Source organism: Primulina eburnea, chromosome 7 (assembly GCF_022965805.1).
Source record: "Primulina eburnea isolate SZY01 chromosome 7, ASM2296580v1, whole genome shotgun sequence".
Taxonomy (NCBI): Eukaryota; Viridiplantae; Streptophyta; class Magnoliopsida; order Lamiales; family Gesneriaceae; genus Primulina; species Primulina eburnea.
The window spans coordinates 6942857-7085918 of NC_133107.1; the positions used below are offsets into that span (position 1 = coordinate 6942857).

General features: G+C 33.9%; 11 protein-coding genes, 1 long non-coding RNA gene, 1 other non-coding gene and 1 pseudogene across 31 annotated transcripts; 8 read left to right on the top strand and 6 right to left on the bottom strand.

Annotated features, from left to right (window-relative positions):
• Nucleotides 1-7818: 7818 nt before the first annotated feature.
• LOC140837028 (nuclear transcription factor Y subunit C-3-like) lies at nucleotides 7819-14092 on the top strand. Of its 6 annotated transcripts, none has more exons than XM_073202998.1 (10): nucleotides 9679-9803; nucleotides 9927-9962; nucleotides 10990-11103; nucleotides 11181-11277; nucleotides 11361-11431; nucleotides 11927-12121; nucleotides 12233-12349; nucleotides 13128-13205; nucleotides 13508-13613; nucleotides 13775-14092. In XM_073202998.1, the coding sequence occupies exons 1-9, from the start codon at nucleotides 9747-9749 to the stop codon at nucleotides 13610-13612; spliced, it is 870 nt and encodes a 289-aa protein (XP_073059099.1). In that variant the 5' UTR covers nucleotides 9679-9746; the 3' UTR covers nucleotide 13613; nucleotides 13775-14092. The 6 variants fall into 6 exon arrangements, with proteins under 6 accessions (XP_073059104.1, XP_073059101.1, XP_073059100.1 ...); XM_073203002.1 differs by having other exon boundaries at nucleotides 9700-9803; nucleotides 9927-9975; XM_073203003.1 differs by lacking the exons at nucleotides 9679-9803; nucleotides 9927-9962 and adding an exon at nucleotides 7819-8057.
• A 1199-nt stretch (nucleotides 14093-15291) lies between these two features.
• LOC140837030 (uncharacterized) lies at nucleotides 15292-28999 on the top strand. 8 transcript variants are annotated; one of them, XM_073203008.1, is made up of 15 exons: nucleotides 15292-15340; nucleotides 15419-15480; nucleotides 25205-25291; nucleotides 25912-25988; nucleotides 26073-26153; nucleotides 26300-26428; nucleotides 26513-26599; nucleotides 26979-27032; nucleotides 27208-27298; nucleotides 27389-27459; nucleotides 27537-27606; nucleotides 27734-27786; nucleotides 28094-28187; nucleotides 28284-28381; nucleotides 28695-28999. In XM_073203008.1, the coding sequence occupies exons 3-15, from the start codon at nucleotides 25216-25218 to the stop codon at nucleotides 28782-28784; spliced, it is 1071 nt and encodes a 356-aa protein (XP_073059109.1). In that variant the 5' UTR covers nucleotides 15292-15340; nucleotides 15419-15480; nucleotides 25205-25215; the 3' UTR covers nucleotides 28785-28999. The 8 variants fall into 8 exon arrangements, 7 of the variants coding, with proteins under 7 accessions (XP_073059109.1, XP_073059110.1, XP_073059108.1 ...); XM_073203009.1 differs by having other exon boundaries at nucleotides 15295-15340; nucleotides 15414-15480; XM_073203007.1 differs by having other exon boundaries at nucleotides 15314-15340; nucleotides 25082-25291.
• Nucleotides 19487-24525, bottom strand: LOC140837031 (uncharacterized). The gene is made up of 3 exons (XR_012119201.1): nucleotides 24439-24525; nucleotides 20148-20365; nucleotides 19487-19525 (listed from the first exon to the last, which is right to left on the bottom strand). It is a non-coding gene; the product is annotated as an uncharacterized lncRNA (long non-coding RNA).
• Nucleotides 29000-29211: 212 nt separating the features above from the next.
• Nucleotides 29212-31332, bottom strand: LOC140837029 (TOM1-like protein 9; annotated as a pseudogene).
• Nucleotides 31333-39451: 8119 nt separating this feature from the next.
• LOC140837032 (uncharacterized) lies at nucleotides 39452-43014 on the top strand. Its single transcript, XM_073203012.1, has 3 exons — nucleotides 39452-39696; nucleotides 40250-40330; nucleotides 42376-43014. The coding sequence occupies exons 1-3, from the start codon at nucleotides 39538-39540 to the stop codon at nucleotides 42709-42711; spliced, it is 576 nt and encodes a 191-aa protein (XP_073059113.1). The 5' UTR covers nucleotides 39452-39537; the 3' UTR covers nucleotides 42712-43014.
• A 947-nt stretch (nucleotides 43015-43961) lies between these two features.
• On the top strand, nucleotides 43962-48009 carry LOC140837033 (probable serine/threonine-protein kinase At1g54610). The gene is made up of 7 exons (XM_073203013.1): nucleotides 43962-44548; nucleotides 44900-45184; nucleotides 45264-45581; nucleotides 45736-45956; nucleotides 46157-46264; nucleotides 46350-46455; nucleotides 46591-48009. The coding sequence occupies exons 1-7, from the start codon at nucleotides 44219-44221 to the stop codon at nucleotides 46930-46932; spliced, it is 1710 nt and encodes a 569-aa protein (XP_073059114.1). The 5' UTR covers nucleotides 43962-44218; the 3' UTR covers nucleotides 46933-48009.
• Nucleotides 48010-52356: 4347 nt separating this feature from the next.
• On the bottom strand, nucleotides 52357-64879 carry LOC140837034 (crossover junction endonuclease EME1-like). Of its 4 annotated transcripts, none has more exons than XM_073203015.1 (13): nucleotides 64424-64879; nucleotides 63829-63963; nucleotides 62935-63093; nucleotides 62731-62837; nucleotides 60875-61048; nucleotides 59751-59904; nucleotides 59481-59590; nucleotides 58711-58886; nucleotides 54471-54534; nucleotides 54256-54374; nucleotides 54034-54123; nucleotides 53134-53248; nucleotides 52357-52614 (listed from the first exon to the last, which is right to left on the bottom strand). In XM_073203015.1, exons 1-13 carry the CDS (start codon nucleotides 64737-64739, stop codon nucleotides 52432-52434), a joined length of 1902 nt encoding a protein of 633 aa, XP_073059116.1. In that variant the 5' UTR covers nucleotides 64740-64879; the 3' UTR covers nucleotides 52357-52431. The 4 variants fall into 4 exon arrangements, with proteins under 4 accessions (XP_073059116.1, XP_073059117.1, XP_073059115.1 ...); XM_073203016.1 differs by having other exon boundaries at nucleotides 62935-63000; nucleotides 63829-63969; XM_073203014.1 differs by having other exon boundaries at nucleotides 63829-63969.
• An 11776-nt stretch (nucleotides 64880-76655) lies between these two features.
• On the top strand, nucleotides 76656-82825 carry LOC140836079 (protein BONZAI 3). Of its 2 annotated transcripts, none has more exons than XM_073201490.1 (16): nucleotides 76656-76918; nucleotides 78695-78742; nucleotides 78826-78974; nucleotides 79090-79138; nucleotides 79824-79880; nucleotides 79958-80128; nucleotides 80225-80359; nucleotides 80578-80639; nucleotides 80738-80837; nucleotides 80927-81041; nucleotides 81134-81210; nucleotides 81690-81827; nucleotides 81914-82078; nucleotides 82165-82278; nucleotides 82360-82459; nucleotides 82551-82825. In XM_073201490.1, the coding sequence occupies exons 1-16, from the start codon at nucleotides 76784-76786 to the stop codon at nucleotides 82670-82672; spliced, it is 1737 nt and encodes a 578-aa protein (XP_073057591.1). In that variant the 5' UTR covers nucleotides 76656-76783; the 3' UTR covers nucleotides 82673-82825. The 2 variants fall into 2 exon arrangements, with proteins under 2 accessions (XP_073057591.1, XP_073057592.1); XM_073201491.1 differs by having other exon boundaries at nucleotides 80936-81041.
• A 5390-nt stretch (nucleotides 82826-88215) lies between these two features.
• LOC140837035 (ubiquitin carboxyl-terminal hydrolase 27) lies at nucleotides 88216-93863 on the bottom strand. 2 transcript variants are annotated; one of them, XM_073203018.1, is made up of 10 exons: nucleotides 93455-93859; nucleotides 93220-93346; nucleotides 92427-92527; nucleotides 92124-92354; nucleotides 91789-91857; nucleotides 91571-91699; nucleotides 91274-91411; nucleotides 90237-90299; nucleotides 89561-89947; nucleotides 88216-88919 (listed from the first exon to the last, which is right to left on the bottom strand). In XM_073203018.1, exons 1-10 carry the CDS (start codon nucleotides 93740-93742, stop codon nucleotides 88653-88655), a joined length of 1800 nt encoding a protein of 599 aa, XP_073059119.1. In that variant the 5' UTR covers nucleotides 93743-93859; the 3' UTR covers nucleotides 88216-88652. The 2 variants fall into 2 exon arrangements, with proteins under 2 accessions (XP_073059119.1, XP_073059120.1); XM_073203019.1 differs by having other exon boundaries at nucleotides 88684-88919; nucleotides 89586-89947; nucleotides 93455-93863.
• Nucleotides 93864-100583: 6720 nt separating this feature from the next.
• On the top strand, nucleotides 100584-100699 carry LOC140837589 (small nucleolar RNA snoR99). The gene has a single exon (XR_012119417.1). It is a non-coding gene; the product is annotated as a small nucleolar RNA snoR99 (small nucleolar RNA).
• Nucleotides 100700-104174: 3475 nt separating this feature from the next.
• LOC140837036 (26S proteasome non-ATPase regulatory subunit 12 homolog A-like) lies at nucleotides 104175-108994 on the top strand. Its single transcript, XM_073203022.1, has 11 exons — nucleotides 104175-104328; nucleotides 104427-104624; nucleotides 105827-105934; nucleotides 106025-106129; nucleotides 106417-106473; nucleotides 106574-106770; nucleotides 107215-107314; nucleotides 107468-107580; nucleotides 107683-107836; nucleotides 107987-108064; nucleotides 108446-108994. Exons 1-11 carry the CDS (start codon nucleotides 104326-104328, stop codon nucleotides 108662-108664), a joined length of 1332 nt encoding a protein of 443 aa, XP_073059123.1. The 5' UTR covers nucleotides 104175-104325; the 3' UTR covers nucleotides 108665-108994.
• A 2937-nt stretch (nucleotides 108995-111931) lies between these two features.
• Nucleotides 111932-113326, bottom strand: LOC140836080 (ethylene-responsive transcription factor ABR1-like). Its single transcript, XM_073201492.1, has 2 exons — nucleotides 113000-113326; nucleotides 111932-112719 (listed from the first exon to the last, which is right to left on the bottom strand). Exons 1-2 carry the CDS (start codon nucleotides 113250-113252, stop codon nucleotides 112064-112066), a joined length of 909 nt encoding a protein of 302 aa, XP_073057593.1. The 5' UTR covers nucleotides 113253-113326; the 3' UTR covers nucleotides 111932-112063.
• An 8533-nt stretch (nucleotides 113327-121859) lies between these two features.
• Nucleotides 121860-127340, bottom strand: LOC140837037 (ribonucleoside-diphosphate reductase large subunit). The gene is made up of 17 exons (XM_073203023.1): nucleotides 126846-127340; nucleotides 126234-126295; nucleotides 126046-126133; nucleotides 125432-125695; nucleotides 125028-125268; nucleotides 124860-124936; nucleotides 124545-124715; nucleotides 124357-124449; nucleotides 124102-124251; nucleotides 123924-124010; nucleotides 123652-123816; nucleotides 123454-123573; nucleotides 123031-123233; nucleotides 122797-122946; nucleotides 122568-122715; nucleotides 122323-122406; nucleotides 121860-122247 (listed from the first exon to the last, which is right to left on the bottom strand). Exons 1-17 carry the CDS (start codon nucleotides 127071-127073, stop codon nucleotides 122149-122151), a joined length of 2430 nt encoding a protein of 809 aa, XP_073059124.1. The 5' UTR covers nucleotides 127074-127340; the 3' UTR covers nucleotides 121860-122148.
• Nucleotides 127341-132961: 5621 nt separating this feature from the next.
• Nucleotides 132962-140578, top strand: LOC140837039 (uncharacterized). Of its 2 annotated transcripts, XM_073203026.1 has the most exons (14): nucleotides 132962-133656; nucleotides 134334-134430; nucleotides 135473-135551; nucleotides 135668-135724; nucleotides 136142-136197; nucleotides 137005-137233; nucleotides 137736-137822; nucleotides 137919-137993; nucleotides 138084-138167; nucleotides 138253-138317; nucleotides 138392-138584; nucleotides 138679-138767; nucleotides 139853-139967; nucleotides 140299-140578. In XM_073203026.1, the coding sequence occupies exons 1-14, from the start codon at nucleotides 133275-133277 to the stop codon at nucleotides 140338-140340; spliced, it is 1650 nt and encodes a 549-aa protein (XP_073059127.1). In that variant the 5' UTR covers nucleotides 132962-133274; the 3' UTR covers nucleotides 140341-140578. The 2 variants fall into 2 exon arrangements, with proteins under 2 accessions (XP_073059127.1, XP_073059126.1); XM_073203025.1 differs by lacking the exon at nucleotides 134334-134430 and having other exon boundaries at nucleotides 132964-133656.
• Nucleotides 140579-143062: the final 2484 nt, after the last annotated feature.

Sequence of the window (143062 nt, forward strand, 5' to 3'; positions counted from 1 at the left end):
GATTCTTCTATAGTAGGAAAATCTTCTTGTATAGCTGGTGTAATGGCCCGACACTTTAAAAAAATTGAGTTACTGTTCAGACCTTCTGAACCTATTTCTTGTTCGGATTCACCGAACTCCGATTGGACCATATCATTTCCTTATCCGGATAAGATCAATCAATGTATGACAAGTGGCGATGTGATTAGAACTTCTAAACGCCATGGACCTTTCGATCTCTTTTATCCGATGTAATACAACATAACAAATAAGAAAACGACATTTGACGGATAATTCTAGGATTGGACCATCCGAACCTAGCTCAGAACTTCCGAACTCGTCCGGATTCAACCTATAAATAGACCATTATCTCATTTCCAAAACTGCACCAAATATCTTTCCCTCAGTTCTATGATGTTTCTAGGCTTCTGGCCAACTTTTCAAGGAAAGTCGAGTGGCGAGGTACTTCCAGAGAAAGAAAGAACTCGAGGATGGATTGACAAGCTAGCGTCTCCAAAGGGCTAATGACAAAAAAAATATGATCCAAATGTTTTCGATTTCATTGGAGGACTAGAATTAAACATAATGTTTTAGGATATTCAAATATGGCCAGTTAATATTATATTGTTTGGCTGTTTGAGTAGTGCTGGTTGGTTGTCTGAGTACGTTAATAGGCTTAGATGCAGACATTACAAACATATTTGATTATAGGTACGTAATATGCTGGCTGAGATGACCAGCTTAGTATACACACTTATATGCTACATATTTATTTGTTTCATGATAAATGTTTTACTAATTTGATATTATTATATTGCATTGCGTACTATGTTGAGCATGTTATCTTTTGTCATACACCTGATGGTGGGGTCGCTCAACCCCGTTTTTTTTTAGTGGATGTTTGGATATCGAGAGTCATGGTGGCTGATAGGTCGAGCAAGATCTGGTGACCCAAGACGTTGTAGGTCCATGCCTTGATGTTTATTGTAGGAGCCAAACTTTTTTATAATAGATCAAAAACTACACACTCAGATACCTCTAAATTGAGCATGAGATTTTGGATTTGATCCTTGACTACCCGAGCATACTTGCATTTCATGTATCATATAGGGTTGTATACTGTTAGAATTATTAGGGTTTTTCTGTTTTTTATCATTATCAATTAGTCATTTGTTTCTTGATTTATTAGTTGTCATCTTATCTAGTTGGTTGTTAGGCGATCCTAGTTTCATGCTAGGTTTACATTTCGGTTTCTGTCTCTCTCTTGTACTATATAGCCACGGCTATCTCTTCAATATTGAATAAGTTTGATATTCTTAAAACCTACATATACTTGTGCCTTATATAATGGGAGATTTTTCGCTCACGTCTTTTTTTTTTCATCTTGGACAACCCATTCTTCGAGTAGGATCTCAGATTAGACAGTTCAGACGGACATGGCAGTGGTTAGCTGAGATCAGAAACTAGTTGTGATCTAGAGGAGGTCTTATCTTTAAGTATTTGGTTATCTGGATTTATTGTGTATTTGAGAATTTATGATCTCAATTTGACAGGGTTGTATAACTATTTACGTTAGAATCTTCGTTAAAATTTCGATGGGGTTGTATAAGATATTTAAAATTTCCGTTGTGAAAGATCAATAGCCATGGCACTATCGAACATGGTGTGCAAGACGAGTAATTTTAGGATTGCACTGATGTTACCGACGATCATGCAGAAAAAAACTGAGAGCACCATCGTAGGGATCACGAGGAAAAGTGGTGTAGGCAGCACGTGCATATTATTGATTTTGTAAAGATTGGACCTTTTCCACTCACCGAAGAAGAGAATCCTGACACCACAAAAGTTTGGTTGGAACACATCGAACATTGTTTTAGAGCTTTCGGGTATGCGGGTACGAAAAGATGGAAATAGCTGATTTCATGATCCAAGAAATTTTTTTAAAGTGGTGGAAATCCATGTCGCTATTTTGATTCAGCAACAGGGACACTTTTGTTGGGATCACTTCCGGGAGGCCTTTCTGGATTATTATTTTCCACAAGCTCTATGACATGCTAAGGAGATGGAACTTCTAACTATTAAGCAAGGAGATTATAGTATCATAGACTATCAGAGGCAGTTTACTGATTTTTTGCCTTATGCGTCTAACATCAGCGAAAGTTCCGCAACTACACTTTCTCAATGGACTTAATCAAGATATTTATGATCAAGTATCTGTATGTGATTATCCAACTTCCTACAAAGGATTAGTTAATCGTTATAGGAAAGCCGAGGCAAAGTAAAATACATGTCTGATAATTAAATCTTAAGCATGCTTCTAGTTAACAAAATACAAACATAATAGCAACATAAAATCCTACGATCCGGATATTCCACTCTAACATTTCTCTTTTTCTGTCTTGGAATTGCCCTCCAATAAACTTGATCCCATGTTACCCGTTTTTGTGCCCACAAACAAAATAAGACAATAACCAGAAAATCGATGAGTACAAAACCTAGTATGAAGGCCAATAATAAAAAGAAAGCATATAAGATAGAAATTTCTACTTAGTAAATATGCAATGAAATGCCTGATTTAAAATCAGGGTGATAAAAGAAACCTGGATTAATCTTTGTATCTCTGTAAATCATAGGGTACCCATCTCTGGGGAAGTATGTGCTCTAGCACAGGTCTCACCGACACCAACCTTTCAGGGTGGTCTCGTGTGACACTGCTGTCCCAGACTATGGTGTGCCTATAGACCCACAATGACTAAATTTCTGATATCACCGATCAGCAAGTATGGAGCTGGGAAAAAGGTATATAATATGAAGTAACTAAGCCAAGCTCTATCTTAGGCCAAACAACCAAAAATCTCAAAAGAAGAGGCTCAATACGCAATGTCATTCTCAATGCTCAATATTAAAATTTATGACATTAATATCAAGTCCATAAAGCCTCAATCATCATTAATATCTCAAGTAAACACACAATATGCATTCCAATATAAACATAAGAAACACATGTGTGTGTTTACTAGCTCGAGCTTTCACATATCCAAACTCGATACAATCACAGATTTTTTCTTCACGTTGTCAAATCATACATTTTCAATCAATGAACGTTGGATGAAATGGTAATACCAACCTTCTGATACTCAAAATTGGCTCAATTTTCCAAAAAAAAAATTAAAATATTTCCAACACTTACTTCAATCTGGAGAGGTCAACAAAACTCTGTAAAATGCAATTTATCTCATAATATACTCCATCCAATTAAATGGTCAATATCCACTTTGTTTCTACTTGAGCAAGGTTCATTTTCATGGACAAATCTCACAAAATGCATAATCAATTGACTCTTTTCTTGTTTGACATGAAGGATATCTCAATATGGATAATTTTATATGTTTAACACATTTCCAATTTCATCCATTGACATGGGCTAAGATATAGATGAATCTGAGGAATAATTGAATAAATATAACACAAGCCTGCATATTTTCAAACCGAGCAGTTTTAATATTAAAATCACAACTTTTTAATTTGATTCAAATGGAGTCATGTCAGTTGTAAATTCAAGCCAACACAAATTCCAACAATTCATATTCACAATGGTTTGCCAAATATATTAATTTAATGTCACAAACTATCTGCAAGTTACAAGTTTAATTCTCGCATGTCCTGTACAGATCTGACAGGTTTTATGGTCTGTACCAACAATTGCATAACACATTCCATACCAATTCAAAACATGCAAGATAAGTGCCAAGTAAAAGCTAAATTGATTATCTAAAACTTGAAGTTGAGTACCAAATCGAGAATCCCAACTGATTATTCGCAGAATTCGATTAAACAGAATACATGAAGCTAAATCTGCATCAAAGTTCACATTTGAACCAGTTTCAGTAATGCTCGTATATATTATTCATTTCTCAATGAAATAAAGTGATTCTAAAACCAAATTGAAGCTAACTTACAAGGGAACAATTTATCTTCAGACATTGGCCGCAAATTCCAAAGGTAAAACATCATGAACCACAATTATAATACACCAATTTACACGACCTCTACTGAATACAAAGACAAATTCTTCTAACAGCTGAATCTTGAATTGTAATGCATGATTTCTATAAGTTTCGAAGTTCCAAGAAGGAATTTATCTTACCACCTTAGTTCTTAGGGATTAGGAGCTGAAATACTATCTTGATCGACTCGGACACTCACAAATCCATCGGCTCTTGCTGTCTCCCGAGTCTTTTCCCCTTTTGACTTCTCCTTCCAAATTTCTGCAGAATCTTACAGAGAATTTTGGGGTTTTTCTGTATATGTTATGCTCTCAGCTTTCAGGGAAAGGTGAAGGAGAAAGAGAAGGGATAAAACAGGGATTATTCAATCCTACCCTTACTGCATAGAGAGGTAAGGGATGGAATTTGTTCTGATCCAATTTTTTTTTTAAATTTTTTTTTTCTCATGAGTTGAAATCTCAATCATTGATATGGAATGTGGATACTGTCCCCACCTAGGATCGAACTTACCATAAAACAGAGAGTGTGGCGTGTGAAAAATTAGAGTCTAGTGCGTTACTTCATATATATGTATATTTAAATTTTCTTAACATGGATGGGTTCAATATATTTCAATCATAGTGTGTTATTTCTTTCGATATGAATTTTATATTATCTATAAAATCTTTATTTCTCAAATACATATTTTTTATGACACACGCTTTAATTTTCTTACAACTTTTAATTTGAATCCTAACAGTCTATTTTCAAGATTTCATAGCACAAATAGATCATGTGCAACGAAATATATATAGAATCAAAAGTCATGAAATATGTAGTGTACAATCGAGTTTTAAAAAATTACATGAACATCATTATTTTATAACATACTTATAAGCCCACTTACCTGTCTTTTCTCGAAATAAGTGTGAATGGCTTGCTGCTTGAAATTATCTTCCCTCGATGCTCGAACTTGGCTCAAACAAGGGTCGAGTGTTGTTCAGAATTCGATGTTGCTTGGCTTGCTTATTGGACGAAACTTTTGCTTGAAAATCAGTAGAGTGTTGTTCTAGTGTTTTGTTGTTGAATTGCTGGTGCTGCTTGGTTTGCTTATTGGACGAAACTTTTGCTTGAAAATCAGTAGAGTGTTGTTCTAGTGTTTTGTTGTTGAATTATTTTCCGAATATGAGAGATTTCAATATTGTGAAATGTGATTTATGATTTGTCATTGTAGCTTTTTGTTTATGATTTTTGAAAATACCAAAATGGCTTTGCCACAGTAACTTTTTGTTTCAAATCGTTTTAGCTGGAATTTGCAGATGATTTTTTTTTTTCAGATAAAATCTGAATCAAGGCAATCGTGTGAAGATAATATTTAGCATTTTTAGTTGGTTGTTTAACCAATTCGGAATAACATATTTTGGATAACTAAGTGATGGGATATTCTCAAAATTATTTAGTGTCAAAGGTGCCATATTGGAAATAAATTCTCCTGAGCCGATTGACTTATCCTAAGCCTATCAGTTGAGCTGATTGTCTTCTCGACCAATTGAGCGGATGCCTTCTAAACTAGCAGCTGATTTGGCTGTTCAAACTGATTTTACACTTCTAGAACAGATCTCGATCTTTCAAAACCGAGATACTGTTGGTCTCATGTGCGACAACTTGAGATAATAAATATGAAAACAAAGAATAAACTGGATACCGAGATTTACGTAGAAAACCCTAAAAATTATTAGGGTAAAAACCACAGTCAAGATGAAAAGATTTTCACTATAATATTTTATGGTGTACAACTCACTCACTGTGTTTCCAAAGAGAACACACACTCTGTTAATAAAGAGAACAAAACACCTTACAAATATTATAGAACTAAGCACTCAAATGCTATAAGATGAGAGAAAACTCAAAGAAACGATGATTTCAGAATGAGAGGAGAGAGCTCCATTTATAGACTCCTTTGTCCGTGTGAAGACACGTATAAAACACGTCGTCTGCAAATTCTATCAAATATCAAATCTGACAATTCAAAAAGCTACTTCATTCAACCCACATTTAATGCTACCTAACATGTCGTCGACAGATACAATTCCCCAAACGTGATTTTCATTTAAGATATTCAACATAAGACTAAAACTAAGTTTCAAACCATTTATCGCAATTCGTCAAGCTTGAAATGATCATCTTTGAGTTGCACATTTGATGAAATATGTTAGTAATACAATACAATAACAAATTTTGTTATCATACAAATCAATATTTCTCGTGTTGATCCAATTTTATCTTTTGCCCAGTTTTCATAATCAGATTAATCAATAAAGAATAAAACCGACAGTAAAATAAAATGATATATGATCAACAAATTTGCATTTGAGCGAGTTCATTAATTTTTGTCTTGATTTTTTATTTTGGTTTTGAAGGGTTGTGATATGATGCATGCTAGAGAACACACAAGACCGCTGCGGGTACATATGAAGCAATGGTAGTAAATATGAGACGACGAATCTTTTAATAAAATCACATGGTTGATATTCAAGGGAACATTAAATTATGGTCTAATTTCTTTCTGCACAATTTATGCTTTTTTGTTTGTCACGTCAAAGTCAGCGAAAACATTTTCAGATGCTACACAATCAATTTTTTCGAAAAAGCTATGTGGATTACAACATCACAAAGACACAATGAGAACACTGATTGAAACATCTAGGTTTGATTCATAAAATTTGGTTTATTTTTTTTTCAAAAATAGGGAGAGTTATGTTTTTGTTAATTTTCTTGCATATTTTGTTGTTATGGTTTTGAAAAAATAAAAGTCAAAGAGAGATTGTTAATATTTTTTATTGGCTTGAATTTTGTGATATAGTTGGTTCAATAAAATTAAAAATATTTGGTGGCAAGATTTTTGAAGGATTGTGAAAAGATTTGTTATTATCTGTTTGAGATTTTGAAGATGTTCGGCATGATTATTCCTTGATTATTTTTGAAGATATTCCAACATGTTTGAAAAATGATATATTGTGTTGATTTTGGAAAGATCTAAGATATTGAAAGAATATTTGAAGATATGAAAATATATGAATTTGAAAAAAATTTACTCTATCTTGAGAGATATGATGCAAGATTTTAAATTTTTTTTTGAGTGAGTCTCATGTGAGACCGTCTCACGGATCATAATCTGTGAGACGGGTCAACCCTACCCATATTCACAATAAAAAGTAATACTCTTAGCATAAAAAGTGATACTTTTTAATGAGTGACTCAAATAAAAGATCCGTCTCACAAATAATATCCGTGAGACCGTCTCACAGAAGTTTTTGCATCATATCTTGAGAGATATGATGCAAGATTTTAATTTTTTTTTTTTATCATACCTTGGATATTATGGAGTTCTCATTTATTTTGAAGAGGAGTAAGTCTCATGTGAATCAATTTTGGATCTATATAAGAAAGAAAGGGTCGACTCGGTTCGGTTTATACCTACAGTGAAAATATTATATTCGATATGAAAATAATATTTTTTATAGGTCGGATCGCTCTAATCCCGTGTCAAATATGGTGCTGGATTCGAGTTTTGCTTATTATACTATATTGGTTTAACACTAACTTAAATATAACATAATTTCTATATTAAATATAAAATTCATTTCTAACCTATTAATTGTAAACTCTGCAGTAAAAAAAATATTCTCTAATATTTTATTTACAATAACTAATTTATACCATAAAATATTTATAAACACAATAATTAAAATATCAAGATAAAAATAATAAGACTTGATTTAATATAATTCAAAACACAATATTAGTTGTTTATTGAATAAATAAAGTTTTTATAATACTAATACTAAAAAGAAAAAAAAAACGCAAGGATAGCGTATCTAGCGCCTGGGTAGGATCAACATTTCAGGCACCATTTCAGTGTTAGTGGTGTTTGATTGGAGATGGCCTAAGGTGAATCGGTTCAATCGCCGATCCAAAAACATTGGCATATTGTGGTCTGCTCAGTTCATAGAAAAACAGGGAAGGGAATACTTCGTTTGCCAACAGATTTCTTTCTCCACGTTCCTGCTATCAAGATATTGGTGCCTCCAGGTACTGCTTTTTAGCGGTAAGTATTGGTGATGGGTGGAAGAATGAGTAGAGATATACTAAGTACTGGTTTCATTAAATTATTGGTAGAAGACGAGGCGGGAGGCGAGAATGGTGAGGACATTGGCAACATTGGGGCAACTATGAAGTATTTTAGCATTGTATATTTTACGGCCCCAAAAAATGTGTGCCTGATCGAGCTCGAAAAACTTTTAGTTGAGACTCAAATATTATTTATTCAGCTCAAAAACTTATGTTGCCTATTCAGTTGGTGCTGTGTAGACCACTGCTGGGTCATGTATTGGAAAATCACAAGATTTCCATAAGAAACATGTTTATTGCAGTGACTAAATCCAGTAGGGATAAGCCCGGATATGTCTTTACTGCCTCCGACTAATGAATTATTTGTAACGCCGCTGTTCAGCATTTTTCCAGCGGAGTCCCAATAGGGTCACTGCAGCTGCTGCAGTTGACATGGTGTTGTTGTTCTAGTGTATCTTAGCTAATTATCGCTGAAGAACTGTGGCTGGTGCTTAGAATGATATTGAGCAGGTGTAAATGTCTGTGCCATTGCTGCTTTGCATATCTGTCTGCACACTTTCTTGCACAAAGTATATGTATCACAATGAAGTATCTAATGAGTTATAAACATGTTTCACTTAAAATCATCAATAACAGGATCAATCAGGGGTTCAGATTTAGTTTGAGATTATGCATTAATGGACTTCTGCCTTAAACCTTTGGCTCCATCATTTAGATCAGAGGATCCATGATTTGGGATTCTAAAACTATGTTTCCCGCTTTGATGTCATGAAAACTGGTAAGGGAAAAAATTATAGTAGTAGATAAGGCTAAACACGGCCTCTTTTACAAGAGATTGCAATATGACATATTATATTTTAAAATAGGAAATAAATCAATCATAAACTATTTCCTATCAACTTTAGGATGTCAATTATATAGATTCCTAGTATAAAAAACCCAAAGCATTGGTACATTCTATTATGTACCAGGTGGAGATTGCTAAGTGCAACCAGCAGGCAGCAACCTTGGACTAATTTGTGCCCACACATTTTCATGGAGCCCCAACCCATGTGTTGGGGATCCAGGGTGGGTGAAATCTCCATGGATGTAAAACATCCGGTGGAGCATGAAAGTTTCCCAAATGATTCTAGTAGATATTGTCTCTGTTTTCCGACAATGTTTACTCTATTTTTCAGTAGTATGCTGTCTACTTTGATTGCTTAATGGCTGATGACATGCTATTCTATTTCTGTTCAGGCAAAACCCATAGCTTCTCCACGCAAAGTGCTCCTAACAGCTATAGGAAAATCGTAAAAGAACAGAATCATTACTCAGATGATATCCATCGATGTAAAAAATATTTGCAATCTTTTATTGATCTTCTAAGGGGACTCGAAAATCCCAATTTAAAGAATGTGAAGAAGAGCTAGGGTCTGTGGCAGATACCTACCTTGACATTCCATTAGGCAAGTGGTCGGTGGATTTTAAAGGTGCATTTGGACAGTGAATCAATTTGTCAGGATAACTTGTGTGGTGGGAATTAATTCAAAGCCGAACACCTAGCACTGCTATATATTACTGTGCCTGATATGAGGTTCATTGGTGAGGAAGGTACTAAGATTATGGGCTGTACTTGGATGATCAATAATCTTTGTCTGAAGACTCTGTATGGATTATCAAGAATCTTTGTCTGAAGTCTCTGTATGGTGTTCGGTCACTCTGCAGGTAGTTTTGACTAAAGCCATTTGAATATTTCGGTTAAGTTTTATTTTCTTGTGGTAGGGGTTGTGATGTTTACATGATTGTCTTGATGCTCTTTATTTCACCACAATTATGGTGTGATGGTAGAAAAAGTTAATTCTCGATTATGCTGATGGAAACAAGGTGATGAACCACTGTAAGTTTATATATTAACTGTCTTCCCTCTGTTTTTTTCCCTTAAATTTCTCCAATGCTTGTGGACTATTGACTTAGTTGTTATTATGAAAACATTATCATTCATATTCATATTTGTAATAGCGTGTTTGTAAAGATTTTAGCTTGCTGAAGTGACTGATCTATCATCTAGCTACCGATGGTTAAGTTCTGTTTTACAAGGGTAAAACTTAATTTTAAAATGTAGGAGCAGCCATCAATCTCTTACAAGGTACTAAGTTTATGTGTGGTTGCAGGTTTTTTCTTTCAAAGGGGGTTTCCTAGTATAGCCACTCTATGCTCCACTTCAAACATATAAGAGATCGTGTATTTCTTTTCATTCTGTTGTATGGAACAAGTTCTTCTGTTAAAATCTTTGAGGCAATAGAATGCTATCCATGTGTGTGTGATAATACTATTTTAAGTTCCCATTTTATTTATCATGTGATCATCACATGTGAAGCAGAGAACAAATTACTTTTGTTATTGATCATTTTATATAGATTTAATTGAAAGAGAAAATAGAGGAACAAAATATGTTTATATAATGTAATTATGTATAGAAAACGTTGTGGGGACTAGTGGATACATTTGTGTTGTGAAATGCCATTACCTAAAATTGTACTATTTCATTGGTGGCATCTTCATTTCTAAATTAAAATTATAATAGACAATCATTTCTTTTCATTTGGAAATCTAAATATCTTGTATTGAAGCCGGAAAATTTCATTTTATTTGTATTCGAAGAATTTTGGCCTCTTTTTTAGAATTATCCTTTAGTAGTTAGAACCGAGATTCCTTGTCCGTATTAATTGCAATTATCTGTCCCTCCTATATTTTTGTTGAGTCTTACCTGTACTTGACATTACAAAATAAAATTAATTTAAATATTATTCCAGATTTAATTCCCGTCTTTCTCATTCCCATTTGTATGCTTTTTATGTTACCTTTTGTCTTTTGATTCACAATTTCTTCGGATTTGGACAACCACTAGCAGAAATTCACCATGGATATGAATAATGCTATGAATTTCCATTCCGTGTCCAACACACCGTCACAAATGTACGAGTTCATCCCAGCGCCTCCTTTGTCATCACTGGGTAACCACCAGGTAATCACTGAAATAAATTCAACAGAATATTAATTGTCTTCTCTTGTATCACAAGTTTAATGTAAATGTGTGCACAGGAAGGAGATGGCACTGATTCCCGTCTCAAGAATCTGATTGCACAAAACATGGAGAAGTTTTGGATTGAACGGCGTGAGGAAATATTCAATGCTCCAGGTCTTAGAAAAAAGGACTAGGTTTATACGTGTTTTCACCTTTATTTCCATTAATTGATTGTAATTAACTTAAATTTTTTATAGATTCTCGCCGTCCACACCCTCTCCCATTAGCTTGCATAAAAAGAATCATGAAATCTAATGAGGAAGTTAAGGTATTTTTTTTCGTTACTGATTTTTGGTACCTCGAAGAATAATGCTATATTTCTTTGAATATAAACAAGCATATGTGTGTATATAATGTGATTTTCTAACATCAAATCATCTTATTTCAATTCATTAATTACATAATTAAATTTTATTTAAAAAGTATTGGCATATATTTGGTACTATTCATACAAAAAAAATCGTGTTTTATTTTTTGTGGTAGACTAAAATGCATGTGCTTATATGCAAGTATGTGAGACTATGCATAATTACCTATGTGTGCATATCTTCTTGTAGTCAGAATTGTTTTTGGAATTATAAAGCTGAGTCGTGGCTATGTGCATTCCTCTACCAGTGACCATTTTTATCCTAAACAAAACGATTTTTTTATACTTAAACTTTTGATAAGCATCTACAAAAGCATCGGAATAGTTTCTACTCATTATTATATGTTTAAAAGACATGACAATAGATCACAGCTGCTTTGAAAATTAATGTCCTAGATGGTCAGTGCTGATACACCAGTGCTATTTGCTAAAGCTTGTGAAATTTTCATCATGGAGTTGACCCTACGTTCTTGGGTACATGCTCGAGATAATAAGCGGCGAACGCTACAACGTGGCGACGTTGTCGAGGCAGTAAGGGATGAGGACCTGTTAACCTTCCTCACTGACTTTGTCCCCGTGCAAATGCACCTGGTTATTCTTTGTTTTCTGAAATTTTTACGTCTTTTTCATATTCAAATTAATCTAATTACCTTATCCATACTGAATTCATGCCTAAGAACTTCTAATGATTCCTGAATTTAGGAGGCACCACTGGCACCAGCGAACTATCCTGGAGTAAATGCTCCTCTCCCTGTACCAGATGCAAGCCCGACTTATCACCCAATCTTTCCGATGAACATGCAAACCATGAATCCATCAGTGAGTATACAATAACCAAACATTAATTTATTCTTCAAAAATTATATTTCTGATATTTTTAGTGGTTAATGTATGCACATTGTTTCTCAATTTGGAGGAATAAAAGATTCTAACCTGATTCTCCACATGCAATCTTTCCTATGAATATGAAAACCATGAATCCATCAGTGAGTATACAATAAACAAAAACATTAAATTATTCTTTGAAAATTAATTTTGTGATATTTTAGTTGGTTAATGTATGCAAATTGTTTCTCAATTTGAAGGAATAAAAGATTTAACATGATTCTCCACATACAATATTGGTGGTACTTTCACGGTGCGCTTGGATTGAGAGATTTAAGGATGAATTTATGTTGGGTGAATTTCAAATGCACCAATTTGTTAATTTGTGTTAATACAATGGTTATTGTGATGGACTTGATTGTCATTTGAAATCCCTCATTTCAAATCAAAATTTTCGATCCAAGTGCAACCTAAGAGCATGTTAATAATGTTATTCATATTTTCATGGAAAGTGTTGTTAAAACATACTTTAGATTCTCCAAGAGAAATTTCTCATTTGATCGACACATTCTCCTGATACCAAAAATATTATGGTTCAACTACCAGTGACATAAATATTTCCCAATAGGGGATATATGTTGGTTCAAAGTTTCAAACCCACTTTAAAGCAAAACCAACCCCCTCCCTCCATTAATGTTGTAAAGAAAATATTATTGTTCCACAATCATGCATTTGTTTCAATCTAATAAATTTGCACATACATTTAAATTAGGACATCGCGCAAGCAGATCATTTTGTTGCAACGGATCCACGCTTGGTCTATGAAATGAATGTGCACAACGCGAACCATGTAAGTATTATAACTCATAAAGATCAAGTGTGTCAGGATAGGACCGTGGCCTACCTCAACTAAATATTTGTTGTATTTTCAACTGTATTTTTTTTTAAGTAGAAGGACCTTGTTTATTTCCCTTTTTTTAAAACTTTTAGTTTAATGCACAAACCACCAGGTTTTATAGAGTTTACTTCTTCTTGCAGTAAATAAGTGTAGTATATTGTGCTATTTTGTCCTGTAATATTGATATAATGTACCTTGATGACATGGTGTCACTACTACTTTGGGGTGACTTGTATATTCGTTTCCCTCACCAGGCTTTTTTCATGAGAAACCAAGAAATGCAAAGAGGTCTGACCTTTTCATCGCCGCCACTGTCTTTTGATGGAACCAATCCTGGAACCAATCCTTACCGTGGCTAAGGTTGGATTAAAAAGACAATTTATTGCATCTTACTTCATGAACTCAGTTGGATCTTACGTTCATAAGTTTGACACTCAAAAGCGTCTAAGCTGTCCTACCAAGAATCTTAATTTTAAACCATCCGACTTTATCAAATTCTAAATCTTTTGACATCTGTGCAGTGAAAGAGTGCTCATGGAATGGAATGTAGATGAGGCTTAATAAACGGAATAAGGAACTGGATCCGAGTTATTTCTTGTTTGTTCTTTGTTACTTTGTGTTGTGTGTGCTTAACTCTGCGACTAGTGCATTGTGATTTCTACTATGAAGACTTGTTTCATTGTGATTTCTTTGAAGTTCTCTAGTCTCCATGTTTTAAACAATCATTTCTGTGCTCACTTGAGAATTCTATTTGCTTTGGGTTAGTAATGGTCTTCCTAGCCCTTCCATTTTCCCTTCTTCAACTTGGTTCATGTGTTACTAGTGGTTGAATCAACTTATTTCTCGGTTTGGTTTAATTTTCTATCGATTCGATTTTGGATATAAACCGAGCCAATTGCACAACCCTACAACTCTACAAATGTTTTCTATGTACACCAAGGTATTATCTTATATTTATCTATGGCCGTATTTGGGAGCCTATAAAGCATCCTTCAATAGTTTTGAAAACTCGATGAAAAAACGAAAAAAAAAAGTACTCCCTTGTTTTGTTCTTATTTTGTTTAAGTTTATTGCATTTAATATTTTAAATAATATTTTTTTTTACCATTTTTGTCATTCTAAAATGACACTATTGCCTTTGTAAGGAAAAAAAAACGACAACCGTTCTACATATTAGTATTTGTATACATGTGTTGTATGCTTGTACCATTTTTTTAGAATAATCTTTTATTATGTAGTCAATTTTCATATGAAAACTTTTGCAAATTTTTAATGTGTTAATTGTTGTAATTTGTATTTATTTAGTGAAATAGGTGTAGTTTTGACTTATACTTTCAAATTAAACCACTTTTGATATAAAAATTTAGCAATTATATTAACAATATCTATTTATTTATTTTCTTGTGATAGTTTGTCATTATTTTTGCTAATTTGTTCTGGGTTAAGTTTACAATTAGTATACAGAACATAACTAGTGTTTGTCAAGTTAAAATTTAAAGAAAACATAACAAAGTCTCGTATCGTTTCATGCCATCCTTTCACTCCTCCGAACCACTTTGCCGTTGTCCATCATTAACATCATTCTCACATACGTCATTCAAGCATACTGAATCTAAAGACTCACCAATCATATTCAAGTATTAAAAAGTACATGTAAAAACATATCACTAACCGCTAAATATAGCCGATGTAAGGAAAACCGTCGCTACTTTAACAACGACAGTTTTCTTAAACCGTCGCTATTAGTGACGGATTAATACACCCGTCGCTAATAGCGACGGTTTACTTAATCCGTCCCTCATAGCGACGGTTTATTTAATCCGTCGCCGATAAATTAGCGACGGTTTTAGATAAACTGCCGCTACTTAGATCGACGACGGTTTTTTTACTTCGTTGCTATTAAAGACAGATTAATAAACCGTCGCTAAAAGCGACGGTTTATTTCATAACCGTCGCTACTTGCGACGGTTTTAGAAGAAACCGTCGCACAATGTCTATAAATACCCGCATTCCCAGTCCATTTCCCTCCACACCACTTCACACACGCGATAAATTTATCTCTTGAACGATTTTAGTTTCGATTTAGGGTAAATTTTTTGCGTTTCAATTCTTGGAAATTTCCGAGTGTTGGTATATATAATGAATTTTGTTAGCTTGTAGTGCAGGTATTTTTCCACTTGATTTTTTTGCACGGGTACGGTGCTCCGACGTCTTCTACGACCAGTTTGTACGTTTTTTTAATAGATTTATACACGTTTAATTTGTTTTTATTGCATGTTATTTGGAAATTAAATAATATATTACATGGTTAAATTTTTATTAAAAATATTATATAATTTAATTTATATAAATTGTCAACATTAAAATTAATAAATTTGTCTAATTATGTTGTTGAATTTTAATTTTTTTTAATTTTAATTAATTGGTAAATGATAGCGATTAAGTAAGATATAGTTTATTTATTTTTTTAGGATAAAATGGATAACGATAGAAATTGGATGTATCGTCGTTTGGAGAATGGATTTCTAACGGCTGAATATTGTGTTGGTGTAGAGTCGTTTGTAACATTCGCACTTAGTTATCCTGAGTGTTTATTAAATGGAAATATTCTTTGTCCTTGCAATCGAAAAAAATGTCAGAACAAAATATATTTAGATGAAGATACCGTCAAGGTACATCTCAATCGTTATGGATTTGTTCTGGATTACTATAATTGGTTCATGGAGAAGAATACATTAATCCGTCATATCCTAATCTTAATATGGAAGCTCCTTCGTCATCTTCGTTCGTGTTTCGTGTTGCACCACCAATTGCTCAAATTACATTTCCGAATTTTTTTGATACTATTGAAGAAAATGTTAACTTTGAAGAGAACCCTGAAAATGAGAATGAGAATTTTGGTGAAGAAAATCCAACAATAAATACTGTTCCCGAAGTTCCTGAAAGTCCAAACAGTTATATTAAATCATTGTATGAATGCATTAAATCAGCCGAGAAAGAAATTTGGGATGGAAATCCACACGGTCATTCTGTGTTCTGTGCTCGCTCGGTTACTGAAGATGAAACATGAACACAACATGTCTGAGCACAATTACAATGACATGTGTCACCTCATGTCAGAGTTATGTCCTTCTGATAACTACGTCCCTGAGAGTTTTTACGCGACCAAGAAAATTATCAAAGATCTAGGGCTTCTGTTTGAAAAGATTGATGCATGCAAGAATAATTGTATGATACTGGGGTGTCGACGTTGTTTTAACAGTGTAAGATATGTGAACATCCTCGGTACAAATATAGTAGAAGTCGATCTCAAAATCCTGAGAAGAAGGGAATTCCATATAAGTTGATGTATTATTTTTCGATCACTCCACGTTTGCAAAGGTAGTATGCTTCGAAAGCTATATCACATATGCATTGGCATAATGATCACCATTTTGACGGTGACACTATGACACATCCTTCTGATTGTACAGCGTGGTGTCATTTTGACGTTTTGCATCCATCTTTTTTATCAGAAATTCGAAATGTGAGATTAGGATTATCAATAGATGGATTTCAACCGTTTGGACAAAGTGACCAGCAGTATTCGTCATGGCCTATCATTGTTACTCCATACAATTTACCACCTTGAATGTGTGTGAAAGACGAATACATGTTCTTGTCTGTGATTGCACCTAGACCGAGTAACCCAAAAGACAAACTGGACGTATTCCTTCAGCCGTTAATTGCCGAGCTTCAATCTTTATGGTGTAATGGTGTTCTCACATACGACATTCACGCCCAACAAAATTTTAATATGTGGGTTGCTTTGATGTGGACGATAAGCGATTTTCCCGCATACGCAATGTTGTCTGGTTGGAGCACTGCCGGAAAACAAGCATGTCCTCACTGCATGTCTGCTTCAGACGCTTTTACTTTGCCATATAGTGGCAAGACATCATGGTTCGACAATCATCGGAAGTTTCTACCTGAAGATCACCCATTGCGTCGTAATAAGACAATGTTTCTAAGAGATAGACAAGTGTTGCAGTCGGCTCCTATCACTAAACATGGGGATGAATTACTCAATGAGTTGGACGAGTTTGGTTTTAGACCTTCGTATGAGATTGGCTCTGACACAATCAATAAAGAAATTTGTAATATGACGAGATGTCGTTGGAGAAGACGGAGTGTTTTTTGGGAGCTTCCATATTGGATTACGAACCTTATAAGACATAACTTGGATGTCATGCATATTGAGAATAATGTCTTCGAAAGATAATGTCAAATCACGAGCTGATCTTGTTCAGATGATTATTAGAACCGAGTTGCATCCATCTACAACAGACGACAAATATCCGAAAACAAATTACACACTTGACAAGCATGCCCGACAATTGCTTTTTAGATGGCTCAAAGAAGTTAGATTCTCTGATGGGTATGTTTCTAAAATAGCGCGTTGTATAGACATGAACAAGTTGCGGATGTTTGGTATGAAGAGTCATGATTGTCATGTATTCATGCAGCGACTAATTCTTGTAGTATTCAAAGACTTAAATGTCACGCCCCGAAACTCGGGATTGACACCGGCGTCGTTCATCAATCACATAATCGAAAAACGACCAGCCTCGTAGCACAGTATAAACCGAAACCAGTTTATTACATAAATTCGCAAAAAAAACAACCATTGTCTTTACAACTGAAAAGTGAATAAATTGCGGAAGCGTTTACAATTAAAATTAACCTACTAAAAATTTTAAAATCCTTGCAGCAAAATTCTCGAAATTTAAATAATTTCACCATCCCCAGAACTGTTCTGACTCTTCTTCCTCAACCTGTTCCTCTGATTTATCTTCGGATTTATCTGGGAAGGTTGTAAGGGGTGAGTATTTTGGGATTTCGAGTTTATCATAATAATATTTTGTACCAAGATTTGCAAGATTTTACCAAGATTGGTCTTCCTCAACCTGTTCCTCTGATTTATCTTCGGATTTATCTGGGAAGGTTGTAAGGGGTGAGTATTTTGGGATTTCGAGTTTATCATAATAATATTTTGTACCAAGATTTGCAAGATTTTACCAAGATTGAGTGAATAATAATATCGCGTATATTATTTGATATTAATCAGATAAAGAGCTAAGATTTGAGATAATTTTGATAACGGGATAAAAATCAAGCATGGGATAATACCAACCCTAGAATTTCGAATTCAAGAGTTTGTATATCATATAAATTTCGAAAATTTGGTGAAGATTTAGATTTTCGCGTATCACCAAGATTTAGATCACGATTTTTGATGAAGATTTGATACTCGGATGATACCCATCGAGATAGCAGCCAACCCCTATAAATAGGAGGGCCACCTGACTCAAAAATCACACCTACAAATTAAAGCATATTTTCGAAAATCCCCTCTAGTTTTCTCAGGATTTTTCGAGCACAGCGAAGCGCTGCCGCAGTCCAGCCACCGTGGTTTTTACGTTTGTCTTCAAGAAGTTTAAGGTTAGTGGGCTTGTTTTAAATGCGTAATTTTTTTGTGTATGCATTTTCATATTTTCGAAATTTCGGTCGAGTACAATTCTTCTTCTACCCCTTCTGGTTATGATTTCTGCATAAGTTTTATGTTGACACTGTGAGGATTCGACTTGAAATGGGAGGGAATCCCAACAATGATATGACCCTCATACGGTGGGGATATAACCGATTCGGCCTCGCCCCCTTAGAGGAATAAAAATTAGGGACTGACGTCAGTAAACCATTGACAGTAGAGGAATCTCAGTGTCAGGTCAAGGATATGAATGTGGTATGAGTCAAAATATGCATGGTGTGTGTGTGTGTGTATGTATTTCGAATTTTATATGCATGTTGTTGTGTACTCGAACGGCCCCACTTGCTGAGTATTTCCCAAAATACTCACCCCTTACTCTCCCCTCCCCAGACAAATCAGAAGAACAGATTGAGGAAGAAGAGTCAGATCAATTGTGGGGCTGGTGAAATTATTTAAATATCGAGAAGTTGCTGCAAAGATTTTACAAATTTTTAGTAGGTTAATTTTAATTGTAAACGCTTCCGCAATTTATGCATTCTTTTCAGTTGTAAAGACAATGGTTGTTTTTTTTTTTTTTGCAAATTTATGTAATAAACTGGTTTCGGTTTATACTGTGCTACGAGGCTGGTCGTTTTTCGATTATGTGATTGATAAACGACGCCGGTGTCAAATCCCGAGTTTCGGGGCGTGACAGTTGTTACCACGAGATGTCGTACAGGTTGGGTAGGTTCAACAGTCCAAGGAACTGCATTAAATAAAAATATATATTTATTGGAAGGAGGATGCAGGGAAGAAATGTGGAGTGAACTTTTAAATTTGGCCAGAGGGCAAAATTAATGCCATTTCTTTTTCTTAACTTTTTCATTCTCCATCGTCCACCATCAGCTTCTAAATTGGGTCTCCCAAGATAAAAGAAATAAATGAACCAGATCACAAAGTAATCTTTCTATCGACAGACCAACAAGAAGCACCTTTATATATCACCAAGAACACACACGAACTATTCTTAAGATTTATTCATAAAATGTAATCAACTATCGCCAGAAAATAGCTTTCCATTCATAATTTACCCCCTTTCCCCAATGAACTGCTAAATAACCTAGGAAGCCATGTCTAACAGAATATCTGCGTCGCAACATATCAGAATGCAACACACTATCGAAACACATCAACAGATATCAATGTATCATTGTCGAATCACAAGTCAACGTCAACTCAAAAAAAGAAATCTAGCCACAGTTATCAGATATTTTTACCTGATTCATCACGTACCACATGTAAAATAAAAAAAAAATATCAACAGAAGAAGCAAAAGTAGATGCCGAATGCAGAAACACAAAAAAAATGAGATAGAGCTCGCGAAATACCTTCAGGAGTTCGACGGCTCCGGAGCATTCGCAGAAGTTCAGCACGAAGCTTCGACACGTCGTCGGAGTATTCCATTCCCGGAGCACTTGTGTTCCGTTGAGGAGTTGTAGAATAATTGGTATTCGCGTTTCTGTTGAATTTATAGTTGGAAATGGAGGGTGCATTGGGTCGCACGTGTGCGATGATGGCGTTTGGCACGCGCCATAGGCCCATAGTACTATCATATTCACAAGAGTTGCTGATTATGGATCAGCACGAAGAGCTTATTTGCAGCAAAAAGGTGCGGGCGGTTCTGAAACATTTATTTGTTTATTATTATTATAAAATTCATTTTTATTATCATTTATCTTAGCTAAAATATTGGCTCCTCATTTTCTTAATATTAATGATGGAGTATTAAATCAATTAGTTAAACTTAAAAACATGTATTCACAGCATATAATTAATTAAATGCATAACCCTAATTGGTGCTATCATAAATAACAAACATGGCAACTAACCAGCAATGTGCATCTCAACCTATATAGCAATAAATCACCTAATATTAGAATGATTACCCCAATATCTCATTTCATCTGCTGCATGTTAATCACAATCAAAAACATATTAAGACAAAAATAATGAAAAAAGTCTATCTATCTCTTTTTTAACAAGGCAAGCAAAAAAAAGAACAAAAAAATTAGCACCCAAAAATCAAAATTGCCAACTTCACTGTCACTTTCATGGAATTGATTCAACGACTTTGACTTGGCATTCCTTATTCAAAGCTACAGATTTAAAATTCCATCCGCAGATGTGTTGGTGAACGTCATTGTCCATTTTGTGTGTTTCTTTAGTTTCTTCAACATATATGTCGAGATATTCATAACACTGCATTTTAATGAAATCACAATCTAATAACTCTTAAACTGAAACATGGATATCAATGTGCATGCACTAGTTTGAATTAAAGGTGATACCCCATGGATGGGCCCCTACTCCTGGCCCATCCCTAGCCCACATGGAAGACAGGCCCACCAAGTGCCCATGTATTCTCCTATAAATACCAGGTTTGGGTGTCTCATTCTTGGATTCAATATATTGTTTTCAGCAGCACCCTTAGCTGCAACCCCCATATATCCTCAGTCTCTGACTTGAGCGTCGGAGGGGCTACGCCAGGACACCCTCCTGGCCCCCTTCTAACGGTCTTATTTGTGATTTCAGGCTCAGGATAATTTTTAAGCCTGCGTCTGAACTAGTGACGCTTGCTGGGATTGGACCCTAAATTTCCCGTGAGTGTCACTTGGCGCCGTCTGTGGGAAACTTTGAGTTGAGACGTAGATATGGTAAGGAAGAGAGGTAGTGGGAGAGCCACCTCAGTATCATTGCGTCCTCGGAGGGGACCCGAACCATCTCATGCTGAGGCAAGACAGGAACAACCGCGTCTTGAGATGAGACAGGAACAACCTCGTCAAGAGACAAGAACTGAACAGCCCATTCACGAGACAAGGGTCGAGCAAACCCGTCCCAATGAGAATGTGGGGAACTGATTAGTGAGATGGAGGAGATGTGGAAGGAGATACGGAGGTTGAGGGAGCAGGTAGGAAGCAGGGCGCCGGTACCCAAGAAAGAAAGCCTTTTTTCACTAGCCATCTTGGAAGAAGGGCTTCCTACAAATTTCCGACAATCAAACGTGGGAGAATATGACGGACATACAGACCCCGAAGAACACTTGGGGAGATTTGAGAATGCGGCTCTGTTGCACCAATACTCAGATGGAGTCAGGTGCAGGGTGTTTCTGGGCACGTTGGTGAGGTCAGCCCAGCAATGGTTTAATACCCTGCAGCCCAACTCCATACAGTCTTTCGAGGATTTTGCTACAGCTTTCTTGCACCGGTTCGCCAGCAGCAAGAAGCACCAAAAGAATTATTTGAGCTTGTTCGTGATGAAACAACAGGAGTCCGAGACTTTGCGGGAATTTGTCCAGCGTTTTAACAATGCAGCGCTGGAGATACCAGCAGCTACCTTTGACATCATGATAAGTGCCTTCACACAAGGACTAAGGGGAGGGGAGTTTTTTAAGTCACTGGTCAAAAAGCTTCCGTCGAGCTATGATGACCTGTTGGCTCGGGCGGAGAAGTATGTGAATTTGGAAGATGCCCAACTGTACAGAAGGATGAAGAACAGACCAGGAGGAAGTAGAGTTGAGGGAGTTGAGAAAGGAGGAAGGAAGAGGGGTACGGGGGAAAGAGAGGAGGACAGAGCTAGAAGTAGAGGACAATTCTCATCTCATGTTCCTCTGGATATGAATCGGGATAAAGTGATGGAGGTGAGGGAGTCAGGAGAGAGGGGAGAGAAGTCGCAGAGGGTTGAGAGCAGTGCTCGACCTCCGATGCGGGGTAGACAAGAAGGATCTTCGTCCGGGAGTGAACTGAGATCTCGCCCATCTTCTAGGCGGGGTTGAAGCCCTCCGTGGATACATCAGAGGATCGAGGAGCCGAGGAGAGGAGGTCGAGGTCAGGATGCCCCTCGGGAGCTCGCTGAACCGAGGAGGGGAACGAATGAGGATAACCACCCTACGAGAGGAATGATTCATATGATCTCGGGGGGTGCTACTGATGGGGATTCCGGGCGAGCTCGGAAAGCGCATGGGAGGAGGTTGGAAAATTTTGAAATATCTAGGGGTGCGGATCTACCTCAGGATCCTGTCATCAGTTTTGGGCCGGAAGACCTTCGAGGTATCGTGGCTCCTCATAACGATGCCTTGGTGGTGACGGCCACCGTTGCCAATTACGATGTGGCACGAATCTTTATTGATAATGGAAGCTCTGTTAATATCCTGTTCAAGAGCACTCTGGATCAGATGAAGGTGGAAGGATTTGAGTTCGAGCCGATCTCTACTCCTCTATATGGATTTGCAGGACATGCCATCCCGCTCGGTCAGATTGTCCTTCCTCTATCTTTGGGACATGAGCCTCGGTGGGTAACAAAGATGACCACATTTACTGTGGTGGACACCCCATCAGCTTACATTGGAATTCTGAGGCGACCAGGCCTAAAGGATTTCAGAGCTGTAGCGTCCACGCATCATCAGAAGTTGAAGGTTCCTGTAGGGAAGGAGGTTGGAGTCTTATGCGGGGATCAGAGGGTCGCGCGTCGGTGTTATGAGGGGATAGTGAAAGGAGAGGGGAAGAGGGCGCGTGTGGAGGTAAATATGGTTAGGAAAAGAAGAAGTTGCTGACTTGGTCCTGAGAAAGGTACAGTGAGAGCAGATAGAAGAGTTGGAGAATACGCTGGGTAAGGCTTTAAAGAGGCCCTTGAACGCTTACCTCCTTAAGAAATATTAATCTTGAATTTATCGTTGATGTATTTCGTTTTTGAATTTGTCATATGTAATCGGTTGAAATTTAATAAAGCCAAGTTCTTATATTAAGTTCGTGGATGTCGTATTATGAGGATGGTATGAATTAAATTTTCCTACTAAGGCATCGCCTGGTAGAGAAGCAGAGTGGAGGAGAAGAATTTTATTTTCCTGCTAAGACATCGCCTAACAGAGGAGCAGAGTTGGGAATGAGAAAAATTAAATTTTCCTGCTAAGGCATCGCCTAGTAGAGGAGCAGAGTGGAGTAGAGAGAAAATCAAATTTTCCTACTAAGGCATCGCCTAGTAGAGGAGCAAAGTGGAGGAGAAAAATTTTATTTTCCTGCTAAGGCATCGCCTAGCAGAGGAGCAGAGGCGGCGAGGAGAAAAATTTTATTTTCCTGCTATGGTATCACCTAGCAGAGGAGTTAGAGGGTGGAAGGGTTGAATTTTTATTTTCCTGCTAAGGCCCGGCTTAGCAGAGGAGTTAGAGGGTGGAGGTGTTGAATTTTTATTTTCCTGCTAAGGCCCGGCTTGGCAGAGGAGTTAGAGGGCGGAGGTGTTGAAATTTTATTTTCCTGCTATGGTATCACCTAGCAGAGGAGTTAGAGGGTGGAGGTGTAATGCCCATGGGCTGTTCCCGGTTGGACTGATGCAACACGGTTATCCCATGGCCCATTACTCATAGAATTTCTCCAGCCCAGACACTGGAGCTTTTGCCTTCCCCAGGATTAGAACCCAAGATCTCCTGGACTTATATAGATCTTGGCAGCAATCCTGGTACCAATTGAGGCTCAGGATAATTCTTAACGGTCTTATTTGTGATTTCAAGCTTAGGATAATTTTTAAGCTTGCGTCTGGACTAGTGACGTTTGCTGGGATCGGACCCTAAATTTCCCATGAGTATCAAAAGATTTCCGAAAATAAGAAGACATGGGATCACATTCGAACAAGTGCGGCCTCGAGATGAGTTTTTTGAAAAAGCGATTCATTTTGGTTAATACAAGCTTTTCTTGTTCCGCATATAATGGGCTGAGGCCTTTCGTGGATGATGACTCCATTGGCGTTCTCGTGTTAGAGTTTGAGATGCTATGTGGAAAGTCATCTGTCATAAATAACGAGAACGCCAATGGAGTTATCATAAAAAGAGGTAGAGAGACTTTTTTTATTATTTTTGTCTTAATATGTTTTTGATTGTAATTAACATGCAGCAGATGGAATGAGATATTGGGGTAATCAAATATTAGGTGATTTATTGCTATACAGGTTGAGATGCACATTGCTGGTTAGTTGGCATTTTTGTTATTTATGATAGCACCAATTAGGGTTATGCATTTAATTAATTATATGATGTGAATACATGTTTTTAAGTTTAACTAATTGATTTAATACTCAATTATTAATATTAAGAAAATGAGGACCCAATGTTTTAGTTAAGATAAATGATAATAAAAATGAATTTTATAATAATAATAATATAATAATAATAATAATAATAATAAACAAATAAATGTGTCAGAACCGCCCGCACCCTTTTGCTGCAAATAAGCTCTTCATGCTGATCCATAATCAGCAACTCTTGTGAATATGATAGTACTATGGCGCGTGCCAAACACCATCATCGCACACGTGCGACCCAATGCACCCTCTATTTCCAACTATAAATTCAACAGAAACGCGAATACCAATTATTTTACAACTCCTCAACGGTACTCAGGTGCTCCGGGAATGGAATACTCTGAAGACGCGTCGAAGCTTCGTGCTGAACTTCTGCGAATGCTCCGGAGCCGTCGAACTCCTGAAGGTATTTTCGCGAGATCTAGCTCATTTTTTTTGTGTTTCTGCATTTGGCATCTGCTTTTGCTTCTTCTGTTGATATTTTTTTTTATTTTACATGTGGTACGTGATGAATCGGGTAAAAATATCTGATAGCCGTGGCTAGATTTCTATTTTTGAGTTGATGTTGACTTGTGTTTAGACAATGATACATTGATATCTGTTGATGTGTTTCGATAGTGTGTTGCATTCTGATATGTTGCGACGCAGATATTCTGTTAGACATGGCTTCCTAGGTTATTTAGCAGTTCACTGGGGAAGGGGGGTAAATTATGAATGGAAAGCTATTTTCTGGCGATAGTTGATTACATTTTATGATGAATCTTAAGAATAGTTCGTGTGTGTTCTTGGTGAAATATAAAGGTGCTTCTTGTTGGTCTGTCGATAGAAAGATTACCTCGTGATCTGGTTCATTTATTTCTTTTATCTTGGGAGACCCAATTTAGAAGCTGATGGTGGACGATGGAGAATGAAAAAGTTAAGGAAAAAAATGACATTAATTTTGCCCTCTGGCCAAATTTAAAAGTTCACTCCCCATTTCTTCCCTGCATCCTCCTTCCAATAAATATATATTTTTATTTAATGCAGTTCCTTGGACTGTTGAACCTACTCAACCTGTACGAGATCCGTTGTACCAGGAAACCTCAAAGCCAACCTTCAGTGAGGTTTAAATGTGCTTCAAGATGTTTTTTTTAATCATGCTCCTGTAAAATACAGTTTCTCTGCATCATCGTTTTGTGGTACGTCAGGCAATGGAATCTTGTCCGAAAAAAGACATTCCCAATTTTAAGGAACTGCTTGAAGAGGAGAACTTTTACCTGATAACGGAGGTTTTTACTTATAACAGCTCTTGATTTTGTCTCAGTTTTCTCTATTCGTATTTTGTATGTGTTGAACATCAGAACTATGCATCTAATCAGTAGGTTATTATATCTCTTTGCATTCAAAATGAATTTGCTAGTATGTTTCCAACCAGGCTGGGGACCAAGGACGCCTGCCTGTTCTAATATTGAAACTGAAAGATACCAGTGAGAAGAGAAGACCAACAATTGTCTTCTTACATAGTACAAATAAATGCAAAGAGTGGTTGCGACCATTGCTCGAGGTAATCATAAGTACTTTTTTAGATGCTCAAGGCATTACCAATTTTTGGGAACGTGAGATTGCTTCATTAATTCCTTAATTTCAGGCTTACGCCTCAAGGGATTACATAGCTGTAGCAATTGATTCTCGTTATCATGGAGAGCGTGCTAGCAGCTTGGCAACCTATCGAGATGTACATCCACTTGATCCTTTCTTTTTGTATAAAAATTTGACAAAATTAAATTTAATTTGCAGAAAAAAAGATAATTACGATGTGAGAACAATTTAAATGGTAAGATCTTGATCCTTGATTTGACAAAGACATTAAGTTTCCTTCATGTTTGCCATGGCTCACCATTCTGAGCTGAGTGGTTTGCCACAATTTATAGCAAGCACATGTTTAACATGAATAATGGGGAATAAAAAAAGGACTTATTTTTCCCTTTTGAAGCTTTTTATGCGATAATGTGTTCATTACTTTCATGCTACTTAATGAGAACCGACTACTATTCGTATTATTGAAAGCTATTTTCTCATGCTGTTGTAGTCCTGCTTTCTTTGTTTTTATACAGGCCCTGATGTCGTCATGGAAAAACGCCACTACAATGCCATTCATTTTTGATACGGTACTACAACCAATTTTGGATTTTATTTTAGTCCATTTCTTGTTAGTACGTAGGACTTTACTTTTACAACGTGCCTCCTGTTTTGTCTAGTTAAACTAAACTTTAAATAGTAATTTTTAAAAATTGAGAACTTCGACAAACTCCTCCATAAAAATGCTAACATTGAGTTTTGCAGGCATGGGACTTAATAAAATTGGCGGATTATCTTTCTCAAAGGGAGGACGTGGACCCTTCTCGGATAGGAATTACCGGTGAATCACTTGGAGGTCAGATAAATTCACTCCTAGATAAATGCAGTAATGGTATCAAAGTTTCATATCTGAGGAACTACTTATAGATAAAATTTAACCCTTCAGGAATGCAAGCATGGTTTGCTGCAGCTGCTGATACTCGCTATACAGTGGTTGTCCCTATAATTGGTGTTCAGGTTGGTGATATCTGATTTCTGAATCTTCAATGTGCAGAATTGAGTTTCATCTGAATATTTACTTCATAATTTTTAAGGGATTTCGATGGGCCATTGAACATGATACGTGGAAAGGTCGAGTTGATAGCATCAAGGCTGTATTTGAAGGTGAGAGAGATCGTTGGGTGGAATCCGACAATTTTCCAATGCATTATATTACCTCATTCTACAACTTTATATTTGCTTGTTGGAAAAATAAATGGATAAATGATATTTCCAAATCTCCTGGTTACAGAAGCACGACTTGATTTAGGCCAGACTTCAATTAACAAAGATGTAGTGGAGAAGGTATACATGCTTGTTGCATCTCTGCCAGGTGTTTGGAGGTTTATCTTTCTCGTATATGCATTCAAAATATGATTATATTATAACCCAGAATCATGACAAATAACCTGATACTAAGAAAACGAAACACCCTTAATTTAACAAACGAAAATAGACAAGATTCCTAATTTCAGAAATTGATCAAATCGCATACATCAAATGATTCCTACCAGGACCATGAAGACTTTTTTAATGCTCTTAATTGGTAAAAAAAACTTGATTTAATCCGAATTTTATTTAAGCTCCTGATGGATCATAAATTGCTCAACAGGTATGGAACAGGATAGCTCCTGGTTTGGATTCTTGTTTTGATTCTCCTCATACAATACCGGCCATTGCCCCACGTCCTCTGCTGATCTTGAATGGTGCCGCCATTAACTAAACTTCAAAATCGACAATTAATTATATTAATCCTTAGAGATTGTTACACTTCAACTGAAACAAGCTTATGGTCGTTTCAGGGGAAAAAGATCCTCGATGTCCGATTGGAGGATTGGAACAACCAGTATCAAAAGCCAGAGAATCTTATGATAAAGCCAATTCTCTTGAAGCATTCAAGGTTTGACCCGCGGGCCCTAATTTATATTCATGCATACTTTTTCCCCGTTTCCCATGCAGATAATTGCGCTTCTTTATCTAAGGATATATTTGGAGTGGAGGATTTCAAATCCACAATTTAATTTCATTCCACTTGTTTGTGCATTTTTTAAATCTGGATTTCAAATCCCTACTGTTACATTATTAACTTGTCTATCAGCTAGTGTAATGAATTTCAAATTCTTATAAGATGGAGTTAATTAAAATCCTTCTTTCAAATTCCTCTCTCAAATCCAAATCCTTCTATCAAAATCTAACTAATTGCTTTTATTCAGCTGGTGGTACAATCTGGGATTGGGCATCAGATGACACCCTTGATGGTCAAACTGGCCAGTGATTGGTTCGATCAACACTTCACTCCATGAAGGTAAACTTTCCACAACAAATTCAGTATCCCATACTTATCATAAGCGACAAGGCCGAGAGCATGTTGCGTTTTAATAGTTGTTCTGATCTCAAAGTAATAGAGATGCGTAATCCAGTTCCTCCTATGTCAAAAATATTGACAAAAGCTGAAAATCACATTTGCATCTGTATTGAACTTAATTGTCAGATTATTTTATCAATTATTTTAGCTCAACGCAAGATTTCAAATGGCATAATTATCCTGTCCAATAAAATAACATACTATTCTTTTCATGAAGAGAAAAGCTGGCATTCAGCTAGATTTGAACAACCGAAATTAGAACATCAGAAACGTGAGCGAGAATGTTCGAGCAATTATGACCCAAAACGGGAAAACTAAAACTCAGGCAAATGCTGGAGGTAAAGAATCGCAAGCAATGCAATTGATGAAGGTAAAGAATACATGTAAACGTAAATATATTCTCTAAAAAATAAGGTGGTGAAGTTGGTCAGCAAGAAAAATAGAATAGACCCAGGCAAAACGAGTCCATCTCACATGCTCCCAGCTCCCAGCTCCATCTGGGGTGGATTTTGCTGGTTTGAACTTGGTGATATCAACAAGATCTCCAAATAGTTTATCTTCTGGCTTATTGGGCTTTCCAGGGGGCACATAGGAAGGAGTGGAAACGGCATAAGAACTAGTCCTTAAGGCGGTATCATCCCTCATAGACAATCCAGACATGTTTTGTTCAAGGAATTGAGCATTATACTGTGGGCCTTGGACATATCCATAGCCACAACCATAGCTGTAGCCATAGGGAACTGTTTGGTCTCCATACGTCTGTTGAGAATACACATAACTCATCTGGCCCGATTGCAGAGGCTGAGGATACATCCCCATGGGTAGCTGATTCTGGACAGGTTGAGGCACTATTTGGTTCTGCACTGGAAGACTATTCATCCTCGAGAAATGGCTACCGGTGATTGGCACAGTTGGTGATCCTGGAATATATGTTCCGTTAGGTGATGGCTGGAGATGAACGGCTACATTCGTGACTTGCATTTGTTGAGGGTGGTTAATGGCTGGCCGAGAGTCGTCTAGCTGAGCTTCCCATGGTGGAGGTGGAAATGCACCGCCACTTTGAGCACCTGTTGGACAAATAGGTGCAGCTCAAATGGCTAATATTTATTTATTTTTCTTTGGTGAGGGCAGGGCAAAGAGTGGTTATCCAAAATCAAGAACTTAACACCAACAAACTATACATAATAATTAAAATGAAGAATAAATTAGAGGTGAACCATAAGAAGGGGAAGCTGGCTGCTGTTGCTGGGTTATCTGACCATTCCACGCAGAAGAAGAGGCTTGAGAATGCACTGACTGTTCATATTGGGGTAGCATTGGACCAGACACACTACCCCCATTTGGATAAACCGAAGGTTGTGGAGATTGGAAATTTGGTTGCTGAAACTGGTATGATGAAGGACTTACCTGCCCAATGGGATTCGCAGGTTGATTGTTATGACTGTGAAAACATGTCAACAAGAGCGAGAGCATTCTGCTGTGATGCAACAGGACTTGCTGGATGAGGCTCTCCCACAGAAACAAGTGCCCGTGAATTTGCTGTAGGCGAGTTGAAGTCATCACCACTCAAAAGATCTATCTTATGATCAGCATTGGTTGAAGTTGTGGACTGGCTATTAGTTTCCACAGGAGCAGGGAGTAGTAACTGTGTCCCTAAGCTAGTACTGGATGTAGATCTGCAAATGGTACTCACGTCTGAGTTCGTTAAATCCAACTTCTTTTTAATGGTCAACTTGTACACAAGCAAGAAGGAATTGTCATCTGAATCATAGAGTATTAACAAAAATATTTATTTTTGGACAATAAATTTCCTTATAAAAATCTATCACAGTTCAATAAATAAACAATAAAAAATTTACCCTCTGTCTGATTGACTGCTGTCGCCAGTGTCTATAAGAGGAGAGTCAATATTGACCAAGGCTTGAGTAGGTTCAGGCTTTGGATTCTCAGATTGAACTGAGGTAGTTCTGGAGGCAATTGACTCGTGCTTAGCCAGTACCCGCTGCAAATCATCGTTCAGTGCGAGTCCTTGACATAAAAGTGATTCATCCCTATATCAGGAAAAATAACCACATTCAGCAATGGGGAGCATAACTGAGAGTGAGATATAACTCGTACAAAATCACATTTTCATCTGTTGCAATACAGAATGTGACATATGCTCAAAAGACTGCATGAGGTTCCATAGAGTGCTCCATCTTTAAGGATCTAGCCAATTGTTCAGCTTTAGAAAAAACCTTAGTTTAAAGAAAAGGACAAGTAAACATCCAAAGATGGGACCTGGAGAACCAAATATCAACAAAACAAAAACACATGACAAGTAGGAGTAGAAGTAAGACAAGGCCTTACGAAGTCGAGTTGACAAGGTGCACTACTCTTTGCTTGTATGTACGACACTGTTCCACCAGATCAACAAGGACCTCCTGTTTGATCCCCTGACATCCAAAAAAACACATAAATTGTCAATATCTCATAGTTTATCAAAATATTTCGAAGCATTACGCATCATATTAGTATCATATTAGTTTAGCTTACATATATATAGCCAATGAAAGTACTTCACCAATCTATATCTATATATCTATATATTCTATAAAAGTGTGGATCACTCATTTGTTTTCCAATTGTGAAAAGACACGAATGTCTTCTTTATTAATATGAATTCAATCTATCTATATATATTCTATAAAAGTGTGGATCACTCATTTGTTTTCCAATTGTGAAAAGACACGAATGTCTTCTTTATTAATATGAATTCAAAAAATCATATAAGGATATATATGTAATATATATTCTATAAAAGTGTGGATCACTCATTTGTTTTCTAATTGTGAAAAGACACGAATGTCTCTTTATTAATATGAATTCAAAAAATCATATAAGGATATATATGTAAATGTAAAATTGTAACAAATGTTAATAAATTGTCATTGTCATTACAACATACATTGATTGTAGTAATTTATACAATTTCAATAATAAAATGTAACTCATATATTAGAATGTCTTATTTATTAATATGAATTCAAAAAATCATATATGGATATATATGTAAATGTAAAATTGTAACAAATGTTAATAAATTGTCATTACAACATACATTGATTGTAGTAATTTATACAATTTCCATAATAAAATGTAACTCATATATTAATTTTATCAAATAATTGATCTTTATACTACATTTAAATGTTTTATTCATTTAATTTTCTCTCTATATTTTTTTTAATGATTTTATTATAATTTTGTAATTATATTTTTAGTGTAATTTCTAATTAAGTAATAAATAAATTATAATATTAAAAGAAGATATATAAAAAACTTTAACTATATGTCCAATAGTAGAATAACATGATAAATATAAAATAATATGATAATGTGAAATTTAATACTAACATTATAATATTAAAAGAAGATATATAAAAAACTTTAACTATATGTCCAATAGTAGAATAACATGATAAATATAAAATAATATGATAATGTGAAGTTTAATACTAACATATTTTATAGGTTTTTAAACAAAGAATTGAAAGTAAATAGTTTAATAAATTTATTAGAAGAATTTATATCAATAATTATGAATGTCAATATGTTAATAATCTCATAAAATATGAAGCTCTTAGAAAAATTTAGATAGTTTGCCTATAGTAAGAAAATTAAAGATTTTAATAGCATAGTAGAACCAACATCAGACTAAATCTTTTCTTAGTTTCAATTACAAAATTAGTTATCATAATTTTGTAATTTAAAAATTCTTTAATAGAAAATTGTAAAATAAGAAGTTTCGAAAATAATATTACATAAAAATTGAATAGATATTTGATAATAAAAAATACATTAGCGAAATAATATTTTCTTCATACATAATTCTTACAAAAAAATATTAAAAGAATATATTTTTTAAATAAATAAATATATATTTCAAAATATTAAAAGAATATATATTTAACTATTATACTTATAAAAGTGTAAAAAAATAACAAAGTTTTTTATTGTAAATTTTCTACTATTCTCATAAATTGTTTGTTGTTAGATTAATTGCTTGAAAAATTTTCTACACAATCATTAAATACATGAAGATCATAGTAGTGTTTTTTTTTTATTTTTTAATAGAAAATTTCAACATAAGAAACTTTAAAAATAATGTTACATAAAAATTGAATTGATATTTGATAATAAAAATAAATTAGAGAAATAACAATTTCTTGATACATAATTTTTAGAAAAAATATTAAAATAATAGATTTTTTAATTTTAAAAAAAATCATTAAAAATAGTAAAAAAATATATATTTAACTATTATACTTATAAAAATGTTAAAAAAAAAGTTCTTCATTGTAAATTTTCTACTATTCTCATAAACTGTCTGTTGTTAGATTAATTGCATGAAAATTTTTCTACACAATCATTAAATACATGAAGATCATAATAGTATTTTTATTTTTTAATAAAAATTGCAACATAAGAAACTTTGAAAATAATATTACATAAAAATTGAATTGATATTTGATAATAAAAATACATTAGAGATAATAAAAATATTTTTTTTAATCTATATACCTACAAATGTGTAGATCATTGGCCATGTTTTTCAATTGTCAAAAGATAAAAATGACCTCCTCATCAATACAAATCCTAGATTCAATAAAGATATATTTGTAAATTTCTAATTGTTGTAAGTGTAAAAATGAAATATCAAATTTTTTTATTTATTCCACCTAACATATAATTAATTAATAGCCTAATTATTTCACATAATATATAATTAATAGTCTAACAAATGCTAATGAATTATCACTACAATATACATTGATTGTAATAATTTATATCAATAAATTGTAACTCCTATATTAATTTTCTCAAATATTTCATTTTTATATTAACTTCAAATATTTTATCCTTTTAATTTTCTTTCTACATGTTATTTTATGATTTTAATGCAATTTTTTAATTATATTTTATTGTAGTTTCTAATTAAGTAATAAATCATAGTATCACAAGAAGATATAAGAAAAAAATAATTATATATGCAATAGTACAATAACATGATAAGTATATAATAATATGAAATTTAATAATAATATATTTTATGATTTTAACTAAGAATTGAAAATAAATAATTTAATAAATTATTCAGTATAATTTATATCAATAATCATGACTGTTAATATACTAATAATGTCATAAAATATGAATCTGATAGAAAATTAAGAGTTAGCTATAATAAGAAATTTAAATATTTTAGTAGTAATTTTTTTAAAAAAATTATATATCAAACAAGTTTTTTAATGGAATCATTTCAACAGAAGAAGAATGAGGTATGAGTGTTTTTCTCCTAACATCCATAAAATTTCCGTGTCTTTACTTTTTACAAGTTTTTACATTTCAAACTATATCTTGTTGTTTAGATGGCCAATCGGGGTTGAAAATATCATTAGAAAAATATTGAATCGTCTTCCACACTTTTCACGTGGTTCATATTCTAACCGTTTGAGAAAATCTTTCAACCGCCTAAAAACGATTGAAGACAAATTTTAAAAGCAAATATTTTTAAAAGAGTTTATTCACCTCATCTAAATTTTTTTCTGACCCAACAATATACAATCACTAAACGCATACAAATACACAATATAATTGTAATTGATGGCTTGCTGAAAAATATAAATTATTCACTTTTTAAAAAATTATTCATTAACTAATGTATATGAAAATTAATTTTATCTATGATATATAATTCTAAAAAAAAGATAAAAAAGTTATGTAGGAGGTTAAATAATATTTAAATTGAATATTATAGGTTATATTTTATTATCAATATTATTATTTAATTAGTTTTGATAATATTTTGATGAGTTAATCACAAATATTTTAAATTGATAATTATTTGTCCTTAGTGTGCTTCACTTATATAAATTATTATTTATGTATTTATAAAATCCATAATTTGGTTGATTTTTATGTTATTATAACTTATACGTGGTGCTCAGATATATATATTTTCAAAATTTTTTTCAGTTCAATTCATTCTATATATTATGCTCATTATAATTTATTATATAACTTAAAATCAATTGCTTGAATTTTAAATTGAGAAACAATTTTGAAAGTAAAGTATATAAGTTCTTAATTAATTTATTCGTCTAACATGACAAAATACTAAACCAATATGCTAAGACTCATAAGAACTTTTCTCAGAAAATGGAGAGGTTTCATTGTTCGGCTTACAGCGAGAAATGAAGCTTCCAAAATTGAATCCAAAGGAAGAAAAAGAACTATTTATACTAAACTAAAAATAGGAAAAATGTGTTTTACTAAAAGTGTGTTTTGTGAATCTTATTCTATCAACACAATATAAATAAAAAAAATGATTCAAATTATTTTTTTAAAAAAATCAAATTTTAATTTTTATTAAATAATTAATATACACGTGCATCGCACGTGCTTCTTGCTAGTACCTATACAAGTATGGATAAAGGGTATTGTTTTCCAATTGTGCAATGACAAAATTAACCTTCTATACACACTTCAAGAATAAAATGTAACTCTTATATTAATTTTATCAAATAACTTATCTTTATACTACATTTAAATGTTTTATCCTTTTAATTTTCTCTCTACATTTTTTTCCAGTGATTTTGTTGTAATTTTGTAATTATTTTTTAGTGTAATTTCTAATTATCTATATATCTATCTATACCTATATATACCTATAAAAGTATGGATAAATGGTATTGTTTTCCAATTGTGCAATGACAAAATTAACCTTCTATACACACTTCAAGAATAAAATGTAACTCTTATATTAATTTTATCAAATAACTTATCTTTATACTATATTTAAATGTTTTATCCTTTTAATTTTCTCTCTACATTTTTTTCCAGTGATTTTGTTGTAATTTTGTAATTATTTTTTAGTGTAATTTCTAATTAAATAATAAATTATAGTATCACAAAAAGATATATGAAAAATTTATAACTATATGTACAATAGTAGAATAACTAACATATTTTATGAGTTTTTTTAACAAAGAATTGAAAGTAAATAGTTTAATTTTGATTTTAAAAGATAGTACGATTTCAAAAAAATCTATATCTATATTCTATATACCTATAAAAGTATGGATAAAGGTATTGTTTTCTAATTGTGCAATGACAAAATTAACCTTCTATACACACTTCAAGAATAGAATGTAACTCTTATATTAATTTTATCAAATAACTTATCTTTGTACTACATTTAAATGTTTTATCTTTTTAATTTTCTCTCTAATTTTTTTTCCAGAGATTTTGTTGTAATTTTGTAAATATTTTTTAGTGTAATTTCTAATTAAATAATAAATTATAGTATCACAAAAAGTTATATGAAAAATTTATAACTATATGTACAATAATAGAATAACTATTAACTAACATATTTTATGAGTTTTTTAACAAAGAATTGAAAGTAAAGAGTTTAATTTTGATTTTAAAAGATAGTACGATTTCAAAAAAATATGAAAAAATTTATCTATAACAAATATATATGTTATATGTATAATTATTTTATTAAATTGTATAACTGAAAAATTACATGTATTGCTTATAAAATCAATCAAAACTTTGAATATGTAATTCATAAAAAAGATTTAATGAGCAAAAAAATAAAATTGTAAATGGAGCCTTCATTCGAGAAGGCAAATGAAAAGGCAGAACAGAGCATCGAGATTTAGAAACAGAAGAAATCGTACAAGGGAGGCCGACGAGCTTGAAAAATTGTAGAATTTGTAATTCATCTTCTAATTTTTTTTATCAATCAAGATGAGTAAATTTCACTATCTAATTATGTACTCTGTTTTTATGATTTTTATGTGGGAAAAAGGGAGATATTCATAAATTCGTAAGGTTATTATGTACTCTGTTTTTATGATTTTTATGTGGGAAAAAAAGAGATATTCATAAATTCGTAGGGTTATTGTTGCATTTTTTTTGGTGGGTTATGAGAAATTAGGGAGTAGTAGAAGTATAATTAATGGAATTGCTAAACTCGTGTGAAATGATTTTCTGTAAATTTTAAACACATGCACCACCTTACTCTTTATTTGTTTTAGAATTTCAATTGTTAAGCGGTGCACACATCCTTTCAAAGTTTAATGATTCATTGCCAAGAGAGAAATGTGAGATTTTCTGGGGAAAACAATTCGCAGTTATCGAAGAGGTGTGTTACTATTTATTCTCGTCAAGTGAAATCTTTTGAACATGTTTATCATGAAGACATCATTAAAAAGTGAGTATTTTAGTTTGATTAAGTCTTGTATGATTGTAACATTCTTGTTGTTTAGTGGATTTTTTTTTATATATGAGTGTGATCTCGTAGACGTATGTCATTTGATCGAACTATGAATCTGATATCTTTTTGTTCTTTATTTCATTATTCAAGCATGTATAAATTACAATAAAGAACAAATCATTAATACTGCAAGACAACACAATTTCATAGCTTGTCACGAGATTTTCAGAAAATGTCCACTATTTCATAATTGTACCGATGGTTATTTGAAATAAAAAGTTGTAACAATATAATTTGATTGACAAATTGACCCAATAGATAGGATGATGGATATATAAAATATTATATTGTCAAAGTTTTGGTATAAGATTTTTGGATTCTGAACGTTGTGATATATTGATATGATGATGTGATATTTTTGGATTATTGATATATTTTGGTATCTTGATATGATTGTTGATTTCCATTTAGTATCCTCATTTGAATAATGATAAGCACGATCATGAGATATTTTCATGTTGTATAATTGTAACAAATTGTCCTCCTACAATTGTAGCATTCTTGTTGTTTAGTGGATTTTCATGATATTTGAGGGCGATTTTGTAGACGTAGTTTTTTTGACTGAAACTACGTTAAAATATCAGTTTTTTTTTTTTTTGTATCTTTTATTTCATTATCCACACATGTAATAAAATGTGATCAATAACAAGTCACTAATATTGGAAGATAACACAAATTCATAATTTGTCGTAATTATTTTAAAAAAATGTCCACAATCTCAGACTTGTGTCGATGGTTATTTAAAACAAAAAAGTTGCAGTACTATAATTTTATCGACAAGTTGATCTGTCAAGTTTAAATTTTCATGTTTCCACGACAAATACAAAACATGCATTTTCGGCTACGAAATATGTATTGACAAGTTGATCAGTTTAGTTTTAAATTTTTCTTTTTCCACGACAAATACAAAACGTGCATTTTTTTGCTATGAAATATGTTAAAACAGTTCTTCGAAATATAATTGGAGATGACTTTCTGACTTTTTTTATAATTATCTTCGAGAGAAAATTTACTTCAAGTATCGACTAAAATTCTATCATTGATGAATATTATACTTTCAAAAATCATAAATCAAAACTTCAATAGTAAGAATATGTCATTATGGATCATTTTTGTATCTTTTAGTTGAGAAAGGTTTAATTTGATCATAATATTGAATGATTGATTTCATATAAATTAATTTTATTTAAACTTCATTAATTTCTTTTAAAATGATGGAGATATAAAAAAAATTAATTTTTTGGAACATACAGTTCTTTATTAAAAATATTGAAAATCTTATTAATAAGAAATAATTCAAAAGTATAATAAACAAGTGTATTATGATTTTAATTACTATGAATTATTTTGTTTTCGTTGGAAATAATTTTTAGAACAAGCGCTGAAAAGTGGCCACGTGGCATTTCCACCCCACCGCACCTCCACCTATACTTGTCAAATTGGGTTAGGTCCATCGGGCCGGTCCACCCCGCTATAAAAATTGAGCGGATTGAGTTGATAAAATAACAGTTCGTCTGGAGGCAGGCCAAATGAGTTGAGCCCGTTTGGGTTGTGGGCCAAGACGGGTCGAGCTCAAACGGGGTGGGCTGGCCCGCCAAAGCCCGCCAAATTAATGTAGAATTATACATTTTTAAGTTTTATATAAAAATTGGAATAAGTCTCATGCGCCTCCATCACTCTCTTATCTTATTTATTTTTTATTTTTTTCATGGGCCTCGCCTCCATCACTCATTTTGGTAAAATCTGAATCTCTGTAAATTTTATTCATGAATCTAAAAATAATTTTTAAGCATAGTTGGTGTTTGTGAACCCAAGAGTGGTTTCGTTTGAAGTCTGACGAGTTGCAGTGAAATTTTGTGGACCCGACGGAGGTTTGCTAATTATGTGTATTGTTGAACACATAATATTTTATAAAATTTACAACTGTCTCTTTGCTCGACTAGCTTTCTTAATTTCTTATTTCAATGTTTTAAGTATTTTATGAAATTATTTGATTGAAATATATTTTTCTTCTATGTTTACAGCGATAATGTTTAGCATTTTTTTATTTTAAAAAAAAATAAACGGGTCGGTCCGCCTAACTCACGGCCCAAAGTGGGTTGGATTGAGTTGGTCATTTAGAGGCCCGTCAAAATTCGGGCCGGATCACCCCGTTCCGCTTAATGATGGGTTGCGGCGGGTGACGGTCGGCCCACCCCGCCAACCCGTTTTGACATGACTACCTCCACCTCATCCCACCCCACGTCTTCTATAAATACGCGTCGCCTGCGTTTCCATTGCAAACTTCCAAAGAAAAAAAAAAGGAAGAGCAAACCCATTATCTACACTATCCCACCAACCTAGGGTTTCTTCATAAATTTCGATGGGAAGGAAGAGGAAATCGGATGCGACGCGGCTAGATGAGGTGGATCGGAGCATGTATACCACCTTCTGTGGTGCGGCCAATTCTCTCTCCCAGCTCTACACCCAGGCCATGCACCAGCAGCGGCTGTCCTTCCAGGCTGGTGAACGCCACGCTATGGTCTGTTGTGTTGCTCTCTTTTTGTTATTTTCTTCCTCAATTCTTTATCATGTTGGGTCGGTATGCATTTTTTGTGGTTTGTGTAGCTTTTAATTATTCAACGTTTGTTAGAAATTACCGGATTCATGAGAATTGAATGGATGAAATTGGGCTAATGCGTGCAGATGTATGTAAATTGTGTTAATACTGGTTCTAATTTTTTAATGAGTATGATTGTTAGTAATGTGTAACAGTAACAAAGTTTAACTTTTTAGGTGATAAGTTTTCCTGATGTAAGTTTTTCAAATCTGTATGTTTTGAAAGGATTACTTTGTTTGTTTGTTTGTTTTTTTTACGTTTTTTGTTTTCAATTGTATATGATTATGCAAATATTGCTAAGAAATTGTATTTTGCGTTTTTGTGAGTGCTAGTTTAGAAGCACAAATTAGACACGTGCAATTTTTAGTGCTGAAGAAAGTGTAAACAAGTTTCTATCAGTTTTTATGGCTTAATGTGTCATTGCGTTGGTAGTAAATAACTGATCAAAGCTAGTACTTGTTCCTTTTTTGCGCAGGAAAAAGTTAATAATTGGATTTTGAGACAACACGAAGATGGGTTGAGAGTGACGATTGGTGACATATTCACATATCTACAGGTTTTTTCTCTTGCATTTGTGAATTTGTGATGCATAATTGTTTTTATATATCTATCATTATGCTTAATTCTTATACAGTGCATTTTATTGATTCTTATAGGATAATTGCCTTCTTTAGTTAGTTTATTTGTTAATTTCGGTAGTGTTGTGTGATTGGCTTCAGCTATATTGATTTCGGATTGCATTGAAAATTACTACTGAAGACATCTTTGATTATATTCTTGTATAACTATATGTGATTTTGTTGGCTCACTACTTTTTCCATGAGAAGGGTCAGAGTGCATCTTATTATCATTTGTGTCAGCTGTCTCTGGTTTTTGATATGCCGAGTTTTGATGATGTAGCTTCAATTAACTTGATAGGTTAGTGTATCCAGTGGGCCTGAATGGTAGTGTTTTGACTTGTAAAGAAGGCTCATCAGAAACTCAAAATATATAATAGTCATAGAGCCTACAATCTAGGGTGTGCTTTTCCAATCATCTTCTCCATTCCCAAAAATAAAATTTTATTTCGGGAAACTTATATTCATCCATTTTCACATTTTTAACGTAATCATTGCTTTTAATTTAAATTTCACCCGAAAAATGTTTTTGTTATTTTTATTTTATTTTTATGCTATCATTTTAAATTTTAAAATAACCTGCATGCTGTTAGAAAGTTATAAATTAATGTTGTGACAGAACTTAGCACATTCATATGTAACAAGACATTTTCAACAAAAAATATCTTGTCTGAAAACAAAGCGACTATATACTACAAGTGGATGGGATTTGAATCAGTTGATTCCTCTTTGAGTACTTCGTGTCATATTTTAGCTTAGATATTTCATGATTTCTGTTTCTGCTTGTGATCTTGTATGACGGTTCGGTTCACACATATATAATTTTCTAAGATACTATGGATTTATATTCCTCTGCGTGACATTCCTAAGAAGTTGCATTTATTTTCTTATTTTTTGGTTGTCAATTTATTTAGATAATTCAATCATCTACTCCTATTTTTTGTTTTTTAAATTTCTTACAAATTTCTGTATGATTCAAATTTGAATCAGTGTCTATATGCTTTTTGGTGTTTCACAATAATTTAAACTTTCTTGCAACTCTGGAAGTTCGAAATACAATTTTTAGCGAGGAAGTATGATTTTGTGAGTTTCCAGACCGAATCTTTTCATGAATTAAGGTCAGAGTAAGCTGCTGAACCTTTTCATATGAAATTATTATATGGGTACTTGTGTTTCAACTCATGGATTTTCACTCTTTATGTTCATAAAGTAATTCGTGTATCTCAATATCGGAAGTACCAGTTTAAGATATATAGGAAGAAAATGCACTTCCCCTTTTTCTTTGTCTTTTGTTTTTTAATGATTTGTTCAGGTTTTAGCAAGTTATTCTCCTGAATATGTTTAGATACCGTACTTCTGTGCAATAATGCCATGGATTTTAATGTAATGTTCAATTTATTGTGAAATACGAACTACACTCACAAATACTTTTTTTTGTATGCAAAAAACCTTTGTTTGAATTGGGAATTCGGTATGAAATTCATGAAACCTTCTGATCTAGCTTAATTGGACATTTGGTCTTTGCTTTTAAAATCTCTATTGGAAAGCAGACTTCAGTTGTTAGGGTTTGAGATGATTGACATGATGGGTAATTGAGAAGCTTAGCAATTCAGTATCACACTCAACAGTTGAAAATGTTATGAGGCAGAAAAAGTGTGTACAACAAATATTCTTTCCAATGCTAATCTTTGGTTTGTTAAGTTGATGGATTAAATTGATGCATACTCATGCATGGCGAGCTGTATTATATTTAATTTTTCTTCCGAGTCATTTTGGCTCTAGCTCCGGTCTCCTCTTTCCCTCATTTTATTCAGTTTCTCATCTTCCATTTCATTTATATCCTTTGTTTCCCTGTCATACCAGCTTTTGTAGTTTAAACGGAGGATAAAGCTGTTGGAGACCTTAGAATTTTGACACGTACTGGACTACAAGATGTAATTTTTCTATTTTTTTTGTCGAACTCCTTACATTTACAAACGTGCAGAATGAGCTCGATTATGGGACCGATGAACCTCCGTCATCGCCGAGGCTGCCATTCCAGCAGCATCAACAGACTCAAAATGCAATACCGGGAGCTGCTGCATTATCTGTTAACGCATTTGGCCCAGCAACTATAGGACAAGGATTCCGTTCAGGCATCTCGGACCAGACAAAAAACTCCGTTTTTTCAAATGCTCTCTCTAGTCCTGTCCGCCGTAGTCTCCAACACTATCACCAGTCGAACAGTGGCAACCAAACCCGAGACCCAAATCCTCCCAGTTCCAACGACTCTTCAATGGATATGCATCCCGATAGTCCTGGGCATGATTCTCCATGCTGAAACCTAATCTGCATTTTGTAATCGAAGAACTATCACCGTGAACTTGGTACGAACATAAATACATGCGAAAGTTAAGTTTGTAAAGAGCCTGGTTCGCACTTAAGCGTTCGACAAGAATAGCCAGTTGATACTACCAGTTGAAGGTGTGTTTGGCTTGATATACCTGCTATTGGTTTACTTTTCATGTTTGAATTCATCTAGTAGTTCACCATGTTTTCTTGTTCAGGAACAACAATATCAAGATGTTGCATGCATGAAATATACTCTTTGCATATAGTTCAAGTGATTTGTTTTTAATTTTTACTACTGCTTTGTGATCTCGATTTTTACATAAGATGCCTTGGGTGTTTGGTTTGGGCATATTATGTAATTGGTCTATTAGGGAGACTAGATGTTTATTCAATATTATTGGTTGTATTAAACGTTCTCAAATGAATACATATTAACCAATGAATGGTAGTTTATTGATTATAGATTTATATCTATCTGAAAATGACTTCAAAAATATATAAAAAGAAAGAGTAAGAGGGGGAAAATTTTGGTTAAACGTGTAGGATGAAAAATGAACATGGTTCTCTTGATGGAATGTGTGCGATTCGAATGGTCCAACTTTGGCGAAGTGGTTGAGTTATTTAAGGATGTTCAGTATATCTTATATACTACCGATTGTCGATTATCATGACAAAAATTGGTTATGTTCGTCATACATTAGAATCCCCACGATTTTTTCGAGTTTTTTATTTTTTTTCTCCCCCTTTATATGTGTATATATCATTTTGTCTTGTGGATTCAATTAATTTGAAAATATAAACCCATATATTTTATAAGGCTCGATAAATTTGAAGATATACAACCAAGATATTTTACAAGCCTATATTTCGTTTTCCGGCTTTTAAGTTAGGCAAAAACTTGTGTGAGGACGGTCTCATAGGTCTTATTTGGACATATATGAAAAAGTATTATTTTTTATGTTAAGAGTATTACTTTTTTATTGTGAATATGAGTAGGGTTGATCCGTCTCACAGATTAAGATCCGTGAGACGGTCGAAACTCACTTCCTAAGTTAATAGATACTAAATATTTGAATAGATAATTCCTATTGGTACTAATTACATTCATTTTTAATTTATCTATTCATCTTGTAACTAATAAACAGAAACTAATTTTAAAAAAAAAATTCAAAGAAGGATTTCTATATTGGATTTTCTCAATTAAATTGAGGGTTTATTCAGGCATATATACGAGTCCAATATCCAGCTAAAACGTAACTTTCTCGACGAAACAGTCCACTTCATTGGGAATGCTTACAATGTTTTCGGACTTCATTGTTTTTACACAAAATGCCGGCTTCAAGTTATTGTCTTTTTTTCCAGCTATTTTCATATCAGTCTTAAACAAACACAAAATGTCACCGTTTCATGCATCCTATGTTATCACCTAGTCATTATCATCATTTAGACACCTTAGCTAACGTAGAGTCGAGAATATTTGAGATTCTCTGTGGAAAATGGGGTGTATTCATGGCAAAGGGACCAGCCCCTACAGCCCACAAAGAGGTGGCCTCGATAAGTTGAAACTTGAGTACGGATATCATGTCAAAAGGCCCGAAAAAGGAGAGAGTTTAAATGTTAATAACTCGGTAAAGGGTGGTGATGAAGCTTTCCATGCGGTCATTTCAGTTGGTGGTGGAGGCATTTCACAGAGGACATCGGTTAAGAACATCGCTGCTGACGAGTTTGTTGGGGGATGGCCTCGATGGCTAGTCGAAAACGTTCCGAAAGATGCTTTGGCCGGCTTGGTTCCAAAGACTGCTGATTCATATGATAAGCTTGCAAAGGTGGTAATCATTGAACTTTGAATCACTACAAATATAAAGAACAGGCATGTGTTTACGACATGATGGGCATTGAGCTAAAATTCTTATTCTTCTCTCTTGGTTTAGATTGCAATCTATCATTTTTCATATTGGTTGGTAGTGGTACTAGATTTTTTTTCGAAAAAATAAAATTATTCATCTTAACAGTATCAAATTTGGTCCCATATAAGTTATAACGATGACATATGTGATAGCTGCGGAGAAGAAGTTTGTATTATCAAAGTTTGCTGAGATAGAAGTTCTTATCCGAGACTTGGTTTGGTTACTTATCACGTGATAAAACGTACGGTTTATAGATTTCTATATTTGCAGGTAGGCAAGGGAACCTACAGCAACGTGTACAAGGCTATGGAAAAGAATACAGGAAAGATTGTGGCCTTAAAGAAGGTTCGTTTCGATACGTCAGAACCTGCAAGTGTGCAATTCATGGCAAGAGAGATCATAGTACTGAAGAAACTTGACCATCCCAATATCATCAAGCTTGAAGGAATAGCCACATCAAGAATGCAATATAGTCTCTACTTAGTTTTCGATTTCATGCCTTCAGACTTGATGAAAGTTATCGCTCGTCCTGCAGGAAGGCTCACGGAACCTCAGGTAAACAAAAAGAAAAGAAAACTGTCCCGCTAAACTTTACTTTTGAATCGTGAAATGATGGTGCTTTTAAATATTGAAGGTCAAGTGTTACATGCAACAATTGCTTGGGGGTCTGCAGCATTGTCATGAGAGGGGGATCTTGCACCGGGATATAAAGGGATCAAATCTTTTGATCGACAAGAATGGTGTGCTTAAGATTGCTGATTTTGGGTTAGCAAATTTCTATAAAAATAAGCCGAAACGCCCCCTAACGAGCAGAGTAGTGACATTATGGTATAGAGCTCCAGAGCTACTACTTGGCTCCACAGATTATGGAGTTGGAATCGATCTGTGGAGTGTAGGATGTATTCTTGCTGAAATGTTCGTTGGACGACCTATTATGCCGGGTACCAATGAGGTAAACAAAATGCTCATGATTTGTTGTTGTAGTTGTACCAGAAACCATAGCTATTGAAACATTATATTATGCTAAAATGATCCTATTTTAACTGTGAAGTGAGGTGGTTAATCTACTCTCTGTTATTTTTTTCATGACGTTTTTTTGTATTAAGATCGAGCAGCTTCACAAGATTTTCAAGCTCTGTGGTTGTCCATCAGAGGATTACTGGAAGAAATTGAAGCCACCGGCAACTTTTCGACCCCAACAACAATATAAACCAAAATTCCGAGAAACATTTTCGTATTTCCCAGAGTCAGCATTCAGCCTCCTGGAAGTACTTCTAGCACTTGATCCAACCAATCGTGGATCTGCTGTTTCTGCCCTTAAAATGAAGTAAGTGAGAAAGAAAGTAATCATAGTACAATGCATCCTGAGATTGAACTTAACGAATGACAGACTGATAGGCACTGTCACTCCCCTATTCGTGCATATTTTATGCCGAAATTTTCACTGCTTCCTCTGTATTTTTTTTTCAAAGGTATCTATCTTCTACATAAGAAACTAGTATACAGTGCAGAAAGCTTACTCTTGAGTGATTTTTGGACACAGTTCTTCAAGACGAGCCCATTGCCGTGTGATCTCTCTGGTCTACCCATAAATGAGGCAGAGGAAGATGGCCATATTCAATCCATGGATAAAAGGTATGCTATATAACTACAAAATGTGGCATGTTTTCTTGTTTCTAGACAATGTTTCATTGTTCACATTTCATTTCATTTCCACCAGAAATAAGAACTTCAACAAAATGCTACAACCTCACGAAATCCAAGCACGCCATAAAAGAAAGGTCTCATTCCCTGAACACATCGGAGAATATGCTTTCAACACCAAGGTGGTGATGAATTATTTCATGCTACATTTTCATTTAATAAAAATTGATGATTTGATTTGATTTTGTATATACCTTATTATACGTATAATAATAACAACAATAAATTTCAGAATCAATAATATATTATATTTACAGGTTATCAATATGGCCAAGAACTCCTCCCAAATCCAAGAAACTTTCAATAGTTCAACAAGTAAATCTTCAAGCTCAAAACCGAGCAGCAACGAAGAAATTCCACCACGTTCGCCTACACCAGCATTTCGTTCTCAGCACACTCGATCTGCAAAAACCGAGGCTCATCCTAATGCCTTGAAGAACATCAAGAACTATCCTCTCTTGCTAGCATCATTGACCGAGGCTGCTCATCACCTTGAAGAGAGTAATTCGAGACTTTACCGAAGGTCTATCTCGAACATTGATTTTAGGAATCTTGATCTCGAAAAGATCTCGAAGTTGTTTGGATTAGAAGATCAATAAGCCACTATTCTTGTTAATCATGATACTTTTAGATGCATTTCTTGATATGATATGACGCAATATATATTTGTTTTTAGAAGCGGAACATCAACTAATGATAAGTAAATAAAGTTTTTTCTTATGTCTTGCTTTATATATTTAAATGTTTCATATTGCTGTAAGTTATAATAGCTTTGTTTCATGGATCTTGATCAGATCAACCAAGCCATGATTCTGCAGCATACTGTTTAACTTGTATGCTGATTGATTTAATCTGATCATGCAAGTCTAGTGCTTCTGAAATCTACTTTAACTTCTCAAATTTCGTGGATTATCTTTTGCTCAACGTTTTAGAACTAGTTGCTGCTGAGAGCCTGAGACCACCCAAAGAAATTCACCATTTTTTGAGATGGAGCTAGAGGAATATCCCACTGCAATCGGGCCCGGTTTCGAGAGCATTTTCCAAGCTTAAAAGGGTACAAAAACAATCGAGTGATGTATATTAATGCCAAAAGAACATCACAAGTACACAAACCAAATATATATTACAGAACCTCAACAGGGAGGAGAGAAAAAAAAACTATTCAAAACTAGATGAGAATTACTTGATTATATATATAATCATACACTTGAAGCAAGCCATGTATGTTGGAGCAAAAACTTCTTGAAAAAGCAGCCAATCGAACACCTTGTGTCTTCTTCTTTTACCTCAGGATCATTCATAGAAATTATCCGTGAGTTTGTTCTTGATCCACTTAAAGCTGTTTCTTAACGATGACTTGAACTTACCTTCCACGGCGAACTTATTATATCCGGCCACCCTCTTCCTCCTCTTCATCTCCGGGTTGTCAGTCGGGCCATTGAAACTATAGGACTTGGCACGATCTTCGAAGTCGAATCGTGCTTCGGCGTATGAAGCGGAGTAGTAAGGGAAAGATATGGTAGTGTCCATGATCAAAACACAAGAGGTTGACAAAGGAGAAGAAACAAATTGGTTGAAATTTATAATATTAGCTAGAAGAGAGTAGGAAAGCATTATGTGTACTTTTAATGTGGGTTGTATGGGTCATGATTTTGACATTGATAATATGAGGATCGAAGATTTGAGTGCTTGTTTGAATGTAACATCACATAGATTGATATACATAAATCCAAAACCTCCCACGCTTGAATTGCACACAAATATTTATTGGATACTTGGCAAATACGTGCATGTCTCCAAGCTTTTCTAAAATAAATAAATAAGAGAATCTTGATTTCATATTTGAATCTATATATAGGAGCACTGTATGTAGATTTGCAAATACTTTATAGTGAGGTTAGTTACATACACCATGATAGGATCTCAGATTGAGAGATAATTGTTGAGATATAATAGACTGGTTCTTGAAATATTGAACACCGAGAAATTAAATCGAGTTTGATTTTATAACCAAGTGGAAAGTACTCAAAACTACAAACACAATCTTTAATGTCTTTGGGTGAAAACTCACTCATCTAAACTTTGAAACTCAACTGTCATGTGTATGTGTGAGTGACTGTGTGTGAGGATTTTAATTTTTTACAGTATATGTATATATAAAATGCATCATCACAATTGGACTTTCTCTCATTCTAACAAATTTCTTCATGTAGGTTGCTCGTGCTTTGAATCCACTTTCAAAGCTTTTATTTGATATTCAAATTGTTGTATTTATGATATCCAAAAATGATATAAACGTTAGATACAAAAATATGACTGTTAGTAAAGTTATTATATTGTTTTTGACATTGAAAGAATCATATTCGCGATTCTGTCCACTTCCCTCATCTTCTGTTGATTTTGGGCTCTTCTGGATGTAGCAGCTACTGGTTTTCAGTAGCCATCTCTACTGAATTTGAGTGCAAAACCAGTAATTGCAATGCGCTTTTTCGTCATCTTAGACTCTGATTCAATAATCAAATTCTGAATATGATTTGTACCATTTTGAATTGGTTATTTAACCGTTTTGATGATTGGTCTTTTGAATCACTGAGATATGAGATATAATTAAAAAAACTTATGCTAGCCATATTTTCAGCAAAGCTGATTTCGGATTTCATCATACAAAACTCCAAACTTCAAAAACCAACTATGTTATCACACTTGAGTAAATATGTTAAAACATAATATAAAATTTTGGTATCATCAAAATCAAGATCGTTAAGTACACATATCCTTAAAAACGCGTATGGGCAATGGTGCATTTTCTCGATATTTGAAAACACAAGTATATATATGCTCAAGATTCGAAAAATACTGAAAGTTAATAGATAATTTTTTTTCATATGATATTTTAGCAATATCGAGATTTCACAATACTTGTGCAAGCAATTAACCTTTTATAGTTCGCATGAGCTTAGCTCAGTTGGTCAGCAGCAGTGAATCTTAGAGCAATGACCAGGGATCGAGTCTCGCAAGCGGGGCAGTGTGAGAGTTAAATTCCCTCCAATGAGGGGGAACTCCTTGTACGCGACGTAGCATAAGGTCTAGCTGTTGCTGGTTGGCTGAGTCACCATGATTTACCTCCTCTCACATTCCTGTCGGACCGGGAGTGAGGGACGACTAAGGTTAGCGATTTCACCTTTTGGAGCAATTAACCTTTTATAATTCATTAAACAAATTACCATGTGGGTTGTATATTGTATTGTAGAATATAGATCACTTTAGCCATGTATTTAAAAGATGAATTATTGATAATTTGTCATGATTTTACACATATTCTGCTGGTGCAATGCAACCGTGTGGGAAAAGTTTGTCTATTTTGTGGTGCGTTAGTGTTCATCGCTTAATAATCGTCATTTTCTTAATGTGGTGGGGCCCGATATTTATAACACGATGTGCAATGAGCTCCGCTGGGGCCCAATGGGTTCTAAAACAGACAACATAATGGTGGATTGGAATGGCCCACTTAATTGAGGCTTTTTTTGTTCATTCATTTGTGGGCCTCCAATGTCTTCATTCATCCCAAAGACCCAAACACATCATTTCCAGCTAATTCCATTTCTTTTGTTTTTTGTTTAAAAAAATAGCAAAGGCACAAGTTGCACTGTGCAAAATTAATATTAACAAATTCTTTTATATAACAATAATAATAATATTGCATATAGATATCTATTTTAAATATAGTTTCTTAAAATATTGAAATTATAAAAATTATGTATTTAATCCGTGAGACGGATCGCTTCGGTCCATGTCTACGGTCTCATGTAAGTTTTTGTGTTAAAAGAATTATTCTTCAACTTTTGATTTTTCGAAGTTGAGTTCAAACTAGATCAAATTTATTAGCTTGATCCTTGAATTGAGCTTCATCAGCTTACAATTTGACAGTATTGCAATAAAAAAAATAGGGACACAAGGTCGACTCCGAGATAGTAAAATAACTTTGATCAGTGTTTGTTTTAAAAAATAAATTTCCTTCAAATTATAATAACTTTGAAATACATATTTTTTAACATTGAATATGCAATATTTATAACTACTTGTAAAGGATACTTTGAATGTGTGTGGACAGACACCTAGCTATTATAAAAATATGTTGGCAAAAACTTGTGTGAGACGGTCTTACAGGTCGTATTTTGACAAATTGAATGTTTTTGCGTGAAAAAATCTATAAATAATTTTTAAATATTTGAAATAATATCGACATACATAAATATGATGGCTGGATCAGATGATGCTGGGCAGAACTCAAAAGATGCAAAGTTGAAACATTATGTTGGGAATGCTGGCGCACATTGTAAACCACAGCATTTAGTTGGCAACAGTCTCTTGTCCAAATTGATTTGAGACACACAGCTTCTCATACTTAATAATTACGCTTCCAAGAAAATATCTTCCCTGTGATGGGTTAGTTAAACAAAATCGGACCTGCAATGGTTTCAGATATCGGGTTCGGATTGGGTTCAGGTCAATCGTAAATATATTTTAATTTTCTACAATTAGAATCAAATATAAATCACATATAAAGAAAATTTTTTATTATGTGTTTGAACTAAAATATTTTTTTTTAATTTTATTTAAAAAAATGGGGTTAAGTCGGGTTCGAGTTGAGTGATTTTTAAATAGTATTATGTGTCAATCCGACCTACCAGAATTGACACCCCCCAAAATAAAGGATCTTGAACTGGAATTCGAGCTGTGGTTGATGTATTTATATTTATTATTATACCTTTTAAATAATTATTTTATTTTGCATAGTACGGGTAACCTAGTCTTTTTCTTCCTAACCCTACATATATATATTATGATCAAGCGTTTATCACTAAGCCAAAAGTTCTACTTATTAGTCAAGAAGTAACTTTATTTTCTTATACTCGTGACAGTGTAGAGCGCACCTACTTGGATGTGCGTGTTTATCTGCTTGTGCTGTCTCATATTCTTTAGAGATCAGTCTTATCTTTTTTCTATTGTCGATCATGTCTCTTTCAGAAACAATATTATCCGTTAAGATCTGACGTCACTCAGCCCACTTAGCCAACCAGATCAAACGCCACAATATCAACAATTTAACCCACGAAAATATCCCAGGAAGTCCCTCATCCCAGTACTCTCACTCATGCATACTTAACACAACATCCCAAAAAATATATAAATATGCTTTATAGGATTTTTGAACTCATGACATTGATCTCATATTAATTGTTAAAATTAAACGCTTATCACTAAGTCAAAAACTATAACTGTGATTCCTTGAACTGCCTATATCAACTGACACTACTCTCGCTCGGTATGGAGGTGAATTCTTCACCGATCACATAAGAAAAGGTACATCCTCTTCGTGAAAGGAAGCTAAAAACGTAATAAAATATCTACTATTTTACATATATTTTTTTTAATTACAACTCACGCAGGGCGGAGAGATCGAACTCAGAGAACCGGCTAATCCGGCAGAGGATGAGACAATTAGATTACAAACCCGGTCTCTACTATTTTACATATATACGTACAAATCAAATAACTATTTTGGAACTTTTTTGTTTTTTTGGCTTTTCTGAAAAATTATATATATATATATGATTGATACCTCGAATACCATATAACATTTTACTTTTTGAAGATTTTGCATTTAGTTATATGTTTTGCTATTTCACGACACACCTTAACATTTCGATGACATCTTAAATCCAAATATGTCGATGTTCACATCGAAGGATATTATCGAAATCAATCAATAAGCAAAACACACAAGTGAAAAAAAAAAATCAATCAAAAAATATATTACGACACGATGTTTACAAATCCACTATTGTACATTATACACAACACAAAAGTGGGGATGAGCCCCTGATTTCGGAGTGAGTTGAGCGAAAGAGGCGGACAGATTGGGAGGGGCGATTAAATTGTTCAGGGGAGCAGGCAAATTTTGTTTTTGTTTTTCTTAAAAAAAAATAAAAATTAATTGCATGTAAAAACTTAAAAAAAATTTACTTGAAAAAAAATTTACTTGAGAGGGTTGGCAGCCTCTCGCCCCAAGTTCCAGCCCTGACCACGAGCATCACTCAAGTAGCAGAGGGATAGCTAAAGAAATCGGCGCCGTTTTCAACGTCTTCTGTTTTGATACTCCCACATTGAGCCATTAGTATTCTGTATATTCTCTTGGAACAAACTTCACCCAATCTCCTATCATCACCAAATAAGCCTTCCAGTATCAAGTCCTTGAGCAAAAATTCCTTCTCGTACACCTAATATTTTTAGTAAGATATAATTAAAATAACACAAACATTCCATCATAATGTCTCCAACAATATTCGAGCATTTTCTGCATGAGATGAATGAGATTCCTAATGGTAAACCAATAAAAGGTGGAAAAAAAACAGTAGAACTCCCTCCACCAGGCTAAGCAATACTGGTGAATTTCTTCAGACGGCAGAGAACTGAAGTTGAAAAGACTGGTGCAGAAATAGGTGTTATTAGGAAACAAGCATGAAATAAGTGACATAATTTCTCATATCTTGCTGTCCTAATAACACATGATAATTGTCAAACTCGATGAAAATTGCCCTGGAAAAAGTATGTTTTCTGGTAAAAAAATTCAGTGACCCTTATTGAACAGAATTGCAACCATCGAAAGTGAGAAGTATGGCACAGAGCCTTCTTTACAAAACTAGATCGGCAAATCTAACCTGCAATACCAGGCTTGCAACATTGTAAAGCTAGAAAACGTCACATCAAAACCAAGAAACTTGATATTCAAGACTCACAGATCTAGTAGGGTCCATGTAAACTCTCAAAAGAGATTTCATCGTGGGGTATTTCTTCCATATAGCCATGGCAAACCTTGGTTGTACCTTGGGTATGGCTATCAGCGCCTTCAGCCTACATGAGAAATGAATTCAAAGGATATCTGATACACAAAAGAGCATCAATTTGATAACGAATTCAAAACAAGAACGCATTTGAAGACAGGCATGAGAAGGTAGCATAACAGTTCTAAGAAGATATTTGTACGTCAATTTGAAAAAGAAAAAAAAAAAGAAAGCAAAAACAGAGACTAATATAATAGCATAAATGTATTACAACCTTGAATAAGATGTCAACTAAAAGCATACAAGATGTTTCAGAGTGAAGGAACTAGTATTGTGGTACAACCACCTGATGTTCAATGGTTATGTATTACTACCACCATTCAATGACTAGGACACGACCATTTTAATGCATCAGTACCTCTAAACATTTACTCCAGTTTCCCACCAAAACATCTGCAATTTGTTTACTGATCAGGCAGATTAGTGGGAAATAATCTTGTAGATAGTATTTGATTGACTTATTCTGTAAATAGAATTGCATAAATCTCTGACTTTGAGGGATTAATTATCTCCTTATTTTCCCTCAATTTCCTCTATGTATAGGACTCTAAAGACCATGTATTATGGATCAATTTTTTTTTATAAAACTTACCGCAGTTTTTAATCTATTCTCTCCTCTTTTGCCATTAACTATGTCTTACAAACTTGGAAAGATAATCATGCATCCATAAATACTAACAGTGAATGAGCAAATGTGGATCTCATTTTGTGAAGATATAAATATTTTCACTCTCTACCGTCAACTGATCAATATGACAAATTTTCGTAGCTCGACAATTTTAAAAGACTACATACCACAAGTTTTTCTTTATCAAACTCTTGTCAATACAATCGTTTGGAATAATGGATCCATTAGCATTGACAGATAACCTCGTCAACTTTTTCCTGCATCATAAAAGTGGAGAAAATGAGAGTGAACAAGAGGGACACTAAGTACTGCTTTGGATCAAACAAATAAGTCATACTAACATATATAATGTAGGTACAGTCATAGGATCAAAACTAATATTTTATTACCTAAATTGGCAAGAGGCGAGGCTGCATGTTAAACCAACTACGTGTTCAGCCAATTCAGCTTCATCAACACACTGCCTTGAATGTACTTTGAAAAAATCAGTGGCTAATTTTGATAAAACCTATAAAAGAAGATTATTCTTTACGGTCAGACTTTCACATGGCATAACCAAACATACGTCGAGACTCCACCCACTCAAAGTTTTTCATTCAGTAACCTCCTCTATCGCAGGGCGCCTCCAACCAGTGCTGCTGGCAGGATTCTTGTACTGTGCTTGTTCCCTGTGAATAGAGCCAGACATCAGTCACTAAAGTTATTAACAAAATGAATGAATTAATAAATAAATAAACAACAGCAAGAAAGAGTTTCCAGAAGAAATGAAAAAACTTCACTTAGAATTGTTCATAATTGTACAGAAGAGCTGCAATGTTTGTCATCTATCAGTAAAGTGTTATGGACCTTGGTGATAGATCAAGGCCCACAAATAAATTTGTATACACTAGAAGGCCCAAGGCCCAAAAATAGGATCACGCAGGGATGAAGGTAGCAGAAAGAATATTAGGTGAAGGAAGAGAAAAGTGTTAGTTATTCTGATTATAGGTGGCGGCATTAGAGGTGCAAACGGAGGGACGTTGGCAAGAGATGGAATACAAAAAAATATAAGGGGAGAATATCGTCACACCAAGAGCATTTGCAATGCAAGGAGAAGGGTTTATGTTTCAAATGTGGTAAGCCTTACAATATGTTGCATAAGTGTGTGAACAAGATGATGTGTGTATCATTCATGACAGATGATGAAGAAGGAAGACTTTGGGGTTGCAGGAGATTGAAGAGTTGCAGCAAGATAAAAATTCTGAAGTTGAAGCCACAAGCATTATTCTCTGTAGGAGGTATTTCGCAGCCCCAAACTATGAAATTAATGGGGAAATTGAGGGGATGGATGTATTGGTAATGATAGATAGTGGGGCTAGTCACAATTTGGTATCATGGGAATTGGTGGAAAAATTAGGTATTGAAGTGTATGATAAGGTGAAATTCTGGGTAGTTTTGGAGCATGGGAGTAAAATTGCAGGACAAGGGGTGTGTGTCCGTCACTAAGTGTGGATTTGGGGGTTTGTCATTAGAGTCTATTGAGGGATATTTATTTGAGCTGCATGGGTGAATGTTATTTTAGGTGTTGACCGGCTAAGAATATTGGGAGAGGTGGTAGTGGATTGGAACAAAATGAGGATAAAGTTTGTCAAAAGTAGTTGAGAAGTGATTTTGCAGAGAGACACAACGCTGCAGAGAACGTGGGTATCTTTGCATTCAAATAGAGTTTTGTGGGGCCCTCTTGTATCTTAATAAGCTTCCAAAAGAACAGAAGGGTGAACAGGTTGAAAAATATTCAGTAGCACTTCAAAATCTGCTAAGCCAGTACGCAGATTTGTTTGATAAACCTCAAGGTTTGCCCCCAGAGAGGTGCCAGAACCGTGTGATTCAAATCGACGGATTATCGTGTGTTGAATGAGGTAAGTATATCTGATAAATATCCTCCCAGTTATAGATGAGTTGTTGGATGAGTTGCATAGGTCCCTAAATTAGGTTTGAGATGGGGGTACCATCAAATTCGAGTACGGCAGGAAGATGTGGCTAAAACAGTGTTTAGAACTCATATAGGTGACTACGAGTTTCTGGTAATGCCATTTGGCCTAAAAAAAGGCTCCATCGATGATTCAAGCAACAATGAATGAGATAGTGACGCCCTATTTAAGAAAATTCTTGCTGGTTTTCTTTGATGACATTCTCATATATAATAAGAGTGGCTGGAGCGCACGAATCACCTCCATAAATATTAAGAGTACTGCAGGCATATTGCTGAATAAAAAAAAAGTGAGTTTGGCCTCATGGAGGTCGTGTACTTGGGACATTTAATTTCATCCCAACGTGTAGCAGTAGACGAAAGGAAGGTGGAAAGTGTTGAAGTGGCCAGAATCTATCAATACCAAGGGGGTGAGAGGACTTCTCAGTTTGACGGGATATTGCCGGATATTTATTTGTGATTGTAGGAAACCATGCCATGGTCCCGAGTTACAGATTGTGTTACGGGCCGTGCAAAGGAAAATTCTCTTTATTACCAAAGATCCTAAAATCACCAAATCCTAGATATTCTAGGGTCCCTATGAAAACCAAACACTAGTATCCAAATATGATTCAAACTCAAATAACAATTCTAAATTAAATAAAAGACTAGACCAAATCTAATCCAAAACAATAAAAATCTAGACTCCTACTTTAAATTACTAGTCACCAAACAAGAAATGAACTCTTGACCGCTACATTACTCTCTCACTCGAAAGCGTGGTTGTCCTCAACTACCAATGACAGGTAATGTTATGTCAACGGCATCACTTACTCCCCTTAATTTGTTGATGTGTCTTCAATTCCTTCAAGCAAAAATAGCTTCTTGCAATGGTGTCTCGCGGTGTAAACTCCATCATAGTTGTAACAAAGCACTTTTGCCCTTCAATCCTCCATCTCAGCACATCAATTTTTTTATGGAGTGTGCAGTGGGTTGTTGTTGGCATGCCTGAAAGTGTAGGACAGATCCTCCCATTGAGAAGTGTATCACCGTTCACCAATTCCTCTAGTGAGTAGCTTCGGATCGGTGTTCCAAACCGTAAATTGCACTGATTCTTGAACAGTCCCCCACTGCATATTGTGTCTGTCCATTTCCAATTTCAAGAATCATAATTGTGCATTACCCATGGAAGGATGTGTTCTCTAGTTTTTCATGCTCTAGCGTCTTCTGATGCCGAAAGAATTGGTTGCAGCAACTAAGCCATCCAAGTAGGTCTTCACTACCATCAAATCGAGGAAAGTCCATCTTCGCAAATTTAGGCAGGTAAAAATTTCCCTCTTGTCCCTTGTTGCCTCGCGGATCCTCAAGGCTAACATCATGGCAAGCGCGATGGCTATTTCCATCTAGATCAGATTGGATGTGGTGTGAACGGCTGAAACTTGAAAAGATAACTCTGCCAATTGTGTGGCAACTTACTTCTTTTCTTCCTTATGCATCGCAAGGAAAATCTAAAATTGTTGTTGAAATAAGTAAAAATCTCCAAGTGAAAATCTCCCAAAAACTTTTGGTTTTGATAACAATTTGTTATGGTCTTAAAATCAGCAAATCCTAGATATTCCAAAGTCCCTGTGAAAACCAAAAACTAGTTCCTGATATGGTTCAAACTCAAATAACAATTCTAGATCAAATAAAAGACTAGACCAAATCTATATATAAAATAATAAATATCTAGACTCCTAATGCTTTCAACTACTAGACACTTAATATGCATGAACTTTTGACCATAACAAATCACTAAATCTCACTGAACTATCAAAAAAATTTGGACGGAACGAAGAAGCAACCAGAAGAGCTTAAGGAAAGAATTTGTTCAGCTCAATGCTTAGATTGCAAGATTTCATTCTACAGTTTGACATAGAGTGTGATGCACTGGGAAGGGGAATTGGAGCAGTGTTAGCTCAAGGGAGGCCAATTGCCTTTTTTAGCAAGCTTATTTGCCTCTCTTCCATTGTTTTCTCGTTATTTGCTTGCTTATTTGTTTCATCGAATCATTTACTTGATTTTACGTCCTACATTATACAATTTGTTTAAGTTGGCAAATGATTTTTTGAAGTATTGAATCTCACTATCGTCTGTTCAACAATATATGTTTAAAGACCCAATCAGAATGTCTATGGAATATCAAATATCTAATCTCAGTTCAGCCCCATACTTAGATTCATGTACACCGAAATAACTCTAAACAGGCACATTCTACTCAGCAAGGACCTTAAATGCAAAGACAAATTGGTAAAGGCCCAAAGGGTCAAGGCTAAGAAAAAATGTTGCTTGACGTCTTTCGAATGGAATAAGTTTATCCAGCTAAAAGAATTCTATTTAGAAACTAAAATAGCAGAGAGAACAAAAGGCAAAAAGACTACTCCTCTCTACCTCATAATATGAATAACAAACAAACGCATTTAGCATAGACAATTTAAGGAGCATAATTGAAAGTCAATGACACTACTTTTGATAAATTATTAAAGTTGGAATTCTTTACTAAAGATGAGCTAAGGACAAACACTAAGAATAGTATGGTACAAGCAACTACCTTCAAATATTGTCAGGCTTATCAGAAATATCAAATGGCCACTAAGTTACCTAAAATTTAGACTTCTTTATATCAAAAAGATTCCACAGAAACCATCCACCATCTGACAATTTGACTTGTCAGCTGCTAACGATTTAAAATTATCTCTTATGTATTCCGTTTAACAAACAAATTTGGGTACATTGATTCCAAACCACATATAAAAAATCCTTAAAACAAAGTCAAAGAAAAGTCACAGCATGTCTTTGCCAATAAAAATCAAGTTAATCTTCAAACTTATCATCAGGGTAGAAAAGTTTCACTCACCTTTTATTGATGTAGGCCATAAGCCTATTTGTTAGATAACAAATAGTATGATGAGGATAAAGGCGTTGAACACCCTGGATATGATCCAAAAGAGACTCATTCACAATTTCATTACAGAACTCCTCGGCCTCGTATATAATTAACACATAAGAAACCTTAATTCGTTCAGATGAAATCTGCGACAAAGTCATGACACAAAACGTTTACATATAGTCATGAAAGGTATGAAAAAAGCATAAAGCCTGTAATAATCTAACAGAACCACATGGTTTTCATCTAACATCAGAGTTCTACAAAATCTAAAGTTAATCGCGTTGGAATAGTAAAAGAATCAATACAAATATGTGGTTCATAATCCTGATAGGCATAAATGAGTCGAAGATAGAGATTCAAACCATTAAATGGAGTATTCATAGAAATTTTTATTTTAACCAAAAAGATTATATACATAACATGATCATCCTATGACCATTCGCCAAATTCTTGGCAAAGCATCAACAATTATCAAAATGTAGACATCATAAACAGTCAAATAAGTGGTATTATTTTAGTCAGGTCACCAAGTTTCATAAAATCTTTTTTTTATAGATAAGATGGTGAATGATCCAACCATAAACAAGAAATCGGCCATTGGTAACGTTCAAAGAAGACCCATAAACAGAAAATAACATAGATATATCAGATGCCATCCATGGAAATTGAATAAAAAAAATAGATGTAGTATTTCATGATGTGAACCAGCATTTATCCAGGAAAAAAACAGCAATTACCGCAGAGATTTCTTCTGGAGCAACCATAGTCCATACAATAGATCTTTTGATTGGATTTGTCGTTACACGGTATGAAAGCCCTTTTTCTGAAAACCTTGTGAGCAGTTGACCTAAAGTAAGAAAGTCAGCCGATGAAAGTAGTTGCTAATGGAAGCATCTGGCTTAGATAGAGAAGGTGATGCGAGGGAAAAAAAAGAAGAAGGAAAAACCGGTAAAAGGAAATAGCATTACCAGATGAAATAATAGAAAATAAACCAAGGGAGCCTTTACCTCCAATGGACCCCAATTCAACAACTTTTCTGTCAATTTCAGCAACAATAGATTTTAGGGCATATTTCCCCTTTTCCCACTTTTGCATTTCTTTCTGACGTTTCTTCAACTCAGCGGCTTCTGCTTTCGCCTCAGCTTTGAGCAACCGTTCTCGCTATTTTAAAGAACATGTAGGATCAATCAATTTCAATACAAAATAACCATTAAAATGCAAGCTTGCATACAAATATAAAAAAAATTAAAGAATTAAAAGCTAACAGTTACAAAAGCGGACAAGAAATTCGTAAAGGTAAAAATGGAAAAACAGAAGCACTTATCATATCAACAACAAATATTACTCAAATCCCTCACTAAATTAGAGATCGAGAAATTCCTAAACGGTACATGCTTCCCAATCCAACCAAATGGCCGAATCTTAATCTTGTCCCAACACTTTTCATTTGACTCCTCGTGATTATCGAAATTTCGATATTCCTTCTATTCCGCTCTAGCCAAATTGATCGGCAAATACAATGAACTAACATTGTCTGAAAAATTTCATCCCTACTACCAAGATCACGTCCAAGATCTCCAGCAAAAAGTTCGTGCAAGATCTTGGAACTATACAAACCAAACTCATCTTTCTCCAAAGCTCCGAACCAAAAACAGCTCGTGAAACGACAATGAATAAGTATGTGATCCCGAGTCTCCACCTTTTTCCGATAAAACACACCAATTCAGACAAAAATCACAGATAGGCCACCTCTTTTGCATCATATTACAAACTGGTAGCTTACCCATAAACGCAGTCCACGAGAATACTTGAACCTTTGGTAGGATCGATGGTTTCCAAATAACATGAAAAAGAGGGAAAAAAGGAAAATAGTTGATCGGAAAGGACTTATAGAAATATTTAATTGAAAAAACCCTAAAGGATCCCCATCCCAAACCCTGATATCTACACCCTCTCAACCAATGTGAGCCTCTCTAAAGACCATAGCAAAGTTCAACTCATTCATTTCCTCATTCCTCAAGTCCCTCCAAAAATGCAAATCCCAAGATAAAAAAGAAGAAAGAGAAAATTCCTTCAACCGAATAAAATGAGAAATAGACTTGTCATGAAATCGATGCATAATGGGCATTACTTCTTTCTGTCGTTTCTTTTCTTCCATCAGGTGATATCTTTCCTCTTTTGATATTATATTTGGCTTCATTGCTTTGGTTTTCTGCTTCTTGTAACCTTCATTATTATCTTGTTCAGCCATGAGTCGATCCATAGTCTCAAAATTGTTAGCTTTATCAACATTGGTGGCATATGCCTACACCAGAAATTTTAAAGGGAATTAAAAACGAAGATATAAAAAAAAAGAGAACCAGTCTAGGCATCAAGCTCACAGCGAAAGAACATAAATAAAAATTTATAACAGCAGTCAAAGAACTCTTAAAAAACACAATGATATTATCAACCATTTCAGCCATTTTTCTGTCTGTTGTTGAATCACAAAAATAAATGTCAAAAATGGCAGCAAAACAGTAAAATAATGTAGCAGCAAAAGTAAAAATAAAAAATTTATCATAACTAGAAAATAGCAAATTTTTTAAAATATTGAAACAGTGAACATAAGCAGAAAAAAGGTTCAGATAATATCCATATACTCTAAAATCCTTATCTAAAAGAGAAAATGCAGATCCCTTGCACCAGAATCCACAGAAATTTAGATATTAACATATAGAAAGTGAAGGAAATTGAAGGTTCTAGGATATGGATTATGGGTTAATGAAAACTTCGGAACAAATGTGTCGTAGCTGAATCTCCATATCTGAACCTGAGCAATTGCCGGTATATATAATCCAAACTTGGAGAGCAGTCATCTCTCTCTACGGTCATAAAATGATTTGTCCCCAACTTAAAATTCTTTAGAGAAAAAAAATTATCTTATTTGACAAATAAAATTTTATGAAAATTAGCTTCTTCAAGCGGCTAAATCTCTGCATATCTAATTGTGTTTGTGATCTTACAGCGCAGTCCCCCTGCGCAACTAGCACCAAAGAACAAAGTAACAATTAAAGTTGAAATATATCGTGTACTTTTTATTGTAATCTTATTTGAAGTACAAACGCTATTTTCCAATTGGGGTCTTTTTCATGCAATTCTCTATTTACCTTCTTGATCCCCAATCCATAGTCTGTCCTCCCATATTCGTCGTGTGGGGAAACCTAAAGTGCCATCAAGGTATATGCATTTAATTGGATTTTTCACAAAAATATCGAATACCCATGACGCATTTTATAAAGAGATTGTGTGGCATTATAGTTACGCTTCATAGAGTGGTTACCATGTTGGAATTCATCTTTTTCTCTCTAGTTAGACGGCATAAGATAAAATTATCGATGAATATGGTGCACACAAGATTTGGCTCAAAGACAATCACGGCAGAACAGTTATGTTGTCTGACAGGAGAGTAGAGGAAACACATCAAACTATAGATGACAGTGTCAGCAGCGAGTACTTTGATGCACAAGCAGATTCTCAAAAGAGTGTAATGAGAGTATGAGACCAGATTCAAATGTTGGAGAACATCAAGTAATGAGTTGCATTACGGACACAACACTGCTAGAAACAAATCTTCAGAGGAGCTCAATTAGCTCATGGCAAGGAATGTAGGATACAAGATCCTATCTTTAGCTTAAAGTTCAGAATTTTGGTGCTATTATAATTTTCACAATTATGGCTCAAAGTTTGGATTCACTAAACTATATTCTTGTAGTGTGAGGCTATTTTATTCACTAAACACACTCTTATTATTATCAATTGAGTTGTTTCTCATCAAACAAAAATCGAATCAAATTTTAATATTTTATCATAATCATGAATCGCATATTTTCCTGGTGTAGATATTCAGGTGTGTGCAAACAACTTCAATTTGGGAACGTACATCTCAACATTTAAGCTATGCATGGAAGTAAGTAGTAGTAAATCTCATGCATTAAGGCAACTCACCAACGATATGTCCTTTTCTGAAACCCTCAGGTAGGAACAGCCTTCTGGCATCTGCATTTTATCCACACTGTCCATTGAAAGTTTCTTCTGTAATTTTATGGAAGAGCCTGAAAATCATTTTTGTGCAACTTAAAATAATGGTTTCAGCTTTCGTAAGTAGGTTGACATCAGATGACATAATAAAATCAAGTATTAAATACATACTAGCACAAAGAGAAGATGAACACTGAAGAAATCTGGAATCGGATTCTGACTTCTCCATCAACTTCTCTGTAAAAGCATTTTCATTATGCTTACAATCTCCAAATGCACCAGTATTTTCAGACTCGGTATCTGATTCCAAGCATATCAATCCACTGATTTCTAAATTTAAAAAAAAATGAAATTTGTGGAAATATTGGTCAAGCTCAAGAATAAACTGAAAGGAGCACATTGCATGTTACATCACATCAAATTTTCAAAGAAGCTAGCATGCAATACTATATCATGTGCAAAAGACATTCCATAGATGTAAAATTCATGATTTAAATTATTTAAACCATATTTATAATATATGGATTTCACAATTAATTTGAGTGTAAGAGAATCATGTCAAATAGTGCACAAATTTGCATGGCCTGCACATACAGAATACTAAACCATGGTCAATTGCCAACACCAAGTGAACCTGTCCGGGGCTACCACAGTCAATCTACTTGATGCATGATTGTCCAATAGATAAAAAAAAATTGCTCAAACATGCGCATAATAATCATAGTTGCACTCATATGCCATTTTTGTTGCCTACAAATGCCATTGTCTCTACCAATGGTGGAATTTAAAGGGAAAAAATATTTAAGATAATGACCACACACACTAAATTTTATCATCTAAAAAGTAGAAGACTGCAAGAAATGGATGTATTGAAAGAATTCCAAAAAGAAAAATTGCAGTTTGTATTATCATCCAATTGTGGTATCTGCTTCTGCGCCTCTTAAATTATGTGATACTGCATCACAGAACTTTCAAAGATATTCTTTGTTTCAATCCGAAATTTTTATGCATTTAGAAACAGATGTACATATAAATTTGAAGTATTTAAGACAAAAATGAACTCACCTGGACACCCATGGTTTAAAAGCAAAGAACAAGTTGGTTCGCATCCAGAGACCCCCGAATTGCATTTGACAGTAGTAACTTCTGATTTCAGAAGTTCAGACATTGCAGTGTCTGGAACTACACGTTGCTCTGTAGCTAAAGCTTCAACAGAAATAAACAAAAAACCCATTCATACACAGCGGATATCAATTAAACTGATTTGATTGCACTGCATTTTGTGCAAGTCTGAAATCGAACATGAAATGGAGATGTACATATTACTATAATATTATATATCATGAAAGAAATCTAAACATGAGCAAAACAGTAGAATCATAAAAAGAAACAAAAGACCCACGAATAAGTTGTGAGGCCTATATTCCTCGCAGGATAATGACATTAGGAAACGAGTCAAGACTCTGCACCGGTAAACAGGAACATTAACATTGCGCAAATGCTAGGTTTGCCTCTGCTTACAGGGGAAGGATAGCCCCAAATCAGAATTCAAAAATTTTTTTTAAAAAAAAAATCACTTCCGAAACGAATCACGTTCCAGTAACTGAATTTGATGCATAAAAATAAAACTCTACGCTAATCACTGAAATATTTGACTTACCCGCGGACGAACATTTCCTCATAGAATATTTGACAATGGAAGCCGTAGAGGAGAAGGGTGTCTCGGCGATGAAAGAACCGGAGGATAACGCAGGACCCATCGAAGATAACTTTTGTTTATCCGGCGTTGGATCATCATCGATGATAAGGACTGCGGAATCGCTAGGGTTTGAGAATGCATCTGTCCTCTGTTTCTTCTTGGAGTGAGGGAATGGAGGCGGGGTAATGAGGTCTATGGTGTTGATTTGAAGAGCCCGGGTTCGCCTATCATCTTCTTCGGAGTCAGAGGGGATGTCCACAGGTACTGGCTGAGACATTTTCGCCGGCGAAATTCGCAGAAATCCGGAGGTAAAGTGTTCCAGTGACTAGTTTGCGCGGGATCAGAACGTGGCGGAATTTCGGATCGGGCCTTTCGGGCTAGGAGTCTAGGCTGATTTCGGGCTCCCAGCCCTCAAAATAAAAGAAGTTTGGGAAGAAAAAACAAAAAAGACAACAAGGTGGACAGCAACACAATATGTGATATCTCATTATCTTGTAAAACATACATAGATCTTAGTATCACTTCAGCTCTTGCATCTGCGCAGTTTAGATTCTCAATCAAGCTGCTCGCACAACTAACAAAGAATCTGTACGATACGAAAATTAAGCTTTCTTTTCTCTACTTCCACGCGCAATCCTTCGGCCACGACCACAACTAACAGTGTGCCTTCGAAAACAGACGGAGGTTGATGTGTTCTCTGTCCAAAAGCCAAGATAGTTCGCTCTTCACCATCTCTCAAAACCCCTTCCACACCAAACAGGTCATTACCCACATTAATGCAAGCGTCGACTTCAAGTTTGGTCCGTATAGTCAGGGGAATTGTAGGTTCTACGACTGCCCCACTATGCACAACAGACATCAACGATGAAGTATTTTTACCCTTAGAAACCTCACGAAATTCCTGTAGCAGACTGTAGCAGCAGCTTTAAGAGGCTCGATGGGGGTCCAGGCAACCCTTCATTGCGAGTCCTCTCCAACCGATGCCTCCAGCAACGCCAAGTAAGCGTGGTGAAGAATTCAAACTGGTATCTGCGAAGCGAGCCTTTCATCCACAAGAAAAAATCAAATGTGCTATAATGGTAAGCTTGTTAATATATGTGTTGATCCTAATTATTTATTTAATGGTATTTTACGTATATCAATGTAGCATTGATATTATTTATTTATGTTGATAGACGTCTTTGTATTAGCATTCATATACAAATAGAAAAAGATAGAGTGACAAGAAAATAGTTCTGTGAGTGAACATGTTTTTGTAAGAAAATTCTCTTTGATTCCTTGGTTTTGTTATAGTGAAATTTGCAGTGGTGGAAAGTGAGCGTAGCTCTCACATCGAGAGCAAACCACTATAAATCATGTGTGTTCTTATTTTTATCTTTCTTAATCTTCTATTGCTTTCAATAATTAAAATCAGGACCATATTTCCTAACAGCTGGTAACAGTGCATGTTAGATTGAATTTGAAAACGATGGATAGCGAATAAGGTTTGGCACATGGAATTGGAAAATTTGATGGCAACTATTGTATTTTCTGGAGGATGCAAATCGATGAATATATTTATGATGAAAAGATGCATGAACTTCTTAGAGGGAACAAACAAAAATGTTGTCATACGACGAATGGAATCTCTTTTATAGACAGTTGTTGAGTGTTATTTGATTGACATTGTCGAAGAATGTGGCTCATAACATGGCAAAGAAGAAATTGACTTCGAGTTTGATGAAAATTCTGTTAGATATATACAAGAAGCCTTTTGTTTGCAAATATAAGTTATCTCTCATGAAAAGTCTTTTAAATTTGAAGATGACTGAAGGGGCTTATGTGGAAGTAAAATCTTAGCGATTTTAACATAATTATCGATCAATTGTCTTCCATTGAAATTAATTTTGATGATGAGATTTGTGTCGTGAAATTTTTTGCTTCTTTACCAAACAGTTGGGAACCAATGTAGCATGCAGTTAGAAATTTTGTTGGCAGTAAAAAACTGAAATTTAATGATGTCAGAAATAGCATTCGTGCAGAATATTCGTATAATACTATAATTGACTATGTTGAAACTACGATATAAAATTCTTCTTTAAATATTGAAGCAGAGAGAATAACAAAAATTTGAATCATAACAAAGGCAAATCACAATCAAGGAATGATATAAGTGATTCCAGATCTGGCCAAAATATGGAGTGTTTGAACTATGGGGGATAAGGCCATATGAAAAAGAATTGTACACCACCAAATATGGACAAAGTCAAGGGCAACACATCAGACGTGGCAACTTATGAGATTCAGGATGCATGAATTTTGTTTGTTGTTAGTGCTGTTAATTCATGGATTTTGGATTCAGGCGTGTCTTTTCACACTACTTCTCATCATGAAATTATGACAAATTATGTTGCTGGAAATTATGTGATAGTATATCTAACTTATGGATATTGTGGGTAGCTGAGATTTTTGTTTGAAGATGTCATACGGATCCATGTGGAAAATACAAAATGTGAGACATGTATCAAAGTTGATGCAAAATTTAATTTTGGTGGGACACCTTGTTGATGAAGGGCATAATGTCACTTTTTGTGGTACATTATTACAAAAGATTTTGTGGTTGTTACACGGGACAACAAACATTAGAACTCTTTATATGATTTCCAATTGCAGAAATATGATTGTTGTTGATGAAAGCTCTGCCAAGTCAGATTTATGGCATTGCATACTCGGACAATAAAAGTAGAAATATTCAGTTATACGGAAGTTTTGTTTTTGAAAAGCAGATAAACCACTTTCTCTAAATCTAGGAAAGATCTGAGATAAGGAAAAGTTGGTGCATACTGATGTTTGGGGACCTTAGCCCTTGAGTTATCATGAAAGATCTACATTCATTGATGATTCTACCAAAGAGGTATGCTTTTATTTTTTGAAAAATAAATCTGATGTCCTTGATACTTTTAAAAAGTGGCAATTCATGGTAGAAAATGAGACAATTAAAAGTGGGGTATCTAAAATATGATAATGGAGGTAAATACATAGCTGATAAACTTAATTAATATTGTGCTGAGAATAGGATCCTAAATGAGCATCCAAGGAGCATGCAAATTCATTCGGGATTGCTTAAGTTATTTTGAGCTAATGCAATTAAGACAACAATTTATTTGATCAATAGGAGTTCATCGGTGCCTCTAAATCACAGTATACCATAGAAGATTTGGAGCAACAAATAGGTAAATTATTCATTTTTGAAAGTGTTTGGTTTCCTCTCTTTTGTTCATGTTGAGGTTTATGCTAGAACTAAACTTGATCTAAAGTCTAATAAATATCTCTTTATTAGATATGGTGATATTGAGTTTGGATATCGTTTCAGGAATCACCAAAACCAGAAAGTTATCATGAGTAGATATATACTTTTCAATGAGCAGGTGTTATACAAAGACGTATTGGGTAAACATTTGGAAACGAAAAATCTTAAGTAAACAGTCATGAGTTAATTCAGTTAAAATATTTTCTCATGGATGATTAGAAACTACATGCTCTAATTAATGAAGAAATTGTACTCCCAACAAACCAAGAAAATATAGCCCCATAACTACTCATGCACCAGAATTGAGGAGATTGTCTAGAATTTCTAAACCGCTTAGGTATTATCTTCATCTCTCAATTATATTTTGTTGACTGACAGAGGTGAACCAGAATGTTATGCGAAAGCCATACAGGTTCATGAATCAATCAAGTGGGAGTTAATAATACATGATGAGATGAATTCTTTGATGTCTAATCAAGCATGGGAGTAAGCATAGATACTACAATGGAAGAAAGCATTGCATAATAAATGGGTTTACCAAATAAAAGAAAAGCATGACGATAGGAAGCGCTATAAAGAAAAATTCTTGGCGAACGGTTTTCAACAAAAAAAAGAGTTCGTTACACTGAGATTTTATCTTCAGTGGTTAAACTAATCACAATCATAACTATTATTGGGTTAACGTCGAAGAAAATCTACATCTTCAACAAATGGATGTAAAAAAGATTTTTCTTCATGGTGATTTGGAATAATAAATTTATATGCAGCAACCACAAGATTTTGACTGAAAGGAGAAAATGATGTGTAAACTTTAAAAGAATTTGTACATTTTAAATTAGGCCTAGACAACTGTAAAAAAAAAGTTTGAAAATTTTATGAGCATTGAGAGTTTTTTGAGATGTCAGACATATCATTACTATTCCATAAAAATGTTTGATAGCTCTTGTATCATTTTACTACTCTCTGTTGATGATATAATGATTGTTGGAGCAAGTCAGGTGGAGATTGATAAGTTGAAAAAGAAAATGTCTGAAGGTTTTCCGATGAAGGATTTGTGTAGCAAAACAAATCATTGGGATGAGAATTATTCAACAAAGATATTAAGTTATCTCAATAAGAATATGCGAACAAAGTGCTTCGAAGATTTTACATAGATAGAGCACAACCAGTGAACACACCTTTAGCTAGTCAATTTCGTCTATCCAAAGATCAATCACCTTCGTATGAGAAAGAGAGAGTCTACATGAAGAAGGTACCTTATGCTTTTATTGGTTGTCTTATGTATGCAATGGTATGAATTATACCATACATAGCACATGCAATAATGGGAGCTACGATTTGGTGTATGAGTAATCCAGGAAAACGACATTGAGAGGTGGTGAAATGGATTCTCAAATATTTGAGAGGTACTGAAAATTCCGTTTTATGCTTCAAAAAATCGGTTTTTGACTTGCATTGCTATGTTATGCTGACACAACTGGTGATGTAGATGGTAACTTGATTTGTATACATTTTGGGTGTATTGCAGTTAGTTGGGTTTTGAAATTACAAAAGATAGTTGCACTTTCTCTAACTGAGGGTGAGTATGTTGCAGTAACATATACTAGTAAAGAAATGGTCTGGTTGCTGTCTTTTATGAAAAATTTGGGTCGTAAATATGAAAATAATGTGTTCAATGACATTATGAATGTTATTTATTTGGCAAAGAATTTTGTTTAGAGTGTTAGGACAAAGCATATACAAGTTCAATATCACTTCATAAGATCGGTGTTGATGAAATTATTGTTCTTCAGGAGATTGAAGGAAGTCATTATCCAGCCGATATATTGATGAAAAATATGACAGTTGAGAAACTGAAGTTATGTACAACTTTAGTTGAACTTCTCTACTGAAGAGTGAGGAGTCGCCGCCATTGTATGTAAAAATGGTGGGTGGTGGTGGGTTAGTCTCCAAGTTGGAGATTTTTAATATTTCTATGGAGCTTAATTATTTATTTAAGAATATTTTTTATGCATTTACATCTTCATGTAGTTTGATATTACTTATATATGTTGATAGTCATCATTGTATTAGTATTCATATTCAGATAAAAAGACATAGAATGACAAGAAAATAGTTCTGGTAAGAGACAAGTTCTTGTAAAAAAAAAATTATTTATTCTCTTGGTTTCATTATAGTGGAAATTTGTGGTTGTGCAAATGGATGTAACTCTCACATAGAGAGTGAACTGCAATAAATCTTGGGGTGTTATTGTGTTTATCTTTCGTCTTCTTTTATCGCTTTCGGTAATCAAAATCATGATCATAATTCCTAATAGAGCTTGCTTGAGAAGGCCATAGATATGTCATCTTCCAACGCGGTCTTATAAACTTACAACAAAACAGAGCATGCAACTTAGTATTTAATCAAGATAGCATATGCAGTAACCATCCATAGGAACGTGGTGTTGCATCAGGTTGAGCGCCGAGGGGATAATTTCATGCTCAACACGCCACAAGAAAACTCGTATCTTGGGGGGTATCGATAAATTCCAAATGAAATTCCATAACTCATCTTGCATAATCAAATTGGTTTTCAGGGATGCTAAAGAGATCATCTGCATCTTTATAACAGTCCTGAATAGAATAACTCTCTTTTTCGTCGTTTTTCCAAAATCGGGTACCTTAGATTTGCTTGGGATAAGCGGGATGGACAAGATCTTTGAGGCAATATATGTGGGAAAGAGGTTCTTTATGCTGATTGTAACCCAACCTCCGTTGACCATCAACTCGTAGACTCAGTGGCTTCTAGAAAGTTCCAGTTTCATATGAATTTGGTTCACAAGCCTCAACAGCCAGCGATATCTATATATGTGTATACCTTGACCATTCCCAACTCTCCAACACTACCTAGATTGTAACAAGGTTCTCCCCCACAAGATAGATCTCTAGACATAGGACATGTAATTTCCAAGAGATAAATCCATAATATCTTGATGTTTAAAATATATATTATTTAGAACATGGGCTAGAAGTGAGTCGAGTTGTCGGATAATCCTCTAGACTTGTTTGGCCATACAGCTTGGTTAAAAAGCACCAATTTTCGAAAACCCATCACACCCGACATTCTAGCTGACATAAGAAATCCCAACACTTCTGGTGCATAAGTTTGCGGCCGTTGGCAATATCTCACCAAAATTAGCATATAGGCTCTCTATCTCCAGGCATATGGATAATGACAAACGGAAGAATGACATGACAAAACTTGGAATGGCTTGTAGAACATATTTCACTAGAGCTTCTTTACCTCTAAGTGAAAAGAACTTTTGTGCCCCCCATTTTTAATACGCCTAAGCACATTCTCTTTAATATATAGTTGAACTGAAAGTTTTGAGAAAGTTGGGAAACCCAAGTATACATCATGGCCTCATATTACTAACAATTTTATATAGTACTTGGAACGAACTGATAGGGAAAAAATATTTCATTAGCATTGGATTAGACAGTTTCATAATTAAGGAAATTATGGTATCATTCCAGCCTTCAAGAGAGCGTCCATCGTTGATAACCCCCAAAAACTGTGGCAGTCACTTCAGTCCTTATAATATCGCGATACTTCTGATAGAAGAGTTCCGACATGTCATCAGTTCTCGGTGCCTTGTCCGGGCCCATTTGGAATACAGCATCCTTGACATATGTCGATGAAAACGGTAGGCTTAGAACCATATTCATAGAGATAGTAAATTTTGGGCTAATTCTTTCTAGGGAAGCATCAATGTTAGCTTCAGCAGGGGCAATGGAGCTTTGGTCATGCAGAAAAATTTAATGTATATATGGACTTTATTAATGTATGACTAGACATCACACCGATCATCCCCGATATTTGAAAGTTAGAAAATTTTAAATTCCCATGTTTTCTTGTTCTTTTCTCTGGGAAATTCCAACACTCATTTCACTGTTGCTGGAGATTGTTTTGAGATAAATGAAAATAACAAATTGCAAACTGCTTTAAAAATATACTATATGGATGATGTAGAAGAAGATTAATTCGATCACTTAATAATAAACCAAGTTAATTTGATGTGGCCAGGATGCAAAAAAAGGTACTTCTGGACAAAGTCACACTTGATATTTATTTAGTATTTTTCAACCCAATATATATTTTATATTTATACCGGACCTGTACAGGAAACATGGAATGCTTGTATATATTTATTTCGAATAAATTGTGCGGACATGTTTATTATTTGATGGTTGTAAACAAGATATTACATGATACTATTTTTAGTATTGACATTACAACTAATGAATGATTTCGGGCTCATGTTAAACGTAAATTTTAAACCGATTCTTGCTGTGATTAATTACCCTAATCAAATTACATGTTAAGAACAATTAAAAGCTACCAATATATAGTGGTTTTATTACATATTAGGTGTTCTGCACATATATCTTGAACCTTATTATGTGATGCTCTTAAAGATATGAATGACTCCCTTATTAAAGATATATGTTAGATCATCTCTTGCAGGTTCAAGAAGTTTAAATCTTGTGTGGAGGATGAAAAGATTTTTGTAAGGGAGAGAGAACTCAACCTATTTGATGTTGGAGCTACAGAAAAGTTTGAATAATCTTTGAATATTTTGGACTGGCGGAGGCTGCATTGCAAGAGGTGACGGTCATCCTTGTATCAATAGTAGCATCTGAATCTGTTTGCAGTACTTGTGGTCGCGTCCTTGGACCTTGATCCTTTTTCCAAAAACTGTCGAGAGTTTCATTTGTGTGCGGAATGGGCTTGGATCTTCATCAAGTTTTGGATGGGGTTAAATTATTTATTTTTATCAAAAACATACAAAAGTTTTCTGCTACCTAGGTTTGGTTTGATTTGGTTTTTAATTAATAACGGTTTGATTCGGTTTGTTTACAACTTCACAAAATCGACAGCATTAGTCGATGTGATTATACGTGGATAGATCATATTGTGATTATTAAACTAATTTTATAGGATGTAGAATAATGATGTATAAGTAACGACATGTTTACTTTTACTGATAAATTTCGAGATTGAAATCATGATTAAGTGACAAGTTAAAATTTTGTCATTTGTCTATAATAAATAATTTTATTTTTAGTTTGTATTAGTAAAATTGAGATTTTGATTTTTCATTTTTATTGAAGAATGTAAATTATTATTAATTTTCATACGAGTTGTTTTAATTCACAAAATTATTGGATATTAAAAATCTAATGAATAAGGATAAAATCAAATGAAAGATATTAAAGAATATCTTAAATTATTTGATTTTTTATTCATGTTTTATAATATTTTAAACGGGTTTTAATATCTTACTTTTAAATAAAGTCAATAGTATTAATGTAATTTTTCCTTAGTTGGAAAAAGTATTAGTTAAAAAATGATCATTTATCACATTTTTTATTTGTGATAAATCAACAAGTTTTAAAGTCTAAATTAGGTAAATATGGATGAACTTTATGTCAATATGAATCATAAAAAAAAAAAAAACAAGTAAACATTGGATTGATAGGATTATTGGTATGATCGTATGTTTACCATAGCAAATAAACAAAACCTTTAAGGCATAGTTTGGCACAAATGATAGGATAAGCCTATGATATATAATATAAGGATAAGTTAAGGATAAATGAGATATGTGATATTATATTTAATGTTTAGTATGATTTTTTAATAAGAGTTATTAAATTTATATATTATATTGTAATGACAGAATTAACATTAGCATAATAAATTTTATAATTTCAAAGTTGTTGCTTGAGTTCATATTTCTTATATGTTTATGCGTCGATAGTGCTTGCATGATTTATTTATTTTTACTAATATATAATATAAAAAAATTTAAATGCATTTAAAAAATTTTAAATAAATAGATATCAAACAACCAAACCGACTGTGAAGGATCGATGGAAGCACAATGAAATGAGAAAGATAGGATTTAGGATTTTTATAAATTGAGGACAATTAAGTCATTTGTAATGTATTTTATCATTAAATTAAAATTATCACACCTAATAGAAGAGATATTTTATCCTTATATAAAGTTATTTATCAAGGGCCCATGATAATCTAAAAAAATACCAAATATGGGATAAAGAGGATTATTTATCAATCTCTCCCTTATCTCGTATACCAAACTATGCTTAAGTGTATCGGGTTATCGAGTTTTGGATTCAACCCACAAAATAATCCGATCAATCATATTTTCCACGTATAACAATTGACACACAACTTTCTAGTTAGAGCTTAAAATTAATGAATATATCAAAATGATACACGTAGGAATTTAGATTAGAAACCCATGTTTAGCCAAAATATTTTTTTTTTTTTTATGTGGGATTCATTATAGATCTCCATATTATCACAAAAATTCTTGACAAATTGTTTCACATAACAACTTTATTAGAAAAATCTCTGATTTCATCCGACTCACGAAAACATATTATTTTTTATATCAAAAATATTATTTTTTTACTATAATTATAGATCAGATCAATCTGTTTAATCGTATAACCGGATATTTACTCTTTGATAGTTGGGACTTTTGCCTAACCATGGTGTCGAAATTTCCTTCTACGTGCTTCGTCAATCGTCATGACATTAATTAAAAAAAAAAAGTTCTAAATGAAATAAAAATCTATATAGTTTCCAATTACATCAGCCCACTGACACGCGCAATAGACTTAGTTTTGTGGACTGATATCACACCTTATCCAACAAAATTCAGCAAGAAAAATACGTTTTAAAATCTGAAATAAGGTAGATTTTGCTCGGAATTTTCCGAACACTACTCCAACCATTATCGATATATTTAGTCCTTCTGTGAAATTTATAAAAGTTTTTGAGTAGGTCTCTTGTGAGACGGTCTCATGATTTTTTATCTGTGAGACGGGTCAACTCTACCGATAGTCACAATAAAAAATAATACTCTTAGCATAAAAAGTAATACTTTTTCATGGATGACTCAAATAAGAGATATGTCTCACAAAATACGACATGTTAGACCGTCTCACACAAGTTTTCGCCAAAGTTTTTATGCATCTAATAAAATATATTTGTTGAGACATACATCCCTCAATATAACATATATCACTAATATTAAAAAATCGAATAGAAAGCATAGGAGATAATTTTGTTAAAAAATAAATAAATTACGTTGGATGAGGTTTTTCTCTTTAACATAATATCGAATACATGTTTCTCTCTTATTAGAAGATGTTTATTTCACTGCATCACCAAAAGACGTTGGCACTAACATAATGATTATGTACGAGGTTGATTATGTACGAGGTTGGGGTTGAAGGTTACAATTACATCTTCAATATCAGTTTTTTTTAAGGAAATTCATATGGGTATTCGAGCAATAAAATTTTTAATTAATGATCCAGATCTATGTTCTTTTTAAGGAAATATTGGTCACAAATGGTCGGGGACGAGATTTTTGAGATTTAATTTCCACAAAAGTTTTCCATAAATCAAAGATTATTAGTCTCTTAAAAAGATGTGATATCAATTTCAGAAGTGCCGATAAGTTAATTAGTTTCAGTTTAAATTTTTATCAATCAAAAAATATTGTGATTTCATATTATTTGTTAAAATATTATGCACGTTATTCAAAACTCAACAAATAAAATGCACGTTACCAATTTAATGCATATATAGATTATTGGATGTTATACTCGAGGAGGTTGTTAGTTAAGACGTATATTTATTTTATTTTTTTATTATATTCGTATAGAGTGTATTAATTTGAGTATTAATGAATTGGATTATTACGCTCATGAGTCCAAGAAAATGTCTGTCAATCTTCTAATATTGTCCATATCTCTTACACAATGTTATCATTTCCTTATCGTCGCCTTTGTGTCCAACAGAAACAATACTACTCATTAAGTCTGACGACACTATTTAACGATTCACCTAGCCAACTAGATCAAAGAGCCTAACGTCAGCAGTTTGATGGCTGAGATCTTCTCAAGCATGTACTCGTCTCAATACCACTCTCTTTCGTACATACTTAACTCAACATTCTCCCTCCAAAAAATTCTAATACGGCAGTGTGATCTAAAAAAATTTGTTCGTAAACGAATCGAGTAAGACTTTAATTTTTCTAATCATCATCATGTATGTAGACAACATTGGGGCGCTTGATTAATTATGTAAAATGATTTTTTTAACCATAGTAAGACATATAGGAATTTGCAAGAAACTACTCACTACGTTCCCAAAATAAATTAAGAACAGTGAATATGGAATTTGGATACATATATATAAGGAAATATAATTAAAACTAATTAAATATACACGCTATTAACTTCAATTTATATACCTTTGGTCTTTCAGGAGACACCAAATCTTTTCTCCGAATACATTTTCCTCAGACTGCCATTATTTATTTTTGAATGAAACAAAATACAATAGAACAAAATTTCAAATATTAACTTAAAAAAAATACTTTAACTTCATTATATTTCATATAAAAATTAATATATATAAATAAAAATTTTATATTAAAAATTGATTATGTGCATGCATTTAGTGGGAGGTTTACTTTATATATTGAAGTTTAGAAGCGCTTATGTTTAATTAAGATGAGTTTGGATATAGAAGTTGTAGTTTAAAAATATATTTAAATTATTGTAGGTAATTAAACTCGAAAAACATTTTTATAAAATATTTGTTCATAGAAATATATTTTTATCGTTTTAATTTTTGAATGAATATTTTTTTATAGATGACCTAAATAAAAGATCTATCTCACGAATATGACCGATGAGACCGGCTCTTGCTTCAATTTTTTCATCCAAACAAACTGTTAGTTTGAATTGTATTTCCAAATTCCATTATCCATATATACGCGCTTCATAGTTATTATATTTATACCTATTTATGGCCTTGGTGATTCATTCCTTTACGATACTTTTGATTGATAGTGCGGACTCCTAGCCTGTTTCGTGATTGTTGCGACCATCGGAGGTTTTAGGGCAGATTCATATACTCTACAACAGATTTGCATAACGATGGGCAATTGCTTCTCTGATGTGAAAGGTGGTCAGCAGGCGATTGGTGGTACCGGCGCCGGTGAGGGGCATAACGACGCGGTGGACTTCTTCTTCAAGGCCAGAGGTCAGCAACCCCTTTACACGCCCATACAGGTACTTCAAGCGTGACTTAATTTTTCCTGCTAACAACAAACCCGTGCTCATGCACGTGAGTGGTATTGGTGTAGATTATTAATTTTGGTTTTTATGCTTAATTTTTAAATAAATTATGAATAAGACACGGTCTACTTTTTCTAATATATCGTTTCAATTGAACAAAAGCAAAGGCCAGATGAAAATAGTACGTAAGTTGGTATGTTTTTTGTTTTAATCATTAATCTTGACGAAGATTGGATTTCTTCTCAAAAGTTAGATTTTTTTGTTTTGGTCTTATTTTTATAGAAACAACTAAATCTAACTAATATTATTTATTAGACATCAATATTAATAAAACTAAATTACACATTAAAATCTAACTTAACAAAAGGGAATCGACACTCTTTCCTCCTAGTTTGAACTTTTTCCCACTTGGTCTTCTGTTATGATGAAGTCTACTCGTCTCATGAAGTCTTCTGATACCCGCCTTTTCTTATGTTTGATATTTAACTGAAACAATACATTAAAAAAATACTAAGCTCAAAAATGAGAATAAACTAATGTTTGTTATACCCTGTTTGCATGGGCTAGTAGCTGGGGCCAGCGCCGGTTTCAGTTATGTTTTCAAGAAAATAGCACAAAACTTATCCATAATTTTATCCCAGTCAGCCACCACCCGTTTATGTTTGTTGTACACTGTTTGCATGTGCTGGTAGCTGGGGCAAAAGCTAGAGAATGTGTCTCCCAAGTAATGTTGTATTCTTCTTAGGTATTGTTTTGTACGTGGGATAGGATGACCAAATGATAAGGACAGGGACGTAGCCAGGAATTAAATCGAGATGGGGCTGAATGATAGCCCTACTAGCGACGGCTTTTCTAAACACCGTCGCCGATTCTTAATCGGCGACGGATTTTATTAATCCGTTGCAAATCAGCGACGGTTAGAACAAAACCGTCGTAATTTTAGCGACGGTTAGAAAAAAACCGTCGTAATTTTAGCGACGGATGTAGAAAAACCGTCGCTAATCCATCCGTTTTTTGTACGGCTAAAATTCAAAAATTTTAGCGACGGAACTGGTAAAACCGTCGCTAATCCTAAATTCTAGCCTGGGCTGCAGCCCACCACAGCCTTTAACGTGGCTCCGTCCCTGGATAAGGATATGCAATATGAGAGATAAAAGATACATTAGACATTATGTAATTTATGTATTGTAATTAATTATATGATATTTTGTGTGTAGGTTGAGTGCGAGTTATGCATATCAATGATTATTTCTTATCCACACCAAGTGGTGTCTGAAAGTATTATGATGATACCTTACAAAAGATGATGAAATATCAACAATTTAAGATTTTGGTGAAGCAACAGTAGTTCAAGAAAGCTAAATTTTATCTGAATATCAAATATGAAATCAATAGTTTCCACAATTAGGTGGGGTGGAAAATCTGCTTAAATGTCATTGTTCCCTATGTTGGTGATAGAATAATTTGCCGAAGTCTAGAGGAGGATGAGATGTCATGGAAATAGTGTCATTCTACAACAATCTTCATACCGACGTGAATAATTCTTTATATTTCTTGTATGCAGTCATACTACATAGGACTTTAGTTTAAGAAACAAAGAGTTTCCATGTTGATCACGGTCTACGCAATAGTTATGATGCAGTCGAAAGATATTGAGAACCTATATTTTGATTCTTTTTTTCAAGATCAATTCCATTTCTCTTTTAATTTCCATGGAAGCTAATTTGACATGTGGTAACCAACATTTTGTTATGTTTGAATGACCTGCAGTTATCTCTTTCAGCTTCTAAGCTTCTTGATTGTGATATCACATCAAAGGTAAATGATATCTTTTAACAGTCTTAAAACTGTTGATGATACTAATATTTTTTATTGAGGGGTCAAATTTTTGTTTCTTGCAGAGTGATCCCATGGCAGTGGTTTACTCCAAGAAAAGGGATGGGAAACTCGAGGAACTTGGTCGAACTGAAGTAATATTAAACAATCTCAATCCTGCTTGGGTTCAGAAGATCAATATTACTTATCAATTTGAGACTGTTCAAACATTGATGTATGTTGCCATACTCTCTGTATCTCAATAATATTTCTCTCTGAATTTTCTTGTTTCTTTTTGCATTATTTTTCCTTTCAAAGGTTATTTTACCCAACCTATGACTATTTTTCAGCTTTCACGTGTATGATGTTGACACAAAATATCATAATGTCCCTGTGAAGGTATGCTGAGTTTCCTGATATTAATTAAGGATTACATTACTTAGTTCACTCCTTTTGCATATTGACATGCTTTGAGAATCTTCAAAAGAATTTCATACTTAAGAAGTGTGTTGCATGACACTATCTTTTTAAGTTCGGCTTTAAAGTGAATGGTAAGAATAAAAAACTATAAAGATGTGCATGCTTGTCTGCAATTGGCCAAATTGTGTCGATTATTTTGTCTTTCTAATTTCTCATATGAAAAGTATATAAATCCTCTTATAGATTGTTTAGGGTATATAGACAAGTGTACTATTATTTACCCCAACGGGGATGTAAGAATCGTTGTTACCAGAATAAGATTTTGGTATATGACTTTGTTAGAAGGCTATATAAGGAGAAAACTGATCTTCTCAGACCGATGAGATAATCATTGGTAAAGGCATTTAGTTTTAGGCTAGAGCCAATTTTGCTTTATTTTTTGTTAGAACATACTTGGATCTTCAGTCTTTAGTTTCTTGTAGCTATCTTATTTTTTATTACAAATTATATTTATTGCTGTTACTTAAAGTTAATTTGGTATAAAAGAAGTGTCGAGATGCACTTTTAGAAACATAACATGCTTGGATTGAACATACTTTTTTCAGAAGTTATCAATGAGAAATTCTCAGGAAGTTCGAAGGTTAACTTTCAGTTACTTTTGTAGGAGCTGCAGCTAAAAAATCAGGATTTTCTAGGCGAAGCAAGTTGTGTTGTATCAGAGGTGAATTTCGTGTACTCCATTAAATTTTCATTTGTGAATAATTTATGTAGGTTAATTATTTATATTGTTCATGACAGATTGTGACTAAACGGGATCGGAGTTTAACCTTGAATATTAAAGCCAGCCATGGTTTAAAAAACTTGGGGACGCTTATTGTTCGTGCAGAGGAGACAGCTGTTTCAAGGAATGTTGTGGAGATGACATTTCATTGCAAGAATCTTGAGAATAAGGACCTATTTTCCAAAAGTGTAAGTATTTTGAGAACCATTATTCATGAAGATTTGGTTTCTTTTCAGCAAATTATATCTTTTAGTCTCATCATATTTATTGTTTAATTGTTTCAGGATCCTTTCTTAAGAATCTCTAGGTTCATGGAGATGGGAGGTTCTACTCCAATTTGTAAGACCGAAGTCGTGAACAACAACTTGAATCCTGTTTGGAAGTCTGTCTCTCTAACCATGCAACAATTCATGAGCAAGGTATCTTCTTGAAAATTGCATTCTGGTAATGAGCAAAATGGCCAAATTCCATTATTTTCATGTCTATCAGAAATCAAATTTGATCTAATAGTCACATATCTTCTCACGAGTATTAATATTATGAACTTGGTACTTCAGAAATGAGATATAAATACTGAAAAAAATTACACCATTCCTTTTCTATTCCAGTTGTCTTTTAGCAAGTGTATGAATTGCAGGAGAACCCATTGTTGATCGAGTGCTTTGATTTCAATAGCAGTGGAAATCATGTGCTTATTGGGTATTGTTGAATCTTCATATTTTCCTTGGCATGTCCATCTTTTCAACCTTCCTCTAGGTTATCAAGTAATATCTTTTCTTCTCTTTTTTGTCAAACAGAAAATTACAAAAATCGATTTCTGAATTGGAAACCCTGTACCGAAGCAAAGCTGGTGCAAATTTAATCTCTCCATCTTCTGGATTAGGGCGCCATGAAAAGGTATTCTCATTCTCCTCTAGTACACATCTGGATTCGTAAAGTTGCTTGCAGAAAAAAATATTAATTTTTTGCTCTTATATTTAATTTAGGTTCTGCAGGGTAAAATTTTTATCGAAAGATATATTGAGAAACAAATGTACAGCTTCCTTGACTACATCTCCAGTGGATTTGAACTAAATTTCATGGTTTCTGTTGACTTTACTGGTAGCCAAATTTTCCATTTTAAATTTTTTCCCTATTATATCCCTCTATAATGTATGTAGAAGTTCCTTAACTCGTGGTTTAACTTTGGAAAGCTTCAAATGGAAATCCCCAAAGTCCAGATTCTCTGCATCACATTCATCCTTTGGGCCACCTGAATGCTTACCAGCAGGTAACCACAAGACCAAATGTGCCTTTACTTTGGATCCTAACTAGATATTTTTATGTGATTTAATTGTTGACTTTTTCATTCTACTGAATAGATTATATTGTATACTCTTATTTATTTGCTAGCAGAGTGCCAGAAAACTTATGGGCTTAGACCAAAACGCTGTCTTATGGATCGTGATGGATATTAAAAAATATCCTCTACATTAAGTTCGTCTTTATAGAATATTTTGTTTAAACAAGAAAATAACAGATAGTGCATTTGCTAGTTGAAGGTAGGAGCCATGACATCAAAATAATAAACTTGAAAATGGAATCTAAAGGAAAACGGGCTACAACTAAAGTGCTGCAATGAAACAAGACCTCTTTGATTTTACCATTGTGTGGATACATCCTAAAAAATTTGCATGTACACATGTATGTATTCCTTTCACATTGCATTAGGATTTGAGTTGGTGTTATGCTGCAATACCATGATTTTAGGCTATATTGGAGGTTGGGGAGGTCATACAATTCTATGATTCAGATAGACGTTTTAATGCTTGGGGATTTGGTGGAAGACTTCCCAATGGCTCAGTCTCTCATTGTTTCAACTTGAATGGAAGCCTGACAGATTTTGAGGTAAAACAACATGTACATGCTATATTTATATCTGCTTCTTTAAGGGGATTTACTGTAATATGAATTATATTATATGTTTGGTACAGGTGGAAGGCGTTGAAGGTATCATGGCTGCTTATGCGAGTGCCTTGCGTAATGTTGTTCTTGCAGGACCAACACTATTCGGCCAAGTGATAAATAAAGCCGCTGAGATAGCAGCTCATTCTGTTTCTTGCCGCCATGCTAAATATTATGTGTTATTGATTATTACGGTATGATCATACGGTTCCTATTATTCGTTAGTAAATCATGTGTACATGCATTCATGATACCAAGTTTCATTAACTTTAATTTGTAGGATGGCGTAATAACTGATCTTCAAGAAACCATGGATTCCCTAGTCAGGGCATCTGACCTCCCACTTTCAATCCTTGTTGTTGGAGTTGGTAGTGCTGATTTCAAAGCAATGGAGGTATTTAATTAATTACATAATGTTTTCCAGGCACAATTTTAACAAAAAAAGTAGTATTTTGATGATCATTGGAGTTTGTAGATTCTTGATGCTGACAATGGACGTCGATTAGAGAGTTCAACCGGAAGGATAGCTACACGAGATATAGTTCAGTTTGTTCCAATGCGTCAAGTGCTGCATAGTAAGTGTATAAATGAATCTCTTAATTTGTAAATAAATAAACAATCCGACACATGAAAAACAAAGCATATTTCTTGGTTGAATCTATGCAGACGGGGGAGGTTCAGTGGTTCAGGCACTTCTCGAGGAGCTACCGTCTCAGTTTCTATCCTATGTACGCAGTAGAGATATCATACCATTAAATGCTGACCCAGCAAATGAAGCTGATTCTTAAGTTGTTTAACAAATAGAGAGTACCATATCGTATAACGAAGAAGGAACTATGCCTTTGCTTGCTTGCTTGCTACTTTCCCTTGCTTAATATGCATAATGACACATTACATGTTTCTATTAATATAGGAAATTTAACGAGTTTTAATCCCTTTTACTGATTTTAAAAGCTTAGATCTATTCAATCAAGATTTAATCAAGATTTTTCTATACACTATAAAAATTTACTGGTATTCAAAATAGATTTTGTAGAGTTTTTAAAAATCAAATAATATTGAACTTTGACTTTCAAAATCTCTAGCAAAACCTGTAAGTGTTCAAAATTTAAATAACTTTTATTAATTTCATAGAATTCATTTACATAAAAGTTTAAAGTACAAATATAAAATATCAAAAATCATATGTGGTTCTCCCTTTCAATGTCTCTACATCTTCTCTCATCGGTGCTCACAAAGGTGTGCACGGTAGGTGTGCAGGATATCAAAACTGATATATATATATTTGTATATGTGTGTATGTGAGAAAGAGATTGATCGATCTGATTTATATCTGCAATAAGAAGAAATATTTTTGATATAAAAAAATAACACCTTCTCATAGGCTGATTATATATTCGTCTCACAAAATTGAATCATGAGACGGTCTCACAAGAATTTTGTGATCTTTTAATTGTTTGGTTCAAGATTTTAAATAATTCAAAATATGTGTAATCGATCCCATTTTCAATTACCTTTGACAATAAATTGATTTGTATAATATAGTTAAAATAGGCTAGTGAAGTAACAATGATACTCACCCTTTAAAAAGAAAAAAAAACTTTTGATTGAAATTTGCTCAGTCTGCCTGATCTCATACATACACGATCCATTAAATTGGTGTAAGTATAATGTGAAGGCCATGTCCCCGAATCAATATCGTTTATATATATAAAAGTAGTGTTTACGGTTAAGGATACAAATTTAAGGGACGAACATGATCAGAACGCACGGCATATATTCACAAAGCTCCTAAGATATAAATTAATTTCGTCTCCAAATATATATTTGGAATTTGAATCATGAACTAAAATATCTACATCAGAATACATATCATGGGGCCAAAAGAAAAGAGAAAAATATAAGCTAAGACAAAGGAGCAAGAAAGATGGTATACATACATTAATGTGACAGTGACCAAGTGATTGACCAATAGTCCGTTAAGCATGCGACATTGCAGGATTCGCAATCCCATCCCAGGCACGTCATGGACCCAAACGAAATATCACTCCAAACATTTACATTATCAACTCCAGAATATGTCTAAAATTGGTCATTCTATTCATAGGGGGTCTCTCTATTTGGTAAAAACTTGTGTGAGACGGTCTCACGGGTCGTATTTGTTATACGGATCTCTTATTTGGGTTATCCATGAAAAAATATTATTTTTTATGCTAAGAGTATTATTCTTTATTGTGAATATCAGTATGATTGATCTGTCTCACAGATTAGGATCCGTGAGACGGTCTTACATGAGATCCACTCCTCTCTATTAACTATTAAGCATTAGCTATGATTTCGGGTTAGTGAAAAAAAAATTTAATAATGAAATATTGATCAATGATTTTGCAGATAAAAATACAAGAAGATCGTTTTTCATAGCGGATTATAATAGGAGTCTCTTTTTTTCGCTATAGTGATTATTAACAGTATGAACACCAACCCGTCGATGTCTAGGACCGGCGGCCCTTGCTAGAACAAGATCGAGAAACATAGTTCGACAAGATTAAATACAGTTAATGTATTTTTGGATCTAAGACACAGATAAAATTCTCGTACAGGAAAATAAACAGATCAAAGTGTTGTTTTTTTGCTATCATGCATTTTGTTAAATTGTATTCTAAAACAAACAAGCAAAAAATCGCATTCAATTTCTAGATATTTGATTGGATTTCAAGATATTTTGTGATGGTATGATGGGTGTACAAAAGCTGCAACTTGAATAAAATAATCTATTAAACCGATTTAATATTATTATTTGGTTAATGTTTTTAAATCGATATCTTAGTTATTTTGACTTTTATAAATATCTTCAATTAATTTGTTTAATAATTTTTTTCATTAGTAACTTCAACTGTTCTCAAAATTAAAATCTTATATCGCCAAATGTTCGGGAGTTTCTTTATTCGACCGTTTTCCTTCTTCTTGTTTCTGGATTTTTCATTCGTGCATATCTTCTCTGTATTGATTGGATCTCTAGTGATTTACAGACACAGCTCAAAAAGATCTTTGATGATTTCATCGTCTATGATTGAGTTGTGAAAACTTCTGCATAAGTATCTGAACCAAATAAGGATAAAACGAAGATGAATAATATATTGTTTGATATGTTTTTAACTTACGTGATTATTGTGTTTACTATTTTATAATATCCGAAATCTCAATGTCAAAATCTAAACCAACCACAACTGTCAAATTATATAATTGTAAAATTTCATTCGTATCATACTTGTCAGAGAATAGATAAAGATCTTAGACCAATTAAGTAAGAAGAACATGTGTATATATCCACGATTTCTCTTTTAAAATATTTTTTTTTCATTTGGGATTTATTTTACGAAAAATACAAATCAAAGTCACATCTTATGGGTCAATTTTATTTATCAAAGAAAAGATCGACAAGGCAAGCCATGTGATTTTTCATAGTTGAAATAGGCTCTTTCGAATGCCAAATCCCGATAATGTGCGCACCTCCCATGTCTCCAATTGTCCTTTACAATTAATTCCATATCATTTATTAAAATTAGAAACATCCCAGATGGATCGGAAAATCCTCGTGCAAGATTCAATCGTCCAACTTTAATCTGACTACATGAAATTTATTTTTTATGTACATCAGATATCCAAATCAATCTTGAACAGTTTGATCTAGTATGCAAGAACTCGTCCATATAAGAGACGACCACAATGATCTTATAAGTATGAAACAATAATCAGCTGGTAATTTATATATGATTAACTATACGTATTTGGTTTAACGATTGGAATCAAAGTCAATATCACAAACTATAAAGATTCATGCAAATATATTTATGAGATTAGTAACAAAAATTGCTTTCTCAATCTTATATGGTTGTTTTTTCGCACAAAATGGATGCACGCCTTAAAAAAATTGGGTTTTATCATCATCATCAGCAATAACTTTTTACATGTCATGGCCCGTTTCAACACGCAGTGCGTGAAACAAACTCATTCATTTCATGTAAAATCATGCTACCATTGAACGACTACTCTCTGGTCTGCCATCACGTAGTGCTGTGCAGGGAACAATCTGAAAAGAAAACAACGTACAGATATATAACTGTTGAACTCAAAAGACTTGTGTTTTGTAAGTCTGTCGAGCAAAATAATTGTTGCGTATAAAGTATACAGAGGCCAACCAAGCTAGATCGAACTTAGCAACATTGATGGGAAGTCTGTCTGTGTCCAAGAAAGGGCCCTAAATATCTTATTCATTTGTTGACAGCAAACTTCCCGACATACGAATAATAATACTACAAGTTTTTTTTGTCTATAAATAAAAAGGACATTTCATTTGAGGATTCAGACACACACACACATATATATATATGACCGAAATTTCTTTATTCGAGTTTAACTTTCAGTGCCAAATGAATATTCTTGAGATGGCTTTTTGGCGAACCAAAAATATCCTTCTCGTCATCGTGCTTTTCTTGGTTTTGTTCATCTCAATCAATGCTGAGTCTCAAGGTACGAGTCTAGTTTCTTAAATACATTAGAATGATGTATGCATATTATACACAATAGGGTTTTTTCACACACACACACATATATATATATAACAAAAACTCACGTGAGATTGTCTCATGTATCAATTTTGTGATATGGATATTTTATTTGGGTATTGGAGTAGAATCTCACGTATACCGCCTACGCTTATAGCTCCTCTCGAGCAACATCAAGATCTCAGTTTCGAAATCCAATTATGACAAACTTTTCTTCCAGCTCAAAAAAGAAACACGAATCTCACATATATTATGTTCGATATGATGTTACGTAAATTCATTAATGTTTTATCATGTTTATAAAATATTTTATGGAGTTAATTTACAGTTTGTATGGCAGGAAAGTTGGCATTAGAGAATCGCATTCAATTAACAGAACTTACGGACGTAAATACGAATGAAGTGCATGGAAGAGAAGAGGAGGATGGGATTCCAAACAAAATGGACCAAGATTTGGGTGTCATGGATTACACTCCTGCACGAAGAAAAACTCCCATCCATAACTTATAAATTCTACTACTATACTTTAATTATCTTTTGTCATAATTATATATACTCAATTTTCATATATATATATATATATATATATATATATATATATATATATATATATATATATATATATATATATATGCGATATATATTTCTTGTATGTTGCTACAAAAATTAATTAGCTTATGGTGTAAGAAGGAGATCGAACTGCTTTTGTTGTTAGGAAACATATAGTAATTTAGTACGTTGTTGCTAAAAGAGTTTTATTTACATTTTAATTGATGCTCCAGTGTTCTTATACTTGTCAAATTGGGTTAGGCCCGTCGGGCCGGCCCGCCCCGCTATAAAAATTGAGCGGATTGGGTTGATAAAATAGCAGCCCGTCTGGAGGCGGGCCAAATGGGTTGAGCCCGTTTGGGTTGCGGGCCCAAACGGGTCGAGCCCAAACGGGGCGGGCTGGCCCGCCAAAGCCCGCCAAATTAATGTAGAATTATACATTTTTAAGTTTTATATAAAAATTGGAATAAGTCTCACGCGCCTCCATCACTCTCTTATCTTATTTATTTTTTATTTTTCTCATGGTCCTCGCCTCCATCACTCACTCTGGTAAAATCTGAATCTCTGTAAATTTTATTCATGAATCTAAAAATAATTTTTAAGCATAACAGGTATTTGTGAACCCAAGAGCGGTTTCGTTTGAAATCCGACGAGTTGCAGTGAAATTTTTTGGACCCGATGGAGGTTTGCTAATTATGTGTATTGTTGAACACATAATATTTTATAAAATTTACAACTGTCTCTTTCCTTTACTTTATGTTCTCTTCCATGTCTCAATATTCATGTTTGGTTTAATCATTTGTTTTTTATGGATTATGTTGTATGCTTTCTTAATTTCTTATTTCAATGTTTTTAAGTATTTTATGCAATTATTTGATTTAAATATATTTTTCTTCTATGTTTACTGCGATAATGTTTAGCATTTTTTTATTTTAAAAAAAATAAACGGGTCGGCCCGCCTAACCCGCGGCCCAAGGTGGGTTGGGTTGGGTTGGCCATTTAGAGGCCCGCCAAAATGCGGGCCGGCCCGCCCCGCCCCGCCTAATGGCTGGTTACAGCGGGTGGCGGGTCGGCCCGCCCCGCCAGCCCGTTTTGACATGTCTAAGTGTTCTTCAGACAAAGATCAATATAGATATAGATATAGGAAACAAAAGTGTACATACAAATATACATCAGATAAAAACTCTGTTTCTAAAATGAAATAAACAAATTTTTGTTCTTCAAATATGCAAATCATACAAAAGGTATGGATAAAACTAGGAAAAATTCCCTTTGGGTACCCAAAGTGCATCGATGATGACCTTTACAAGAAATAATTCATCAGATTCCATTAAGTGAGATTTAATCAAATTATTTCACTGTATCAAAGCACTAGAAAAATAAACAAAAGAAAGCCATTGCACATGTGGCAACATTGGATCACCTTACTACCCTCTTTCTATCAGCTTAAGAGGAGGGCACTGCCTCGAATAATATTTTATATGAGCACTTCAAAAACCAGTGTGTCAAGTTTTCTCCAATTTCTGTATGATGATTCTGTACATATACAAGATCAACCAGCTTCTATAATCTTGTATTGCTCTGCCGGGTCGGAATATTTGTATGTAACAATTGAAAAGCACAAAAAATTGATTAGCTAACCTAAAATCTTGAGTCAATTCATTTTCTCGTAAAACAGCATACTAGCATTTGCACCTAAAACATCTTTCTCTGAGACACCATGCACATCAGAATCCGAAATACAATACCATTGCTCGATTGCAGATTCCAGTAGAGCTACTGGATCTTCTTCGTCTATCTTGGCTGTCACCTTTCTGTAAACTGTATAATGCCCACTGTGATCGCTTCCAAAGTGCTCCACAACGGAAACTAGCCGATAATTTTGGCGTTTTAAAGGCATCGAGGGTAGATTAACACCCAACTGCGCAATTCAACAAGAACAGAGTCAAAAAATGGTGCTTTATTCATTTGCAAGACAAAAATGCAACTCATGAATGATAAAACAAGGACGAGCATCCATCAACCATATATACGCCATGTCCTCCTTATGGGGAGATCATGTGATACTCAATAGCTAAATAAGTAATAAATATAGCCCATGTAACCCTGGCAACTTATTATGAGTTCCAATTTACAAAAAAAATTAAAATATATATAAATTAAAATATATATATATATATATATATATATATATGTAAATTGACTGTTCACAAAAGTACCAAAAGACATAACTGATATTAATGATACAACTTAATTTTTAAATATACTGCAGTCATAGCTTCATGATTCAGTTGTTATGCAATATGGGCAAGCAAACCAGACAATGGAGTCAGGTAATGCTACTCGAAATTCCAATTTCATCTACATGCATCCATCCCCAATTTTAAAATTTTTGTGGCATAGCTTACTCCTAGTCAATACCTAAGGCTCCCCCCAGCTTCTTTTCATGGTTATCTCACCTTAATAATGCTTACGCCTAAAACTCATTTAACAGAAAATAATTATACTTTTTTTATGCTAAATAAATATAACAGTAATCCACAAAAGAAGAAGAAAACTAACATTGCCTTCACCGAATTTTCTAGACCTGAACGAGCTTTGTCCTGCCTCAGAAGCTTTCAAAGAGAAACTAACATTGCCATCAGAATGTCTTCTAGAATTGTTGGAGCTTGATCCTTCCTCAGAAGCATATGGACAATGACCACCCTGATATATAATGGCTTTTCTTTCATGTTCCCCGGAAACCTCTGTCTCAGATGGAAGGCTTTTTGCCACAAGGAGTGGCATTCCTAAATCATGTTGCAAATTTTGGTAGTTCGAACGAGGAAAGGAGTGCTTAAATTTCTCATTTGATGACCCAAATGGAGATATTTTCTCTCTTTTCTCATTTCCCACTTCAAAATTTATAAATGGAGACAAATCCAATACTGAAGGAAAAGACAGATGGCCCTGGAAAAGGAAAAATGCATTCTCGATTACTAAAATATAGGAAGTTGTGGCAAAATGCAATTGTGGAAAAACTTTTACAACAATTTATTTTTAAGACTAGTTCAAAGTGATTATGATAATTGCATCTAAGAAATTTAATAATACACTGATGGGAGAAGTAAGTACACATAAAATAGCCACGTCACACAGGCGGGAGTGACAAAAGGCCTCAAAATTGAATAAACAGTTAGACGAATAACGAATTAATTAGAAAGAATTCCTGTAAACTTAGTGCTCTTTAGCAATGTACCAGAAGCTTTACTGACTGCCCAAACAAGTTAAATGAAGCCCGTTGCAGATGAATACAGAGAATCTGCATGTAAAATATCATTGTGTTAAAACAGGAAGAAGTGACAAACAAAATTTCAAAATATACAAGTATGGTGAAAAATCTTGATTATTTTATCAGCATACGTGGACATATAGCAATATCGCCAGTCCACATTTATTTTCCATGTCAGCAGTATCAATGTAACCTGGTTTTGATGTCTTATATAATTTTTAAACTTATTGAGAATAGCGAAATGGGAAAATATTTGAAATTTTCCCCTCCTCGAAGAATTCGTTTTTGCTTCCCAGTATTTTATATATTCAAAATCTAGAATTTACTTCTCGTCAACCCATGTAGATTTTGTCAAAAGCTATATATGGCGCACAAGATATAAGTCTGCATAAAATAACCAAGCCACAAGGAATATAGACATAAACAACAAGATACTTCTCTTTGTTCCCTTATGTTTTCCTTCTTTCAGTTCAGTTGTAACCCATTCCATCCTCTGTCGAGAATGATCGGCTATACTATTCCTTGCATTTAAAAGTGGGAACTAACGGTGTCCAATACCATTCCTTGCAGTTCACACATTGTAATACTTCTTCCATAAAATTTTATTTCAAAAAAGAGGATAAAAGAAAGAGCAACAAACTCATGTGTGTCCATGTAATTCGTAGTTTCACAGAAATATTTTACTCATTCAAGTATTTGACCTGATTCATGGACTCAATTACATATTCCAGTGGTTGCACATTTCAGCCTGATTATTCTAGATTCATAGATTTTCAAATGATTATCCTCAATGGCCAAAGGTGATATTGACGGGTTAAAAATGATCACCTCCCCAAACCGAGTTGAAAATGATGTTTCAGTACACCTAGTAAGTTCTTAACTTTGTTTGTCAACAACAATAACTCATAGTTGTAGTTCCTAAAAGGCCATAGAATTAAGTCCAACTTTAACTCATAAGCCTCTTCATTGAGATAGAAAGAATTTTCAATTGGAAATGTTCATACCTTAGGACTCCGAGCCAAAGTCTGTTTTTTGAAAGTATGAGAAGACATATTTGACCAGGGAAATGCTTCCAGGGAGGAGAGAGTTTTGCAGCGGCAAGAATCGTTCCTACTACAGCATTGGAGTGTTTCAATATCTGTCTATGAGAAGCATACAAAATTATATGGGAGAAACCAAATAAAAATATTGACATTAAGTGTTAAATAATGAAGTGTGTTCCAACATGTACCATAAATTGTGAATATAAAATTGCAATAATAAACAAGAACAGCATGCAAAAGGGCCATACAGAAAGTTACCGTATCACCAGCTACAGAAGAGACATATTTAATCGCAGCATTATGCCAACAGTGGCAGCAGCGATAATTCTCGATATGTTCTGCAGCAAAAAAACGTTTAAGGCAATCCTCCAGAGTACACCCATCCACCTACATTTTGATTCCAAAAAAATAAAACTGTGTGGATGGAGTGAAATAAAGATTACTAGGGAAAAGAATAAAATTTAGGGCCAACATACAATTGCACCATCGCTGCCGAATGGAGGTGAAAAGTGTATACTGTGAAACTGCTGAAAATCAAGAGAGATCTGTAGATAGAAGGCGTAAACAAATATGTAATATATTCAAAGGAACATAATGAAAACTTGAGACAAACACCTTTTGTTTTGATCGTAAACAAATTTTAACAATTTCATTTTGTTATTTCAACCATAAAATTTCACATTTGTAGCAGATCTAACAGCCACTTGATTGCTTTTGTTGAGCAACTGACGTTCAACCAATCATACATTCCTAATGTAAGTTCAAGAAATTCTAATGACATAATGCAATATTCTTACTAATAAAATTCAACCTGAAACGAGCAGCTTTGGCAGGTTAAGATACTCCCAAGAATTCCATCAAAAGGCCCAAGAAATATCCGCCTCCATCTTCGCCAATCACTTTCCTCTTCACTGATCTTAGTGATAATTCTTCCACAAGGAAAAGCAGGCAAACCAGATAAAGAGCTTTTACTGGGGACATAATGTTCAGATAATTCTTCTCTCAACGAAGACAGAAGATAAGAAAATGCTTCCTCAGCATCCTACATTCAAATTAAATGAGTCATGAAGGATTATTATATTTATAAAAAAATGTGAAACGCTGAAAGAAGCACCTGCTGTCTGGTTAGATTGAAATTTGGCAGATAATGATCTAATGCAAGCATCACTTTTCGAGGACTAATTGCAGTTTTTCGATGACGGACGGTACATAGTTCTGCAGATGTAATAACATATATCTGTCACTGAAAACAACCGGTGATGTACTTCTTGCAGAAACAAAAGTGGGATAAATCGAGGGCATAATGGTACGATAACACAGAGTCACAGACACCAAAGCCAGCTAACCAGAGCAGAAGTAGCATGCAAATAACAAAGGCAATCATCAAGGCCTTTAAACTTTAATAAACTTGCACCTGTAAACAAACTCATTATTACTGTACCTTAAGAAGAAATGTCAAAAAAGACTACGTAGAAGTTCCTTTTATTGTCAAAACTTTCCTACACCTTTGCCGGATAAATTTGGACTAGCAAAACAGATTAATCCGTGATGTATATGAGGAAGACAACCTTAACACATCTATAATAATCCAGAATCACACATCTTAGCAAACGGCTAGTCGATTCCTCAGAAATTCAAGTTCATTATGGAGCATAGCTCCAGAAAAAATAATCTATCATAACAAAATCACACTATTGCAGACCAGTGTGTTACAACAGCAAGATAATACAACTTGAAACAATGCAATCGCCACAACCCTACCCATGAAAATCACAATCAGAATGCACTATGAAATTTATACAATGTGGCCCATCTAGTTAAATAATCCCTTCTATATCCTACTAGGACTCAGCCAGTTCAGTTTCAAGTCATCAGGACCAAAATTCCATGCTTCTAAGACTACTTACCTTCCACTAATGAAGTCAAAGAGTAAACCAGCGGCATAATTTCATCTCCTCCTTCGACCGATAAAAGTTCATATTCCTCCAAAATCTCTCCAAGATACTTCCGAAAGCTTGAACAGCTTGCTAGAGCCTAAACTCACAAAATAATACACTAAGGCCATGATTGGTAGCAAATAGAAAGAGTGCACAACTCAAAACCAAACCATCCAATTATTATTGAAAAATAGAATACGATTACCTGTAAGATTACATTCAAGAAACAATTGTTCCCGTGATTTTGCAATCCAGGTACAGCCCACCCCCTAGGAGAACGAACCCCTTTATTCGATGATAATAGCACACATATAAAGTCGCGGAATTTATTATCTTTTGTAGACAATATTATGCCAATAGCACTCAGCACGCCAACGATCGTTGATATTTTCAGCCCGGATGAAGAAACCCAGTGAACTTGCAGTGGAAATTTTGATCCGTGCTTGAATTTGTGAATGAATGAACTGAATTTCAAGCTCTCTTGGATATTCATTATCAACCAACTGAGCAAAGGCCGCCGCTCTTCTTAACCCTTTGTCTGGAGTTTTCAAGTAGACTTTGAAATTATATTTTGCTACAAAATCCAATGTCTTTAACCAATGGAATAGTATAATTTAGAGTCAGGATAACTTTTGAACTTGAAATTATTCTTCTTCTAAATTTAGGAAGCTTATAAACATGGGGAAATTGTGAAAAATGTTGTCAAAAAGTAAAAGTTTAGGTAAAAAGTAAAAATCTCAAACTCTCAAAATTTACCAAACTTACATACTTTATAATATTTTTCTCTCTACTCAATTGTGATTTCTTCACAAATGAGATATCTATTTATAGAGTTTCATTACACATAATCCAAAAAATAAAATACATCATTACCTACATCATCACACATAAATTTCTAATTTTACAACTCTTATTTTCAACATTCAAATATTCAACTATTACTTTTCAATATTCAAATCATTTATTTTCAACACTCCCCCTTGTGATGATGATCATGATACGATGATGTCTTCATTACGTGTTTTGTACTGCCTCGTTAAAAACTTTACTTGGAAAAACCCATTGGGATAAAAACCATAGTAAGGGAAAAAGAGTCAGTCACGTAAACTCCCCATGATGTTGACATGAACAATTCTTCACAAATTTCGTAGATTGTGCATCCCAATATTATATATGTGCTTTCTGAATATTGACGTAGGAAGTGCCTTTGTGAAGAGATCTGATGAGTTTTCACTTGATTGAATGTGACGAACATCAATACATTTATTCTTCTCAAGCTCCTTGGTGAATGCGAAGAACTTAGGAGGAATATGTTTAGTTCTGTCGTTTTTTATATATCCTCTTTCATTTGAGCAATACATGCAGCATTATCTTCATATAGTATCACAGGCTTCTCATCGAATGATAATCCGCATGAAATTTGGATATGTTGGGTCATTGATTTTAACCACACACATTCACGACTTGCTTCATGTAGTGCAATAATCTCGGCATGATTTGATGAAGTTGTTACGAGCGTTTGTTTCTGTGAACGCCAAGATATTGCAGTGCCTCCACGAGTAAATACATATCCAGTTTGGGAACGTGCCTTGTGTGGATCAGATAAGTATCCAGCATCAGCATAACCAATTATACTTGAATTAGCATCTTTTGAATACAAAAGTCCCAAGTCTGTCGTTCCTCGTAGATAACGGAATATATATTTAATTCTGTTCCAGTGTCTCTTTGTTGGATATGTGCTAAATCTTGCCAACAGATTCACGGTAAAAGATATATCAGGCCTTGTACAATTTGTAAGGTACATAAGGACACCGATGACACTTAGATATGGTACTTCTGGACCAAGAATATCTTCATCATCTTCTCATGGACGGAATGGATCCTTTTCTATGTTTAATGATCTAACAACCATTGGAGTACTTAAAGGATTTGCTTTATCCATATTAAAACGTTTAAGGATCTTTTCTGTATAATTTGTCTGGTGAACAAACATTCTACATTCTTTTTGTTCAATTTGTAAACCCAGACAATACTTGGTTTTTCCAAGATCCTTCATTTCAAATTCTTCCTTCAAATATGACACAACTTCTTGAATTTCCTTATTCGTTCCAATGATATTTAAATCATCAACATATACAGCAATAATTACGCATCCAAATGTTGTTTTCTTAATGAAAACACAAGGCATATTGAATTATTTACATATCTCTTTTTCATCAAGTGATCACTTAGTCGATTATACCACATTCGACCTGATTGCTTTAACCCATATAATGATCTTTGTAATTTCACAGAATAACATTCCCTGGATTTTGAACTTTGTGCTTCAGGCATCTTAAATCCTTCAGGGATTTCCATATATATATTACTATCAAGTGATCCATATAAGTAAGCTGTAACAACATCCATAAGACGCATTTCTAAATTTTCAGATACTGCCAAGCTAATCAAATACCGAAACGTAATTGCATCCATCACAGGAGAATACGTTTCTTCATAATCAATTTCAGGCCTTTGAGAAAAACATTGTGCAACAAGTTGAGCTTTATATCTTACTATTTCATTTTTCTCATTTCGCTTTCGAATAAAAACCTATTTGTATCCAACAGGTTTTACACCTTCAGGTGTAAGGACTACAGGTCCAAAAACATTACGTTTATTTAGCGAATCTAAGTCAACCTGGATGGCATCTTTCCATTTTATCCAATCCTGCCGATTTTTACATTCACCAAAAGATTTTGGTTCATGATCTTCGTTATCATTTATGATGTCGATTGCCACATTATAAGAAAATATATCATCAATTTCATCTATATCTTTTCGATTCCATATTTTTCCAGTATTAATGTAATTGATAGAGATTTCATGATTCTCGTCAGTTTGTGGTTCTGACAGAACATTTTTATCATCATGTGTTTCTTCAGGAACATCATTCTCTATTTTGTGATCATCACGTGTTTCTTCAGAAACATCATTCTTTATTTTGTGATCATCGTGTTTCTCTATGAATTTTCTTTTTCGATGATTTTTATCATTGGAACCGACTGGCCTTCCACGCTTCAGGCGTTTAATGACATCATGAGTATCTTCCATTTGTTTCTTTGGAATTTCAATTCGAGCAGGGGTATTTGCAGCATGTATATGATTTAGTTACCCCTTTTGTGTCTGCAAATGCATCTGGTATTTGATTTGCTATTCTTTGCAAGTGTACAATTTGTTATACATCTTTTTCACATTGTTTTGTTTTTGGATCCAGATGTAACAATGATGATACATACCATGTAATTTCTTTTTCGGTATGTTTCTGTTCTCCCCCTAACATTGAGAAGATTTCCTCATTAAAATGACAATCAGCAAAACGTGCTGTGAACACGTCGCCTGTCTGAGGTTCAAGATATCGAATGATTGATGGACTATCATAACCGATATAAATTCCAACCTTTCTTTGAGGTCCCATTTTCTTTCGTTGTGGTGGTGCAATAGGCACATACACCATACATCCAAAAATTCTCAGTTCAGAAATGTCTGGTTCTTTACCAAATGCAAGCTGTAACGGAGAATATTTATGATATGCACTTGGTCTGATGCGAATTAATGAAACAGCATGTAAAATTGCATATCCTCATATAGAAATAAGGAGCTTTGTTTTCATAATCATTGGTCTAGCAATCATTTGCAGACGTTTAATCAATGATTCAGCCAATCCATTCTGTGTATGTACATGAGCAACAAGATGCTCAACAATGATTCCTATAGACATACAATAATCATTGAAAGTCTGGGAAGTAAATTCACCAGCATTATCAAGTCTAATTTTCTTGATTGTATAATCGGGAAACTGATTCCTCAATTTTATTATTTGAGCAAGTAATCTTGCAAATGCAATATTTCGAGTTGACAATAAACATACATGTGACCATCTGCTGGAGGCATCAATCAATACCATAAAGTATCTGAATGGTCCGCATGGTGGATGGATTGGTCCACAAATATCACCCTGAATACGTTCAAGAAACATTGGTGATTCAGTTTGGATTTTGACTGGTGATGGTCTTATAATAAGTTTTCCAAGAGAACATGCTTTACATTGAAACTTATTATTCTGAAAGATCTTCTGATCTTTCAGTGGATGACCATGTGTATTTTCTATAATTCTTCGCATCATTGTTGAAAGAGGATGTCCCAATCGATCATGCCAATTGGTTAATATCGAAGAATTATCAACTACCATGTTTGATTCAATAAGACTTATAATTGTATAATGCAATCCAGTAGGGAGCATTGGTAGTTTTTCAATCACATATTTCTTTCCTGATTTATATGTGATAAGACACATATATTTCTCATTCCCTTCATTCATTGTTTGAGTATCATACCCATGTGAATATATATCATTAAAACTCAACAAATTTATTTTCGATTGTGGTGAATATAAAGCATTATTGATCAAAAATTTTGTACCATTAGGTAACAAAAATTGTGCTTTACCACATCCTTTAATCAAGTCTACAGGACCTGATATTGTATTCACCGTTGTTTTTGTTGATTTTAGTTCCAAGAAATATCTTTTATCTCGGAGGATAGTGTGCGTTATACCACTATCGGGTATGCAAATTTCAGCTTTGCTCATAGCATTTTCCATATTTGAACTTCAAAAAAATATGCAATGAAATAAATTACTGGCAATATATTTAAATATAACACATATCATAATTATACAATAAAACATTATTCTATGAATACATGAAAAATAAATTATTGTACATTTAAATTCTACCATTATATTGTTCATTTTCAAAGAAATCGTTGAGAAAATCTGCAGCATCAATATTGTTCATTCTTATCCCACCAACATATTGATCATTTCCAGATAAATCATTCATAAAATCACCAGCATCAAAATGAGTTGAATCACTCAAACGGTCACTGCGTTCAGTGAAGTTGGTCTCCTTTTCTTTCCCCTTTCATGATTCTTTATAAAGTTTACAAAGGTGCTCAGGGGCTCGACAAACTTTGGACCAATGTCCTGGAGTACCACATCTGTAACAAGAACTTTCATATCTTTTTGAGTGATTCTCATTAACACTTGTATTCTCATGATGCCTTTTCAGTGGATGGTTTGGGACGTTCTTTTGAGATGAGTTATAAAAATAACTATCTCTATTATTTTCAAAACCATGGCCGCGTCCACGACCACGACCAATTCCACGTCCACGTCCACGTCCACGTCCACGACCTCGACCTCGACCAAAACCTTGTCTTTGAAATTGATTTTGGTTTCCAGGTTTAAATTCATTTTTACTTACAACATTTACTTCTGGAAATGCTGTTGATCCAGTGGGTCGAGACTGATGATTTCTCATTAATAGCTCGTTGTTTTTTTCCGCCACAAGAAGACAGGCAACGAGTTCAGAATATCTCGCGAATCCACGTACTTTATATTGTTGCTGTAGCGTAATATTTGATGCATGAAACGTGGAAAATGTTTTTTCAAGCATCTCAGATTCTGTGACCTCATGTCCACAAAATTTTAATTGCGAGATTATTCTATACATCGTCGAATTGTAATCACTGACTTTTTTAAAGCCTTGGAATCTCAATGTATTCCATTCATCCCGGGCGGTCGGAAGTATAACTTCTCTTATATGTTCGAATCTTTCTTTTAATACCTTCCACAAAGCCATGAGATTTTTTTCAGTCAGATATTCACATTTCAATCCATCGTCGAGATGTCGACGCAAAAATATCATGGCTCTTGCCTTTTCTTGTGACGTGCATATGCCATTTTCTTTAATGGTCTCACTTTGACCCAATGACTCAAGATGTATTTCTACATCTAGAGTCCATGGCATATAATTATTTCCCGTGATGTCGAGTGCAACAAATTCGAGCTTTGTTAAATTTGACATGGTGGTACTAAAAAAAATTACGATGCATTTTATTAGTTAATAAATATTGCAATACAAAGTAACAGATAAACAACAAGTACAAGTATTTGTAGAAATAAAGAAAACACACGAGGAGGATATTCTCCGATAAATACAAGACTCGTGAGTATGATAACCAAAATAATTAAAAATATCCTTGAGAAAGCCATCTTCCTTTTTCTTCGAAAAATTTGATGATGAATAATTTTTAGAGAAGAAGAGAAAGTTGGAGTGATTGAATGTGTTTGTGATAGCATATTTATAGGGCAAAAACTAGTCGTTTTTTTACCATTTATGACCGTTGGTGTACAAAAAAATAAAGGTATGTATTTGTATAATTTTATGGTAATAATATGGTATATATAATATTAGACATGTTTAAATAATTATGTATATCATATCATAATATTATAATGAGTGTCATAATTTATTTTGTTTAAAAACTTTATAGGCTTTTATACTTGTCGTATCCCTTACCGGGAGTGTGAGATGTCGTCTTAACATCCTCCCAGGATTTATAACAAGTTTATAAAAAATTTATTTTTATTATTTCTAATAATAACATTATATTGTATATTAAATAAATACACAATAAATAAATAACAGTAAAATAAATATTATTACTTTTGTTACCTTTTTCTTCTGTTTGGACCTTGGAAAAGTATGTAGGACTTTTAGAGCTTCGTGCTGATAACGTGTTGTGAAAAAATAAAAATTTATGGTAAAAAGTAAAAATCTCAAACTCTCAAAATTTACCAAACTACACACTTTATAATATTTTTTTCTTTACTCAATTGTGATTTTCTTCACAAATGAGAGATCTATTTATAGAGTTTCATTACATATAATCCAAAAAATAAAATACATCATTACCTACATCATCACACACAAATTTCTAATTTTACAACTCTTATTTTCAACATTCAAATATTCAACTATTACTTTTCAATATTCAAATCATTTATTTTTAACAAAAACAAGATCTAATTTTATTCACGAACTTTCAAGTGTTCACTAAAAAAAACACAAAAAGAAATGAAGAAATGGCCAATGGGATCTCCTAGTGGGCCGAAAATTACGATCAAACGGGCTGAAACTTCTATTAAAAGCCCAAATAAGAAACCCTAATTCTAATGAACATATATATACTCTTCGTATTTGTTATCTTGGTGTAATTTTTTCCTCCGAATTCTCAAAAGATTCGCAGCGGCCGCCTGAGAACTCTGACGTTTGGCCGGGCTCGAGAGTGTCTGCTGCTTCAATCCTTCCTTGGATAACGATCTGCGATTGTTTCCCTTTTATTACTGATTTTTTCTGTATATGTATGATTTCGAATTTCAATCCTCGCACGAAAAATAGGGGCTTTTAATCTTGCTCTTCCATTGGGTATCGAATGAATAATTCAGGTTGCCCGAGGGGTGGAAAAAGTCTCCGAAATCAAAATCTTTATCCATCCATCACTTTGCCTGCAATTGTATAGAATTTTCTGTGTTTTTTGCTGGCCATTAAGGTATGGAAAATCGTTGGGTTTTTTTTTTTGAATCAATAAATGGAAATTGTTAAAAGAAAAAAGTGTATGATGACAAATCCAAAGGCTTGTTTCTCAACAACATTCGCAGTGGCCGACTGAGAGCTTTCGCCTTTGCCGGGCTTGAGAGCTGAGACCATCTCCAACCCACTGCACCACATTCTGCACTACAATAATTTAACACTAAATTCATCTCCAATCTATCTACAATACATTTTACACTAAAAAAAAATATTCTCAGAATATTCTTATAATATTAATTTTAATTCAATAATAACTATTTATAATTCCATTACACAATTATACATAATAAATATAATTATATTATTTTATTATTTATTAGAAAATCGATTAATTATTTATATTCATTATACACAATTTCGTATTATGTTGTAAAATGTATCATTTTAATGTACTGGTAATATAATTTGGTTGTTTATTAAATTAATTTAAAATCTATTTAATTTTAAAAAAAAAATTTTAAAAAAATATAAATTAAAATTTAAGTTACAAGAAGAAATTATTTTAAAATTTTAAAAAATAAAAATATTAATTATATAATTAATATATAATAAATTATTAAATATTTATAATTAATTAAAAACAATTAAAAAAATTAAAAAAAAAAAGAAAAGAGATGTGGCGCAGCACTTTTTGCTGCGCCACATCTAGAGTTGCATTTAGTGCAACTCCAGTCCAGCACCATTTTTGGTGCTGGATTGGAGTTAAAATCCTTGCTCCACAATGGAGCAACTCTATTGTGGAGCAAGGGTTGGAGATGGTCTGATGCTGCTTTTCTCCTTCCTTGGATGTCTGACACCGTAGTTTTTCATTTTTTCGAATTTTTTTGCTTAATTTAAATTTATATGCTTCGATTTTTAGGGGTATTTTTTTTAAACATAGGCCAATTATTTAAGAAAAAAAAAAAATTAACCCTCAAATGTATATGGCGACATAATATTATCATTTATTTTATAAAATCAATAAGTTGTAACATATTTTAATTTACTTTCTTTCCATGGTTTATATAATTTCATATTAAATCAAAAGGATATAATTATAAAGTGTAAAAGTAATAAAATAATGAGCCACAAAATTTATTAAAAAAATAGACTTGTCCAACAGATTGTTATTTTTTAAGTTGACCAAAAAGTATTTGTTTCCACAAAATTATGAAGATTGTGGGTGTGTTGGGTGAAAAATGCACCAAATTAAACGAAAATTGTAAAAATTTAACTCCTACGAAATCAAATGACGTGATTTTCATCTTGACTGGTAGTCGTAGTCTACCAAGCTAAATCAGCTCACCAAATAAAGGAAATTGATGGAAATGATACTGAAAATTGAAGAAAACAAACTTTCAACATGATTTTATTTTCATAAACCACTATAAATATAAAATTATAGAAATTGTAATAAAACTTGCAAAAATCTAAAATGAAAAAGACGTAAAATACTTGGAAATATAATAGAACTGAAAATGCTTTGATATGGAAATTAGAGATTTTGAATAATGTTTGCAAGTTGAACGAAATATGTTGTGTGTGTCAATTTGTCGATTTTCTCTTTTGTTTCATCATCGGGGAATTTTTCGCTCCATGTTCTCATGATATTTATGAACTTTACTCACGATTTTCTCTTTTCTGCCTGCTATATCACTCATTCAAACTATTTTGAATAGTTAATGAACTTTACATCAGGGGTTTTTAACCTTAGGATAAAGCAAGAAAAACCAAACATCAAACCGAAAGTCGAATTGTTTTAAAAACCGAAGTGTATTTAGTTCAAAATAAACTTCGGTTTCGGATTATATATGTCGAAACCGAACCGAACGAAAAACCTAAAATTTCATTAAATTAATAATTTTATTTATATTATATATTTTTTAGATGATATTTAATGAAGAAATAACAAATTAGAATAATTTTTAGTTGATTGTTGTTTATTTAATTCATTTAGATTTTATATTTACTTTTTTACTAAGAAATCATATATGAAAATAACATATTATATTTATATTATAATGAATATTATTAACTTTAAATAATTGTACCAAAACCAAATTAAATGATCGAAATAATTGAACTGTTTCGGTAGAAAACGAACCGAGAGAAAATAGTTTAGATTTCGGATTATATATTTCTAAAACCGAAAATGAAAACCAAACCGAGCCGACCAATGAACTGTCTCATGAACACCCCTATTTTAATTTATTGGTCCAATTATTCATGGCAAAAACTTGTGTGAGACGGTCTCACGTGTCGTATTTGTGAGACGGATCTCTTATTTGGGTAATCAATGAAAAAGTATTACTTTTATGGTAAGAGTATTACTTTTTATTGTGAATATCGTAGAGTTGACCCGTCTCACAGATAAAGATCCGTGAGACGGTCTCACATGAGACTCACTCATTATTCATTTGGCTTAAACAAAATTAATTTGCCCCTATTAAAATTTATCACAAACATATGTCTCACAAGACATTGGCACATTTGACCAAAATGCCTGAATATTAATCCTCTAATGAAATTCATTTTTTCTAGTGAATTCTTAGATTCTATGAAACTCAAGCCCAATTTTACTTACAGATGTTGGATGGTAGCCTTTGGAGAAAAATCCAAGAATTGAAGTTCTGACGTTAAAAATTTCGATTGCCAGTTTTTTTCCCTATTCTTTACCAAATTGTAAACCTTAATCTTTTCAACAAAAAAGTTAATCCCTTCGGTTTCCATCCAATTTCTCTTTTTTCCTTCACTGGTTCAACACGCAATGGCTATTTCAAAGTAAATTTACCACTTCACTCTTTGTTGTCCATAACCGTTGTGCTACCTCTACTCCGATTATGTATCACCCAGCCAGCTGCATATCTTGCTCTGGGTTCCCAATTGACCATTTCCATTGCTCTTGTTGCTTCTGCGACCCACCATTTCATCGCGCTGCCAATAGTTGTCACTAGCTTCATCCCCAAACATTCTCACGTAAGTTCTTCTTCTATCTCACGACATTTAGGGAGTTTAATACAAGTGTTATGGTATCGAATATACATGAAATGATATTAGCGTTGTATATGTCAAGGTGTATCACATGTTCGTGTTTATTGTACCACAATTTAGCTTATAATGTACCACATTTTGCGTCAAAGTGTACTATATTATCGAAAATCTAGTATCACAAATTCAAACTAACTTAGATTTAATTAATAAAAAAGTGTTTTAGTGGAGGAAATATAATGAAAAAGGGAAATAAAATTGAAATAAAGAGGAAAATGAGATAAAATATAAAATAGAGAATGAATTTAAAAAAAAATATGTGTATCGAAAAGTGGAAAACATAATTTTAAAACATAAAAATTGAATATAAGATTGAGTTTATGACTAAAGATTTATTTTACAAGTAAATGGCTAATCTTATTTACCAAACCTAGGGAGGCATTTTTGTAATTTAACGTTTTTATGGGGGTCAATGTGAAGTTTATTCTCTACTTGTTCTCGAGGTTTCCCCCATTTCGAGCTTGTTTTCTGGTTCCAAATCTGTCGTTTCGACCCCTTATATTCTTCTTGTCTAGGGTTTTATTTTTCGATCTCAACAAAATAATCAGTTACTGGAATCTAATCAATCGAAATGGTTAGCGAATCCTCTTCTCCGACTCTCAATTACGCCTTTTTGTCCATCGTTCAGATCTCGTTCTGTGATTTTTAATATTTTTCACTTTTATTTTGCAGGAAAATGGAGGGGGGAATTTGGAAGCGCAAATTGAGTTGTTTTTGAATGTCGAAAAGCAGATGAGGCAAGCAGGTGATGTGGCAGGCACTCGTAAGGCCGTCACTGATATTCTGCAGCTCTGCTTTGAAGCCGGCGCGTGGAAGACGCTCAATGAACAGATTGTTCTTATCTCCAAGCGCCGTGGACAGTTGAAACAGGTCTAATATTTGTCCCTCTTGTTTTTCGTTGTGAATGGTACTAGATTAGGGTTTTTTGAATTGATGTTCTTTAATTGCTGAAAGTTGGTGCTTTTTCAGTTTTTGGATTTTAGTTTTTGTCTTCATTTTAATTTTAGTTCTGGCAGTTTAATTTTTCTTGCATTTTTTAGGTTTGTATTGTTGGTTTTTGCTCAACAAAAGTTGGTTTGGTACGGTTTTGGGTTGGTATGGGCGGAGAGTGTATCTGGATTTCAAGTTATGGTATTGTAGTCTGTTTTCTGATTGATGGTCGGATAAAATTATGAATTGAAGTTTGATTCATTATGAGGGTCATTCAGCTAGATAAAGTATATTCCTTATATGGGAAATCGAAAAGAACAAGTGCTAAAAATTTGACAGGTTGATGCTGTTTTGAAAATTTACTCTACAAAATGATTCTTCCATTCTTTCTTAAGCTGTATGACCACCATTTTTTCTCCAATCCGTCGTAGTTGGTTAGCAAATATTAGAAACTGCCCAGACTACGTAAACATGTTATATATGGTTGAGAACTTGACAAAATTTACTATAGCAATGCAATTAAGTAAGTTGAACCACAAGCACTGAGGACAGAGGGTGGGATAATGTTTAAAAGTTGGATGATCAAGCTGACTGAGAAGCTGTGCCTCTCTGGGTGATTCTGTTGGGTCCGTTGAAACTCGTAAACATGACAATACTGAAAATCTGAAGTAAATTATGATGCTCCTTAGTGTCCGTGATGTTGTACCTCCTACTCTATCTCCATTTTGATCCTAAGCATTCCAAAGAGCGAGTGTAGCCATCCCCTGCTTGTTCTAACTCTTGTTGTTGAACCATGAGAGAGACTCGATGGGTACGTACTAATAGTCACTTTTTTTATATAGATCAAATCACTTACTAGACATCGTTTGTGCCCCACCAAGTTTCACATTTAGATGTTTAAAATTGAATATATCATTATCTGTAAGGAACTATCACATTGAAAAACGTGTTGAGCTATAATGTGTTGTTGACAGATCCGCTGATTGGAAAATGTAGAAAGTTTCTGTAAATACATGACCATCTGTGTTGTGTCTTGCGGTGATGGCTCACTTGTCTCGTCACCTTGTATCTGATTTTTTTAGCAATTATTGTTGCATATCCTCTGGAGTTGCATAATGGGTTTTTTTGGTGTTATTATGTAGGCCGTACAAGCCATGGTCCAACAATCGATGCAATATATTGACCAGACTCCAGATCTTGATAGTAAAATAGAACTTATAAAGACACTTAATAGTGTATCTGCTGGAAAGGTGATCCACTCTCATACTATCTCGTCTTTTCAATTATTAGAAGACATTTATTTTATTTTGGTAAAATCAAATTTATATTATACCTGACAGATATATGTTGAGATTGAGAGGGCTCGGTTGATTAAGAAACTTGCAAAACTTAAGGAAGAACAAGGACTTATATCAGAAGCTGCAGATTTGATGCAAGAAATTGCGGTTAGTGAATGATAATCCTCTTTATTGGTGCTTTAGTTGTGATACATGAGTCATATTATTCCTTTTGTCTCGAATTGTGCTAAAGCACAATGCTTAAACAAATTCTCTATTTCATTGATTCCTTGTATTAATTATTTGATGCTTTGATATAGTTGAACATCTGGTCCTTAGTTATCGTGTTTAATGGTATTCAAGTGTGTTTTTGGAAAAATTGTCCAATAGACGTTTAATTTACCAGGCATATCTGATCTTCCTATCTGTTAATTGCTTATGGATATAATCTACAGGTGGAAACCTTTGGCGCAATGGCAAAAACAGAAAAAATAGCTTTCATTCTCGAGCAAGTATGTGGTTACTCCGTTTTTGTCCTTTTATTTCTTGATAGTTTCTGAAGTACTGGACTTTAGCTTATCTGATGTAGTGATTTCTTGTCCAAATTCATAGGTTCGCTTGTGTTTAGATCGCCAGGATTACGTACGTGCACAAATACTTTCAAGAAAGATAAGTCCTAGAGTTTTTGAAGCTGATATTTCTAAAGAAAAGAAGAAGCCTAAAGAAGGTGATAATATTGTTGAAGAGGCTCCTGCTGATGTTCCATCGCTGTTGGAGTTGAAGCGGATATACTACCAATTAATGATTCGGTACACACCATTTTAGTTTTTATTGTTATATTTTCTACTGTTAGGTTTAATTTAAACCATAACTCCTACCAAACTATTGAACACGTTAATATGCAGGCCAAACATAAGAATATTTTGTGAGGTAACTAGTAAGGTACAAAACTAGATATGTTTAGGCTTTACCATTGTTTCCTCTTAACTTTCAGCAGTAGGTTCTTATTTTCTTTCCATTCAGGGTGATTCCTGGTGCATGAAATTGTTTGTATGGTCTTTAAGAATGCATTCTCCGTCAAACATTTTCTACTGTTCGACAATTGAAGATCTTAGTTTTGTCGAGTTTGAATACCGTAGAGTTTACTCTTGCTATTTAACCTTTTGTTCTTAAATATTTATCTGATGAATTTCTGACATTAAGATGGCCATGCCCCATGCACAAAATGTTTAATTGACTTCCATATGGTGTAGGTATTATTCACATAGCAATGATTACCTGGAAATATGCCGATGTTACAAGTCAATATATGAGATTCCATCTGTGAAAGAAGACACTGTGCAGTGGACACCGGTAAGGCCTTTATTGCTTGGTTCTTCAGTGAACCTTGTAATTGCTTGAAATAAGGTGTATATGAGTTTATCTTTTCTTAACTTATATTTTTGCTTCTTATTATCCCTTGTTTCTGCTGTTTTGTCTTTGCCACTTTGGCCATATTTCATGCAGGTGTTGAGAAAAATATGCTGGTTTTTGGTCTTGTCGCCTCATGATCCGATGCAGTCTAGCCTTCTTAATGCAACTCTGGAGGATAAGAATCTTTCGGAGATCCCTCATTTCAAGTTGGTTTTTTAAATATAGTTGTGGTTGTGCCTTGCTGTTTCCTGTTCTTTACACAGTATTGTCCTCAATTTCATCAATACTTGTCTTGGCTGTGCCATTAGGTCGATGTTGAAACAGCTAGTTACCATGGAGGTTATTCAATGGACATCTTTGTGGAACACCTTCAAAGATGAATTTGAGAATGAAAAGAACATGCTTGGTGGTAATTTGGGAGAAAAGGCAGCTGAAGACCTTAAACTCAGAGTAATAGAACATGTAATGCTCCAATACCCTGGTTTTTGAGTGTACTATGTAATTAATCTTCATTGCATATTGTGACTATTTATTACATTATTCTGGTTATCAGCAATTAAGATCTATATATGATTACATTTCATCTATCTACGTTACATTATTTTCATGCAGAACATCCTTGTCGTGGCAAAATATTACTCACGGATAACTTTGAAGAGGCTTTCAGATCTATTATGCCTTAACATACAGGTATATGCTATTATTCTTCATAAAACTGTTAATTATGCTCTTCAACCCCTTCTGTGTTTGTCAACTGATTTTGGTATTTTTTTTCTCTGAAATGATTCTTTGATTACGTTTGGAGTTCTCCTGAATTTTTGTTTCACTTTTTTTGCGTTTCAAAAAATTACTGCTAGAAAATCTGGTTACTTTTGAACAAAACATAACATGTCATGAGCCAATACCGCTTTCTGTTCGGCTTATTGTCTCACTTGCAAGAAAAAAGCCATGCACTAGGAAATTGAGTTGTGTGTGTATGAATGTCCTATTTTTTTTTTTTAAAGAAGGAAATTGAATCTGTTTTGATGTAATAACGAATATGCTGAAGTGAATACTCTCTTATCATCACAGGAAACTGAGAAACATCTCTCTGATATGGTGGTCTCGAAAGCATTGGTGGCGAAGATAGACAGACCTGTGGGTGTAGTTTGTTTCCAGGCAGCCAAGGACAGCAATGACATTCTGAATTCTTGGTCTATGAACTTGGAGAAGCTGCTCGACCTTGTAGAGAAGAGTTGTCACCAAATTCACAAGGAGATGATGGTCCACAAAGCTGCACTAAGGGTTTGATTGAACAAAACCTTTTTCGAAACAAAATTTGTGTTTGAATGAATCTGTGGCAGACAACGTTGTTTGCCATTCTGATGACTGGGCAACGACACAGCGTCGCTTGCTCCAATTATTTGGCTCCTGACATTTCACAGTTTTTTCTGAAGTCCTATCAAATGCTTGAATCTTTCATTGCTATAATTAAGATTCTGAGGAACAAGCGAAGTTCTGTGCTTGTACTTTGTTGTGCTCAACCTATCATTTACTGGCGAACTTGTATGCTGCTGATCCTATAATACCTCAAGATGAAGTGAACGCACCTAGTCATGAATCTTAGCCTTTTCTTGTGCTGAGTGTTTTTTTTTTTTTTTTTTTTTATCGATTTGAATTGATTGCATGTGACGACTGTGGCTTTGCTGTTCGTTACTTTTGTATGTTTTCATTCTGTTTCTTTTTCCTTCTTATGGGATATGTGTCTACAACGAAAAGTACTCTCGACCTCCAAATCAAGTGACAAGAAGTTTTTGATGGTCGACCACGGCTTACACAAAGTGATCTAAACTCCTGAAATCAAAATAAAGTGCGACATTCAACCACCAGAAGAAACAAAGAATAAATAATTGATCCTAGTAAGTATTATATAAATAATCTTTGACAATGGTGTCAAAATTTTGACCTAAGATTTTGGTGGAGAATTATTAAATTTGACCTAAGATTTTGGTTGAGAATTCTTTCAAGTGCATTTGGTAAAGTAATAATATAATTGAAAGAAGTTCAATTTGTTTTCATAGAGGTTATTATCTAATTATTATGATTTAATTATTGATTTAATTTGGATTAAACCGAAAAAAAGTGAAGCCCGTCTATAATTAACTAAGATGGACTAAATTATTCTAAAGTAAATAATGTAATTTAATTAATCCACGATAAAATAAATATTATAGAAAATTACTGTGAACGCATGTGAGATCCCTTGGTTTTTGTAATCACAATTCACAAACGATAATTTATTGTACTAAGTCAAGCTGTCGTTTGCTTGGTATTACAAATACTCAACGCTTCAGTAGAATCCATTCAACAAGTCTCGTAATACTAAGTTACTTGACCGTCTACTGCAGTATCGAACAAGATATTAGAATATCCAACAAACTGTTCTCAGATGTCGTTTTTTTATCATATTTGGTAAATTTCAATGTCCTAATTAATTGAAAGATACGATAAATCAAGAAAAGAAAACGACGACGGCAATGTTTTTGCATTAATGCTCATTTAATGAGCTACAGTCGAACTTTAATGGAAAAACACAAAAGATAATATAAATAAAGAATGTCAAAAAGAGCTAAAAATAAATAGACAAATAATTAGAGCTTGCATTCTTAAAAAAGCTTCTAGGCCATTGTCACTTTGATATTTTCTTACTGTCCGCATCAGTCATCGTTTCAAACAATACATATTCAGATCATAATTGTTTTTTGTCAAACTACTCGATCATTCTTTGTCAAGATCGTTAGAAGTTTCTAGATAGTTTGAATCAAAGAATTCTTCATCTTATTTCTGTATTATATTGGTTGTCAGGCTCCGTGATGCATTTCTTGCTCAAACTTCGTTCCAGACCTTGCACAGAGTCGAGGCCTTGTTTTTCGACATTTTCCTTAGCTCATATCTTATTTGTTTTCCAGGCTAATTCCCTATGTGGTATCACAAAGTGTGATTTTCTTTTCTAGTTTCGAGTTTTCTCCATATTTTAGTCAAACCTACATACAATAAAAATAAGATGCATTAAGCACAAAACCTGAGATAAAAATGTCAAATAAGTGCGAATATGACAATATAAACTCCTAAATCCGCTATAGGATTGGTGCTTGTCAGGTTCAAAGTTGTGATAAAAAATCCAATCCAAACCGATTTTAAAATTGAGCAGTGATACCCTGCTCGCCTTTTAATGAGTGACCTTGGGCACCAATTGCCAGTTGTAATTTTTCTTTTTCTTTTTTTTAAAAAAATTAAAAAAAGATACACATTACACGCTCATATTTCAGAAAAGAATTGGGTTGCTTGGGTAGACCAAATCACGGCGTGGATCGACCAAAACATAGGTCGACCAATGTTTTGGTCTACTAAGCTTGCGTAGACCCAAGTTTTGGGCGTTGGGTCGACCAAAAAACAACGTGGGTCAAAAATTGGTAAACCAAAAAACAGTGGTCTACCCAAGCTTGGGTCGACCAATGTTGGGTAGACCCAAAACGTGGGTCGATCAAAAAACAGCATGAGTTAAAAACTTGTCAAGCAATCCAATTTCTTTCCGAAATATGAGCGTGTAATTGGTCACATCTTTTTTAAAAAAAAAAATTAAAAAAAAAGAAAAAGAAAATTACAGCTAACGCTCATGATCGCTCATTAAAAGATGAGCAGAGTATCACTGCTCTTTAAATTATATAATATCTTTAATTATATATAGAGATTATTTGATTTGTTTTAATATTCTATCATTGGTATTATGAAAAATTTGCAATAGATGTTACTTTTATAAATTTTAGATTTTCGATTGTTTAAATTGAAGTTGAATGAATGTAGAAGATAAGGGTCTCACTTTTTTGAAGTGCTATAGCAGATGATGGTGGAGTTTTTTTTAAAGATAAACTACTTCATTCTGATTTTTTAAGAGGAAATTCTTTAGGTCACTATCATGCATTATAGTGTTAAATTGTTTAATATCTATATGCATATTATTTTTTTTTATCTATTTATAATAGCTATTTTAAAATTTTAAATTACCTTTAGAAATAATAAAAATTTGTTGGAACACAAATTAAAATTTACCATCCAAATCAAGCTGAACCGAACCATACCAAACCTAGGTTTGGTTTTGTTTTAAATTATGACAAAAAAACTTGTTTTTATCGTAAACCGAATCAAATGATCTTGCTCGCCCCTAGTTGAGATATTGCATAGGCTTGAAAACCAAGTCGTAAACAAGTCCATCCATTCACTTTACATCATTTAACAATAAAAATCTTTATATTCATTTTCAGGAAAGAAAAAACTTTAGATTCTCTCTCTATATATGTATATAGAGTATGTCTCTTGTGAGACGGTCTCATGAATCTTTATATGTAATTCGTGTCAACCCTACCGATATTCACAATAAATTAAAAAGTGGTACTCTTGATATAAATATTAATATTTATTCATGAATTATCCAAATAAAAAATCTGTCAAACACAATACGATATGTGAGATCGTCTCAAACAAGTTTTTGACATGTATGTATATATTGCCAACGTTTTCAAATTTTACATGAACAAATCAATTGGGGCCGGGCATTCTGTTGCCAAGAAAGAAAATCATGCACAACAACCAAATGCCGTGTTGAAACAACTTCTAATCTAAAACAAAAACAAAGCCATAAAAAACAAAATATTATGAGAATTTTTTATCCTCCACATGATTACATGAACTCGGATGGCCGCCACCGCTGCTCCGGCTACGTTCGGTTCCACGTTTAACGTCCAATGGTGGTTCAGCTACTGATGTATAAAACACCGGGCAATGGGGTAACTCTGATGAGTAACCCCAACTCGAGCCCGTAGAATCATGCCCTTGTATATCATCACCAGGAATCACCATCCCCGAAGAAAACCTTGAACTCGAACTTTCAAACTGAGGTTGGCTATAGACAACAGGCTCCGAATAATTCGAAACTGCGAAAACCTGTTTCGAATAAAGATTCTTTTGATTTTGATCAGGCTGCTGTATAAGCCTGACATTTTCAGGGAAGTTGAGCTTCGCTTTGCTGCCACGGAATTGTAGTGCTGCTTCATCGTAGGCTTGAGCGGCATCCTCGGCCGTGTCGAACGTGCCTAGCCAGACCCTTGTGGCTTTGTATGGGTCCCTTATTTCGGCAGCCCATTTGCCCCAAGGCCTCTGCCTCACACCCCTATACTTTCTGATGGTTGGTTTTGAGGATTTGTGTTCATTGGTACTGATTTTGTTGTGATGATGTTCGTATTCATATGTTGCCGCTGCTGTTGATGTTACTGTAGTTATTGTACTTTTAAATTTCGTGCTCGGAGTAGCTTCTGTAGTTTGTATCATCAAGCTATAAATTAAGAACATGGTGATGCATATACAGCATAACTAAAGTTTATGGAAAAAAACTAAAGGGTCTCGATCGGCTTGGCCCTCGAATCTTTTTCTTTTAACGTAATTTTTGACAGCGTAAAAGTTGCAAAGTTCATCCATGATTTGATAGAAAGATTTGTAGTGGGATTTCCATATTCATGCACAATCATACGCGTACGTGAATTTTTGCATTATGGAAATGAACATTTATACGTACAATTAAGAAAATTAAACCTGATAAGACTGTTGCATTGGAACTTCTAATCGGATATGATCTGCAAAAAGGAGAAAACTGATCATCATCGGTATAATCACTACTACTTTCCTTCTCACGTCCCCTTTTGTATGCAGATATTGAAGGACGGCCACGGCCGCTTCCTCCACCGCCTATTTCCACCGCCGCGTGATCACCGGCAATCACATGAGTTAAAGCTGACACCATAACTGACATTTCTTGCTCTTTGTTTACTCTAGAAGCCATTGGCATAAACTCCAACAAATTTTTCTGGGATTGTTCTCTCTCGGATACACTTCCGTACTTGAAGAGAAATTTATATTGATATGATATGATACAAAGGAATATATATAATACCATATATATATATATATATATATATATATATATATATATATGGTATTATTTGCATGGATCGAGTACATATAGAAATAGTATTATACGTCGAAAGCATATATATATAGATTCTAGAAAGTTGACAAGATCAAGCTTCCGCACACGGACCGTAATATAGACAGAGACATAGGAGGGCATTTTATATACTAATTAAGATTCTTTTGGGAGGGGGACCATGGAAGATGTGAGAGGCCGTTTCTTTGCATGCAAAAATAAATTTAAACCCAAATCAATTAGGTCTAGCCTAGAAACTATAGGATAACAAGAAGATTATAAGTCTATTAGTGATTCAAAATGGTTTGAATAAGTCGTGTAGCGTGTAGGTAATGGACGAGATCGTGGAAAATATTATGAGCAATGAGGAGAGTGGGATAACCGTCCCAGACGTCTGAAGAAAAAGAAAGAATTGGCAAGAACACAAGACACACAACGCACACATTCAACTGAAAAATTTGCAAATTTGAATCTTCATATTTTAAGTTTTCATAGAATTTCATTAGGATAATTAGTTTTTCAGCATCTTCATTCTAGTTTCTTTAGTCAAATTTATTATAATTTGTAGTATTTGTTGAATTCCTATTGTTTTGTGAATTCATAATTATTGTCGGGGATTTATTTCATCATTTTTCAGTTTTAATCATTTTGTTTCAAGGTATATCAATTAAGGAGATTAGGACTAACGATTGAATTTAGAGTTCACTTTATAGAAGTTAGATTTTTATGTTTTTCACAAAAATCGGAGCATGTTGCACCTGACATTCCCATAACTCAACAAAATTGGCACTCTCAATGGGACAAGAAATATGCCATCAGAGAATAGGAAATTCTGAGAAAGGAATGAGGAGTTCAGAAGAATAAAGGCTCAACAAAGAAACATGAAAGTAGATGAGTTTAGTGTTATGAAGTTTAGTGAAAAGTATTTGTCGCTCAAATTAACATATATTACACATTATATTTTTGACATAAAAAGTAATATTTTGCACTCTAATCAACATCTATTTCTTCATAACGTAATTAAAAAAAAATAGATTTTTGCAATAAAAAATTATACTAATGACTATAAAAAGTAATATCCTTACTCTAATTAGCATATATTTCAATATTTCTTCATAACATAACTAACAAAAATGATATTTTTATAGTGAAAATAATATTTTTGATATAAAAACTAATATTTTTCATGGGTTGAGTACGATGGAGGATATCCGTCTCACAACCGTGAGAAGGTCTCACTAAAGTTTTTATTATTAAATTTATCATGAATATGATATTGTCGATATCACGATAACAAAAAATAAGATAATTTTCATTATATCATATACAATCATGCTCGTACCTGAAGTAAGGCGCATGAGGCGACCGCCTTAGGGCCCCTATCCTACGGGAGTCCAAAAAAATGTTTTAAATAAAGTAGTATGAATGAACACTTAATTTTTTTTCCATAAGCTATATACGGTGGTAATGATGCAAATCAAGTCTCTTATGTGAGACGAGTCAACCGTACTGATATTTACAATAAAAAGTAATACTCTTAGCATGAAAAGTAATATTTTGCATGGATGACCCAAATAAGATATCAGTCTCACAAAATACGACCTGTAAGACCGTCTCACACAAGTTTTTGCTCTCAACTTAGTATGGTGATCAAATAGATCCTCCTTGTGTTACATTTAGGCTGCGTTTGGTTCGGGTGATTAGCCGGGATAGATTATTTTATCCCGGCTAATCACCTGTTTGGTTGGATTTTTATCAAATCAGAGGGCCCGTGATAATAGGAAGAAGCCCGCACTGTAGCTACAATTTGTTGGACAAATAATACTGATAATTTAGGTGTGATAACTTATCCCACTCTTAATACTTCCTATTTTTCCAATTATACCCTTCTCCTAAATTCAAACTCACCACCACTTACCGCCACGACCGTCGCCAGGCCGACCACCGACGGACCGCCTAAAGCTACAGCAACTCAAAAGAAGGGTTCCTACGCTTCAGCCCTCCGGCTGAGTGAGCTCATAAACTGGCCCCAAAGTTTTTTTTTTTTATCCAAAAAATCTTTTCGGCGGAGTCGAAATCCTCTTTTTTAAAAGCCTACTTTATTTACTAAAATGAATCGAGGAGAGGCTCGACTGAAAGGAATAATTGTTGGAGACTCAAATGATGGATATGCAAACAAAAAGAAAAGAAAAAAACGAGGAGAACCCAATTGAGAATATATCTACGATTACTACGCGTATTGGCTCGATTGAACGTTTTGATGAAACTTCGTAAAGGGGGAAGTTAAGAAAAAAAAGAATTGACCGCTTGGACAGGACATTTAGTACATGTCGCTATTCCTGGATCCAGAGGGTTTCTGCTCTACTCCGGGTAAAGATCTGCCCGATATTGCCGGCCCATCAGCGTATTCTTTTGTTTTACGACTCCTTTGGAGAAAATTTTGGATATGGATCAATCGAGGCCTGAACCGGTGGCTCACTTTTTCTAAGTAATGGGGAAGCTTTTTTGAAAGGAGAAGGGAGGCTCCCCCTGCCATGATCCGCTGAAAGTGAAGGTCTGTCCGGTTACCTCCCCAAGTTAAACTGGTGCTTGCCGTTGCACCAGAGTTCACGTTCTCGTCATCTTTGGTAAAATCAAGTCCAACATGTCTACAGAGAAGCCAACTTTTTCACCGGCCAACCGGTTAGCGACGGTTTGTAAAAAAATCCGTCTCTAATAGCGACAGTTTTTTCATAAACCGTCGCTAATAGCGACGGTTTGCAAGAAAATCGGAGACGGTTTCTCAAAAACCGTTGCTATAAACATCCGTCGCAAATAACGACGGTTTTTACAAATCCGTCGCTAATAGCGACAGTTTTTTCATAACCGTCGCTGATAGCGACGGTTTGTAAGAAGCGTCGCCGATCTAAACAAGATCTTGCTAAAACAAGGGGAAGGGCAAATTGGTCTTTTCATCAAAAAATTCAAAATCATCCTACACTTAAAAATCGTACCAAACATAATATTATTTTACACCATATATTACAATCCTGTCACAATCATTTTCTTTATCATTTACGTACTGATCATTAGTTTACTCTATCCTCCAACCAAACGTAGTCTTAATGACTTGAATTTTGACTTGCATTACTTTACATTATTATAATTATTAATTTACTTACTTTTATAACAGATTTGACATAAATTGAGTACCAAAACTTCTACCCACCATACCGACTGAGTCTCATCTTTGATACTCATTTCACGCTTGAAATGAAATTTTCAAATTTCTTGATTTAATGTACGAACAAAAATCAAATGAATTTCAAATTTTTCACATGTTAAGTTGTGCAATATAAATAATAACACCCCCGAAATAAGTGTTATTTGAATTCATTCATCAAATCAATTAAAAAAAATAGAAAATTTCAAGCGCAGCGTCATGTGGATTGAATTGTCCAATATAATAAAGAGTGAGTCTCATGTGAGACCGTCTCACATATCATAATCTGTGAGACAAGTCAGCCATACTCATATTCACAATAAAAAGTAATACTCTTAGCATAAAAAGTAATATTTTTTCATTGGTGACCTAAATAAGAGATCTGTCTCACAAATACGACCCGTGAGACCGTTTCACACAATTTTTTGTCTATAATAAAATACTAGTGACCTTTTATACGTATTACGTATTTTTGTAAAGTTTTTTTAATACTTAATTTGATTTATATTCAAATATGGGTAATATCATAATTGTAAAAAATAATGACGGATCACACAATTACAATTTGAAATGATTACATATTGCAATTTGAATGGATTATATTTAAACGAAAGACATACTATAACTATGAAAAATAATGAAAAATTAACTTGCAATTTTGAAATAATGAATTTTTTTTAAAAAAAATAAAACAACAACAAAAAGGATTGGAATGTCCAATTAGTTGGTCCAAAATTTACAACCTTATGCGGAATCCACGTGAATTGAAAATGTAAGTCACCGTTGACCACGGTCAATCTCACCCAAAATTTATTTAAATTGTACATTCATTTCTCCAAAATGAGTGAGTCTCATGTGAGACCGTCTCACGGATCATAATCCGTGAGACGGGTCAACCCTACCCATATTCACAATAAAAAGTAATATTCTTAGCATAAAAAGTAATACTTTTTCATGGGTGACCCAAATAAGAGATCCGTCTCACGAATATGACCCGTGAGACCATCTCACACAAGTTTTTGCCCTCCAAAATACTCAAAATGACCTGGGATCGAATAAATAAATAAATAGTTTGATTATATACTTTTATTGTTGTTGTTATTATTATTATTAATAGGATGGTTTAAATTTTACAACAAAATCGTTCATAACTATTTCAAATTCCCATACATGTTTGGATGGATAAAATTGAAACTAATTTCAAATCGGTTTCATTAAAGTTAAGCATTTTCAATAGTAATAGTAACAAATACAGTCGAGATGAGTGTCATTTAAAATCAAGTATTAAACTCTAAAATAAATCAAATCTTTCGATCTAAATACAGTCTTATATTCATGTGTGTGTCAAATAACACGGAGTTTTATTTTTACAATCCAAGTTTGCTACGATAAATCCCTCTAAATAAAATACTTCTAATTTTTCAATCCAAGTTTACTACTATAAAATAAAAGAAAATGAAGAAGGATTCAAAAGAATATGCAAGTCACAACTCAACCAAATCAAATTTGTATTCATTTTAAAAAAAATAAAAATAAAAATCAAATTTGTACAAATTCAAGAAGATTCCACAAGTCGAAGTCATTGATTGGAAGAGTATTAATATCACATCTACACACTTTCACCTGCACAAGACCCAGCTTGCTCTGGCTGTCTTTATTCTTCATCAGCCTTGTTTTTCTTTTTCTGATATTAATTTCGTCTCACGAATATAAATTTTATTTATTTTTCACATATATTAAGATAATCAATTAAAAAAATTACAAACGAATTTATTTTATCTTTACTTAATTTTTTCAAAAAATAATTATACGTTTTCAAAATTTACGAGGTGGAGATTATGGGGTGGGTCCTCACAAAGGAGATCGTAGTGATCAGGTCCTATCCATTTTATTTATGTAAAAAAAAAATTCAACTCCTATTAAAAGAAAAATGGAACCACTCGCGCTATTGGATTTGAACCGATGACTCCCGCAGTTCCGTCGTATGAAAAGAATATTACTAATTATAGATACTTGATCATATATTTGGGAAGCCAAAGAAAAAATGAAGACCATGTATGATTGAGATGGAGGGAATAGTTAAAGAAAAATTTAATTGACCAATTTCATATCAAATTTTGTTCTTTTCAAAAAAATATATATATAATTTCATAAATCACAATTAACCTTCTTTGGATTTCATATGGTTACATGATGAGAAAAACAAATTTTTATTTCTCATATTTTCTGACTAAACAATTTTGTTTCTAAAAATTTCAACGCATCACTTTTGGTCATTAAACTTTAAAAAAAATATGATACAATTAGTCAAATTCACTAAATATACAATTAGTCTTTTTATCTAAGCTTTCTTTGTTGTTAATAATATATATACAATACTATTATAAAGTTTCATTCATATATACAATAAAAATAATATAATATATTTTATATTTATATGTAGATATGTGATTATCTATTGTTCGATTAAACATGTATGGTAAGAGTAGTACTGAAATAGATAACCTCATGAGAAGTTCTCATCGTCAAACTAACGATGTTGTGCGACTTGATCTGGTTGGTTAGGTAGGGCACAAAAGAGTGCCGTCGGATCTTAACGGGATTTATTGTTTTTGTTTGGAACATGACCGACGGTAAAAAAAAAATGAAATACTGATTTGTAAGAGATATGAGACAGCACCGGTAGGTAGACATATGATAGGCTCATAATAGATGCATTTTTTTGTAGTCAGATCTCTCGTTGTTACCACTTCCAACATGTTTAATTGACATATTTTTGTGTGATTTTGTTGTAGGAGGAAGTTTTCTGCCCTCACGATAAATCTGAGCTAAAAAGGTGATTTTATATCACAATTAAAGTTGCCAATATCTTAGTGGAAGAAGTGAAGCAGAAAAATTCAGAAGATGTTTTTGGATAAGACGTGATCACGCCTTGTGACAACTCCTCTGCTGCGTAATAAGAGTTGAGGAATTTTCTTATCAAGGAATAAATAGAAGATAGAGTTTTATTTTCCACAAAAAAACTACTCTATATTTTTAGTGGATATTTTTTTAATATCTATTAGATTTAAGTGATTATGATTTATTTTTAGATTTTTTTGGGCTTTTAGACTTTTTTGGACCCAAAAATAAGGAGACTTCTCTTTTCCTTTCCAACCTAACCTACGTACAAAAGAAGAGAAGAGGCACAATCAATTTTTCTCTCCAACCAATTTCCAACAACACACGTGAAAGAAGAAGAAAAGAATGATCAAGGATTTTCTTTCTGATTTTCTCCACGGCTCTAGTACCTTTCTTTTCTTTATTTATTTTCATGGAGATTGTAAACCAACCTATGCTTGGCTAATTTTTTAGTCTAGTTTAAGGGTTCTATTTTACTGTTTAATTTATCACTGTGAGATATTCGTTCTTAGATTTAATATTCTTTTTATTCAAAGTATTTGTCGATTTATGATTTAATTCTATGAATATTGTATATCGATTAATCTGACAATTTAATTCGATATAGGATTTTCTACTGCTAACCATGAATTCAGTGATCCGTAATTATCATGAATGACTGGTACACGAGTAACACAGATTAGATGTGTTGTGTCATCATAATATATTTAATCTTAATAAATCAACAAAATTGGATTTATCAATTGCAGCTATCTCGATTGTTAGATTTCAAGATTAACTGTTTTCACAGATCTAAAAAATTGCTATGTTAATTAATATGGAACGCTATCGTGCCCAGTTGGCTATTGATAAGTTTTGACGGGATGCTAGGTTCGGTCAATTAATTTAGGAAAACGCAAGAATTTTAGTGGCTATCCCTATAATTCTAAGGTTAATTGTTTGGAACAACTTGAATAAATTGTTTATTTGCCGATGAACAGTGATATAATTAAATAGTAGAACTCCCTTGAATCAGATCTTTCTCAAAGTAAATTCTTTACTTTATTCTAGTTTATTAATTGTCATTTAAATTTATTATTTTATGTTCGTGGAGAAATTTAGTTTAGTATTTTATAAATTAATATCCCAAAAGTCCCCTATTTTATCTACATTTTGCTCGAAAGAAATAAATCTCTCGTTCCCTGTGGATTCGACCCTGCTCATCATTACAATAATTTTATTTAGAAAGTAGGAATTTAATTTTGGTGGGTCAACGACAGCACACCAACATACGCACATCTCTCCTGATTCGTGCGTCTAACGGCTAGACCCATTAGCATCTAAGTATGTGAACTCAACAAAAGGGAAATGACAAAACAGATCTCTAAGAGATATAAGACAGCACCATCAGATGGACACACAACTCCCCAGACTCGTGGGATCAATAGTCCAACCAATTATCACCCAATTAAGAAAACTTTGCGTTAATATAAGAAAATAAAGTTGTGTCTTGGTTACCATAATTTTAGTTTTTTTATTCATTTTTTTCCTCTAAAATAAAATAAATATCCCAATTTCATTGATTATTTTTGTTATAGTTTTTAAAGTTAAGAAAATATTTGGGGATAAAAAATGTTTTGGTAGAAAAGTATGAGAACTAAAAATAGATTTCTCACATTCCCTATGATGATGACATAACAAGTGGATTTATAGTTGAACAATTACGTAAATAATCTTTCAAACACCCTATCAACCATAAAATTTGTCCGTTTGTTTTTCGCCATCAACTTGACGGTTCTAGAAACCAAATATCAAAACCAAGAACAAGTAAACGATTGTTCAAATTACACCATTGCTATATCTTCACAGATATGCATCACCAATACATGTAGAAATAGAATGGCACCTGAATCAGGAAAGCATAAAAGAACAGTGTACATGGATCAAGTCTAGTACTCTTTTTTTTACCACATATAACACCATCTCAGATTTTTGCTCATATAACAACTTCAAGGTTACTCTGATAGACATGTAACTAAAATTTTCCGCACACGTTGAATAGGCGGATCGGAGTTACGAAACTACAAACACAATACCAACTGAACCTCTGCACATTAACACTACAATTTAACATGTAAAATATGTTCAAAGACCTATTGTAACAAAGGTTGAATGACTTTTCTGCTCTTTGTTTTTTTAAAAAAATTCAGTGAACTTTATATTGTTCGTTCATTGGATTCTCACCTGGAAACTGTACCATTTCATACTGGAAATTCTTCGAGATTTATAGAGATGTAGTGGTTGTAACAAAATAAAAATGGAGATTTGTATCGACAGGCCAATGACAAACAGTCTACATAGTATATATAGATATTCTGAAACAAGCATGTGAGAATCACGCTTAATTCTATTTAACAAACCACAGATGCATCGAATGCCTAATACAACTCTTTTTCCTGTTTTATGAATATTTTTCTAAACTACAAAGTATACGCTACACTAAACATCACTTTAACTTCAGAAATTAGCAGACATTCACCCATCTTTGGGGAACCATGAGGATTACAAGTGTCGGAAGGACATCTTGTTGGCCAAAGGCACTCCCCAGCGTAACTAGATATTGATTCATCCCAAGCATAGGAACCAAACACCAAAGTAAAGTTTACTTTCAAGCTCTTAACTTCCACAGGCCATGCACTCTTCTCGGTTAGTCAAAGAGCATACCATTTGTGCCATCTTCGAGTTATCGTCCTCAGTTTCCACCTTCAGGGTATCCTGCAATTAATCATAAATCACTTCATATTCAAGTACAATCGCAGTCAAATAGGAGGTCACACGATAAAGTTCAACCTTTATCAGAGAAGTGTCAACTGTAAATTTGATAGCATCAGCTGCAGCACGAGATCTTAGATAATACATTCCTGTCTTCAAACCCTTCATGGAAAAGTACGAGTACATGATAAATCTGATAAAACTACCAAACCAAGATAAACAAGCAATGTATCTAAAGTCCAAAAGCAGAGAATACGCATTGTGTTCGGTAACCTTGAATAAAAAGATAGAATGAGACAACACTAAATTTGTTTTTTGGTTACCCTCGACCAAGCATGGAAGTGCAAGGAAGTAAGCTTTCCAAAGCTGGGTTGGTCCATGTGGATATTTAGGCTCTGACTTTGGTCTATATAGCATCCACGATCAACAGCCATATCCACCAAGATTCGTTGTTTGATCTCCCAAACAGTTCTGAAATGGAAATTTGAACTAGCATGGGAATAGGATGTTTGAAGGAACATAACATAAAGCTCCCAAAGTGCAAAATCATACCTGTAAATCACTTTAAGTGCTTCAGGAATCTCAGGAATCCTCATAACAGAACCATCCTCATAAATTATCTGATTCTTAAGAGCAGGAGTCCAAAGGCCCAACTCCGTCAAATCATGCAGAAGATGCTTGTTCACTACAACAAATTCACCACTAAAAAGAGCAACAGGATTTAAATTACAACCATGTTAACAAATGTTGGATTTGGTTAACATTAATGAGTTTTAATAAAATAACCTAAGAACTCTGCGGCTGTATATATTGGAAGTATATGGCTCAAAGCACTCGTTATTCCCAAGAATCTGGCTAGTTGAAGCAGTGGGCATGGGTGCAATAAGAAGTGAATTTCTTACTCCATTCTTTGCTATCATTTCTCGAAGAGCATCCCAGTCCCATCTATCTGAAGGTTTCACATCCCACATGTCGGGCTGGAGAACTCCCTGAAAGATACAGAAGTAATTTGATAGACAGCAACAAGGGTATAAATGTTTGTTTAAATGTACAAACAAAATCATTTATTATTGTCATTAGTAATTCAATATCTTGTCATCAACAAATTCTCAGGTAACTGGATGGCCAGCTCTCATGGAAAGACAACAGTGAAAACTAATAACATGTCAAACAGATAGAATGAAGTTGAAAAAGCTCTTCCAAGTATACCTTGCTTACAGGACAGCCATTATATGTCTCATAAGGACCTTCTCTTTCAGCTAGTTCACATGATGTTTTCAAAGCATGGTAGTATATGGTTTCAAATATGTCCTTATTCAACTGTTGAGCCTGCAGTTGAGATTAGATGTGATAAACCTAAATAATTTAGTAAAGTAAATAATAATTCATGAAAGCTTAACAGCATACCTCTGGAGAATCAAAAGACATTCCAAGTAAGATAAAGGTGTCAGCAAGGCCTTGTACCCCAATTCCTATTGGCCTATGACGGAAATTGGACAGTTTTGCAGTTTCAACAGGGTAATAATTGACATCAATTATCTTGTTGAGGTTAGCAGTAACTATAGCAGTAACCTGAAAAAACATCAAATTAGGGGAGTTGAAGACCAAAATCTCTAAGCAGATTACATGCATTAACCATATCACTAATTTCATTGAAAATCGTGAATAAATTAAATCACCTCAGCCAGTTTATCAAAGTCAAAATATCGGTTTTTAGAGCCTATGCTGCCAACAAGCTTTGAGGGTTGTGATTCCAATGGCACACCCTACGACAAAAAATATGATTAGATAGGCAAGTCAAAAGGTAAAACAAATGCAGGAATCTATAAAAATCATACGCTTTATGTAGATATCAACCTTTTCCATTACATATCGTGGCAGAGCAATTGATGCTAGATTACAAACGGCAGTTTCTGTTGGACTTGTGTACTCAATTATCTCAGTACACAAGTTAGAGGATTTTATGGTCCCCAGGTTTTGTTGGTTGCTTTTCCTATTGCAAGTGTCCTAGACAACGAAAGAAAAACAGGATATCAGTTAACAGGATGAATTCATTCAAAAGAAGCATGAAATAAATTATAAGCAATGATGTGACATAATAGTCTAGGGCACCTTATATAGCATATAAGGAGTTCCTGTTTCAATTTGTGATTTCAAGATTTCAAACCAAAGAGAATGTGCTTGAACAATCTTCTTGGCTTTGCCCTGCATCAAAAATAAAAGGTAAACTTCAAACCCCGTTCATTAAACAAAGACCATCAGGGACTCGCATTAAATTGTCAGAAAGCAGTTCAGCTCACTTCTCTCTCATATCGAGTGTACAAGGCCTCAAATTCTGCACCCCAACAATCAGCCAACCCAGGAGATTCATTTGGACAAAACAATGACCACTGTCCATTAGATTGGACTCTTTGCATAAATAGATCAGGCACCCAAAGAGCATAAAATAGATCTCTGGCACGATGCTCCTCCTGAAAAGGTAGGAAATGGAAAACCATGATGACATAAACAAAGGGACTACAACCATCACAATTTTGTGGGCACAATAACAAAAACATCACAACACCCGTGCATCTTAATCAGTCATGATGTAGTCCCAACAGTTAAAGCTACACCTTTCCATGGTTTTTCCTCAAATCTAAAAACTCAAAGATGTCAGCATGCCATGGCTCCAGGTACACAGCAAAAGCACCTGTTTTGTCATAGATAGTGAAAGGACGTCAATATATGACACATATGCAAGTTTTCTACCAATGAAACAAAAAACTAGGCATGAAGCAAACCTTTTCTTTTGCCACCCCCCTGGTCCACATATCGAGCAGTGTCATTGAACACTCTAAGCATCGGAACAATTCCATTTGATGTACCATTTGTTCCACGTATGTAACTTCCAGTAGCACGAATATTATGCACAGACACACCAATTCCTCCAGCAGATTTGCTTATAATTGCACACTCCTTCAGAGTATCATATATTCCCTCAATGCTATCATCTTTCATGCATATTAAGAAGCAGCTGCTCAACTGTGAGAAAAAATCATGTAAGTTGCCAAGACGAATTGCATTGCTGCAAAAAAATAATAAGAAACCCTTCCAAATAAAAGCGAGTAAATATGTTTGTCACGCCCAACTGAATGATGTAACTTTCAAAAAGTCAATAGAGTTACAGCCTTCATGTTCGACATACTTGAGGTTTTGGTGTTCCCGCATTGAAAAGGGTAGGAGAAGCATGAGTAAACCATCGCTGGGACAACAGATGATATGTTTTTATAGCTGAATCTACATCATCCTTGTGGATCCCAACAGCAACCCTCATCAACATGTGTTGAGGCCTCTCAACAACATTCCCTTGGATCTTTAAAAGGTAAGATCTTTCAAGGGTTTTAAAACCGAAATAATCATAGTCAAAGTCTCTGTCATATATGATTTCGCTGTCAAGACGAGCAGCACTCTGTCAAGAGAAAACGAAGCAGTATTAACACATCAGCATCAGCAAAATTATATTAGAACACATATGTCAATAGCAGCAACCTTCAATAAAAAATATCGCACCTAGTTCTGTGTCTTGTTGTGATTGGCTTTTGTTTTTTTGTTACTATTTTATTTTTATAACTTGTCCATTTGGCTGATCACAAAGTTACCATAAACCAAGTGCATGACCGAACAGCTTATAAAATTAACAGAATTAACCCTATTGTTCCCTAATGAATCCGTTGTCAACTAGCACCATAGACAAATGCTACTTTTATTCTACAAGTTGGTTCAAAAAGTAATAGATGAGAAAAACAGAGTCTGAGTTACCTTCATAATTATCTCATAAACATCATCCGATATCAAAGGAGCCTTCAGTCCTGATCTCTCATTGACATGATAGTACATATCTTTGATCCTGCAGTATAAATTATAATGTAAAATTAGGAAATGAATCAAATAGACACGAGCAAATTTGTGATAATGAATGCACGTATATGCATGTGCGAATCACTTACGTCTCCGAGAAAGATTTCTTTGTGTTCTTGTGTAGATTAGAAACAGCAATCCTTGCCGCCAACTACATCAGTTTAGATAAGCTCAAATAAAATTCTTTACTCCAAAAGTATAATCACATGTTCATTAGAGATCATCTCTTTTTCCCCTTTTGTCCGGTCAAATTTTAAAACTAACTAAAACCCACAAATTCTCAAACACGAGTATAAATCATACACTTGCAAGTACGAATAATGGGAAAGAAACATCAAAGTCAAAATTAAGAAATTTAGTCATTGTGGAAGAGAATTCCATAACCATTTTAAGATATCCATTGCACATCAGATCTGCGTATGTTGATATAATTTGTAAAGAACTGAAAATCTAAATTAGCACCCAGATCGAGGGCGAATGAATTGTTAAACAAAAATCATCAAAGAAACATATAACAAACATAGATGTCAATAATACGCTGAACAAGACAAACAAAAGAATCACCAGAAATGGATCACTTCACAGTAATTACAGAATCAAACAAAGTGAAGCAACTGATAATGAAACAGATCATCAAAGACTATAATCTGCAACAAACAAACACTATTAATTATAAGAGCCGCGAAAAATTCAGAACTTACGGAGGCATAATCGGGGTGGTTTGCAGTCATGGCAGCCGCAGTCTCGGCTGCCAGCTCATCAAGTTGGCTGGTGGTGACACCTTTATATACCCCCGCGCATACTTTTTGGGACACCAGAACAGGGTCACAGTGCTCGCTACTCAGCCCATAACTCAGCTTTTTCAGCCTAGCGGTAATCTTGTCAAAGTGCACAGCCTCCTGCCTCCCATCCCTCTTGATCACATACATTTTTACCAAGAAATTCAAGATCCTCACTCACTGAAGAATTTTGTCGAACAGATAACGCTTAAGAAGAAGACCTTGAAATCTGCACACCATGAGAAGACATATATATACCCACAGTGTTGCCAATCTTTTGTGGATTTGAAAATTGGGAAGATTTCCCTCTAAGTTTGCTTGGGAGTTTTCCCGCCTAATTCAAGAAGAAGAATTGGTGGCGGGTGACTTTTGTGTGTATTGTAGTTACTACTTGGTAGGCTTCGTTTCTTTTCCAAAATTAAATACTTTGTTCATGACACATTTTCTTTCCCAATAATTTGAAATTACTTTTTTTCCCTAATCTCTATCTAAACTTTTTAAATTATCATATTACTTCCACCATATAAATTATTATATTACATAAATCTAAAATAACTAAAAAGTATTTAGTATAACAAAATTTATATATACTCATATAGCATGTCAAGAAACGTTAGTCGATTATTATTCAATATATGATCCTTATTTTTGTTAAAGACCAAATCGACCGATCTCAGATCAATTTGTGAGATCGGATTCCCCATCTAAGAAATATAAATATGTGAAACTGTGTAACAAAATACATACTCAAAAACTAATGAGTGGATCTCACGATCACACGGATCCTAACCTGTGAGACGGTCAACTCTATATTTTTGTAGAATGGATATCGTACAAATACTTTTAACTCTATATTTCCGTAGAATGGATATCGTACAAATACTTTTCTATAGTGACACCTTCTCACACAAGTTTTTGTCCAAATTTTTTATCATTTTGCATGATCATTATATTTTTTAAGTTCAAATTTTAAAATTTCAAAGTATGAAACTTCACGAGGAAGCTTTGGCGTGTAGGCGTTGCATCTCCAGCTATACCAATGAGGATGAGTTACTGAGCTGTCTATGATTATTGCCTTTTTATTACTATTTAATTATCTGACGTCTATTTGATTATATTATTTATTTGATTTTGTTAGATCTATCGAGTATATTTTTAAAAGTATATAATTTCAACATATATAGCTACGGAAGGTTTTAGTCGAGCTAAGAAAAAAAAGTATTTAAATTTTGGAATAATAATAAATATCAGAAATTTAAATTATTATATTATTTTTAATAAATAATAATATTGATATTTTATTAATTATTAAAATAACACAAAGGTAATTTATTATTTTATATCAAATTCTATTAATCAAATCAAACAAATTATCATTTATCAATCAAATCAAACATTATATCATTTATCAATTTTTATTTATTTTATTATTATATTGTATTATTTACTATATTTTTAACTTCAAACGGTGACTAGAACAGATATATTATAAATAATATTTATTACAATTATATCGTGAAATTTTTCGTATGCTTTTTTTGATAATATATTATGAGATTTTGTATTCAATATAATGAATTTTTTTGGTGTACAAATTGTTGTATAAGTTTTTTGTACATATATCATTACTATTAATTTATAAAACAACAAGAAAATTTACACTAATTCACCAACTTGTTCCATATATATGTCGAAAAAATCTTCTATCAGAATAAAGTATATTGTTTTAAAACTAATCTTGTTAGTGAGCAAATTAATTTCGGATTAATATTGTAATTTCAAAGTAATTTGAGATTAATGTCCTATTATCAGTTTGCTAAGAGATTTTACGTTTTGCCGAAAAAATTTGCTCGAACCCTTGCCGCCATTTTGACTGGCCGATTTCCCTTACCGACCACATATTTGAAATTAAATCTCTTGTCGCAAGCTATTTTTTGTTTGATGTACACGATTTTGGTTCAATTTAACTATGTTTGTTGTATTATTGGTTGTATGTACAAAATTTTGAACCGATAGGAAGTATCAATCGAAAATTTAAAATTTCAGCCTATAATATGCCGATATTTTCGAATTTTATTGTCGGGTAATTCAAGTTTGTTATTGATGCCACCCGGGTCAAGCGGTCGAGTCGGGTCGGGAACTCTGCCGGGTAGACTATCAAAAAGATTGGAAGAAATATGAGTCTGAGCGTGGAACTTTGAAGTACGACTCCTCGAGTGCTATGAAGGACCTGAAAACAGGGAAAACAACCACGTGAATGGGCGTCGGAGAGGTGTCCGGCGTGACAACTCCGATGCTTAAGTCAGTAGGGTACTCAAGCAAGAAAACCAATGTAACCAAGTGATGGTTGTGTCTATTGGTGTGTAATAAATGAGAGTATTAAATGTCAAAATGAGTGTGTGTTAAATGCGGATAAAAACCTGATATTTATAGTAGAAGAAACAATGATAACCTCGTTTTTTGTGTGTGGGCATTAAATATAATAGGGTGGCTGATTGTACCCTATTATTCTGACATGTCAAATCACATGCTAGTTTTATCTCGTCTGTCCTGTCAACCATTAATATTAACTACAGATAGGTCGGCTGGATATGTAATCTATTAAGTCAACGCCATTAAATGTTTTCCCCGCATCGAGGTGACAGAGGTGAAAACTCCCCGGGCAGTCTTGTCAGAACTCGGCGTTACGTCCTCCTAGACGACCTATAACCTGGGATACGAGTGTTTGCTTCCATATTCAACCTTGAAAATATTCTGCCCTGATCCGGGCGCTGCTCATGGGCCTGCCACATGATCCGAGAGATCCCGGGTTCTATCAATGTCCCGGGACATATCGGGGTATCACCAGTTATATATATTTTTTGGAACTTATAGTTTTGCTGGATTTTGAACTTAAAATGTTGATTTAGAGGATTTTAGATTTAGTTTGAAAATCGCAATTTTGGACTTTTAAATGCTTATTTTTATTGCTTGGAAGTTAGGATTGATCGAAATTAGTATTTTTTAAATTTCTTAGTTAAATTAATTATGCAACTGCAAATATTTTTATAACATTTGTTTTTTTTTATAATTGCATGAACAATTTCAATAGTGTTTTACTTCATGCTTTTTAATGTAATGATTGTTAAATACTTTTGTTCAGAAAATTTAACAGTTTAATTTATATTTATTTTTTTAATAAATTAATTTATTGCACAAATTACGGTCGAACATACGGCGGAGCCAGCCCCAAATACTTTTGAAGCATGAATCCGCCTCTAAGTTTTCCGACCAAATTGCAGCTCGATTTGACGGTGCAATATATTGCAGACGTTTCTGTAAGTTGAATAAATTTCAGACATACGCAAATCCAAAAATTCATCTAATTCTCTTTTTCTTTTGTGTATTGTTTCTGCGCACATCCAACCATGTGACCGAACGCTTATCCCCTCCCTCAACGTGCACACGCCACACTTCGGCGATGAACTGTTGCATTCCTGCTCTCATCTCCCTCGTCTCCAGCCACCCTAGGTCCCTCTAGGACCCCGACTCGAGGGAGCACAAAGCCTTGACCAAGGCTGGACAGGCCCTTGCGCGACATCCCTCTTGGCACAACTATGGTCGAGCCTCAAAACCCTAAACCGAGGCTCGGTCTCTTTCTTCCTGTTCCAACCCTTCCTAGCTCGTAAATGACCCCCATTTTAGGATTTCTAGACATAACCTTCATTCCCTTTAATGACAGTAACAGTGTGTTTGACAACCAGGATTTGACAGGTTTCATGGAATTTGGAATTGGATTTGGAAATTCAAGTATTTAAAATTCCATTTGGTGTTTGGTTTAAAATCTAAAAATGACATTTACAATTCCATTTCTTGTTTGGAGAAAAAAAGATTCGAATTTGAAATTTTAAAATTTTACAAAACTACCCTTATAAATCATATAAAAAAAAATAACCCAAAGAAGTTTAGAAATTAATAATTCTTCTCTATTATTTGTATTTGTAAATTCAAAAATTAATTATTATTTAATAATCATAGCACGCATAAAATAATAATTAAAAAATCATTAAACAACTTCAAACTTTAACATGAAATTAATTATTAAACGTAAAAAGAGGCTTTGGTAATTACTATAAATTTTATTATATTAATAAGTAAATAACACAAGAAACTTCTAAAATTTAAACGAAATCTTCAACTTCTAAAAAAAATTAAAAGGAAAAAAAGTCTATTTATGTAAAAACTTTTGGTAAAGAATGATGTGTTGATGAGAATGATGTTGGATAAAAAAAGTAATTGTATGTTTTTAAAATCCAAATCCCACCAAATCTTATCAAATTTGATGAGATTTGGATATACTTATAAAAATCCCATGAAATCCCATAAAATTTTAAATAAATCCGAATCTTTTTTTTGAATCATATTGCCCAACAGTAAAAATTGGATTTTGAAATCCAAATCCCATGAAATCCTCCCAAATCTGGGTTGCCAAACACACTGTAAGTCTCTATACATCATAACACAACTCAAACAAGCATTAAAACTTCAAAGTTTTACAATAAATTATTCACAACGTTAAATATACTCATTTTCATTCAAATTATCATAAACATGCATAATATAGCTTGAATGGTGCAAGAGAAAAGGTTTAAAGAAGTGTCTTTGCGTTTATAACGCTTGAAAATCAATTATTGACGTGAGGAGGCGAGAAAGAACAATTGAAGAACATCTTGACCTTGCCTTTTTTTCTTCTCAAAACTCTCGAAAAATCCTAGTTCCATGGCAGCAAGGTGCACGACTGCTGTTAGGACCCTAATTTTTGTTGGTAACTTACAAATTTTTGTGTTTAAGAGGCTAGGGTTTAGGTATTCATGGTTATGAAATAATTAGGCTCACTAATCCTAATTAAATAGGCCTAATTAGGACCATTAAATTCTGCACAAAAAGTTATTTAGGAAAGTTTTTTAAAATAAACCTTTGATTCCTCAAATGCCATTCGTTAGTCGAAATTGTTTTCTAGAATAAAATAATACTCGACTCGTAAACTAATTTGAGCTCTAGCATTTTTTTAAAATTTGAAAATCTTATTTAGACATAGTTTCGAGCCTTTAAAATAAGTATATAAAAATATTTTTATCTCAATCGTTCCCATTCTCCATTCATCGGCCAAGCATCAAATATTCGTTTGAAAATCCTTAATCATGAAATTATTCAAAACTACACAATTAAACATTTAATCATATTCAAAATATATCATTTATGCATTTAAAATCATTCAATTAAAATAAATTAACAATTTAACAATTTTTTTGATGTTTCATAATACCAAATGACTTAAATTGCGTATGTAAACATAATTTTCTAGGTAAAATAATTTTGGACAACGACAAAAAAGCATTCAACTGGCAAATGTGTGTATATAATATTCAATGAAAGCACTAACTTACCGATTAGTAGTATCAATTGACTTAAATTAGATATAAAATTATATTTTTTGGATTTCTAAGTTCATAGAGTTGAAATGAAAAACGTGTACGGTTTGAAGCTGAATTTATTTGACAAGAGAACTTGATCCCAGTTAACCTTTTAATATTGGAAAATGGTGAAAAAATGGACATTTGGTCCATTTGTGAAGTTGGAGAGTTTAAGCAAACAAATCTATGTAGCTAGGCTTAACCATAAGTTGAATTTGATTTGGCGTATTTTATAGGTCAATTTGCTCTTATATATAAAACGTGATGAATTTGTCCCCTGATCAGTGTCCAAATTAGTGGAGTAGACTAGTGTTTGTTCAATGATCAGATGATCGATTTCTTATACTAACACTTTTTGGGTTAGTGGTTTGCCCAGTGTGGTTTGCAAGTTATCACATTGGATCGAAAATTTATTCAAAACATACTAAACAATAACTATCGCAAGTTCCAACGTCATAAAAAAAAAAAAATTTGAAAAAGTGATGAACTTGAAGTTGAGTTTGATTTGGGCATTATAGGGCAATTTGCCCTTGAATAAGCCCATGTGATGTATATATGTATAACAAGCCCAAACTTTATCCCAAGAAGATAAAGATATTTATTTACGTAGTTCCCCGTTTACATCCGGCTCTCTCGTTTTCGCTAACGTATTGCAGAACCCTAATTTGGTCTCTAGCGGAGCTAGGGTTTTGAGCGATAATCCAATTCACAGGGCTGGTAGCGATACTCATCATTTCGAGCGGCTTCAAATCTTCGAAATCAATGGATTTCGACGAGTACGATTACCTTGAGAAGGCAGTGGAAGAAACCAACGGCTCGTCAAAGAAGGAAGTTCCCGAACAGAAGGAAAAGGACAGAGAGAAGAGCGAGAAGGGTTACCGAAGAAGAGAGAGGAGCGATGAAGACGAGTTCGACGAAGAAAGGGATCGGAAAATCAGCAGCAAGAAGTCGCGGAGCGAAGAGAAGGGGAGGGATCGGGATAGGGACAGGGATAGGGATAGGGATAGAGATAGGAGCTCGAGACATAGGAGTCGAGAGCGGGATTCAGAAAAGGAGAGGCGGAGCTCTAGGGATATTGAGAAGGAGAAGGATAGAGAGAGGGACAGGGACAGGGAGAGGGACAGGGACAGGGAGAGGGAGAGGGAGAGAAGAGAGAGGGATAAAGAGAAGGAGAGAGAGAGGGAGAAGAAGGACATGGACAGGAGGAGTAGAAGCCGATCGAGGCTGGACCGTGAAAGAGAGAGGGAGTCGACGAGGGAACCGGAGCGTGATGAGAGCAGGTGATGTCAATAATCTTTTCGTTGTCAATTTTTTTATGTATATATGCTGTGGCCTGATTAAATTGCCTTCTTTATTGTTCTTGCAATTGGATCTTCCTTGTGGATGAAATGTGAAAAAATATTCTTGCCCGGAAATTTAATTTTATGTCCTTACATATTTAACTGTGGAAGGGACCTGGTGTTTACTTGTATTATTAGTTGATATATTTTCACAGTTGCATTCTAAGGCATTATTAAATTTCGGTGGGTGGTATCGATGGATCTGTTTTCCCTTGTTTTCATCTGGGTATTTAACAAATTTTGGTGATTCTTGACAGTGGAAGTTGAAGCATTTGATTTTGAAATATTTGAATATTCAATCGTCACATTATGCTCTTAAACATGTAGTAAATCCTGATTTTTCCCTTTTAGTCCTCTTTACTGTTTCTGTGGTTCATCATTTTTGAACCAGGTGTAGACCCCTAAAAACTCTTTACTACCAAGCAACCTGTATATGGATGGATATCCTCGTTTCTCAATGGTCTTAAAATATATGAGTAGGTGAAGTGTTCTCTTCACATGCAGCTTTATGATAGAGTTTAAACATGAAGAAAATGCGCAAAGTGGTCTTAAGTAGAGAAAAAAATATGACTTTGTGCGTAGAGGATATAATATTCTAACTTGGGTTGAAATCGTAGATGGATTTTTTGCACATCTTAATGGGATAACAATGCGGAAACCCTTGAAGGCTTCTTCACAGAAGAAAGTGAATTTCTACATGTTGATTTTGATAAGGTCTGTTGTGTTCCTTTGTTTTTTGACTTTTAGATTGGCTCGCACTTCCAGCGTATTTATGTTTTGCATAGCTGGATTTAGGCATTCATTTTTGCATTTGAGCTTGCAATGTTGACCGATGATGCATTCAATTTATAGGTCTGCAATGATTGTGGTGAAGCTGTATCAATTTCAATCCTTTTCTTCACCTCGAAGACGAAAATTGATTAGCTCATATTTGTGGCCCCCTTTGCTCTGAACCAGGAATTGAATAGTGTATTTGTGTTTTGTACTGACCCAAATATCACGTGTTGTGATTAAGTTCTTAGCTCGACCCTTTGAAACTTGTATAGTTTTGATAATAATATTAATTCATGGATTTGCAGGAGAGAAATTGCAGAATTCCTCCATAACTTCTTCCATCTGTCATTATATATGATGGAATAAGAGTGGCTTCACAAATTTTCCTGCCTGTAACATCAATAGATATATTTATCCTACAATTCTTTTAATGCAGATTATCTGAAGGGTTGTCTTGACATGTAGGTTGCAAACTATGTTTAAATCCTATATGAAAATATATTACTCTTAATGACAAATTGGTGGTCCTGAAATTCACTTTACTGGGCTTTTGTTTGTAACACAATGAAAAGTGTTTTGAATCATCAATCATGTCATTGCCTTCATTTAAAAAGGCTATGCATTTTGTGGTGAAAAGCCCATTGCCCTTCTATTGTTTTTTATTGCTCAGCAACTTTTCCTCTGGTAGTCCAAGTGCTTATAATATCTCCATGTCTGGCGAAGTGCTCGTCGTGGTAAATCAGATACTCTTCCTGCTTTTATTTTTACTAGTGTTCTGATTTAGGGCTTAGCCTTTCCGTTGGGACTCAAATAAGGGTGCTGGCACGGAGTTTGTAGGTTCAAAGTAATTGAGCTACAGGTAGTGAATGGGTTTGAGATTATTTTTTCCAACAATTCTAGGACTAACTAAGAAGGATGCATTTATTGGGAAGTTGAGGTTTTCCTGTCACTGGATTTGTGCTCATTCTACTTTGGGTTGCAGGAGATTTAAGGATAAAAAAGAAGCTGTGGAAGCTGAGGCTGATCCAGAAAGGGACCAAAGAACTGTTTTTGCATATCAGGTAAGAACTTTGATTTCAAATGCCAACATCTTAGCTATCATTGCACTTAAACTTTTTGAATACTACTTCATTTAAATGGTTCTATGGCCTGATTTTGAAATGTCTTTTACTTGCAGATGCCCCTGAAGGCAACTGAGCGAGATGTATACAATTTCTTTTCACAAGCAGGAAAGGTTGGTGAGGTTTTTCGTCAAAACATTTTTTATCTTGAAAAGAAAATTCCTCAAGTTTTCGATCATTTAGTATAATAATTGACTTTTTAAATTTTCAAATCGTTTTCCTTTGTGATGGAGTGTAAAGTTCCAGTAATTGTTTGAATTATGAGTTACATATTTCTTATTTCAAGTAAATTTTCTAGCAATTAATCTGATTCTATTAGTTAATGCACCTCAATGTTCAGTTGCAGGTAGCGTTAATACTGATTTTCTTGTTATCTAAGTGATTGATATACTGGGGGTTTTAGTAACTATTCAAAACTGATGTACCTCATTCAACATTCTGAATAGGGTGTCGTTAGATATTATTCTAATTTTTTATTTTGCTACTACATTGATTTTTGTATTTCTCGTGTTTACATTTTTCTACCTCAGGTTAGTGATGTGAAACTAATCATGGATCGAAACTCAAGACGTTCAAAAGGAGTTGGGTATGTCTCCATATTTCTACTTTGGTTTGATTATACTTCTTTCCCCTTTGAATTATCAAGAAAATTATGTCCGATTTTCTCAAATCAATGATTGCTGTATATGAAATCATATGTCGGTTGAACTTTGAACCTAGTATTTTCACATTAGTACACTGTTCCTCAGGGATAAGAACATGGAACAGTCATTGCAGCCTTTATATGTCACATGAGATTTTATGTCTCTTTTTTTTGCATATTCAAGCTTATAGTTGTTGAGAGCATTGTCTTTCTTTATAGTTGGTTCCAGTCTTGACCACATCAGAAAATTTTTTCGAAGCATTTGAGGAAAGTGGATGTGAAAATTTAAGAATTGATATATTCGAAATGAGTTGTAAGAATCTGGTACTGTATTTATTGGAATTGCTTTTGAAAATTTGTAATCATTAGAAGCTCCCCTGGCACCAGAGGTAACTATGGAGTTTTCAAATTTTAAATTTAATAGCATAGATCGGCTAACTTGTCTGCCGTAGCTCCATGATGTCGCATGTCAGAGGTAGTGAAAGGTATGGAATACTGTCTGACCAAATCTCAGCTGAATTATTTGTTTTGCCTTCTGGATAGGATTAGGTTGGAAACTTATATCTCTGTCTTTTGATTTGCTATTTGGTTGGCTTATACTTGTGCTTTTTGAGAATGTTAGTTTTTCGGTTATTGTATACAGTATAGTCATTTTCGGTTATTTTATAGAGTATAATCAATACCTACATCATTCTACATCATGCATTTTTGGTCTATAGATATGTTTAATATTACTGATGATAATAACAGGTATGTTGAATTTGATGATGCTATGTCTGTTCCGATGGCTATCGCTTTATCTGGCCATCTGTTTCTTGGACAACCAATTATGGTAAAACCTTCAGAGGCTGAAAAGAATCTTGTTCAGTCAAACACTTCTGCTGGTGGTTCTGGAGTTGTTGGACCATATGGTGCAACGGATAGAAAGCTTTATGTGGGGAATTTACATTTTAATATGACAGAATTTCAGCTTAAACAGGTATCTTTCCCTTGGAGCTACAGCCCATTGCACTCATTTTGATTGTTCTTCTATGATAATACCATTTTGAACTTAGGAGAACATCTCAATTTCTTTATGTTGGTACTTTCCTCATTCTTCAACTTCAACATTTATCTAATTTGACTGCAATATTCAGACTTGTTAGCCCATATAAAGTATAAACAGGATGCACAAATCTCAGAGGCAGCTATTTTTGTTATATTTAACATCCTTGTTTGTGATGTCTTCTTTAGATTTCTGTTAATTTGTGAACTCAATGTTTTTTTTCCTTTTGAATTATTTTATTTGTCATTATTATTTGTAGTTGTATGCCTGGCTTGAAATTCTCTTGATTTTAGTTTTTTGCTTATATAAGTGGTCTATCAGAGTGATATGAAATCGTTTTTATTTGTTTATTTCCGAGTTTGTCGGCAGACCTTTGCGTCTGAGTTTCTGTTCTGTTTTCCAACAATGTTTAACCACTAGCTTTTTCATTATCTAGATTTTTGAAGCTTTTGGGCCTGTTGAGCTTGTGCAACTTCCTACAGATCCAGAGACAGGACATTGCAAAGGTTTCGGGTTTATTCAAGTCGGTATTTTTTGAATGTGGATTTCTTTTATAGTCATTGTGCTAGCTTTTCACATTTTCTCCACAGAACTTTATGTAGATATTAATTAAATGCAGTTTGCGCAACTTGAACATGCTAAGGCAGCACAAAGTTTGAATGGGAAGCTGGAGATTGCTGGTCGAACCATTAAGGTATGGAGCTAATATTTTGGTTTCATTGATTAACACAGATAGTTTGACCTCTTCGATTTTTGGAATCTCCTCTTTATTTGTAAATGCCAGGTTTCTTCTGTTACCGACCATGTTGGAGTACAAGATTCAGGAGCAAAAACTGCAGATTTTGACGATGACGAGGGGGGTGGCTTGGTGAGAGATATTCGAGTTTCATAATTGTATATTTGTTTCTCTAACTGCTTCTACTCAACTGCTTACTCGTGTGCAACATTTGCAGGCTCTAAATGCTCAGTCTAGAGCGTTACTCATGCAAAAGCTCGATCGCAGTGGCACTGCTTCAAGGTCTGTATATATGCTGCATCTCAGTAATCTCATCTGTATTTGGATGGATGCTGACTTAATTTTTTCCTTTGTAGCGTTGTGGGGCCCCTTGGAGTTCCTGCATTGAATGGGTCAACTTTTTCACAAGCTACTACCTTACCTACCAATCCGACAGCAGTACTCCCCCCTTCAGTTCTTCCTGCGCAACTTGTTTCCATGGCTCCAGAACCTATTGGGACGCTCAGTGAATGTTTACTATTGAAGAATATGTTTGATCCTGCAGCTGAGGTTAGTATGTGTTCGACTTGTTAGTGGTTGGAGCATCAGAATATCTTTTTTTTTTATTTAATATAATCCTTTTTTTACTTTTATTTGATGGCAGACGGATCCCGAATTTGATCTGGACATTAGAGATGATGTGCATGAAGAATGCTCCAAGTATGGGAAGGTCAAACATATCCATGTTGACAAGTAAGCATTCGGTGATCCCTTCATGCACGTAAAAATATGATTAGCATGGTAGTAGATGTGACAAATGGATGTTTGGCTTTTAAATGCGTGAGAGTTTTGCTTTTGTACTTGTCAAATACTTATCAAGTACTTGTCAAATACTTATCAAATATTACCCATGTGTTTTGAATGTACTAATTTATACAATCAGAGCATGCATAGTCCTGCAATATATACAGTGTTTTGAAGTGTGTAGTAACATTATTTTAACAACCTAAGGTGGTGGTAGTATTTTACTAAATTACTTCAAAGTAGGTGCCATTTGAAATCACGCATATTCTATAAAAAAAATGATGGCACAGCATTACAAGTGGACAGCAGCAAGATTTTCATATTATCTGAATTTACTTATTTTCTACAAAAACTTGTTTATGTAACCCATTTCAGATTTTTGTCAGAGAATGTCTAATATATGCCAGAGGAATGATACGTTTGTTAAATAAATTCCACATACCGCGCATCATTAATCTAGACCTGCTATTGGGAATACAGTTTTAAACAAAACGTGTGAAAGGAGCTCTCACAATAACAGAAGCTTCAAATTAAGGTTCCCGTATTCCCCTCTATTGGTGGTTACTCATGTGTGCTTGTTATATAAAGAGTGGGGAGTTTTTTTTTATATTAACAGGGGGTAGCATGAGCTCAAATTTGGGTTGATAATGCTATTGCATGGTGAAACCCAGCTTTGTTTTTTGTGTTTTTTATGGTTTCAAAGAAATATTACAATCTGTAAAAAGGCTCCCACCCACCTTGGTGGCTCCTTGTACCTTGATAATTGTGGTTTATGCAAACACAGATGATGAATGATACGCAGTGCATAGATTTATATTGTTGAATTTGGGGATAATATATTCTATACTGATTGTCAGGGTGCTTGTGTGCTAGGCTTTCCTGTGTTCCCCTTGGTGGTTTTGTTATATTCGTGCTATGTTTGTTTCGTATCAGCTTTGCATATTGACTACTGAAAACACCCATTCCCTCACTTCACTACCCCAAAAATCATGCAACTTGGGTCTCAATTTCATTAATTGTTTATTGACTTGCAGGAATAGTGCAGGCTATGTCTATTTAAGGTTTGAAAGCGCTGAAGCATCGGCACGTGCTCAACAAGCAATGCATAAAAGATGGTTTGCTTGTAGATTGATCTCAGCAATATTCTTGGTACTATTCTAGTTTTAACAAATCAGTCTCCTCATTTAGCATGGAGAATGATCCAACACTTCTTCTTTTAACTAGTTTGAAGGAAATAAAATAGATTGGTTTTAGGTGCCAAATTGCATGGTGACCATATTTTTGCCATTGAGTTTGCTAGAACCTTGTAAATATAACCCAGCATGTGAAGTCCCAATATTTTCTGGAACAAAATTAACTCTTCTTGGTTATTCCATTTCTTGAAGAAATCTTACCGATCTAAACACTCCACAATTTTCCAGTTAGTTTTTGGTTTAACAATTTTATTAATGTTTCTGGTCTAAAAGCTTTGTTTTTGCAGCAATCTTATGAATATGATGCCAAATTCAAAGGCGCAGCTTGATCAAGGTTCCCTGGTGCAGAATTTGAGTTGTTGAAGGGCAAATATAACCTCTTCTTGGGTTTTCCATCGAAGGATATCTGGAAATACTTCGTTTAACCGATGTATGAATCATTTGTTGAATTCGTAAACCATTGGGATTGTGATTGTTTCTGGACTTGCTATATTGTGGAGTTCACTCAAATGTTTGAAAGAATGAATTTGGGTCATCTTATAATTTCTATTTTTCTATTAAGTTGCAGTTTCCGATGCATGGAAACGAATATGCGGGATACAATGCTATAAACCATGGTGATTTTTAAAAAAGCTTGATACGTTGTGGAGTTGTATTAATATTGTTCGGTGAAGACGTGAAGTTGTGATTTCAGTTTTGTAAATGGGTAATTTTCAGATTTTAGGCATATGGATTGTCAAGTTTTGGTTTTTATTTATTAAATTGAATTTTTTTAAACCTTTTCGTTGCGATCACAAAATGCATGGATTGTGTTCTCTTTAAGTTATTTTTGTTGTGAGAATAAAATTTAGAGTAGGTTTTTTGTGAGATCGGGTTCATCTTATCGATATTTATAATAAAAATTAATATGATTTTTTCATGGATGATTTAAATAAAATATTCGTCTTACAAAATTTGTGAGATCGTTTTACACAAGTGACTTAAATAAAATATCAGTCTAACAAAATCTGTGAGATCGTCTTACACAAATTTTTGTCTAAAATTTATATAGTCCAGATGTTAAAGTACGTCAAAATAAAAATAAAAAATGGAAATTTTGAAATATTGTTATTTTGTTATATAATTTGTTTGATATTTATTTAGATGAATTTTGTTGAATGTTTACATAGATTTTGTTGTGTCGTATTATTAATAAAGAATCAATGCAAAATAAGTAATATTTAATAAATTAAAATAATAATATTCAATAAATTTGAAAAATATCAAAACTAAAAATAGAATTAAATTATGGGATGATCATGAATTTTGGCAAGTTACATAACTATTAAATCTAAAATATATCAACTTATACGAGTAAAATTACAATTTTGTCATTTGTTTTGTATAGTTGCATATGTGTATATAATTATATCTAATAGTAGTTAATACAACACTATGAAGGCAAAAACTTGTGTGAGACGGTCTCACGGGTCGTATTTGTGAGACGGATTTCTTATTTGGGTCACCCATGAAAAAATATTACTTTTTATGCTAAGAGTACTACTTTTATTGTGAATATGGGTAGGGTTGACCCGTCTCACAGATTATAATCCGTGAGACGGTCTCACATGAGACTTACTCCACTATGAATGTAGGATAATTCTATCCTACTCCGGGAGATTTACTCTCTGTCACTAAATAATATATACATGTATAGCATTTAAAAATAGCTACAATAATTTTATTAGCGTTTATAAATGGGTAGAACATAGAATTTCTTATAATAATTAAATTTTAAAATATTGATTTTTTACATTTCATATGATTCTACTACAAAAATAAGAATAATAGAAATGAAAATCTCAAACCTCAAACGTAAAAGTTTTACTATCAAAAAAAAAGTTCACGTAATTTTTAAATATAAAATATTAAGTTTTAAATTTTGAGAATAATAATAATAATATAATGATAAACCACATGTTATATACATTAAACGAAATTAGTTTAATGATAAGTTTGGTTGATTTTGGTTATAGTAGTGTGAAATGTAATAATAATAATAATAATAAAAAGACACGCGTAAGAAAAAAAAAGTAAAAGAGAGTACCTCACCTAGTGTAGGATATAATTGGCCATGAATGTATTAGCGCTATATATTACTTTACAATTTGCAATAAAATTAATTAGACGGCATTTAAAAAAAGAGTGGGTCTCATGTGAGACCGTCTCACTGATATTAATCTGTGGGACGGGTCAACCCTACCCATATTCACAATAAAAAGTAGGTAAAAACTTGTGTGAGACGGTCTCATGAGTCGTATTTGTGAGACGGATCTCTTATTTGGGTTATCCATGAAAAAGTATTACTTTTTATGCTAAGAGTATTACTCTTTATTGTGAATATGAGTAGGGTTGACCCGTCTCACAGATTAAGATCCGTGAGACGGTCTCACATGAGACCTACTCTAAAAAGTAATACTCTTAGCATAAAAAATTATACTTTTTCATTGATAACCCAAATAAGAGATCCGTCTCACAAATTTGACCCGTGAGACCGGCTCACACAAGTTTTTGCATTAAAAAATTGGAAATCATGATACTAGATAATCAAAATATCATTATTGACTATTTTATGCATGATAAAGATTATGATAGCTTGTAAAGTTGTTTACCCTTTGATAGGGGGGATTTATATTGAAAACCAAGGAAAAGTTTCTTATTTTAGTTTCTAAATCAAAGTCAATAATCACATTCTGAGGCAAAATCGTTAAATTAATAATACAAAATGATATGTAGATCACGGCAAGCAAGACATGAAAGTTTTTATATATCGGATTCATCTTTCCTTGAATATTACGATGTTTGCAATCAAATTAAATTATATATATATATATATATATATATATATATATATACACACACACACACACACACAATCGCCAATAGTTCTTCCCATCCAAGTTATTCAAACATATATAGATACGATTATAGTCATTAAATCTTTTTTTAAAACATTAACTTTTCTTACGTGGGGGAGATTTTTTTTTGTCAGGCTTTTAATTTAAGAACAAT

Excerpts from the sequence above, each read along its gene's own strand:
- LOC140837032 (XM_073203012.1), top strand. The coding sequence starts at position 39,538 with ATGGGAAGGAAGAGGAAATCGGATGCGACGCGGCTAGATGAGGTGGAT. Across the intron at positions 39,697-40,249 it reads CTGGTGAACGCCACGCTATG|GAAAAAGTTAATAATTGGAT; the intron begins GTCTGTTGTGTT and ends TTTTTTGCGCAG. Across the intron at positions 40,331-42,375 it reads ACATATTCACATATCTACAG|AATGAGCTCGATTATGGGAC; the intron begins GTTTTTTCTCTT and ends ACAAACGTGCAG.
- LOC140837028 (XM_073202998.1), top strand. The coding sequence starts at position 9,747 with ATGGATTATCAAGAATCTTTGTCTGAAGTCTCTGTATGGTGTTCGGTC. Across the intron at positions 11,104-11,180 it reads CATCACTGGGTAACCACCAG|GAAGGAGATGGCACTGATTC; the intron begins GTAATCACTGAA and ends ATGTGTGCACAG. Across the intron at positions 12,122-12,232 it reads TCCCCGTGCAAATGCACCTG|GAGGCACCACTGGCACCAGC; the intron begins GTTATTCTTTGT and ends TCCTGAATTTAG.
- LOC140837030 (XM_073203004.1), top strand. The coding sequence starts at position 25,075 with ATGATAGTACTATGGCGCGTGCCAAACACCATCATCGCACACGTGCGA. Across the intron at positions 27,299-27,388 it reads TACCGGTGAATCACTTGGAG|GAATGCAAGCATGGTTTGCT; the intron begins GTCAGATAAATT and ends TTAACCCTTCAG. Across the intron at positions 28,382-28,694 it reads ATTCTCTTGAAGCATTCAAG|CTGGTGGTACAATCTGGGAT; the intron begins GTTTGACCCGCG and ends GCTTTTATTCAG.
- LOC140837036 (XM_073203022.1), top strand. Across the intron at positions 107,581-107,682 it reads TCGGAGATCCCTCATTTCAA|GTCGATGTTGAAACAGCTAG; the intron begins GTTGGTTTTTTA and ends CTGTGCCATTAG. Across the intron at positions 108,065-108,445 it reads TATTATGCCTTAACATACAG|GAAACTGAGAAACATCTCTC; the intron begins GTATATGCTATT and ends TTATCATCACAG.
- LOC140836080 (XM_073201492.1), bottom strand. The coding sequence starts at position 113,252 with ATGCCAATGGCTTCTAGAGTAAACAAAGAGCAAGAAATGTCAGTTATG. Across the intron at positions 112,720-112,999 it reads CAATGCAACAGTCTTATCAG|CTACTCCGAGCACGAAATTT; the intron begins GTTTAATTTTCT and ends AAACTACAGAAG.
- LOC140836079 (XM_073201490.1), top strand. The coding sequence starts at position 76,784 with ATGGGCAATTGCTTCTCTGATGTGAAAGGTGGTCAGCAGGCGATTGGT. Across the intron at positions 80,360-80,577 it reads TGCAACAATTCATGAGCAAG|GAGAACCCATTGTTGATCGA; the intron begins GTATCTTCTTGA and ends TATGAATTGCAG. Across the intron at positions 81,211-81,689 it reads ACCTGAATGCTTACCAGCAG|GCTATATTGGAGGTTGGGGA; the intron begins GTAACCACAAGA and ends CCATGATTTTAG.
- LOC140837037 (XM_073203023.1), bottom strand. The coding sequence starts at position 127,073 with ATGTATGTGATCAAGAGGGATGGGAGGCAGGAGGCTGTGCACTTTGAC. Across the intron at positions 125,696-126,045 it reads TTTATGAGATAATTATGAAG|AGTGCTGCTCGTCTTGACAG; the intron begins GTAACTCAGACT and ends TTCTCTTGACAG. Across the intron at positions 122,947-123,030 it reads TACAGCCGCAGAGTTCTTAG|TGGTGAATTTGTTGTAGTGA; the intron begins GTTATTTTATTA and ends TGCTCTTTTTAG.
- LOC140837033 (XM_073203013.1), top strand. The coding sequence starts at position 44,219 with ATGGGGTGTATTCATGGCAAAGGGACCAGCCCCTACAGCCCACAAAGA. Across the intron at positions 46,265-46,349 it reads ATTCAATCCATGGATAAAAG|AAATAAGAACTTCAACAAAA; the intron begins GTATGCTATATA and ends CATTTCCACCAG. Across the intron at positions 46,456-46,590 it reads AATATGCTTTCAACACCAAG|GTTATCAATATGGCCAAGAA; the intron begins GTGGTGATGAAT and ends TTATATTTACAG.
- LOC140837034 (XM_073203014.1), bottom strand. The coding sequence starts at position 64,739 with ATGTCTCAGCCAGTACCTGTGGACATCCCCTCTGACTCCGAAGAAGAT. Across the intron at positions 63,970-64,423 it reads GAGGAAATGTTCGTCCGCGG|CTTTAGCTACAGAGCAACGT; the intron begins GTAAGTCAAATA and ends TTTCTGTTGAAG. Across the intron at positions 61,049-62,730 it reads CAGAAAAGGACATATCGTTG|GCATATGCCACCAATGTTGA; the intron begins GTGAGTTGCCTT and ends TTTCTGGTGTAG.
- LOC140837035 (XM_073203018.1), bottom strand. The coding sequence starts at position 93,742 with ATGAATATCCAAGAGAGCTTGAAATTCAGTTCATTCATTCACAAATTC. Across the intron at positions 92,528-93,219 it reads TTTGACTTCATTAGTGGAAG|AACTATGTACCGTCCGTCAT; the intron begins GTAAGTAGTCTT and ends TTACATCTGCAG. Across the intron at positions 89,948-90,236 it reads GGCAGTCAGTAAAGCTTCTG|GGCCATCTGTCTTTTCCTTC; the intron begins GTACATTGCTAA and ends TTCCTTTTCCAG.
- LOC140837039 (XM_073203025.1), top strand. The coding sequence starts at position 133,139 with ATGGATTTCGACGAGTACGATTACCTTGAGAAGGCAGTGGAAGAAACC. Across the intron at positions 135,725-136,141 it reads TCTTTTCACAAGCAGGAAAG|GTTAGTGATGTGAAACTAAT; the intron begins GTTGGTGAGGTT and ends TTTCTACCTCAG. Across the intron at positions 137,994-138,083 it reads TTGCTGGTCGAACCATTAAG|GTTTCTTCTGTTACCGACCA; the intron begins GTATGGAGCTAA and ends TGTAAATGCCAG.